The sequence below is a fragment of the Amblyraja radiata genome, chromosome 10, assembly GCF_010909765.2.
Source record: "Amblyraja radiata isolate CabotCenter1 chromosome 10, sAmbRad1.1.pri, whole genome shotgun sequence".
NCBI lineage: Eukaryota > Metazoa > Chordata > Chondrichthyes > Rajiformes > Rajidae > Amblyraja > Amblyraja radiata.
The window spans coordinates 46807554-46951732 of NC_045965.1; the positions used below are offsets into that span (position 1 = coordinate 46807554).

At 42.1% G+C, this 144179-nt stretch overlaps 2 protein-coding genes across 3 annotated transcripts; one reads left to right on the forward strand and one right to left on the reverse strand.

Moving 5' to 3' along the window:
* Positions 1-7644: 7644 nt before the first annotated feature.
* On the reverse strand, positions 7645-59032 carry urod (uroporphyrinogen decarboxylase). Its single transcript, XM_033028733.1, has 10 exons — positions 58891-59032; positions 50873-50985; positions 43938-44017; positions 40764-40826; positions 38292-38489; positions 37497-37658; positions 30276-30413; positions 16759-16859; positions 8023-8089; positions 7645-7945 (listed from the first exon to the last, which is right to left on the reverse strand). Exons 1-10 carry the CDS (start codon positions 58911-58913, stop codon positions 7793-7795), a joined length of 1098 nt encoding a protein of 365 aa, XP_032884624.1. The 5' UTR covers positions 58914-59032; the 3' UTR covers positions 7645-7792.
* A 148-nt stretch (positions 59033-59180) lies between these two features.
* On the forward strand, positions 59181-105918 carry hectd3 (HECT domain E3 ubiquitin protein ligase 3). Of its 2 annotated transcripts, none has more exons than XM_033028734.1 (22): positions 59181-59586; positions 64425-64748; positions 66190-66350; positions 67546-67638; positions 70073-70208; positions 72315-72430; positions 74388-74501; positions 75063-75145; positions 75574-75739; positions 76676-76757; positions 78918-79100; positions 80521-80573; positions 84697-84761; positions 85337-85440; positions 87464-87583; positions 89150-89239; positions 92476-92682; positions 93241-93370; positions 94171-94245; positions 97202-97283; positions 100269-100340; positions 105186-105918. In XM_033028734.1, exons 2-22 carry the CDS (start codon positions 64431-64433, stop codon positions 105268-105270), a joined length of 2535 nt encoding a protein of 844 aa, XP_032884625.1. In that variant the 5' UTR covers positions 59181-59586; positions 64425-64430; the 3' UTR covers positions 105271-105918. The 2 variants fall into 2 exon arrangements, with proteins under 2 accessions (XP_032884625.1, XP_032884627.1); XM_033028736.1 differs by having other exon boundaries at positions 59221-59340.
* Positions 105919-144179: the final 38261 nt, after the last annotated feature.

Consider the following 144179-nt stretch of genomic DNA (forward strand, 5'->3'; position numbering starts at 1 on the left):
ATTGGCCCAGCAGTTCTGCTCATGAATAGATACTGAAATTCTGCCTAATGTTTCTAAACTAAGTCTTCACACACAAGGACTATCAGGCATAAGTGAACTTAATCCAGCTGCTTTTTTGAACCCGGGTAATCAATAGTGTAATATTACTGTGATACATGGTAGTGAAATTCAAGGCTGTCTTAGAATGACGTTTAACCTTTTTTTTGACCAAAGAACATGTGGAAAGGTGTGATCATTGTTAATATTTGAATGAATAAACTGTAAAATATACAGTAACACTTGGTCTTGAAATATTTGAGTGGGAGAAATCAGTCTTGGAAGCATGTCCTAATCAAGACCCAATTAGTACTCGAGGGGGTTGATTTTCCCTGAATTCCGTTGGGGTTTTATCAGGTTTTTAGTCTCTTGCTTTGAAAAGACTGAGGTTTGAATAATGAGGCCAAATCACACTGGCTGCTGGTTCTGTTTATCCAGGATTACTGCTCCTGCACCCATGAGTCTGCTACTTGCTAACAATTAGCAGGGGGCAAATAGAGACAGAGTGATGCATTGTGGAAACAGGCCCTTCAGCCCAACTTGCCAACACCAGCCAACAATGTCCCAGGTACATTAGTCACACCTGCCTGTGTTTGTTCCATATCCTAACAAACTTGTCCTATCTGTGTACCTGTCTAAAAGGCCTCTCCCACGAACACAACTTCTCAGCGACTGTCTTCGACCTTCAAGTTCGAGATCACTCGCCTGAAAAACCTTGAGCTGGATCACCGATCAGCGATGAAACCGTGAGCCGGATCGACCGTCTGCACACACACGCACATACACACACACGCACACGCACACACGCACATACACACACACACATAAACATATCGCAAAGGCCAGGGAAAGCGGGGAAGCGCTGTCTGAAATTCACACCCGCGATGAACAGGAAGGTAAAAACAGACTTTCAAAATTTCAACGTACTGAGGTAGCTATATAGCACATTCTAAACTATTGTCTAGGAGCAGATTTCTTGTTGGCATTTTTTTATTGATCCACAGTGTAAGTGACTTGTAAGGCAGCCAATGAAATCCTATCTGTTTGCGATGGAGCATAGATTTACTTTAGGAAATTCTTGGTGATAGGTCTCCCATTTTACAGTGAGCAATATCCAAATCCTTTTCAAAAAACAGAAAGGATTCAGCTTTGCATCTCAATCCAGAGTTAATATGCAAATCAATTACAGTTTAGACACAGCCAGAGCCACAAATCTGATGAAAGACCCACGGAATATGTAGTGACAGATGATCTACAATCTTTTTATTGCATATTGCAATCCCAATTTGCTGTAGGTGCAGGAGTTAGGACAAATTGCATTGTCCCTGCCACCCTACCCCCACAAGACATCAAAATTGTAATGAAGGCAACTTAACACAATGCTCACTGCTTTACATTCTGCCTAATCTACATAATGAAAATTAGTGATACCGTGATTGGCGATTATACCTGGCAGCAGATGGCTCATGAAAAGGCCTGTGGATTTTGCACCACTTCAGGCTGTGAAAAGGATATAACTGTGATGTAGCTCTTCTCCAGGCAGATTGAGTTGATCTACTCAGTCCTTACCAGAGCATTTTTACTCGCTGCTTGAAGAAAATCAGATTGCCGAGTTGCAGCCGTTGTGCTGTCAAAACTCAAGCCAAAAGAGGAAAAGTGAGGGAAAAGAAAATTTCACTTTTGGCACGATTTGTAAAGAAGAATTCAGTTCTATTAAGAGACGGCCCTCTGCTGTACATGCACCTAGTGTCTGATTGCTTCAGGCAAGTCTGTTATAAACTGGACAAGTACAAACAATTAAGACTGGAAAGTAATTTCAAGGTGGCCATTACATTTGAGGGATTTTTGAAAAATGTATTCATTTTTTATATGAGTATATCCCAGGCATGAAAAAATGTATTACCCAACCATAAATTTTCATGAGAGGTTGTTGAGCCAAATTCTTGAATGTTTAGTCTTTCTAGTGAGGTACACTGTTGTAGAGTAGAAATGTCCATAACTTAGACCCTTCATGGACAACGGGACAGCACTATTGTTAGAGATTTATAGGTGAACCTGCAGGTGAAGACATTCTTGTTCTGCTTTGTGATAACGCTTATGTGTTAGAGGTGCTGGCCGAGTAGCCTTGTTAAGTCATTAAAGTCGTGCAGCACGGAAACAGGCCCTTCAGCCCAACTAATCTATAGCATAAAAGATGTCCATCCATGCTAAGCAGCACAGGCAGCATCTCTGGAGAGAAGGAATGGATGACGTTCCAGGTCGAGACCCTTCTTCAGGGCTCGACCCGAAACGTCACCCATTCCTTCTCTCCAGAGATAATGCCCGTCCCGCTGAGTTACTCCAGCATTTTGTGTCTATCTTCGGTGTCAACCAGCATTTACAGTTCCTTCCCATAATGTCCATCTATGCTAATCCTATTTGCCTGTGCCTGACCCATAATCTTTCCTATTCATGTACTTGTCTAAATGTTCCTTAAATGTTGTTATTTTCCCTGCCTCAACCACTTCCTCTGGCAGCTCGATCCATCCTCTGTGTGAAAAGGTTGCCCCTCAGGTTCTTTCCCCTCTCACCTTAAACCTATGCTCTCTAGCCCCTGTGAAAAATACTGTGTGCATTCACCTAGAAGCTGTGTCCCCCCAAACAGGGAGCTTTAGGGCAATCTTTGAAGAGGGTCATTGAAGTGCTACACCGATAGTAAAAGTGTGCAACTGCTGCATTCATTGCTTCTCTCCATGCTGATGCCATGAGACATTGTGAAACCTAGAGTTAGTGTTAAGCTCCTGTGGGCATACTCTCCCACCTACACAATACTTATCCACACTCTCTGGTGACTCACTCTTGCCAGTAAGAGAGAAGATACTCCATACCGAGCTTATCAAGGAGGAATGTGTTATTACCAGCAATACTCTCCCACTTCATACTGAGGCTGATTATGGCATGCAAGCCTAGTCACAATTGATGGGTGTCCATGTAGCTATTCTGGGACTGGCTTGATCAAGAATGTTCTCCTGGTGTTCTTGATGTCTTAGCAAAGGTTGTACAACGAATCATTATACTGATTGAGATTGCCCAATGTGAATGTCATAAACTTGGACTTGCGAATGGATCTCATGGTTAATCCATGGTTTCTGGTTGGGGAACACTTGGATTTACTGATGTTTGTGATGGCGATGGCATATCCATTCAGGTTAGCCGCAGAGTCCTTCAATACAGACCAATCTACCAACTCAAAACAGTCAGGTAGGATCTCATCAGTTTCCTCAGACCAACACTGTACGACTTCACACTTCAGTTCGTGTGAGAAGGCAGGCAGCAGAAGCACTGGTGGATAGTCAAACTTTCTAAAATGTGGGCAAGGTATGGAGTGGTAGGCATTTTTGATGCTTATGAAAGTAGTGGTTGAGGATGTTGTGCGGATGTGGGATAGGAGATAGGTTGATAATATTTTGGTAACACACTTGAGCATGGCCTGGTTGATGTCCCTGGTATTGATCAATGAGTCATCAAAGTACGTTGTTTCAAAGCTATTAGTAGCAATGAGCAGTGGGCAGGTGCTATAGACCTGCACAGGAAGGTCGACGCTCCCGCCCCCACGAGTCTCAGACAGATGGGGCTCGTCAGCCTGGGAAGGCAGTCCATCTAGGAGAAGGAAAACTCTGATTTAAAACCTCCACTGCCTTGTGGCCATATCCAGTCATGGAAAAGGCTCCTGGAGTAAACCTCAAGAAAATTCGGAGTCGGAGCCCCTAAGGCAGTTCATCGTTGTCTACAACCTCGCTCTGGCAGCACCTGCGACGGCGCTGGTGCCAAACTGTAACGGCCCTGCTGTTCCTTTGGATCAATCAGCGACGTGGAGAGGGGGGACGTGCTGAATGGGCAACAGCCTGTCCTCCATATGACATCGCCCAGGTTTACATCCGACCACACATCACCTGCAAACTAGGATGCATCACCCATGGTCAGTCATGACCGAGGGGGTCCTACTACAGTAGCAGTGTTGAGTTCATCCAGTATAAGCTTCACATCCACATGGAGTGGGATGTCTGCTGCTGTCTGGACAGCCAAAGTGAGTTCCCACAGCAGATAGTAGGGACAGCACTTTGCCATTTGATATTCTAGATCCAGGGAGCAGGAACTTGCCTGGAGGAATTATTTGTAGTTCTAAGTCCTATTTTGAGTGTTGTGAAAATCATCCTACCAATCTAATTGTTACCTAAAAAATATTATTCATTCATCAAAGTGAAAGGGCAAATCAAATGTTTAAAAAAATATATTTATTACTAAAGTAATAACACGCCAGAAATGGGTAGAACCTTTTGTTGGTTTTGGCAGTTTATGGATTGAGCAAATCACTTCCAGAACAGCAGGGCCTGAAGACCAACCTGAAGAAGGTTCTCCAATGCAAAACTTTTTCTGCACAAATGCTACCTGACCTGCGAGTTACTCCAGCACTGTGTGTCGAACCAGGTCTGAAAGTTGAGTTACAGTTGCTTAAGGAAGACCACAATTCTCAAAGAATAATATTATAAAGAAATTCAAGTCATTTAACATAATTTTTAAAATAAAGGCTTTGAAAAATCAAGTTTGTCTGTAGGTTCCAGTAGTGTGTTTCTAGTAAGATAGGAATTCATATGAATTCAAGGAAATACTGGAGTAACTCAGCGCGTCAGGCAACATTCCTGGAGAACATAAAACCATAGAAAATAGGTGCAGGAGTAGGCCATTCGGCCCTTCGAGCCTGCACCGCCATTCAATATGATCACGGCTGATCATCCAACTCAGTATCCTGTACCTGCCTTCTCTCCATAACCCCTGATCCCTTTAGCCACAGTGTCGTGGTGACGTCCATAAGTGATGTTTCGGGTAGGGACCCTTCTTCAGTCTGGTAAATTGGCTTTCTTCTTTCTAAATCTTCTTTCCTTGATAAACTATCATCCTTGTTTCTACTCATGTGAATTAAATGAGTGCATCTTTGAACGTGCTTAATTGTGTTGCTGCAAAGGAAAACTTGATTCAGTGTGTTATTTCCAACCATTTTAGACATATTTTTGATATTAAGGGCATTTGTAACAAGCCCATTGATGTCCATCCTCATTTCCGTGATCTGGATTTGTCTTATTGTCACATTATCTCTACATTTTTCCATCCCTTTGAATTTATGTCGGCACATTTACTTTGGGCCGAGTCGGCTCAATGTCCATAGTTCATGCCACCTGTAAAGACCTAGGGCTTGTGCAAGCAGTAAGTGAATGTTGGAGCCTCGTTGATGAACAACGCTGAAGGCCTGGCCCCTGGAACAACCCATCCGCCTTTGTCACCAGTCAAAGCTGGAACGATTTGGCTCCTGTCAAAGCTGCAAAGGCTTTCTTGACAGCTTTTAAATTAACTTAAAATTCCTGTGATATGATGCTTCTTTGAACGCCAATTAAAGACACATGGAAGCACTAAGAAATAATGAAAACCATTACATTCAAACTAAAATAAATTAGAATTAAATAATCTACTTTCCTTCTAATCTCCAGGCTCAGAATCTCCATTCGAATGACCAGGGGCTGGGATGCAATGCCACGTTTGACTGGTGTGGGGTTGAAGAGATAGATTCCCCAGTGTCGTGGTGAAGAGTGGCAGATGCACCGACATCTGTCACTCAGCATGTCCTGGACCTACAGCAGCTCTGTGCAAGTTCCCTGACGAGCAGCGGTTAAATGCAAGCTGCTCCGAACCAGCACAAACCTGTCCCGCTACTTACCTCCAGTGTTCCTCTGTGTTGAAATCGGGTGAGGATTGTTTCATTGCAACTTGTGACCATTAGTTTGTCTCCAGGTCCTTATCGGGAATAAAAACACCAACTGGGCTATTTCTCAGACGAGAATATGCAGCGGCAAAGCCTGTGACTGGCATTTTGACCGCCAAAGCGAATACATTCTTGCCATAGAGGGAGTACAGAGAAGGTTCACCAGACTGATTCCTGGGATGTCAGGACTTTCATATGAAGAAAGACTGGATGGACTCAGCTTATACTCGCTAGAATTTAGAAGATTGAGGGGGGATCTTATAGAAACTTACAAAATTCTTAAGGGGTTGGACAGGCTAGATGCAGGAAGATTGTTCCTGATGTTGGGGAAGTCCAGAATAAGGGGTCACAGTTTAAGGATAAAGGGGAAATCTTTTAGGACTGAGATGAGAAAAACATTTTTTACACGAGTGGTGAATCTCTAGAATTCTCTGCCACAGAATGTAGTTGAGGCCAGTTCATTGGCTATATTTAAGAGGGTGTTAGATGTGGCCCTTGTGGCTAATGGGATCAGGGGGTATGGAGAGAAAGCAGGTACAGGATACTGAGTTGGATGATCAGCCATGATCATATTGAATGGCGGTGCAGGCTCGAAGGGCTGAATGGCCTACTCCTGCACCTATTTTCTATGTTTCTATGTAAGTGAGCAGCGGCTGCAAACTAGGTCAGTTTTTTTTTTTGCATTTCAGTGTCAGGTACTGGGGGTTGCTGAGATGGCCAGGTTTTATTACCCATTTATTGCCATTACTAAATGTTGAGCTACCTTCTTGAACAGCTCCAGTCATTCTTGTAAAGGTAGTTCCACGGTACCATAGGGGAGAGAATGCTAGGATTTAGCCTCAGTCATGATGAAGAATCGGTGATATATTTCCCACTCAGGATAGTGCTGGTAGTGTGGTCTCATACACCGACCTCCCTTCTCCTTCATGATAGAATTTCCATGTTTGGGAAATGATATTAGAGTAGCCTGAGGTTCTTTTGTAAATGGTACACACTCTAGCCTCTGTACACGGTTGTTTAGCGAATGAATATGGTGGGCTCAACATATCAATCGTGTGTATGAAGGAACTGCAGATGCTGGTTTACACTGAAGATAGATGTTGGGGTAACTCAGTGGGCAGGCAGCATCTCTGGCGAGAAGGAATGGGTGACATTTCAGGTTGAGACCCTTCTTCAGACGGTGTCAACCATGTAGGTTGCTTTGGTGTTGAATTTCTGAATTGTTGGCCCTGCACTCATCCAGGCAAGTGGAGAGCATTCATTGCACTCCTGGTGTGGGCCTTGTAAATGGTGGTAAGGCCTATGATGAGGTTTAATGCAAAATTAAGTCAAATCTATTCAAATAAATCTATGAAAACACAAAAAGAGAGTTGGCAGTGGTTGACAGCAAGAATACATTGTAAGGTATGACGGTAGACAGATGACATGCATAAATCGCATAAGGTACAAAAACATTTCAAGGTTCAAAAACCCATCAGGATACATGTATTCAAAAGTGGCTAATAAGGAACATCAATGGTTGCAATCTGGAATACTCTGCGTGAGGGGGTGGTAAAGTCAGAGACACAATGTTAAATTATCTAAATGAGCACATGAATCACCAAGGTATGTATAGCTATGGACAAAATACTGAAAAATTGAATTAATGTAGATGGGTAGTTGATAGTTTGGACATGGTGGGCCGAAGACCCCATTACTGTCCTGTGGGACTGTTACAAACATGCAACTATTTGGAGAGCAACTCTGGTTGTCTACCTCTCGTTCACAAGAGAGAAGAACCACAATTTCTTTGTAACTAAGAAAGTTGACACGGGTTTAGCTGAAATAAAATTTTATTTCACATGAAAACTATTCTTCTCCTGAGGAGCCCAACATTCAACTAATTTTCAGTGCAACTTTTTCTTGTTCCTTTGTGTTTCTGTTGAATCCATTCCGCTTTATTTTGCGTACTAAATGTTTTGTTCATTTCTTTTGTGAATATTTATGGACAGACTCCACAAATGCGGCCACATGTTCAGGATCCATATCGGGATACATGCCGTGCCCCAAATTTGCAATGTAGCGCTGCGTTCCAAACTCTTCAATCATCTTCTTCACAATTTCACTTATTTTATCCTAAATTTAAACACATGGCATTGTGATTTGTGCTCAGAATTTATCCCCTCAATATAAATGCAGAAGTCTGTTCTTACCTTAGGTGCGTATAGCGCACAAGGATCCATGTTGCCTTGAAGAGTCACTTTTGTTCCCGTTCTTTCACTGAAAGAGAAGAAAAAATGAAATCATTAAATTTGCACACATTTCTGCTTCATATTGTGGTGTGCAAAATATTGTCAGAGGCATGTGTCATTCAGAATGATTGGCTCTGTTGAAATGTTATCTTTAGGCATCAATGATTGGGAAGATGTTGCTTTCAAGAAGAATAGGACAGAAATGAAGTTGTGATTTATGACTGCGGCCATAACTGGAAAATAACATTTAAAACCCCAGCAATTCAGTCAAAAGAAACATTTCTACATGACTTCTGCAACAATTGAATGAAACAAAATATTTTTTCTTGGATTGACTACTCTTACGCAAACTAATCCACATTTTAATTTGTTTACCTTCTAAACAGCCATTGGATACGGGGAGGTTGCTAGGATTTTGCTTGCAATTATGGGCCAAATGTTATAGCTGGTAAATTATGCTGCGAAATGTTATTTCTTAAAACTAATTAATGTTAAATTCTCCACTTCATTACTGAATTTTGACTTAGACTTTCCATTGCCATATTGAACCAGTAGAAATCTCCTGACTCCTCGAATATTACAATGCTAATAATTGCAGGCAGATCAAGTTTTCAATCCATCTCTCTCATCTCTTCCCGAGACTACCAAGTAAATCCATTTCATCACCTTAGCATTTCCAGAGGTGATGTCCTTGAAGAATTTCAATGATGGATGTGGCTAGAGGTGAATCTGTCATTGCAATTTTACCAATCTCTTATTTGCTGAAAGTCTCTATCTCAGGTAAAACCAACATAAGATTTGAGGCATGTTTTTTAGGCCTTTGTGCCTATAAAGGTCTGGTACACATGGTGAACAAACTGTGCATTGGCATACTTTGTGCATCACCATGCCTGATCCTATAATGGCAATAAGCAGCAACTTTTATCCATTCCCCCCCCCCCCCCCCCCCTCCCTTTCATTACCATAAATATCATCACTGCCTTTCAGTACTTCCCTCATGGACTTGTCTATTATTCTTTGCAACCATCTAACCTATGTTTCTTAATGTCTTAATTTAGCAGTAGGTCCCCTATTATAATTGCTCCAAGCAAATTCCTTAACAGTAAGAATCTTTCATTCATAGCCGCAAATTTTAGATCTCCCACATTGGAACACTTGTTAAAGATTTATATTAGGTCATTTCTATGCATTTTATTTTAATAAAATGCATAGCCCAACTTACATGGAAGATGTAATTTCTAGCTTCTGCTTCCAATACTGTAAATCATCTTTTGCATTTGCCATGTTTAAGATTAATATCTACATGGCTCAGCGAGGTGTGTAATTGCTCTGCGCACCTTTGGAAGAACACCATATCAAAAATAATGCCGTCTTTGCCAAATGAAATTGAGGAGAAATAGATTATAAAATTAAACTCCTCAGTGAGCTCTGCATATCAGTTTCTATACACATTAATTGTATTGTCTTAACTTAGCATTTGAGATGAGGGTTACCAAATATGTGGAAGGCATAAAATGCTGCAGGCACTCAGCAGGTCAGGAAATGGATAGGCGACGTTTTGGGTCAGGACTTTCCTTCAGACTGAAGAGGGGTACCATCTCAAAACTTCACCTATCCATTTTCTCCAGCGATGCTGCCTGACCTGCTGAGTTAATTCCAACAATTTGTATATTTTCATGGTAAACCAGCATCTGCAGTTCCTTGTCTACAGTAATAAATGTTTCAGGGTACTTATCAGGGCTAGTTTCAGTAACCACTGCTTAACTTCCAGTGAACTCTTAACAACTTACATGATTCCACTTTGTCATCAGTTTTCCTAAGCAGGATTATCAGTAAATCAGTGCAAAACATAAGGACCTTTTACAGAATTATTACAGTATTACAGAAACACTTGGCATTGGTTTATTATGGTCACGTGTATTGAGATACAGGGAGAAAATCTCCATAATGGGTTCATCGCCTCTATAGCTTCCTATATTCCATATACCCATTACCTTTAAGGTCCCTTCTAAATCTATCCCTTCTAGTTTTAGACTCCAATAAGACTGTGACCCCCCCCCCCCCCCCCCCCCAATATATGCCACTCATGATTTTATATATGCTATAAACATTTTTAACCTCCTATGGTCCAGGGAGAAAGTCCTAGCCTCTCCTAATGTCTCAAGCCCTCCATCCCCAGTAAGATACTTGTGATATTTTTCAGGTGGGCCAGCACGTCTTTCAAGGGTCTTCATGATTATAGAGGTCAGTGCGACAGGCCTGGAGTCATTAAGACCAGTAATCCTTGGCTTTTTGGGTACAGGAGATATTGAAGCAGGCAGGGACAGTACAGGTTTGCAGGGACCGATGGAAAATGTCTGTGTAGACTGGTGCCAGTTGTTCAGCACAGAGCTTGAGGGTAGAGGGGGAAACATTGTCCGATCCTGAATGAATGACAAATTCTGAATGACTAATGTAGGTTAAAAATGAGGGTGGATGAACTGGTACAAATCAGGATATGTGCAACAGTTTACAGAAAGTTGAAAGATAGAAGAATACATGATGCCTGCTGCATGCTCCCACCTATTTGGACAAAAATAAAAATCCATGAATTATGATACTAATAGATGCGTTTTCAACTGTGCGTTACATAGAAATAAACATTCAAAAAGTGATGTTTAAAGAGTTAAAACATTTTCTAAAACCTCATACTGACCAAGAATTGGCAAGATATTTTGAGGAAGCTGCTTACAGTAAGTCGTTGATGTGTGATATTTGTGTGTGGGTGAGGCGATAATCTTGTTTACCACATAATTTGAGTCAATTTCAGAGCTGAAAACTAAATTAGTCTAGGGCTAGGGAAAGGAAAATTGTACATTTAACAAGCCTGAAGTTTGCAAAGGTAGAAAACAATCACAACTTTATCTATCTGAAGAAGGGTTCCGACCCGAAACTTCACCCATGCTTTTTCTCCAGAGATGTTGCCTGAGATGTGGGTCTGAAGAAGGGTTTTGGCCCGAAACGTTGCCTATTTCCTTCGCTCCATAGATGCTGCTGCACCCGCTGAGTTTCTCCAGCTTTTTTGTGTACCTTTGATTTTCCAACATCTCCAGTTCCTTCTTGAACAACATGTTGCCTGACCCGTTAAGTTACTCCAGCACTTTGTGTCTATCTTCCGTATAAACCAGCATCAGCAGTTCCTTCCTACACAACTTTATCTGTAAATCTAGCTGAACCCCCTGCAGTTTGCCAAATAGATCAGTGGATGACGCAGTCAGTCTAGGCCTGCACTTTCTTCCTCCAGCACCTAGACCGCCAGGGGACCTATGCAAGGATTTTGTTTGTGGATTTTAGCTCTGCATTCAACACCATTGTGCCAGAGCTACTACACTCCAAACTCTCCCAGTTATCTGTGCCTGAACCCCTCTGTCAGTGGATCACCAACCTCCTGACAGACAGGAAGCAGTATGTGAGGCTGGAAAAGCACATCACGGACCCGCTGGCCCTCAGCATATGAGCACCGCAGGGCTGCGTACTCTCCCCTCTCCTTTACTCTCTCTACACCAATGACTGCACCTCCACAGACTCATCTGTCAAGCTTCTCAAGTTTGCGGACAACACAACCCTGATTGGACTGATCCATGACGGGGTGGAATCTGCCTACAGACAGGATGTGACACAGCTGGCGTCCTGGTGCCATTGCAACAACCTGGAGCTCAATGCTCTTAAGACAGTGGAATTGATTGTAGACTTTAGGAGAGCTCCCCCTCCCCTCACCCCACTCACCATCAACAATACCACTGTCACATCTGTGGAGTCATTTAAGTTCCTTGGAACCATCATCTCCAGGGACCTTAAATGGGAGGCCACCATCGACTCCACAGTCAAAAAGACCCTACAGAGGATGTACTTCCTGCGGCAGTTGAGAAAACAGTCTGTCCTCACCTTCTTCATCGTGGTCTGGTTTGGCTCAGCCACCAAGCACGACATCTGGAGGCAGCAGCGCATCTTTTGATCAGCTGAGAAGGTTATTGGCTGCAACCTTCCCCCCATCGACGAACTATACAGTGCAAGGGCCAGGAAGCGAGCAGGTCAGATCATCTCTGACCCCTCTCACCCTGGCCACAAACTCTTTGAAGCACTTCTGGAAGTGCCTCTGGAAGGCGACTCCGGACTGTCAAAGCCGCCACAGCCAGACATAAAACATAAAAACAGCTTTTTTCCATGAGCAGTAGCTCTACTCAACAGCCAAAAGTCTGTAGCCTCTTTTTGCTCTGGTATTTTATTTCATTCTTCACATGTTTTAAATAATGTTTTTTTTTGTCTACTGTGTATCGTGTTGTAGCTTGCGAGCAAAGCACCAAAGCAAATTCCTTGTATGACATACTTGGCTAACAAAATGTATTCAATTCAATTAGTCAGTCATTTAAAATGGTAATTGTGCTCAAATTTCTTGCCTCCTTAGATACACATCCTTTCAAGAATACTGTTTTTCACTTTTGCCCTTCATACATACAACTTTCTTCATCCCATGATTAGTGGCACAAGCTCTGGAATTTTCTCTCTCTTTTCCTTTAACCATTTTAAATTTGACCTTCTCAGTCAAGTTATTGGTTACCTGTCCTTGTGACAGGATGCCAATTTTTATCCGACAACGCTTCTTGTAACAAGCCTTGACACCCATCAGCTTGCTGAGGTGCTGTGTAAAAGGTAGGATTTCATTGTCGTAGATGTACACTTTAGTTAAAAGGATAATCCTATTGTCTGTAACAAGAACCTTTCACATTGTCCATTATTGTACAAGCTGCAGTTCAGAGATATCTGATTTTGGAAACTTTTACAAACTCTTGCTCTATCTTTTGATATTCTCCTCTTCCATAATAATTATTTTGTTTTGTTATTTTCCTTCAGTTTAGATGAGAGATTGGACAGTAAAAGTAACGAATGTCTGATTTTAAAAGTAACGAATTCTTCAGCTTTCCCATGCTTTGGTCGAATCCTACACAGGCTGAAATCCCCACTGTTTGCTCAGCAAGGAAAATAAACATTTAAAAGTAAATCAAAAAATGCTGGAGAAACTCAGCGGGTGAGGCAGCATCTATGGAGAGAAGGAATAGGCAACGTTTCGGGTCTCGACCCAAAACGTTGCCTATCAATTCTCTCCATAGATGCTGCCTCACCCACTGAGTTTCTCCAGCATTTTTTGTCTACCTTCAATTGTTCCAGCATCTGCAGTTCTTTCTTAAACATTTAAAAGTAAATATTTTGATCAAATTAACTATCTTATATGGATTCAGATGCATGTTAAAAATGCATGCCATGGAAAGGTTACACAGCATCAATCCTTTACCTTATTCTCAATTTTTGTGTCTCATTCAACAGTCAAATTATCACATGGAATGGAAAGCCACTGTTGTTTTAAGAAGTGATTAATTTTAAAGTTGTTTTTTTTCTTTCAAACATTTACACTTAAAGATTTAACGGAGTTCAGAGCACTTAATACCACCAAAAACTATTGATCACACATGAATACGGCTACAGTTCTTTCACAGCCTTGACAGACCCCCCACATTGAATGCAAGAACAGGCTTTGACTCTGTTGAATTAATAGCCAGAAGGTAAGCTTGGTCAAGTTCTCGGTTCTTTGGCAGTCACACCTTCCCAGAGGTACATTTGGCCGCAAGTATTTATTTACGAAAACCTTAGTCTGCTTGGTAATGGTTCCCAGACTCATTGAGGCTACTGGTACAAGTGACATATTTTAGTTATGGGTCATTAATTCATTTTACAGCTAGGATCTAAAGAACCACAACTGTGAAACAAAAGGCTTTAAAAGTAGTGAAGCACAAAGGGAACTCTGCAGGATGCTCAAATACCACAGATTGCTGTAGCCCAAGTATAAGATTGTTAAGGGCTTAGACACGCTAGAGGCAGGAAACATGTTCCCGATGTTGGTGGAGTCCAAACCAGGGGCCACAGTTTAAGAATAAGGAGTAAGCCATTTAGAACGGAGACGAGGAAACACTTTTTCTCACAGAGAGTGGCGAGTCTGTGGAATTCTCTGCTTCAGAGGGCGGTGGAGGCAGGTTCTCTGGATGCTTTCAAGAGAGAGCTAGATAGGCCTCTTAAAAATAGTGTAGTCAGGGGATATGGGGAGAAGGCAGGAACGGGGTACTGATTGAGGATGATCAGCTATGATCACATTGAATGGCGGTGCTGGCTCGAAGGGCCGAAAGGCCTACCCCTGCACCTATTGCCTATAACTCCCTGATAATTTGCCACTTATTGCTCATCAGGAATTTGTTATTTTTTAAATTACAGTATTATTAAGACAATCTCAAATTATTGCTGAAGGAATTGCAGTGTAAATATCTAGAACGGATTCAAATTCAGCTCCCATAAATATTGACATTTTTCTCACAATTTATAAACTTGAAATAATCTTGGACAGACACATACCATTCGGCACATGGTAGTTTGCTGAACAATCTGAGTGATTGGTTGCAAAATGGTGCAGCACCGAGTCCCTGACGAACACGATTAAGATGTAGAAGAGAAACTTTAATTCGTATTGCCATTTATACACATCCAAAGGGATTATATTTGAAGCAGTCTAAAGATTAACAGGTACCTTTTAAAGTATTGTTTATTTATAGAGAAATGTGACAATTTGCAAGCAACTATGTTCAAAATAGAAAGCATTAAGATAAATGGCCAATCAAGGTGTTGTATTAAGATGAATGTTGACCAGAATGTAGAACAATTGCAGCTCCTTTTGATTTTTTTAAAACTGAACTTCATATCCACCTCTGCCACTAATCTCCAGGTCCATCACACCCTTACAATATCCCCCAAATCCCTTTCCTTGCTAAGGGTTCAGCTTGAACTAATTATTTTATATTAGTTACTTCTCCATGAGACGCTTCAAATTCTGCTACTTTAAAAGGTGTTACCCAAGTGTAAGCAGCTGTTACATTACTATTGCTAATTGCTGCTATCGTGACTGTTTAATTTCCTGTGGAGTATTACTTCATGTGTGAAGATCGTAAGAAAGACAAGAGATACAAATGGGATCTGGAGAAACTGGAATAGTTTATTGTCAAGCAAACCATTTAACTTAAGAAATAGGGGTAGTGCGATTCTGCATATTAAGTTAAGTAAAATATTGCCGGTATTACTACTGTTAAATAAACTGTTTAACTTAGAAATAGGGGAGGGCAATCTACGTATATTCCACTAGTTATAATGATCATCTAACTGAGAGTGCAGATAATATAACCCTACCTGTACCAGCATGTGGCAATTTCATATTCCTCTCTCAAACAAGATTTCATGAGGAATCTTCCTCCCAAGACTTGGCGTGGTTGCCTTTGCTCTGCCTTTCAACATATGATTTGTTGCTATTACTTGTATTTGTGGGTTAATAATTATTAGTAACAAACGATTTAATCAGAACAATGGTTGATGAAAGAATGTTTTAATTTCCCACATTATTGCTATCCTTGGAGACAGCAGATACCTGTTCAAAGTTTGGATCCTGAATGGGTTAAATGATGAATGAATACGTCTCTATTAATTATACAAAAGTCTCATCTTTGTTTTCTGAATCTAAGCCACTTATCTAGCAAAACAGAGACTATTCTGTTGTAATTCAAGTTCCTCCCCACACTCCCAAAATAGAAATGACCCATTCCTCAAATAACCCCTTGATGTGTTGTGGTTTGTTTTCTTGTTGAACAGAATATGCTTGCTATATTTCAAATGCAAAGGTATTATTTTCCATTATTTTGTTTAATCTATTGATATCTGCCCCACTTGCGTTTTGCACATTTATTTTCCTGCATCAGATTTGCACAGTGTATGTGATCGGCACTCAAGCATCAATGTGGATCTGGAACCAGAGGCATTTGAAGATTGCTCAATGGAAATTCACCCTCCCTCTTCCCTGCTCAACAAATTTAATCCAAAATTACAAGGCAGAGAATAAACTCCAAATGGGAGTCATTGCTCAGAATGGGAGAGCAGGGAGGGGAAGGTGGCACAGGGAAGAAATGGAAAATGACTGAAGTTTTCAAAATTAACTTCAGCCAGAAAGGGAGGGGGAAGGAATGAGAAGCTGGAATGGGGTGCACAAATAGAACGATGTTAATGGAAAGGAATAAAACCCCACTTCTTTCTGCTTCTAGAAAAACTTGAGTTATTTATAACTGTGTTCAAAATTAAATGGCCTTCGGTTTCCATCCGCCACCATTGCACTGATGCCAAAATGTCATCTTCCATACCAATCATTCATCCTTGTATGCCTCAGTTTTTATTCAACAAGTTCAAAGGGGGACATACATAATGAAGTGCATATTGCATGCAACAACAGCCTTGAGTAACATCAGGCTTATAATGTTCCATCTTCTAGTATAATGTGTGAATCAGAACATTAAATAGTGATGTCCAATTCAGAAGTTGGCAACATTAAATAAATGGATGTCAATACTTGAATTGCACAGCTTCCAAATTTATTTTAAATTTTGAACTTGAAATCTAATATGAAGAACTTTCATTCTTGCAATTTTTTGGAGTGGCAGGTGGTGGTTAAGAGTGCAAAAATAGTATTACAGTGCTCAAGTGATTTTTAGGTCCCCGCTGTTTGAATCGTTTATGATAGTTGTTTGCCTGGCAAATTATATCCTTTCAAAATCCTGGTTTAATTGCTGCTCTGCTTACCGTGCAATCTGAGGCTGAATCGTCCAGTCTAGCCCCACCACTTCATACCCGGAATTTGCAATATCTTCCAAGGCATAATGGGCATCCTTTGCAAACACAATCTGGAAAACAAGTACCAAGATATGTTATTTGGAAAATGAGTGAATCTCATGTTTGAGTGCTGAACTTTGGGAACATTTTCAGCCAAGTTACCCAGCAAATGATTTCAGAAGCCTAATCACATGTAGGGCAGCTCTATTTCCATTTAAATCACAAAATGAAAACAAATATCATTTCTATCTCTACCACCAGTGCTGGGGCAGGTTGGAATACATTGCACGGTTATTTTCCCTCAGTTGCAAGCAAACTTCTACGGATGGATTATTTAACTTAACAAATTGGCCTTGTTGTGAATTTTTCTGCTCATGAATTGAACAATTTTGGTTCTGTATGAAGTGTTATTTTTCACAATAACACAATGATTCCACAAAACGATTCTCTCTGCCCTTGAGGCTACCGAATCAAATAGAGGATCCTGTATTGACTGAGAGGAACGCAGGAAAAACGTAAGTCTGCATTTATCATTTTTACATACTGCAGGAATGTACAAGGCTTTAATGTTTTGCCAGAATGCTGATAATAATAATAATAATAATAATAATATATCTTTTATTGTCATTGCACGTCAGTGCAACGAGATTTAGTGTGCAGCTCCACTGATGTACAAGATACATTATAATGCTCAAAACGACACAAAGTGCTGGAGTATCTCAGCAGGTCAGGCAATATTTCTGGAGAACATGAATAGGTGACATTTCAGGTTAAGACCCTTCTTCAAACACTACATTATAATGTTCTTGGTCCTCCGATCAGAAACGTCCATTTAAAAACTAATCTGCTAGGGGTACATGCTGCTGTCCTGGGAACCTGGTGCCAATCTACTTTCCATAGGTGCTCCTACAGTAATGACTTACCTCTGGCTTGGTATAGAGAATCTGCATTGAGTTGGTCAGGCAGGGGTGAACAAATTAGCTGTTCAGTGATGAAATGTGGCTTGGGGCTGTATCCAGGCTGGCAATGGAAGTGCAGGTCACTGCTCCTTGCGATGACAGATCACCCAGGCCCCACTATCTCTCCCTTCTCCTCCATTGAATGTGATGTTCAGCCATTGTCTCCCCCTTCTGTACCTGCATAGCTCTCTCCAGTACAGAGAGGAGGAGATGACAGCTTCCATCACATCGAACAATTTGATTGTTTGTGACTGTGGCAATACCATGGGATTTGGACATTGTCATCTCGTGAAGAAGGTGATTCCAGTCCCCTGCAAGGGCCTGTGCTTACTGTGTCAGCAAGGGTAGAGTAGTGAACAGCTTGCTCCAACTTGCCCAATGTCAATGCCAGAATGGCCAGACAAAACTGCAGATGCTGGAATCTAAAAGTTGGAAGAACTCAGATAGTTCAATAAATCTGTGGAAAGTGAAACCAATCTTGGTTTCCGACCAATGACTCTTCCTCAGAACTGGGGGAAAGAATGGACTGTTTCCAAAGCAGAGCTGGAGGGAAGCACGAGGTGCAAGACAAAATAGAATCATAGAGTCTTACAGTGGAAACAGGCTCCTCGGCTCAACCCGTCCATGCTGACCAAGATGCCCACCTAAGCCAATCCTATTTGCCCACGTTCGACACAGATCCCTCTAAACCTTTCCTGTCCATGGACCTGTTTAATACCCTGAGAAAAAGACTGCATTCACCCCATCTATTTAAGGTTAAGGTATTTTAAACGTTGTTACTGTACTGCCTCAACTATTACTTCTGTCGGTTGGTTCCACATACTAGTTTTGAAAAGACCAGGCAGAAAGCATGTACAAAAAAATCTAAACATTTTAACTATGGTACACTATAAAATACGCAGGTGTGTACTCCAATCTGGTGAGGTCCACATAGAGATCAGAGAACATGCAGATGTATTAAAATATCTAATTAAAATTGGAATAAAAGCAAAGTAGTCATTCAGATTATCATAGAAGCATGTAAACTAAAGTAGTATTAGTAACAGGAAATCATTCCCCTCCTCATCCCCTTCGCCAAGCACTGTGAAGTACACAATATTAAGATTTAAGCTGTGAAATCAGATTTTTAAATAACAGATTGAATTTGGGTAATTCAACATCTGCTGTGTAATTAAAAGAATATTTTCAAAATAAAATCTGGGTTACTCATTTTGCCTAAGAATTTAGCTCAGTCTAAGCTGACAGGATGAAATCCTCTCTGTTTGCTCATTGCAAGGGTTCTCGATGAAATTAGTCACATTCCAGTTCTGGGTTTGTCGATTAATGAGCCGACTGGGGCTGGTGTGATGCCTCCGAGATTTGAGTTGATGCAAGCTGTTGGCAACAAAACAGCAAATTCCATGCTGCAACTAAACTTTACGGGGAGTGCTTGATGATGACAACATGGCTAAATCACATTTCCTAACACCAACCTCCACCATCCCATAACTAAATTAATGAAAATTTAGTCTAGCTTACTTGCTCCTGCAATACAGACGAGTCGAGGCTGTTTATTGTCCTTCCCTGGCTGAACAGAGAGCATCGAGTCACCTTATAGTTTGGGATAAGAGTCCGACATATGGGCAATTTAAGATAAAAATGAATACACCTACAAAAGGCAATGGCAACTTGTGTTGCTGGTGACATTTTAAAGGTTAAATTACATTTTAGAATAGACTGAGTACACCAGTCAGCCCAGAGTTTACTTTGGCACTTCTGTAATGAGCCAATTCAAAACACTTCCTTCCTCTTGTTCTATCCCTCAAGTTTCTATTCCTTTAAGAATATTTTCGGCCACATTTTGAAAGCTAATAATCAAACTGTTTTCATCATTCTACCTTGCAGCATGCATCACAAATCTGAACTCTGTATAATTTGTTTTCCTGATGTTGCTTTAGGACATCAGCAGACAATATTGAGACTGTAATAAGACTCAAACTAAATGGCTGAACAAAAGATGATGGTATACCTATTCAATAGCAAACTCAAGCTCGGCAAGAGAAAGGGCTAGTCTGTTACATTAGCTGTTCCTCAAATTAGAACCTGGCTAAAAATTGCAAGTGCCTGATAAGTAGGATAAATGAAAGACATGCACAGGATTGACATGAAACAGACTTTAAAAATAGAACCTTGATGGAACTTAGTAATGTAGAAACTTGAGGGGTAGAGCAAGAGGAAGGACGTGTTTTGAATTGGCTCATTCCAGAAGAACCAAAGTAATCTCTGGGCTGACTGGTGTACTCGGTCTTTTCTAAAATGCAATTTAATCTTTAAAATGTCACCAGCAACATAAGTTGCCATTGCCTTTTGTAGGTGTATTCATTTTTATCTGAAATTGCCCTGATGTCGGGCTCTTATCCTAAACTATAAGGTGACTCAATAACACATTTTGGCACAAGGTTAAAAAATGAAGTTTTAGAAGACTCCTTACTCAAGAACATGTTAGAGAGTTAGAGGCATACTGCCAAAACGGCTCTTTGGCCCAACTCATCCATGCCGACCCAGATGCCCATCCAAACCAATCCCATTTGCCAGCATTTGATACATATCCCTCTAAATCCTTCCTATCCGTATATCCGCCTAAATGTCCTTTAAATGTTGTTATTGTACCTGCGTCAACCGTTTATTCTGGTAGCTCGTTCCATGTATCTATCACCCTCAGTGAAAAAGTTGCCCGAGGTTAAATCTTTCCCCTTTTGCCTTAAACACATGTGGTCTAATTCTTGATTCCTCAACCTTGAGAAAAAGGACTGTACATTCACCCCATCTCTGCCCCTCATGGTTTCATACACCTCTATAAGATCACCCTTTATTCCTTGGAAAGAAGGAGACTAAAGTCACAGCCTGCCAACCTTTCCCTATGGCTAAGTCCCTCTAGTCCTGGCAACATCCTCCTAAATCTTTTCTGCACTCTTTTGGGCTTAATGACATCTTTCCTAAAGCAGGATTTCCAGAACAAAGACATTTGTCTTTTCAAGCTCCGAAATATATAAGTTTCATGAGATCATTCATCTCAATTCGGGAGGATGAGCCCAGTCTGCTTAATGTGTCATAGTACAATTCCCCTATCTTTAGAATAAATCTGGAGTGTACCTTAGATGCAGTCCCCCCCATCAGGTAGAGACCAGACTTGTATGCGATATTCAAGGTGAAAGCTCACCTGGGACTTTTGTTAATTGCAGTAAAACATTTTCACCCTTGTTCTTGAATTCTCTTGAAATAAAGGCCCACACAGTTTATCTTCTTGTTTGCAGTACTTGCATGTTAACTTTGATTCAGATGCAAGGGCAACCTGGTGACTCTGAACATTTCAATATTTTGCCATTCCAAAGTTACTTTTCTTTAACAAAAAATGTTTTAACCAAAGGGGGTAATTTTACATTTCACCACCTTCCAATATATACCATATTGGCATGTATTTTACTTAAAGTCTCTGCATCCTCCTCCCATTTCATTGCCATTTAGCTTTGACTCAGACACTCCTCAGCAGATATAATCTGCAAATAAAAACAATGATGACCATTTCTAAAGAAATAGCAAAGCGCATTGTTAAAAAATATTACTGCATCAATTATCAGAAACTACAATACAGAATAAAATTCATTCTAATTAATCTGTACTAGAGCTTCCTTAAAAAAAGAAATAAACCTAGAGGCATTGATTAATTTTCAGCAGCAGCTCATCGGAAGTAACATTTCTGAGGGATTGGAGATGGTCGGGCTGTGAAGGCATAAACACTACCATGAGCTGACTAAAAGCTATTGCATTTATGCAGATTTTCTCTCTCTCTCGTTTTGTGAATGGATTTAACATTCGCAAGGTTACAAACCATTTTCACTTTGAAGTAAAAAGAATACAAGCCTATTAAAATTGAGACAGTGTATTACTCAATTATGGTCAATTACACCATTTTCTAATGAAAGGGAAACAAAATGTCATGGCCCTTAAATTTGTGAAAAAGTGAGGTAAGGAATATTATCAAAAGGAGTTCGGAGTCTGAACTTTTCACCCTTGGAGAGATGATGACTCCCACTTGTCATGTGAAGAAATACACCAGCAAACAACTCTTTACTTTCAAGAAACACAAAAAGCTTGACCAGGATGGGGGATGCAATTTTGAGTGTACTGCAGAATAAACTGACATCCAAAATAGCCTAAAGTCATTGTAACACATTGTAATTTCTGTAACCCTAGGAGCAATAACTTACAAACCAAGGGTCTCAAATGCGGGGTAGAATCTTCCAAAACTAAATATTTACGTGAAGTACAAGATTACACATCAGACCTAAACTACAGCAATACTATCAGCACAGTTGAAAACATTAATGAGCACTTTTGTTCAAATGGAACAAAATGTTTGTTTAATATAGCACTAAACAAAGGGCTTGTGTTCACATTGAAGGGGCATTGTAATTGTGAAAAACATGTTTTGCAAGAAATGTTGCACCAGATTTTTAGAATTAATACAGAGAACAGTGAAAATAAATCTATCCAAAGATGCAAAAAAGCACGTCAAACCATATATTGCAAGACTATGCCCTTTAAGGGAAACAATCTCATAACTTATACTGCAAGATGTCGTCAGAGTGTGGCGACTCTTTGCGTGCTCTTCCTAGAGAAGGATCGACTACCATTGCCAACATAATCAAATACTTGTTGCACCCAGTCATGCCACCTTCTCCCTATTCCCGTCTGGCAGAATGTACAGAAGCTTGAAAGAGTGCACCTCCAGACTCGGGAACAACTTCTTCCCCTCTGTATCAGGCTTCTGCTATAAGATAAGGTACGGTTCATAGGGTACAGTACCTCATTGAGGACATTGGGTTTTGTATAAAGAATTGATGTACCAGAATGCTGAGAAATACATTCTGCACTCTGTACCTTCCCCTTTGCTCCTTCTACTGTACTGAAGTCTGAACCGATTGTATCTTTGGATGGTATATCTGTTTGGCCATCACGCAAAACAAAACTTTTTATTGTACCTCAGTACATGCGACGATGATAAATCTAAACCTCAACTGCAGATATCATGCAGAAAATATTCCTGTTTTCTTCAGCTCCATCTGGTGGAGAAAGCAGCAATAGCACAAAATATGAAATAGAGCCTTTAAGACGTACTAGAAAATCAGACATAATTTGCCAGTACAAATCAAGAATGGACAACTCACCCCTTCATCCACATCTACTTATGTTCATGGGGAAAAAAACCTAACATGTTTATCACATGCAAAAACATACTGCTGGAAGAACTCAGCAGGTCTGGCAGCATCTGTGAAGGAAATGGAGAGATGAGGTTTCTGGTTGAGACCCTTTTCTGGACTGGTCATCCAGCAGTTTGTTTCTTTCTCCAGATTCCAACATCTGCAGTCTCTCATGTTTCCATGTTTATCACGGTTTTCCTTTACCATAAAACAGAAATCCCAATTCAATGGTAGAACAAGAAATCTATTATCTGTGGTTGGACAGTTACTGGATAGGATTTGGAAGGATATATATATATATATACACACATTTGGAGAGACGGATTGACTAGGGATAGCTGTGTTAACATTCAAATAATTTACATTGAGCATATGCCCTTCTCCTAATCCATTTACTGTGTGAACATGGAGGATGTTATTGACAAAAGTGCTGGAATAACTCAGCAGGTCAGGCAGCATCTCTGGAGAACATGGATAAGTGACATTTCAGGTCAAGATCCTTCTTCAGTCCTTTAAACTGCATGTGCAGCTCTTTGCTTCTACGAGGATGTTATTGTCAGAATTATATAGCACAAGACCAAGCTGTTCAACCCAACTAGTCTATGCCGAATACGTTGTCTATCTGTGGCTGTCTCATTTGCCCATATCCGTCTAAACCTTTCCTATCCATGTATCTGTATCAATATTTTTTAATATTGCTATTGGTTATAGATTAGTACTCTCTCTAGCCCTGTGTGCAATATCTCCTTAATGTGTAGAGGCAAACATGCAAAGGGATTCCGCATATTAGTGGAGTATATTTTTGATTTCCTCATGCTGCTTGACCCACTAAGTTCCTCCAATTATTGCTAAAAATTCCAGCAACTGCAATTTCCTGTGTCCTCGAAGGATTAATGTTCGTTTAAAACATAGTCTTTCGGATAATCACAGGAAGACATTACATTGAATAAAACAAAGAATAATAGGAATAGGAAAACTTTATTGTCACATGTGACTAGGCACAGTGAGATTCTTTGCTTGAATACCCAATGTATACAAATAGCAGCCACCTATGGCGCTGATAGAGTTACAAAGCACGCCGGCTCCCCCTTTTGTCCCCACCCCTCCCCACCAGTTCCCCCGTGAACCTCTGACTGAATTCAAGCCTCTGGGTAGGAAACTTAGACCTTCTCCAATCGCTGGAGGAAATCTTGGATGCATTTTGAATTAGAGCCATACTTAATCTCAAATTAATCAATTATACATCGACATTGGTGAAGTGGTTGGGGAGGGGTTTCTGTTGTTCATTTTGTGCTAATGAACACTTAATTTAACCAGATGTCCACAGCTAGTTGATGTACAATCTGCTGAGGAGTAAGAATTCAGCAGGTCACTGCAGCAAACACTAAAAACATCAGGTGGACTAGATTCTAGGAAAATTCTAAAGAACTACGGAAAAGGTTTTTAAAACTGGCATTTGGATTGTATATTTGATCATAAAATAAGACAGAGATCCTCAAAAGGAGCTTTTAAAATGAAAGCAGCAGCAATGCCAGTTGTTTGGCACATATACACAAAAACAAAAATCGCTGGCTAATGTTTGAAGAGCTTGCCACACAACTTTCAACCACTTCAATCGATCTACTCCCTTTGGCCGATTTTTCTGGCCCTTGAAATGCCTGTTGGATTTACAACTGTCTCAGAGGGATGTTCCTACTGTGCAATGCACTTCTGTCAGCCATTGAAGGTTAAGGAGTATGTCAGAGATTAGAGCAAGATAAAGAGCAAGGAAAAATCTAATCATTATCTAGTCCTCAAAAAATCCACCATTTCAAAAAAGCTTTGCAGTTTATTAAGCCAAGATTTTCAGTACAAGATGAGACAAACACAGATTAAAGCAATATTTACCCTGCCTAAGTGCTCCCCTGACTCATCAATAATGAGCCAATCGTTCATAGAACAGAACAGCTCAAATGCAGAGGCTATTTGCTCCAAAGATCCTACAGCGAACAAGATAGTCCACTCGAAGAAAAAGACGTAGTACGGTCATGGGCAGATTCATGGGTAATTTAAGGCCCCATTTCCGTAACCGGCTTCCGTCTCTGAGATCCCATAGGATAATAGTGCGGAGACGGAAGCCGGTTACGGAAACATCCTCGTAAAAATAAAAGTTATTTGGTAAAAATCTTCTCATTTTCAGAACTTTAATTTATTAACATAAACTGTTCCCCCGCAACGTTGATTACACTGCGAGTCGGGTCGGGTTATGGAAATGGATGAAAAACAGGCCCACGTTCCGTTGAGTACTACACATCAGCCTATTGCATTTAGCGGGAGTGGTCTATCTTGCTCCGCTATAGGATCTTTGATTTGCTCCATCAAACCTCTACTGGCATTTTCACTGGAGTACTCCAGATCCATCCACTTGTATGTAATATTCCTGAAGTTTTCTCCTCGATAGCATTTATTCAATTTGTTTTTGACAATGCCCATTAGATCAGTTTCCAATCCCATACCAGGGAAAGGAATCCAAGTTCAGCAGACTGGGTAAATTGTCACACAAACAGCCAAATTACCTGGCCTTTCGTGCTTGCTCTGCCATTTAATTCAATCATAGCCCCCTGATTGTAACTTCAACTATGATAACCTTCATTCCTTTACCTAACAAATGTCTATTTACTCTGATTCAATCACTCTTTAAGTGAGTTCCAAATATTAATTACTCAGAAAAAAAAAAAAGTTATCTCGCCTTGGAACAGTGATCTTTAATTCTAGATTCTTGCACGAGGAAACATCTTCTCTACATCGACCCATGTCAAAATCCCTCAGGTTTCCACATGTTTAAATCAACTAATTTCTTTCTTGTTTAAATTCCAGCCAATTTTTTCCATCAATGGTAACCTGCCCCTTCGAGGTATTAGTCTAATAAACCTTCTGTGAACTAATTGGATACATTAAATTCCTTCTTTAAATAAGGAGACCAAAGCTTTATGCAGTGTTTCAGATGTGGTCTCACCAATAGCCTATATAACTGAAACATAACCTACCGACTCATTTTCAATTCCCCAAGCAATAATTAGCTTTCCTAACAACTTGCTGTTTTTTGCGAATCATGCTATAAGGCCCCAATTCCTCTGCATTTCAGAGCTCTAACATCTCAGTATTTAAATTAGGTGCTATATTTTAATGTTTCTTGCAAAAATGAAATTGACAGTTTACATTTTCCACATTGTGTTCCCTTTCAGGTCTTAGCACACCTACATAACTTATCTATCCCTTTGTAAGAAAGGATTAATTTGTCTGAAGGACAGTCTCGACCCAAAAAGTTACCTCTCCATGTTCTCCGGAGATGCTGCCTGAGCTGCTCCAACATTTGTGTAATTTTTGGTAAGGGGGTGGGTGTGTGTCTGTGTGTCTGTCTGTGTGTGTGTCTGTGTGTGTGTCTGTGTGTGTGTCTGTGTGTGTGTGTCCGTGTGTGTCTGTGTGTTACCGTGTGCATATTCGCAGCCAACAAGTGTCTGGCATCGAGAGTGTGGCCGACATCGTGGATCCCAGTCAGGGATAGAGGGAGAGGCGTTCGGGAGCGCTCGGGGAGGTTGAGGATCGCTCCCGATATGTAGGGCAGGTATCTGGGTGATAGGGTGTGTTGGTGACCGGGGCTCCGGCTCTGGGACACGACTGGACAGGATGCTCCGTATCTGAAGGACAGCGGTCTGGGACAATGTCCGGGGTAGCGATAACGGCGAAGCTGTGAGTGACTGTGAACGGGTCTCCCAATCCTCAACGTGAAGCAATCATGTACAATAAACATTTAAACACCAAACAGTGGCCTCACCAGCCCGCAGGCAATCAGTTGAACACTAATATGATTGCATCAATATCTTGCTTGTTGCCCATTTATACGGCATCTCATCAGCGGGAATATGTCGCACCTCCCAAACCATGAGTTATTCTTGAATTTCTCAATCGTTCTTTGATTGTCGGCGATGCAAAAGAAAAACAAACGTTTGAGTGAATGAATTGCTGCTTTGTGCGGGCGGTGGCGGCTGCAGTCCAGAATGTCAATGGATGACCACTGTAAACTAGAAGCTGCTGTTCGTGCAGCGATTAGATGGCTGTAGAGGTCAGCATCAGCAGAACATTTGCATGATCAAACCCTCCCTATAATATCACCCAGATACACATCACTCCGGTAGACACAAAATGCTGGAGTAACTCAACGGGACAGGCAGCATCTCTGGAAGGAAGCCAACTGGTGACGTTTCAGGTCGAGACCCTTCCTGTAGGACGAGTTATTCCAGCATTCTATGTCTACCTTCGATTTAAACCAGCATTTGCAGTTCTTTCCTACACCGCTTTGGTCTTTAGACTACAGCCTTTTAGACTTTAGAGATGCAGCATGGCAACAGGCCCTTCGGCCCATCGAGTCTGCGCGGACCAACGATCAACCCGTACAGTAGCCAAAAAAAGTGTGGTTCCGCGGCCCATGCATTTATACATTGTTAAAAGCTGAATCACCAGCAGATTACTTGTTAAAAAAACTTGTTTAAAAAAAAAAAAAAGAGATTTATGTGCACTCCAAGCATCTTCCATCCACAGCAAAATGTCCACCTCTGAGTTCTTATTTGTTGTAATAATAGTTGATTGACATAGAAACATAGAAAATAGGAGCAGGAGTAGGCCATTTGGCCCTTCGAGCTTACACCGCCATTCAATATGATCATGGCTGATCATCCAACTCAGTATCCTGTACCTGCCTTCTCTCCATATCCCCTGATCCCTTTAGCCACAAGGGCCACATCTAAATCAAGAAAGGTGAATAGACAGAAATAAAGCTGGAAATTAACAGATCCATCAACCTCTGAAATGAGAAGGGATAAAATGGGTATAATGTGACAAGTAAAATTACAGAGAAATTAAGAAAAAAATCAAGGAAAGAAACAACAGGTTCAAATGAAGTCTTAAACAATGAACTAATGTAGGAGACTACCACTTGACCTCCCAGCTCCAATATTCAACCTCGTTTTGTTCGAACACACCAGCACTTTTCTGTAGTAATTCCACAACCCACAATTACAAACTGGAATCCTTTCGCAATGCAGAATTAATGTGCTGTTTGTTGCAAGCAAATTGGATCATTGGAAAGTTATAGCTGGTGGATAATGCAGAAAAAGTCACAAGGCAGTGAAAAGCTATGAAAAAGTCCAAAACAAAATGCCAAAATATCTCCAAGTATACACAAGAAGAACATATATTCTACCCATTTCAGACTTCTTTCACCATTCATCAACTTTGCTTCAACTTATGCACCTTTCTCCACGCTTGCAAAAATGCCACGTTTGGGGCCAGGAAATTTTCTGAAGAGGAATGATGCAATGGAACAAGACCACATGGGGAACAAGACCATACCGGGAGTAAAATGTGCAGTTCTGGTCACCAAGCTATCGGAAAGATGTCAATAAGCTGGGAAACATGCAGAAAAGATTCACAAGGATACTACAGGACTGGAGCATTTGTGTTATAAGCAGAGATTGGATAGGCTGAAGCAAAATAAACTGAAGGATAAACTTATTGAGCTATGTTAAAACAAATTATGAGGGGCATAGATAAAGTGAATGGTCACACTGTTTCAGGATAGGAGAGTCTAAAACTAGAGGCTTAAGATGTGTGGGGGAAATATAAAGGTGATCTGGCGAGATTTTTTTTTTCCCAGTCAGAGAGTGGTAGGTATGTGGACGAGCTGCAAGAGGAAGTGGTGGGTATAAAGTTTAAAAGGCATTTGGACTGGTACCTAAATAGCAAATGCTTACAGGGATATGGGCCAAAAGTAAGCAAGTGGGACTAGCTCAGGTCAAAAGTCCCATTTTCTCACTTTGACTGTGAAGCAGGAAAGAAAGCAAAAGTTGGAATAAGATAAATGTCTCTCAGTTTACATTTCTCAGTTGTATTTTCTTTAACCAATTTTCTGATTTTTCTGTGTAGATATGAAAAGGATAAGCTAAAACACATAAATAAAAGGTAAGAATAAGAGAAATTATGAAACTTTCCTCACAAATAGCAAGGGAGAAATTAAAACTTACATTTTTGGACTTAAAAAGTTGTAATGCATAATAAGGATATTAATAAAAATAAATTTGAGTCAAGATTTTTTTCCTGCTGTCTCAAGTCTCCACGATGCCATTTAAAAAATTCCCTTCCTGTCATGAAAACCTGCCGAGTCTGCAGGCTTGCCCAGTGCTCCAATCACACATCAATCCAGAGAATTTACAGCTCTGCAGATCTGTTCATTAAGTCTTTCAAATATGAATTTAATGTTAGGATACAAATTTAATCCTATTTTCTATTGCACAAGATATTATTCCATTCCTCACTTAAAATAAAAACTTACTTTTAATTCAATGAAGTGTTGTGTCAGCTGTTTTTTTCTGTGACAGCGCATCTGTGCAGATGAGATTCTGATATTGTTTGAGTGCTATGCCGGTGCTCTCATTTAAATGAGGAACTCCAAACTCTTTTAAAGGGTGCAGGGGTCACCTTATGTATATGTAAAGATATGATAGAAGGGGGGAAAAAAGCCGACTACTGAGGAATTTCAAATCAAGAAGATAGATTACTCTGTATTGTCTCATGGGATTAACTAATAGTGTTTTATAAATATAAATGAAATAAAAAGCAGCTGTCTAGGCAAAAAGCAAGAGCAGATTTATGCATTCAGAACTGGACCTCTTATTTTAATAGTGCATCCAGCAAAGTGGTTTAAAATGTTTGCTTCTGAACGGTTACAATTATAAGTAAGAAAGGTAACCATAATGTAGATGAGTAACTGTTCTATTTGCATTCCCATCTTTTGTTCCAAATAGGCTTCAAGGGGGGGGAGGGTGGGTTAGTTAATACCAATGTTGACTTCAAGGCCGTGATTTATGTTGTGTACAAAGTGCCTTACAGCATGTTGAATTAATGATCAAATACTACAGGCCATTATAATCTATGATGTACCAAAGGTCAATTGTCAAATCCAAGCTCCAAATGGCCAAACAATGATAGTAAGTTTTCAGGTGCCTAATAGTATAGAATGACTGAAGAAACTTCCAAAGACAAAATATACAGGGGAAAGAAATGAGAGCATAAAATCACATTGAAGCTTTGTCTGATATATATCTAATATAAAAGTATTTTAAAAACAAAGTTCAAAGTAAATGCAGCAAAGTGTTTAAGGGTAGAAAGAGCCTTTAATAAATATCAGGATAAAAAGAACAGAATGCCAAATAAACATCTTCCACAGATACTCCATGAAAGATGAGAGTCTTACCATTGGCACTTGAATTATTCCTGAGGCCTTCAACTTTTCTTTCACTTGTTGGGCAATCTCTCTGAGGTATGGGAGTGAAAACTCACTGAACTGCTCATATCCCAAGTGGCCAGCATGAGATTCAAACACTTGCAGCGCCTGCAAAAGCAAAGGAGACATTTCAAGGCAAAGACAGAAAAATAAATTACATCAGGCACTCTGATTCTGGTTATCTTTTGTGACAGGCACAGCAACAATATGTTCATAATTATAAGGTCACTAGCCTTCACAAATCTATATTCAAAAATCACACTTTAAATAACTACAGATTTTGCATTCTGTTTTCAATGGGCCACATGATCACGATGAATGGTATGGAAGGCTCAGAAAACAAATGGGCCATTTCTCATCCTGCCTCTTATACTCTTAGCATGTGGCACAATCAAGCCCAGGTTTGATATTATCTGGAGGTTCATAGATATGTACTTTCCTGCATGAATAAAGAGTCGGAAATTGATACAAAAGTCAGGGCTAATTGTTAATTCTTTCTCTACCTTGAAGGCAGGGCCGGATTTAGATGAAGAGAGGCCCTAGGCTCTTGCACTTTTGATGCCCCTCCCAAACCTCCACCCACACGACGAGAAGAAGATGGAAGAGTCCACCAGATTGACACCGATGTGCAGCCGAGCGTGGCCAATGAGATAAGGGCTGGAAAGCTGCGCTTTTTATTTATTGCTAATGCTAGTGTCGAGTTATCGGCTTAAAACACTATTATTCTGAAATGGAGGGCAAGGAAAATTACTGAAGTGTTGTTTAGAGACTACAGTGCATTGTCACAGCATATGTAAGAAAGGCCTATGACAGTGTCAAAAATATTATACACCAGGCCCGTATGAAGCTTTTCAAAAAAGGAGGTGGCATGGCAAGATTACAAAAATGTTATGCTAAAAAAGTGCAAGCAGTGCATATCACAAGCGCGAAGCTCAAAGACCCTTGCGGCCGGGGTCCAGGGCCCGCTTAAGGGCCCTGGAAGCTCTGAGGTTTTAGATGCACTCTGGTGCATTCTGAGCCTTATTTTGGAGCATTTTTGCACCAAATTTTGGTTTAGTCAAGAGTAATGAGTGGTTGGAATGGGATGATTGGGATCATTGTTGTATACATTTTTTTAAATCAAAAATTGAAGCTGTCCTTGTTTTAATAATCAAGTTGTACTGTAAAATGTTATGTAAAATGTTATAAAGGAGCATGCAAACACGGCAAATAAAATACTGTAAGTTTTTGCAGTAAATAAAACCTTTTTTAGAAAATGTTTTGTGTGTTGAGTTGATTGCCTGTTACTGTTCGACTGTGTTAGTGTGTGCACATTAAAAATGATGCAAAATGAAAGTCGCAAACTATGGAATACATATTTTTCTGTATTGTTATCAAGAATAAGAAAGCAGTTACAATTGTTTGATATTATTCATATTGATGAGAAAATATAATTGCTTTAAAACCTACCTTTATTTTGCAATCTCACTAAAGATAATCCCCTTTTCCCTCACCCCCCTCTTCCTTCCCCCTCCCTACACCACTCTCTCCGTCCCCATCTCTCTCCCCTCTCCCCCCCTTCCCCTCTCTCCCCTCTGTCTCAACCCCCCCCTCTCCCTCCCACGCAGCGAGGCTCCGACTCCGCACCGCAGACACCACAGCCCCCCACCCAGCCAAGAGAAACGGGCACTCCCGCAACGCAATATTCCACTACTTACCTGGAGTAGGTATGTTGCAAAGCCTACCTGAAGCGTCGTTGAAAATCTGCCGCTGCGGGTGTGCGCGATTTTGGCGCCGTTTAGAGGGGGGCGGGTTTAAAACGCGATTTTCTCTAGGCTGTTCAAATCGAAGATGTTCAGCCTAGTTAATTATTAACGAAAAATCGCTGGAAGACCCCGTCGCAAAAGCTATTATTAGTTTTAAAGGCCTCGTATAATAGTTATAGTAGTTTAAAAATCAATCTCTAAACCCGCGACCGCCAGCAACCGCAGGGTCTCATAAAGCAGACAGCTGAAGGTAGGCTGTATATTTTTACATTAAAAAGGGCTTCTAAAGATCCCTTTATACAAAGTTTAATATTGCGAGTAGCTCATTTTGGGCCCATTATATCCCGCAGTATTTTTCTGGGCATTTGAGGCACAAATCTACCGCAATGTGAACGTTCTAAACCAGCGCGTTCCACAGGGACCCACTGGAAAGCTGATTTAAATGGGCATTTATTTACAGCAATTGAACACTAAATTCCTTCCATTTGGCCTATAAATTAATGTAAATGAGATTTAAAAATCATGTTTTATTGTGAATTATTTGTGAATATTATTTGGACATTTAGGCTATTTAAAAATGTTAATCATTTATTAAGAAATGGATAGATGTTTAGATCTAGTAATTGAAGTCTGAAATTAGCTACAATTAGGTAACTAACTAATTATATGCTTTAATTTCAGGTCATCCAAGTAAGATTATTTTATATTTGTTTCAGAATGCTTCAATCTATGATAACTGAAAATTTCATTCAGTTCTCTTAATTTTTAAGAAAGTTATGGGCTTTTGACTGTTCACGATCACAGCTTTTTTGTTATGTCCATAGAAAATCAATAGGGAACAAGATGCTCATTTCCGAGTATGAAAATGGCCATAACTTTTTAAATACTTGAGATATGAAAGTGAATTAGGTGTCAAATTAAACTTATTTTCATGCTTTATCTGATGGGATAAATTACAGACTTGATTTTTAAAATCTCAAAATGTTGTAACATTGCTACCTGGAGTAGACACCTAGGATCTTTGGTAGACACGAGGCATCAAGGTGATTGTGTGGAGTGTAAATGGAGCTCTGAACCCGCCCGGGCCCACTGCGCACGCGCCGAGAAACAGAGCCATTTTGCGTCGCTACTACATCACCGGCTTCCCCCAACTGCGCAGGCGTAGATGGTCGCAATTTTTCCCCTCAAAACTTCCAGCGGCCGGAACCAGAATTTCGGGTAATTTCCGTCAAAGTGGAAACGCTGATAGCGCTCCAATTTTTTTTTTCTCTGGATTTTTTTTACTCTGGGGGAAAAAAACACCTTGGCCGGAGGCCCCCTAGATTTTGAGGCCCTAGGCTTCAGCCTATGAAGCCTATAGGTAAATCCGGCCCTGCCGAGGCCCCCCTAGATCTCGAGGCCCTAAGCTTAAGCTTGTGAAGCTCATACGTAAATCTGGCCCTGTATGAAGGTAATGGGCAGCATCTGCAGCACCACTACAACAGCACAACCGTTAGCAACTAAATACACTGACCAGAAATCAAACAGATCTGCTAGGTCTTAAAAGCTCTTGGTGCAGACTCAAAGATAATCTTGAGACAGGTGTGTTTATGAAGCTATTGCATAGGATAATTGATCTGCTCATGTACAAATACAATTGTGACTATACAATTGTGAACCTGTGCTTGCAAAATATATTTTTTATGATATTCAGATTAAAATGCAAGTGCAAGGAAACCCTTGCACCTTTTCCCCATGGCAGCCTTGTAATTTACTCAGGAAGGAATTATAGAATGGTTTAAGCATAGAAAATGACCGCTCAGTCAAGAGTCCATACAGGTTCTATGCAAGAGCAATGCAGTTTAGTTTAGAGATACTGTACAGCGCAGAAACAGGCCCTTTGGCCTACCAAGCCCATGCCGACCAGCAATCCCTAGCATCATCCTACACACGCTAGGGACAATTTACAATCAACCCATAAACCTGCACGTCTTTAGAGAGTGGGTGGAAATCGGAGAACTCAGAAAACCCACGTGGTCACAGGGAGAACGTACAAATTCCGTACAGACAGCACCCGTAGTCAGGATCGAACCCAGGTCTCTGGCGCTGTAAGGCAGCAATTCACTTAATCTCATTTCCCCAGCCCTATATGCCCCCCTAACAATTTCTTCCTCTCAGATACTTCTGCAGCTCCCTTTTGAATGCTGCAGTTGAATAGTCTCCAGCTGTGCATTCCAGGCACCAACAAATAGTGACATAAACATGTATTCTTCATGCTTTTACCCACATCCCCTAGTGTTGAACCCCCTACCACTGGGGACAAAAAAAGACACAGTCTCTTCCTCGACCAGAGGAGCAACCTATACCCAGCCACTGACACTCTCCTCCGCTTAGCGGAGTTGGTCCTCACCCTCAACAACTTTACATTTGACTCCTCCCATTTCCTCCAAACACAAGGCGTAGCTATAGGCACACGCATGGGCCCCAGCTACGCCTGCCTCTTTGTCGGGTACGTTGAACAATCCTTGTTCGAGACGTACCAGGGCCCCATCCCCGACCTCTACCTCCGTTACATTGACGACTGCTTTGGGGCCACCTCCTGCACCTACACACAACTGACTGACTTCATCCACTTCACCACCAACTTCCATCCGGCACTCCAATACACCTGGACGATTTCCGACACTTCCCTACCATTCCTTGACCTCACCATCTCCATCGCAGGGGACAGACTCCTGACCGACATACATTACAAACCCACTGACTCACATGGCTATCTGGACTACACGTCTTCCCACCCTGCCCCCTGTAAAGACTCCATCCCCTACTCCCAATTCCTCCGCCTACGCCGCATCTGTTCCCAGGATGAGACATTTCACACCAGGGCATCGGAAATGTCCTCGTTCTTCAGGGAACGGGGATTCCCCTCCGCCACCATAGATGAGGCTCACACCAGGGTCTCATCCATACCCCGTAACACTGCTCTCTCTCCCCATCCCCGCACTCGCAACAAGGGCAGAGTCCCTCTGGTCCTCACCTTTCACCCCACCAGCCGGCAAATACAACACATAATCCTCCGCCATTTCCGCCACCTCCAACGTGACCCCACCACTCGCCACATCTTCCCATCTCCCCCATGTCTGCCTTCCGCAAAGACCGCTCCCTCCGCAACTCCCTCGTCAATTCTTCCCTTCCCTCCCGCACCACCCCCTCCCCGGGCACTTTCCGTTGCAACCGCAAGAAATGCAACACCTGTCCCTTCACCTCCCCCCTCGACTCCATTCAAGGACCCAAGCAGTCGTTCCAGGTGCGACAAAGGTTCACCTGTATCTCCTCCAACCTCATCTACTGCATCCGCTGCTCTAGATGTCAGCTGATTTACATCGGGGAGACTAAGCGTAGGTTGGGCGATCGTTTCGCCGAACACCTCTGCTCAGTCCGCAATAACCTACCTGAACTCCCGGTGGCTCAGCACTTCAACTCCCCCTCCCATTCCCAATCCGACCTCTCTGTCCTGGGTCTCCTCCATTGCCAGAGTGAGCAACAGCGGAAATTGGAGGAACAGCACCTCATATTCCGTCTGGGGACCTTGCGTCCGGATGGCATTAACATTGAATTCTCCCAATTTTGCTAGCCCTTGCTGTCTCCTCCCCTTCCTTAACCCTCTAGCTGTCTCCTCCCACCCTCCCATCCGCCCGCCTTCGGGCTCCTCCTCCTCCCCCCCCACCCCCCATCAGTCTGAAGAAGGGTTTCGGCCCGAAACGTCGCCTATTTCCTTTGCTCCATAGATGCTGCTGCACCCGCTGAGTTTCCCCAGCAATTTTGTGTACCTTCGATATTCCAGCATCTGCAGTTCCTTTTTGAACACAGTGTTGGTGTAACTTGGCGGGTCAGGCAGCATCTCAGATTAACATGGATAGGTGATGTTTCAGGTTGGGACCCTACTTCAGGCTTGCGCCTACCACTGGGAGGGGCTTCTCTCCAGTAACTCTTATCTCTTCATTACCGTGATACCTTCAATTAGACTCCTTGTAATGCCTTCTGTACCTTCTCCAATCCATTCACATAACTAAAATCCCTCATCTTTGGAATCATTTTGCAAAATCCTTTTTGCAGATTCTCCAAAGCCTTCATATCTTTGCCAAAGTGCAGCACAGAACAAAATTCCAGTTGTGACTAAACCAGTGTTTTATAAAGAAGTGGCAAGGCAAATTTTCACCTATAAAATGCTTTGAAAATAATCTACACTGAAAAATAAAAAGTCACTTGGTGACAATGAAGCAGGTGATAGTTTTTCTAAATCTCATTCCCATTTTGATTGATCACCAGAGGCCAACTAATGGATTGACAAGGGTTCCATGAAGCCCAGGTAAGGAGAGTGTTATGTTCATCAACTTATTTGCCTATAGGACTCATGACAATGTAGCCACAGCCAAAAAGATGCAAAATACATCTAATCACTCTCACAGATGGACAATGATAAAAAATATAATAACAGTTGCCAAACCTGTCCCTTTTGGCAATCTGCATGCAGCTATGCAAAGATCTCTCTCGCTATTTGAATCATCTCCATAGCATCACATTTACTTCATAAAACAATACCCACAACCTAAAATCTATTAAATTAAATGTAGAAACTAGAACATTGTTGGCAGGATAACATTACCATTTTCTCTTCCAAGAAACATACCGTTTCTTGAAAATGATTTACTAAATGCACTCGGCACTTTTCTCTTATGTTCTAAATGGGACTGCTTTGGAGTTCAAACTGTGATCTCAAGTTCTTAAGGAAGATGGTTATTTGGACGGAACATTGTCTCAGTAAATGACCACAGCTCAAAGTGTTAAACATAGATGTCTAATAATGTTGTGGTACAAATTATAAGCAATAAAATAAAATTATTTGTTCATTGAGGATTATGAAGGAACTATGACAATTACATTGGAGCTTAATATAACCTTGCCTCTTAAATGGAGACTGAAATTGTTTCAGTTTTCAGGGCCGATTGTCACATAATCTTGGACTACCTAAATCCTCTCAAGTGCACCAATGCTTCTTGAACTTAATTGCTTAAAGTGTCCACAGAATTCAAGAGCATGTGAAAGTGCTGCCATCCAGGGGTGTTTTGTGATATTGCCAGTCCTGCCAGGATGAAGTTTAAAATAGTTAACTACAGTTAGGCCAGATTGTTCCTAACCTTCAATAGACAATAGTCCATAGGTGCAGAAGTGGGCCATTCGGCCCTTCAAGCATTCAATGTGATCATGGCTGATCATCCACAATCAGTACCCCGTTCCTGCCTTCTCCCCACATCCCCTGACTGGATTCCCTTTCAGTTTGGATGCAAGGAATACCAACGTCCTATTTGAAGATGCTATTAATTCCCATTATAAAAACAGGATTGTTACAGGAAATAAAAATGTTGATCCTATGTGACTTGATTAAAAACTTAGAACTTCCAATTACCTGAGCTCCTGCTTTTACTTGTCCCACCAGATAGTCAATGATCACATTTGTGAGAATTTTCAGAAGTTTATGACTGGCTGAAGGATATTGATATAGCCATCGTTTCGCTTTCGACATTGTATTTGAACCACCTCCTTCTATCATGTAAGCCATCAAAGTCCACTATGAGGAGGAAATTAAAAAAAAACTTTGTTAGTGAAAAGGGAAAAAAAATATTACTGCCTGAAACACTAAAAATAAAAAAATTGCTGGGATTTTAGGTCGAGACCCTGCAACAGGATTAGGAATGTTAATCATCCCTTTACTATTATAAGTGCCGTTTGACCCACTGATTACGTCTAGCAGTTTTTTCTGTTTGTTCCAGATCCCAACATCTGCAAACTCGTGTTTTCAATTACACAGTTAGTTTAATTTTCATCATTGCTCATTGAATACCTATTCAAAAGGTTGAACAAAAATGCATTAAGTAGCTATCCACTTGTACATTGTGGGAACTATAACTGGTTGGTCCCATGTTTAAACATAATGCAGAAAATGAGGGCAATATTTATTAAGGCAATGAAAGAGCAATGAATTTGTGAAGTCGAGCTGCCACATTACTCAAGTAAAATTGTGCCTGCAAGCGCATGTGTGTGCATGTGTATGTTGGTAATATGTATGTCTGTATGTGTGTGTATATATCAAAACTATGTGTATAATATTAAAACTACTCTAGGTTGTTTAGTGCTTGTGCTCTTCACTGTGATGGCTTATCTGTAACTCATTTAGTTTGATCACAATATTTTTTCAGCATACCGGGGCTCCTGAGAATCCAATAAGGGGGACTTCTCCCTTCAGCTTGTGGCGGGTCAGTGTTATAGCCTGAAACACGTAAGCCAGTTCCTGAGTTACATCCACGTTTTCATGCAATTTCTGAAGATCTGCAGGCTCATTCAGTGGCTCTGGAAACGTTGGACCTTTTCCTGGAACCATTGTGACCTCCATCCCTAATGCCTTAACATTTAAAATAAGGGGAAAGATATTTTAAAAGTAAAAGTTTCAATTCTATTTTGCTGTTATCACAAATGTTTGATATGGCAATGGATAAGGCCCAGCCACACATGACTATATTTAAAAAATAATTTAAAAATTCATATCAGTTTTTAGTAATTAAAAGCAAACTGCAGAAATGTATTTTAGTATTTACTAGACCGAGTGCAGACTCGTTGGGTCTGCTCCCCCAACCCGATTCCACCACTCACCCGTTCCCCCAACGCAATCCGTTCCCCCAACGCAATATTGCACCATAGCCCCCACCTGCACAGGCACGGCTCATGTCTCCTCATCCCCCAGCAGGGGTGGTAGAGAGGGAGGGGGGGGGGGCAGAGAGAGAGGGGGAGGGGGGGGGGGGGGGGGGGTTAGATAGGGAGGGAGAGTAGAGAGGGTAGCGGGAGGGGGAGGGAGGTAGAAAGGGAGAGGGGCAGAGAGGGAGGGGGGGTAGAGAGAGAGAGAGAGAGAGAGAGAGGGGGGGGGTAGAGGGAGAGGGGTAGAGTTCAGGGGAGGGAGGGTAGAGAGGGAGGGGGTAGAGAGGGAGGGAGTGAGGGTAAATAGGGAAAGGGGCATCTCCCTCCTCCACCCGTCAGCTCGGCTGCCGCCTGGGCTATAGTGCAGGCTACGACGTCATCTCCGGGCTTGTCCAGCGGCGGCTTCTTTTTCGGCCCCGGGCTCGGCCCTCACTCCAGCTCCAGCACGACCCTCCCCACCACCGGCAGCCACTGCCAATGCAAGCGCTGGAGTGTCCTTCCCTCCCGGAGTGTCCCGTCCTGCCCTGTGAGTGCATTGTGACGTCACTCTGGGTTTTTCTCCCGAAATGGGTGAGTTTTCGGGCTGTTTTTAAAACTTTAAGTGATTAAAAAGTTCGAAAATATAGGTTGGAAAGGGATGGGAAGATTTTTATCACCTCAACGGGAAAAATGTGAGTAGAATGTGTGAAAATGGGAAGGCTGTGGCCTAGCGTTTGAAAGAAAATAAAAATTAACCAGATTGTGCCCAGATGACACACACCTATACATACACACAAACAAGAGAAGAGTTTTAGTAATATAGATTATTGTATGACTTAAAACTTATCATGACGCTTGACAGTCAGATACTTGAATCAAATGACATAATATCTGGACATATTTATAAATGGTCTGAAGTCTCACTTCAATAGCAACTTAATAATGGTTGTCACTCATTCTTGTCAACAGGAAAACAAATGTTTGCTAAATAATCAGATTTTAAACATTTGCTGCAAGAGTGATGGTACAGTATAACACGCACAATAGCAGAGTGAACACTTTACATAGAACTATTACATAGAAAATAGGTACAAGAGGAGGCCATTCGCCCCTTCGAGCCAGCACTGCCATTCATTGTGATCATGGCTGATCGTCCCCAATCAATAACCCATGCCTGCCTTCTCCCCATATCCCTTGATTCCACTAGCCCCAAGAGTTCTATCTAACTCTCTCTTAAATCCATCCAGTGACTCGGCCTCCACTGCCCTCTGTGGCAGGGAATTCCACAAATTCACAACTCTCTGGGTGAAAAAGTTTCTCAGCTCAGTCTTAAATGGCTTCCCCTTTATTCTAAGACTGTGGGCCCTGGTTCTGGACTCGCCCAACATTGGGACCATTTTTCCTGCATCTAGCTTGTTCAGTCCATTTATAATTTTATATGTTTCTATAAGATCCCCTCTCATCCTTCTAAACTCCAGTGAATACAAGCCTAGTCTTTTCAATCTTTCCACATATGACAGTCCCGCCATCCCAGGGATCAATCTCGTGAACCTACGCTGCACTGCCTCAATCACAAGGATGTCCTTCCTCAAATGAGGAGACCAAAACTGTACACAATACTCTAGATGTGGTCTCACCAGAGTCCCATACAACTGCAGAAGAACCTATACTGAAATCCTCTTGTTATGAAGATATGAAGACAAGAGGATTGAAAGAAATAAACTCTTATTGCCCACATGTAAAATCTCCCCCCATGCAAATGTACTTGATTATAGGTAGCCAGAAAATAAATCACACATAGATTAGATCCTTTGTTGTGATATGAACTGTGATAACAGCCTACAATGGTTTTGTTGGATGGCATCTAAACTGTGGCAGAAGCAGACCTTTCACATGGTAACAACGCATGAAAACCTCAGTTCATGGTCACTTTCAACAAATGTATCCATGGGACATGGTGACAATTCATATTTTATCAAGAGATTAGACACATGCTGCAACTTACCTGAGGAATCACGAGGATGTCAGAGAAAATAATAGCAGCATCTAATGGGAATCGTCTGAGAGGCTAAAAATAAATAAGAAAGAAACTCTGATTACAGATAGTTTAAAGCTGCTCAGAATCCAAATTTAAAAGGGCACGCACATGAATGTAACATTATTCTATAACAGTGAATCTAGGATCTTTGTAGATGACATTAAATTTGGTGGTGACGTGAATAGTGAAAAAAGTCCTCGATCTCTACCTTAGAGATGGTTCTGAGGCTCTTGAAGAGCATTAAGATGGATGTTCCCAGGACCTGATGGGATCTAACCCAGGTTATTTGAAGGAAATTACGAAGGTAGGGTGATGGATGCTGTATGCATGGATTTTATGCATGGATTTTAGTAAGGCTTTTTGTAATATCCCTCAATGCAGACTGATCCAGAAGATTAAGAAGCACGGATTCATGGTGACTTGGTCGTATTGATTCAGAACTGGCTTATTCATGTAAACAGAGAGGGTTGTAGTAGAGGAAAGATATTCTGGCTGGAGATCTGTGATCAGTGGAGTTCTGCAGAGACCTGTGTTGGGACCTCTGCTGTTTGTGATATATATGTGACTTGGACTTAAATATAGATGGGTTGGTGAGAAGGTTTGCTGATGACACCTAAATTGGAGGAGTTGTAGACAGTGAAGGCGGCTTATCCGAAGATATAGCAGGATATAGATCAGCTGCAGAAATAGACAGAGAAATAGAGGATGGAGTTTAATCTGAGCAAGTGCGGGCTGTTTCACTTTGGGAGGTTGAAAGCAAGGAGAAAGTATACAGTTAATGGCAAGATCCTTAACAACACTGATGTGCAGAGGAATCTTGGAGTCCAAGTTCATAGCTCCTTGAACATGGCATCACAAGTAGATAGGGTGGTAAATAAAGCATATGGTATGCTTGCCTTCATTGCTAAGGGCATTGAGTACAAGACTCAGGATGTCATGAAGCAGGTCTGCAAGACTTTGGTCAGGCTGCAATCGAGAGTGTTGCTTGCAGTCCGCGCCATTACAAGAAGGATGTGGAGGATTTGGAGAGGGTGCAGAGGATGTGTGCCAGAATGGTGCCTCGATTAGAGAGTCTCAGCAATGAGGAGAGCTTGGATGAAGAAGGAAAGTATTTTCAGGAAGATCTGAGGGCTAAGGGAGTCTATGCTGTAGCATAGATCGAATATAAAAAGAGCTGTATCGTTGATTACATTATGTTACGCATAGAGAGGGTGGAAATGTGGAGGAGTAGAGGGCCCCGCTTATAAGGTCAGCAGACACACACACGCGCGCACACGCACGAACGCACACGCACACACACACGCAGAGGCGTGAAACGGTCTGCCTGGGGTGGTGGTGGAGGGACCTACAATTTTGCCTTCTAAGAGGCTTTTAGATAGGCGGTTGGAAGTGCAGGGAAGAGGGACATAGATGATGTACAGGCAGAGGAGATATGTTTATAACAGGCACAAACATTGTGGGCTGAAGGGCCCGTTCCTGTGCTGTACTGTTCTATGTTATATGATTACAATAGGATCAAGATCAACTGGGAGAGTGGGCAAAGGAATGGCAGATGGAATTTAACCCTGATAGGTGCAAAATTATGCATTTTGACAAGATTAACCAGGGTGGGATATCCAGTAGATGACTGGGCCTCGAGAATGTTGTAGAGCAGAGACATCTAGGGGAACAATTACGGAGTCTCCAGAAAATTGCGACAAAGGTAGACAAAATGCTGAAGACAAATGGTATGCTTGCCTTCATCTCTTGGAGCAATGAATACAGGGACATTGTGTTACAACTAAACAAGACATTGGTGAGACCGCACCTGGAATATTGTGTGCAGTTCTGGTCACTGTACTATAGGAAGTGATGTGATTAAGCTTGAGGCAGTGCAGAAATGATTAGCAAGAATGTTGCTGGGCCTGGAGGATTTGAATCATGAGAAAGACTGGATAAACTGGGACTATTTTCCCTGGAGTATTGGGCCAATCTTGTAGAGGTTTATAAAATCATGAGGGACATAGATAAATTGGATAGTTACAGTCTTTCTCCTTGAGTAGGGGGAATCTAAAATTAGAGAGCATAGTTGAGTAGGGGGAAATCTAAAATTAGAGAGCAGAGTCATTGGCTATATTTAAGAGGGAGTTAGATGTGGCCCTGGTGGCTAAAGGGAACAGGGGGTATGGAGAGAAAGCAGGTACAGGATACCGAGTTGGATGATCAGCCATGATCATATTGAATGGTGGTGCAGGCTCCAAGGGCCGAATGGCCTACTCCTGCACCTATTTTCTATGTTTCTATGTTTTAAAGTGGGCGAGGAAAGATTTAAAGGAGACCCGAGGAACAAGTTGGAAGTGGGGTATATGTAATGAGCTGCCAGAGGAAGTGGTAGAGGTGGGTACAATTACAACAATTAAAATATATTTGTGCAAGTTCATGGATAGGAAAGATTTAGAGACCTATGGGCTAGATGGGACTAGCGGAGGAAGGCTCCACAGTTGCCATGGAATAGTTGGGCCAAAGGGCCCGTTTACTTGCTGCATAATTCTGACACTAAATTTACTAAAGAGTAAAGATATACTGACCTGTTTAAATGATATATCTCTGTACAATATTTACCTGTTCAAATCTGCCCTGCAGTCAGAAAATTGCTAAACTAAACTACGAATAAGTCACAAGACGCAAGGTAGCATAATCATCTCACTTGTACTCCCTCCTCTGTAAACAGTTTTTAGAACAGAAACAAGTAGACGTGAATGCACACTCATAAGAATGAGTTGGTTTTAAAATGACAACTTGCACATATAAAGTTAGCTTGGAATTTATGAAACTCTGCAGTGGGACTTGAATTCACAACCTTAACTCAAAGGTGAGAGCACTTTTACAAAGCCATCTGGACAAATCTCCAAGAGGCAAGTACAGTAGTGAAAGAAAATATTCAGGGATTATCTTTAAACTTAGTTTAAATGTCAGTTGCAATGATTTGTTTTTTCAACTCATACATTTGGTAGCTGGAAGATGTGTCTTTGCATTCAACATAAAATAACAGGGGTGAAGGATTTTTACTTTTCAATCCAATATCCTCTTTGCTGAATCACTAGAGTGTAAAGTCTCCAATTTCTTTGAATGTACATTGTTCTCTGTGTTTCACTAACTCACCTGCAATGTCAACTCACAGCAGATTGTGGGAGTGCGGCAGGTTGTGAAGAAATCCTGCGTCGCTCGGGTCTCTCGGAATTCTGTGAGAAGGGACAGAAATGAGCTTATCTACTGAAGCAGCGTCTGGTGTAGTGGAATCCACTGTAGTACACATTGATTCAGTCAGCAGGAAGTAAGACAAATCTCTTGTGGCTTAACATTCTCAATTTTAATAGCTACCAGACTAAGCGGGACCCATTGGGTCCCATGTTCACACGGGAGGGTTGGTCCCCCAACGCAATATTCCACCTCTCTACCAATTCCAATATTGGTGGCCAGTGGGGGGGGGCTTTCTGGAGTGCTAGTATGGGTGTTGTGGGCCGAACAAACAGGTTTCCAGAGAGCTAGTATGGGCATTGTAGGCCAAATGGATTCTTGAGCTGGCAGCTCAGTCACTCAGGCCTGGTGGACTAGCAGCTCAGTCATTCAGGCCTGGTGCGCTGGCAGCTCAGAAACTGCCAGAAATTCTGCCCGAAACAGGTGAGAGACTCTGTGTGAGAGAGAAGGGGGAGAGGGTGGAGAATCAATTTTAGACCTTTTTCATCTTTTTATGCAGATCACAGCAATGAAGGAGGAAAGTCTATCCTGGCCTGGATCTCACAGGGAGACAATGAAGAGAGGGAGAAAAATACTGGGGTGAGGTTTAATACTTGCAGGGGGAATACTTACTGATGGGCCAAAGGGATTTCTCCTGGGCTAGTACAGGCCTGATGGGCTGAAGGGGCTCTTTTAGAAAAAAATCAGTGTGAAATCTCAGTGAAAGGCACTTTTTCTGGACATTTCCTGGCCTGGCAGGCCTTTCAGGCCAAAATGCACTCCTGGGCTAATACGGGAATTTTGGGCAAAAGGGACTGGTTTCTCGGCTGATAGGGCCTTGGTGGCTGAAATTAGAGGTTTCAGGCAGGCCAAACAACTCATTTCATTTCCTTTCCATTTCACTTTCAAGCACAGGGCAGGCCGAACAGCTCATTGCATTTTCATTTCATTTACATTGCCATTGCAGTTTCAGGCACAGGGTAGGCCGAACAGCTCATTGCATTTTCATTTCACTTCCATTGCCATTGCACTTTCAAGCACAGGGCAGGCCAAACAGCTCATTGCATTTTCATTTTACTTCCATTGCCATTGCAGTTTCAAGCAGAGGGCAGGCCGAACAGCTCATTGCATTTTCATTTCATTTCCATTGCCATTGCACTGTCAAGTACAGGGCAGGCCAAACAGCCGATTGCATTTTCATTTCACTTCCATTGCCATTGCACTCTCAAGCACAGGGCAGGCCAAACAGCCAATTGCATTTTCATTTCACTTCCATTGCGCTCTCACGCACAGGGCAGGCCAAACAGCTCAATGCATTTTCATTTCACTTCCATTGCTTTTCCACACTCATAACTTTTTTATTTGTCATCGATGGGGAAAAATCCTCGGGGCTTGCTCAGCGGAGGAGGACTGTGAGTAAGATGGCCAAAAATCATAGCGATATATGGTAGCGTTTTTTCTAAAATCAATATACAGCGCAGACAGGAAGTGGCCAAGATGAGACTTTTAATTATATAGATAGCCGAGCAGTGGGGAAATTAAATAAATTGCGAGTGGCCTTGTTTGCTACTCCCTTCATGGACAGTCCCAAATTGATATTGTGTTGTTAGGGGAATGCTGTGTATTCCTGCATTCCATCTTGTGGTTAGCTCAGGGAAGGCAATACACAACAAGACAGACTGCGTAAAGCTGAAGAGCTGAATCAAAAGTATGTTCTATGATTAGGCTAATTAGGACAACTAGCAAATCCTTGACAGTGACAAATGAAAATCTGAAAGTGTGCAGATCCTGCTTGGTGCTAGGGTAAAGGGCTATCACAAAAACAGATGGCTAGGATTACAAGGAAACAACAACCCCAAAATATGTCAAAAGCAACAGTGTATGAACGAACAAGGAGAATATAAATTTAGCTCATTAATAACAGGGACATCAAAGCGAGTTACATCTCGAGATTAGTAAAGATATGGACAAAGTGAACCAGAAAATAAGTAAGAATATTGTATTTAAAGTGTTGTTGTACTCTGCTGACAAAATAGCATTATTACTCAACAAACTATATGCCTTTTCCCAGCACCTTCAAAAAATGGGATTTGGTTTCCCTTTGACAACTAATCATAGCAATGAAGTTCACGTGACTAATTTTAACAATGAAAAACACATTTGTTTTGCCTAGCTCTTCAGGGGAATATATTTACCATCTTTACTTGGTCCAACCTATCAATGACTCCAGACTCTTAGGAATGTGATCGCTTTTTAACTGGTCTCTGGGCAAGCCACTCAGATGTACTGTAACCACTATGTTTAAACAAAAAAACAAAAACATTGGTCCCATAGAATCATTCTAGTAGTATTATTCAGGCGTAGGTGAGTCATTCCCAGCCTGGCTGACTTGCAAAGCACTCCTCACTAACTTCAATCGAATCAGGAGAGCTATCCCACAGGTTTAGGTTTATTCTTGGCCCGTTTACCGAGGTACAACAAAAAGCTTGGTTTTACATACTATCCTGACAGATCAGATATACCATACAGAAATACAATCAGTTCAAACTAAAGTACAATAGATGGGCAAAGGGGAAGATATAGAGTGCAGAATAGATTTCTCAGAATTACACCAAATTGTGGCACTCCACTTCCTTAGACAAATTGCATTGTCCTGATTGGGATAGAGGTGAATCGAACAGTACCCTAGCTTATGGAAGGGCCGTTAGAAAGCCAAGTCATACTCCAGTCTGACATAGTTATCTGCAGCTAAATAATGTGCCAGAGTGCTCTATCAGAATCTCTGGGTACACCCTATCCCATCAGAAAGCCAGATCCTCCAGCAGGAGTGGACAAGTGATCTATAGGTGTTGGAGAATAGCTGTCTGTGCCCTCAACATTGAATCTAGACCCCGTGAGGTCTGGTAGTATCAACCATGAGCGAAGGAAACGTTGTGTTTACCATTTACTGTTCTTCATCTATTAATGATTCTGTACTACTCCACATTGAGTAACAACACTGCAAGTGGCAATGGCAGAATGCTGCATGCATGATAGGTCTTCAACATCCATCACGAAAAGTGACAGGGTAGCACCAGTGTGTTGATACGCCAAATCGTGAAAGGCATTGTTGTCAAACTAGCTCCATGACAGGTACAGAATCATTAAATTTCGGGATTTGAGTGACACTGGAAAGGCCAGCAATTTTGCTCACCTCTAATTGCCCTTGAGATGATGGTGATGATGAGTTTTTTCTCACAACTCCATTGCAGAGGACAAGTCTATTCAATGAGCAGCACAAAAGGAAGTTTAAGGCAAACCTGAAAACAAGGTGCCAACCAGCTAAGCCACACGACAGGACTCCATGCATGGTAATTGCATAGTATGCAACATGCAGGGATAAGCAATGCCAAAACAAATAGATCACAATAAAGCTCTACAGTCCTGTAACATCTAGCCATGAATGGCAGGGAAAACCAGAACAGCTCAAAAGGAGGGAAGATGCTCCAAGAACAGCCCCATCCTCAAAGATGGCATGGCACAACCTTGTCAAACAAAGCCCAAACAGCAGAATTCCCAAAGGAAGATCAAGGCAATATTATGTCATCTAGGTGCCCAGGTAAAACTGAAGTCAATTGGTATCGAGGAATTACTGCAATAGCTGGAGTCATACCATGTAACCAAAAAAGATTCTGGATGCAGGGAATTAGTCAGCTCAGTGGAGAGGTTGTTCAGGATCGAGCCTCAACTACATCCACCTTCAGCTACTTTGTCAATGACCTTTCTTCTGTCATACAGTTGGAAGTGGAGAGGTTTGCTGATGATTACAATATGTTCAATCCCACTTCAAACTCCTCAGAAAATAAAGTAGTCCATGCTTGCACATAGCAAGATCCAGACAACATTCAGCTGTAGGTTGATATGTAACAAGTAACATTTCTGGATCATTAAAAAGCTACTCATCTGATCAGCCACATGGATACTGTTGCTACAAGTTGTCAGGAACTGTGCATCCAGAGCAAATGATCTACCTCTTAACACAACGAAGCCTAGTGGTCCAAGTCTTAATGTTCAGAGGGCATAAAATTATGTACCTTTAGACTGTCGGCAAGAGAGTTTATTGTCATGTGTCCCAGATAGAACAATGAAATTCTTGCTTGCTGCAGTACAACAGAGTATTGTAAGCATAAATACGGAACAGTTCAGTGTGTCTACATAGCATAGATTATATATACACACATAAATAAACAGATAAAGTGCAACAGGCTGTTATAGTTCACAGTTTGTTTGATGGCGTGTTTAATAGCCTGATGGCTGTGGGGAAGAAGCTGTTCCTGGACCTGGATGTACCAGATTTCAGGCTCCTGTACCTTCTACCTGCTGGCAGCAGAGAGATGAGTGTGTGGCCAGGAGGGTGTGGGTCCTTGATGATGTTAGCAGCCTTTTTGAGGCAGCGACTGCAATAGAGCCCTTCGATGGTGGGGAGGTTAGAGCCGATGATGGACTGGGCAGTGGTCACAACTTTCTGCATTCTTTTCCGCTCCTGGACGCTCAAGTTTCCGAACCAAACCACGATGCAACCAGTCAGCATGCTCTCTGTGCACGTGTAGACATTCTAGGGAGTCCTCTTTGACATACTGACTCTCCGTAATGTTCTCAGGAAGTAGAGGTGCTGATGTGCTTTCTTTATAATTGCATCAGTATGCTGGGACCAGGAAAGATCCTTGGAAATATGCACGCCCAGGAATTTGAAGTTCTTGACCCTTTCCATCATCGTCCCGTTGATATAAACGGGATTGTGGGTCCCTATCCTACCCCTTCCAAAATCCACAATCAGTTCCTTGGTTTTGCTGGTGTTGAGAGCCAGGTTGTTATGCTGGCACCATTTGGTCAATTGGTCGATCTCACTTCTATACTCTGACTCGTCACCATCAGTGATTCGTCCCACAACAGTGGTGTCGTCGGTGAACTTGATGATGGAGTTCGCACTATGTCCGGCTAAGCAGTCATGAGTATAGATTGAGTAAAGCAGGGGACTGAGTACGCTGAATTGAGGTGCTCCCGTGCTGATTGTTATCGAGGATGACACATTTCCACCAATACGGACAGACTGTGGTCTGTGGATAAGGAAGTCGAGGATCCAATTGCAGAGGGATGCGCAGAGACCCAGATCTGAGAGCTTGGTAACCAGCTTGGAGGGGATGATGGTATTAAACGCTGAGCTGTAGTCAATGAATAACAGCCTTACATACGAGTTTTTGTTGTCCAAGTGGTCCAGAGCGGAGTGGAGAGCCAGTGAGATCGCATCCACCGTTGATCTGTTGTGGCGGTAAGCGAACTGCAGTGGGTCCAGGTTTTTGTCGAGGTAGGAGTTGATATGCACCATAATCAACCTCTGAAAGCAATTCATCACCACAGACGTTAGTGCCACTGGTCGATAGTCATTGAGGCACGTCACCTTGCTCTTCTTGGGCACCAGTATTATTGATGCCCTTTTAAAGCAGGTGGGAACCTCAAACCTCAGAAGTGAGAGGTTGAAAATGTCCGTAAAAACTCCAGCCAGTTGGTCCACACAAGTTTTTAGAACACGGCCGGGTATACCATCAGGTCTAGGCGCTTTCCGATGGTTCACCCCCCCCTCGAAGGATCTTCTGACGTCGGCCTCTGTGACTGTATTGCCATCACGGCAAATGGGGCTCGGGAATGCACATCAGTGTTCCCCCTATCAAAGCGTGCGAAAAACGCATTGAGCTCGTCAGGGATTGATGCTTCACTGACAATTGAGCTGCCTCCTGATTTTGCCTTGTAGGAGGTGATGGCATTCAAGCCCTGCCACAGTTGCCGAACATCCGTCTCATCCTCCAGCTTGGAGCAGGTCCCTTTTGGCCTTTTTGATGGGCTTACCAAGGTCGTATCTGGACTTCTTGTAGACCTCTGTATCTCCAGATCTGAATTCCCGGAATCTGTACTTCAGAAGAGTGCGGATCTCATGGTTCAACCAAGGCTTCTGGTTAGGAAACAGTTTTTTTTTTAAATGCAGTCCTCCACACATTTCTTTATGAAGTCTGTAACGACTGTGGCGTATTCATTCAGGTCTGTTGCCGAGTCCCTGAACATTGCCCAGTCTACAGACTCCAAACACGCCTGGAGTTGTTCCTCTGCAGTGTCAGCTAAAGAAAGTAATGCACTCACCTTATTCTCAAGGGCAACAGAGAAAGGCAATAAATACTAGTCCTGGCAAAGACTTCCCGGTACCAAAAAAAATGAATTGAAAAAGAGTGGATAAATATCTTTTGTCACAAGTCTGCTGAAGTCATTATGGAAGATATTACAAAATGATTCAGTAAAGCAGCTTGGCTCACACTTCCGATTTTTTTAAAGGAGTTGACTGCAAAAAGTACTCACTTGACTGCATCATTTGGAAGGGATACTGAATTCAGGAAGTCTTGAGAAGGTTCTCGTCCCGAAATATCACCTATTCTTTCTCTCCATAGATGCTGCCACCCGCTGAGTTTCTCCAGCATTTTTTGTCTACCTTTGAGAGTTATCCTGTTTGTTACATGCCCTATCCTCACATTCACAATTACATAACAAGTGTTTCTAAAAAGTTATTGAGCTGGGGCAATAAGCATCGGGTACGCGCCGACCAGTGATCCCCGCACATTCACACTATCCTACACCCACTAGGGACAATTTTTACATTTACCAAGCCAATTAACCTACAAACCTGTACATCATTGGAATGGTCATGGTCATGGTCATGGATTGGATATATTTTAAGAGTCTAATTTCTCACACACGTAACAGGGCTGATCACAATATACTCAAGAGGAGATTTCCATACCACGGATCTGACTTAGAATTATGGACCTGTTGCTTACCTGGGAGATACCTTCCCGCCTGCCTCATACACCAAACTGGGACATAATCAGTCACCTCACCCCAAGCTGCTTTGAGGAATGTATCATTTTTCAATGCTGGAAAATCTTTGGAGCTGAAAATCATACCAAATACAGTGACATATGTTATAATGAAGGGACACAATCATAGACATTGTCAATAATAAATGCATGTTAATAATTTTATTCTTGCAAATAACAAGGACTTTCTATTAAAACATTTTTAATCCCATTGGCTCGAACTCTCAAAATCTTCAGTGTAAAATGCTGCACATTAAGCTTTGCTTAACTGGAAAATTATAACAGTATCAGTCTGAAGAAGGGTCCCGATCTGAAACGCTGTGGTCCATTTCCCTCCAGAGATGCTGCATGATCTGTTGAGTTCTTCCAGCACTCCGTTCATTACAACATCCTGGCCCGTCGAGTTACAAAACTTTAGATGCAAACCAAGAACCAAACAAATGATATGACATTCTTCTATCCTTGTTCTTGCTCGGTCATTCAAAACGATCATGGTTGATCTTTTGCACTTGCAACTAAACTTTGCACTAAACGTTATTCCCTTATTATGTATCTATACACTATGGATCGATTATAATCATGCATTGTCTTTCTGCTGACTGGTTAGCAAGCAACAAAAGCTTTTCACTGTACCTCTGTACACGTGACAATAAACTAGACTGAACTTTTCCTTTGCTAACCTCATATGGAATGATTCCCTCGTCATTCAAAAATCTATCAAACTCTATCTTGAATACTCAGTAACTGAGCAGATCCCTCTTGAAATTCAGAGAAATTTGTTGTTCTCTAGGTGAAGAAATGTATTCTCATCTCATGTGGTATTTGGGGATTTTGTCCTCTCGTTCTAGACACTCCATCATCCAACCTGTGTATTATAGATATTTCAAAGAGCTCATCATTCAGTTTTCTAAACCAAGGAGAATATAGCAGAGACGCAATCCCAAGAATCAATATGGTGAAGCTTCGCTGCACTCCTATGACACATATATCCTTCTTTAGACAGGAGGTCAGACCTGTGCACAGTATTCCAGATACCGTCCCATTAGGGTCCTATATAATTACAATGAATGGCTCTACTCTTGTAGTGAAATCCTCTTGTAATAAAGGATAACAAACAGTTTGCGTTCTTAATTACATGCATGTTAACTTGCAATGATTCAGATATAGGACATACAGGTCTCTCTGAACACCACCATTTTTCCAGTACTTGCCCTTATAATGAAACACATTTTCCTACCAAAGTTAGATTGCACGTTCTATCGGTTGTATACTTATGCATTGACTTTGCTTGTCTAGATCAACCAGAAGCTTATCTGCATCCTCCTGACAACCTACATTGCTACCCAGCTTAGTATCTTCAACAAACTCATCACACTTGGTTTGCTATCCTCAATATTAACAAAGATAGACACAATGTAAACCATTCTCTCGTTGAGTGAAGTGGCCTCAAAGAAATAACGGACAAATACAAATTACAAATATATTAAATGTTTGCAAGGTAACTTTCAAGCTAAAATGCTATTTGAATTATTTCTAAATCAATTTTTTCAACCTAGGAGGCAAATGATTGACAACCTGAGACCAAAATCAGTGTGAAATCGACCTTCAAATTGATTCCTCGATCATATTTCCTGGATTAAACTCAGAAATAAAATTTCCAGAGTAAAATAGAACAATAATCATAAAAAAACATCTTCCTCCCCATCAAAAGGCAATTTCTCAAGTGCCTCTATTCTTCAAACAATACCGGTTAAAACCAAAGGGATACATCGCACAGCACAGCGTAAAATGCACTGCTGTTATTTTACTTTTGAAAAAAAGTAGACACATAAATGTACTAACAATGAACGGATTGTTGCAAGTGGAAAAAAACAAATCTTTCAGCAATAATTATCTTACTGGTCCTATCACAGTTTATTTTTTTATTTTTTTATTAATTGTTTTTCACTTGTAGTTTTTGGTTAATAGGAAAAGGCCACAAACTTTATCATGCTGCGCAGACATGGGCCCAACCCCACCAAAACAGGAGGGTGCATAAGTAACTGCATTTGGAATCATGATTAAAATCCATAACCTAAAAACTGCCTATTGAAGTTAAGTAAGAATTAGAGTTCAACATACTTTGGACATTTATGCAAAATATATATGGACATTTTAAGGTTTCAAGTCAAGACAAACAATTTATACTTTATCCATGTGCTTCAATATAAAATAAAAAACATGCATTTAGAATGTGTCTTTCACTTCCTTTTCACATGCCTATTGCAATTTGCAGCCATGAAGTACTTTAAGTGGAGCCACTGTTTTAATATTTTTAAAAAAACATTTAATTATTTATGCACAATAAGCTCTCATTAACAGTAATGTAGTAATGAATGGATAATCTGTTTTTTGATTGACAAATACTGGTCAGGAAATAACTAAATTCTGCAAAATACTCTTCTGGAGGGGCACCAACATCCTGCAGGGAGGTTTGCTCGTGCTGCTTGTAAGATTTAAATTAGAATGGCGGGGGGGGGGGACCAGAGCAACAGGTCAGTAAATAGAAGGGCTGATGAGAGAGGTTATGAGGAGCAAGTCTCAAATGAAGGACAGGCAGGGAGTGCTTTGTGAATACGAGGATCATGCAAGGCTGTGGTGTGTTTACTTCAAAGCAAGGAATATTGTGGATAAAACTGATGAACCTAAAGCCTGGATCTGTGCCTGGAATTATGATTATGGCCTTTACAGAAATTTGGTTGCAAGAGGAACATAACTGGTAGCTCAACATGCCAGCGTTTTGATGTTTCAGACATGATGTAGAGGGAGGCAAGAGGTACAGGAAATGCTTTACTAAACACGGATAATGCCACGGAGGCATTGTGGGTTGAATTTAAAAATAAGAAAGGAGCAATCACTCCAATAGGATTATATTATAGGCCACCCAATGGCCAGTGGGAGACAGAGGATCAGATATGTAGACAGAGAGATTACAGAAGGATAGAAGGACCACAGGGTTGTTGTAGTGGGTGAATTCATCAGACAAGGTGTTGAGTATAGAACTTGGGGATGTTATGTTACAGTTGTGCAAGACATTGCTGAAGTCACACCTAGTATTGTGTTCAGTTTTGATCACCCTAGGAAGGATGGTGTTAAGCTTGAAAGAGTGCAGAGAGATTTACAAGGATGTTACAAGCATGAGCTACAGAGAGAGGTTGGACAGGCTAGGACCTTGAGGTTAAGAGGATGGTGATCATTTAGAGGTGTACGAGATCATGAGGGGAATAGATCGAATGAATGCACAATCTTTTATCCCAAGTAGAATAATAAAGAACCAGAAGACACAAGGTGAGATGGGAAAAATATAATAGGAACCTGAAGGGTGGTGGGTATATGGAATGAGCTGCCAGAGGAGGTCGCTGACGTATGTGTAGGAAGGAACTGCAGATGCTGGTTTAAACTGAAGAAAGACACAAAATGCTGTAGTAACTCAGCAGGACAGGCAACATCTCCAGAGAGAAGGAATGGGTAATGTTTCGGGTCGAGACCCTTCTTCAGACTGTCAGCGAAGGGGGAGATACAGAGATAAGGAAGTGTAAGGTGTGAGAACAAGTCATCAAAGGGGGTGAGGTCCAAGGAAAGTATTATTAGCTAGGAGAAGGTAACATCAAAGCAAACAGAGATAAAATCAGGGACAATCAGACTGGTCGAAGGACTGGGAAGAGGGAGGGATGGAGAGAGAGGAAAGCAAGGGTTACTTGAAGTTAGTGGTCAATATTCATACTGCTGTGGTGTAAGCTGCCCAAGCGAAACATAGGCTACTGTTCCTCCAATTTACGCTGGGCCTCACTCTGACAATGGAGGAGGCCCAGAACAGAAAGGTCAGTGTGGAAATGGGAGGGGGAGTTAAAGTGTTTAGCAACCGGGATATCAGGTAGGTTTAGGCAGACCGAGTAGAGGGGTTCAGTGAAATGATCGCCAAGCCTGTGCTTGGTCTCACTGATATATAGGAATCCACACCTGGAACAGCGGATACAGTAGATGAGTTTGGAGGAGGTGCAAGAGAGCCTCTGCTTCACCTGAAAAGACTGTTGGGGTCCATGGACAGAGTTGAGGGAGGAGGGTAGTTGAGGTAGGTACTACAACAACATCTAAAATATATTTGGGCAGGTACATCGATAGGAAATGTTTTGAGGAATATGTGCCAAATGCGGGCAGCTGGGATAAGTGTACATGGGGCATCTTGGTGGGCATGGGCAAGTTCGGCTGAAGGGACTGTTTCCAAGCTATGTGACTGTATGACCTTTCTTCGTAGATTGAGATGGTTGAAGTAAAATTAAAAGAATGAAAACAATAGCATCCAAGTGAACTTTTGTCTGAAGAAGCATCCATTGCAACAAAGTGATCCTATCTATGAAAGTAGACAAGTGGTACAATGCTGATAGAAAATGAGGACACCATTTGTTACAGATAAAAAGCACGTTGCAAGCTGGTTTACTGCAATATCATTATTCTGGGAAGTGGTCTATGGAGATTAACAGGAAAGACACTCAACAATGGTGTACTTGAGTAGAACAGAGACCACATAGCTTCACCCAAAAGCTTGCTCTGGCTAAACTGCTGCTACTAATATCTACACGGCACCATTTCCTCAGGATAGTTAGTAAGTAATTATACATGTATTTGGCTTCTAAAGGTGTTAAATTGAATTAAAGCGTTAAATAAAATTAAATTGTTTTTGTATGCATGTTTGGATGTAGACACTAAAGTATAATCCAATCCCTAAACACATATGACATTGAGGCACAAGGAACTGCAGATGTTAGAATCTTGCGCAAAACACAACGTGTAGGGGTAACTCATCGGGTCAGGCAGCATCTGTGGAGGTACTGGATAGGCAATATTTTGGGCCTGGAACTTTCTTCAGACTCTGAAGTCTAGCCATTCCTTCTACTGATACTGCCTGACCTGATGCATCACTGCAGCACTTTGTATTGAAAATCATTATTGTTAACTTTGAGAATTTATTTCATGAAATGATCTGTTACTCTGTTGGGTTAATTCACTGGGAACTCTTCATTATAACAGCTTCACAGCACTAAAGGTTGAATAAATCAGCCATGAGACTTATATTCATATTCGAGCCTTTGAATGTAGCACCTTATAGGCAATATATCCTAAAAAGAAAGCTAAGCCGTAAAAGTATAAAAATAGAATGGCTGAAACTTTATAAACCATTGCTATATTTAAGAGGGAGTTAGATGTGGCCCTTGTGGCTAAAGGGATCAGGGGGTATGGAGAGAAGGCAGGTACAGGATACCGAGTTGGATGATCAGCCATGATCATATTGAATGGCGGTGCAGGCTCGAAGGGCCGAATGGCCTACTCCTGCACCTATTTTCTATGTTTCTATGTTTCTATTGGCAAGACCTCAATTAGAGGATGAAGTCTGATTCTGGTCTATACATCTGAAGAAAGATGGGATACTCTCGGATGGTGCAGACGAGGTTTATTAGAATGATCCTAGAATTAAGGATTTCAGCTTCAAGGTTAGTTTGGAGAAGTTGGAATAGTGTTCTTAAAATCAGGGAAGAAGGGCAAGAACAGATGACACTGAAGGTTAATGCTGGTGGGGAAGATACAGGTTTAGATTGAGCGAAGAGAGTAAATAATTTCTTGTTGCAGATGCCAGCCGGACCAAGGACCAGAGGCTCGAAGGGCCGAATTGCCTACTCCAAGGGGATAGGATGCGTGGAAAACTGCCTTTTTGTAAAATGTGGGGTAATTCTAATCTGGAACAAATTGCTAGTAAGAATGATGGAAACAGAAATATCTGAAATATTATTTAAAAGTCTAGAGGAATAGGATCAACCAGATTGCTTTACCAAGTCCTAATATTGACACAAAAGATAGGCACAAAATATTGGAGTAACACAGTGGGACAGGCAACATTTCTGGATAGAATTAACGGGTAATGTTTTGGGTCGAGACCTTTCTTCAGACTGAGAGTCAGAGGAGAGAGAGACAGAGATATGGAAGTGTAAGTGTGAAAACGAGACATCACTGTACAGAGTTTGTATTTTCCCCCTGTGATGTTGTGGGTTTTCCCCAGGTGCTCCAGTTTCCTCCCACATTTCAACAACGTACAGGTTTTAAGGTTAATTGATTTCGGTAAAAGTTGTAAGGGACGAATATCAAGGAAAATGTAGCATAGATCATTATTAGCTAGGGGAAGTTGACAACGAAGCATTTAAGGATAAAGTTTAATCAGGGGGACAGTCAGACTGGTTGGAGAACTAGGATGGGGGAAGGATGGAGAGTGAAAGCAAGGGTTACTTGAAGTTAGAGAAGTCAAAATTCATACCGCTTGGTTGTGAGCTGCCCACACGAAATATGAGGTGCTGTTCCTTAAACTTGTGTTGGGCCTCACTCTGAGTATGGACTCAGTGGGGTTGAATGACTCCCTGCCTATACCAATTCCATTGCAAGTTTATATTGAATTATAAAAATAGAATATAACCTTTTTTTGCAGAATATTGATAAATATACGATATAAACATTAATGAATAAATCTATGTAAATCTACTTCTCATGTTACTAATAACAGAGCAATTCTTAGCATAGAAAAAAAATACAGTGTTTGGAGTAACTCAGTGGGTCAGGCATCATCTCTGGAGAACATGGATAGGTTATATTTTGGTTTGGGACACTTTTTCAGATAGATGGGGGATTGGGTGGGATTAGAAAACTGGAAGACAGGAGAGGTAGGACAGTTTTAGTTTAGTTTAGAGATGCAGTACGGAAACAGGCCCTTTGGCCCACCGAGTTGGCGCCGACTAGCGATTCCCATAAACTAGTACTATCCTACACACTAGGGACAATTTATAACTTTTACCGAAGCCAATTAACCTCAAAACCTGTACGTCGTTAAAATATGGGAGGAAACCAGAGCACCTGGGGAAAACCCTGAAGATCACAGGGAGAAAATACAAATTCTGTACAATCAGCACGTAGTCAGGATTGAACCCGGATCGCTGCTGCTGTAATGCAGCAACTCTACCGCTCTGCCACCATGCCACCCAAAGCCTTGCCAGTAAGAAATTGATACAGGTGAGGGTTTTTTTGCCAGGTATATAAAGGTCACAGATGAAAAGACAGAAGGTGAGACAAAATGATTGAAGAGTTGCACATTGTCAAGCTAGAAGGAGGAATGTAGTTGGATGGGAAGGGGAGGCATACGTGTGTTAGGGGTAGGGGGAGGGGGGTGGGAGAGAGAGGGGACAGCTGTGCGTATGGGCTCACTCTGGTATTGGTGGAGGCCCAGGACAGTTCCTAGCATACTACCGCATTAAATCTGAAGCACAATATAAAGTGCTGGAGGAACTCAGCGGGTCAGACAGTAACTGTGAAGGGAATGAACAGGCGACGTTTCGGGACGGGACCCTTCATCAGTTAAAAACAACGTTGCCTTTTGCTCAAGATTCCAGCAGCTGTAGTTCCTTGTGTCTCCATATGACAGCATAGAGTCTGGTTATACAACACCGACAACACAGTGATTATACAACATCGAGGCACCAATGCTTCACAGCTGCTGACAGCTAGGTTGTAAATAACCCCCAGATATGATAAACAGTGACTGTCATTGTGTTTGTAACTTCTCACAAGTTGGAAACTTGCTATTAAAAGACAGTGGCGGGACTTTTAAGTTTATCACGGTCTAATCAAGGGATTTATTTTGGAGTGTCCAGCAAATCGCCACCTTTGCATTAAAATAAGAACACGTTGCTGCGGACTGTGTCTATCGGGGGTGCAGGCGAGGGCTTCCAGTATCTGTGGATCTCAACGAGCCGCGGAGTTTATTCCAGCCGGCTTTTAATTGAAACTACGTATACTGGCGCTCCAGGGAGCTGCCCCGCTGAAGTTACCCGCTGCAAACTCGCACATCTGTTTATCTATCCTACTTCCTCTGGCAGCTGTTTCCCGTCCAAAGTTAGACTTACCTGAAGTAGTCGCCGTGCTCCATGTCTGTGGGCTCCTCCTCCAGCCGCTCCTCTTCTGCACAGCGTTGACAGTTGGCTGGCTGGCTCGCCCCCCGGCACGTGACTGGATGCCACAGCTTTATCTTCCCCCTCCGGCACGTGACGGTGTATCGCCTTCTCTCCCCCGTCACGTGACTGAGTGAGATAGCTCTCTCTTTCCCCCCCGGCACGTGACGGTTTATCTCCTCTCCCCCGGCACGTTACCACACCCGTCCAATCGGCTTTCGTGAGACAGCGGCCCCGCCCCCTGCATCCCCCCACCCCACGTGACCGGGGCCGCCCAGAGCTCCGCTGTGTGATCTTTGAGCCAGTCGGATCACGTGATCGCCGGACGCATCGCGGAAGGACCCTTGAAGCCAGAGGCAGGCGGCGGTCTTGCGGCGCCGCCTGAGAGCAGGAAGCACGGGAGGGGCAAGTCGTCAGTTGAACCATTCTACAATCCGTTGAACAACGTCTGCTTTGATCTGTCGTTTTCACACCTTACCCGTCCATAGCTCTAGTCTCCCTCTCCCCCGACTCTCAGTCTATAAGAAGGTTCTCGACCCGAATCGTCACCCATTCCTTCTTTCCAGAGATGCTTCCTGACCCGTTGAGTTATTCCAGCATTTTGTAACTATCTTCGGTATAAACCAACATCTGCAATTACTTCCTACACAAGTAAGTGGCAGGGTTGATGTAAACACGGCCTAGGGCGGTGCAAATGTCGGTAGAAGTCGCGACTGTCTTGGTATTCTATAAAACGGTAGAGTGCTGGTCATCACTTTTGTTTTGCACAAATGGCTAAGGGGATGGCTTTGATTATTTTGGAGCCTCAGCTTATGGCAATTAACGCGCAGGTTAAAATCGGGCACACATCACTGGAGTAATTCAGCGGGCATTGCATCCCAGATCAGGAATGTAATTATTGTCAATGCTACAGTGGAGTCGTCAATCTCGAGCCCTCGATGCAACATCCTCGTAAATCTTATTTGCACCCTTTCCAGCTTAACTACAGCACAATCTTTCCTATTACAGGATGACCAAAACTGAACACAATACTCTAAATGTGGCTTCACCAATGTTTTGCACAACTGTAACATAACATCCCAATGTCAATACTCAGTGCTCTGACTGATGAAGGCCAATAAGCCAAATGCCTTCTTGACCACTCTATCTACCTTTGATGTCACTTTCAAGGAACTATGTACCTGCGCTCCTAGATCCCTCTACTCTACAACACTCCCCAAAACCCTGCCAGTCACTGTGAAGGCCCTGGTTTGACTTCCCAAAATGCAACACCTTGCTCATGTTGATATTAAACTCATTAATCATTCCTCTGCCCAACTAACCAAATAAATAAATAAATAACCAGGATCATGTTGCAATTTTTGATAACCATCTTTGCTATCTCCAATGCTACCTATTGTGTCATCTGCAAACTCACTGCTTCTATGTTCTATGTTTTGTACATTCTTGTCCAAATTATTGATATAAACCACAAACAGCAATGGGCCTAGCACCAATCCCTGAGGCACACCACTAGTTACAGGCCTCCAGTCTGAAAAACTTTGCTTCCTTTCATGATGAAGTGCTTTGAGAGGCTGACCATGGTGCAAATCAACTCCTACCTCGACAAAAACCTGGACCCACTGCAGTTCGCTTAACGCCACAACAGATCAACGGTGGATGAGATCTCACTGGCTCTCCACTCCGCTCTGGACCATTTGGCCAACAAAAACTCATATGTTAGGCTGTTATTCATTGACTACAGCTCAGCATTTAATACCGTCATCTCCTCCAAGCTGATTACTAAGCTCTCAGATCTGGGTCTCTGCACATCCCTCTGCAATTGGATCCTCGACTTCCTCATTCACAGACCACAGTCTGTTCTAATTGGTGGAAATGTGTCATCCTAGATAACAATCAGCACGGGAGCACCTCAAGGCTGCGTGCTCAGCCCCCTGCTGTACTCACTATACTCATGACTGCGTAGCCGGACATAGTGCGAACTCCCATCATCAAGTTCGCCGACGACACCACTGTTGTTGGACGTATCACTGATGGGGACGAGTCAAAGTATAGAAGTGAGATTGACCGATTGACCAAATGGTGCCAGCACAATAACCTGGCTCTCAACACCAGCAAAACCAAGGAACTGATTGTGGACTTTGGAAGGGGTGGGACAGGGACCCACAGTCCCGTTTATATCAACGGGTCGATGGTGGAAAGGGTCAAGAACATCAAATTCCTGAGCGTGCATATTTCCAAAGATCTCTCCTGGTTCCAGAACACTGATGCAATCATAAAGAAAGCACATCAGCGCCTCTACTTCCTGAGAAGATTACGGAGAGTCGGTAGGTCAAGGAGGACTCTCTCAAACATCTACAGGTGCACAGTAGAGAGCATGCTGACCTGTTGCATCGTGGCTTGGTACGGGAACCTGAGCGTCCAGGAACGGAAAAGGCTGCAAAAAGTTGTAAACACTGTCCAGTCCATCATCAGCTCTGACCTCCCTACCATCGAGGGGATCTATCGCAGCCGCTGCCTCAAAAAGGCTGCCAGCATCATCAAGGACCCACACCATCCTGGCCACACACTCATCTCTCTGCTGCCATCAGGTAGAAGGTACAGGAGCCTGAAATCTGCAACAACCAGGTTCAGGAACAGCTGCTTCCCCACAGCCATCAGACTATTAAACACAACTTCAAACATAGAAACATAGAAACATAGAAATTAGGTGCAGGAGTAGGCCATTCGGCCCTTCGAGCCTGCACCGCCATTCAATATGATCATGGCTGATCATCCAACTCAGTATCCCGTACCTGCCTTCTCTCCATACCCTCTGATCCCCTTAGCCACAAGGGCTACATCTAACTCCCTCTTAAATATAGCCAATGAACTGGCCTCGACTACCCTCTGTGGCAGGGAGTTCCAGAGATTCACCACTCTCTGTGTGAAAAAAGTTCTTCTCATCTCGGTTTTAAAGGATTTACCCCTTATCCTTAAGCTGTGACCCCTTGTCCTGGACTTCCCCAACATCGGGAGCAATCTTCCTGCATCTAGCCTGTCCAACCCCTTAAGAATTTTGTAAGTTAAACTATGAACTATTGCAGCCTATCTGTTTATTTATGTGTGTGTATACATATTCTATGGTATATGGTCACACACTGATCTGATCTGTATTTATGCCTAAAATATTCTGTTGTACTGCAGCAAACAAGAATGTCATTGCCCTATCTGGGACACATGACAATAAACTCTCTTGACAAAGCTAATTCTCTATCCTGTGGCCTGCTCTCCCTGGATCCCATGTTATCTAAACTTCCAGAGCAACGTACCATGCAGAACCTTATCAAATTATTGCTGCAGTCTGTGTTGACATAGTGCCCTCATCAATATTCATAGTTTTTTATCCAACTTGAGATCTTTTTTTAAAAATGGCTATTCTCTGCTTTGGGTGGTTCTGTTCTGATAGGGGTTGACTCCTTGATAGTTCTTCAGTCATTACTGTTGCATTATCTAGTTTGTGTGTTTGTCAGGAAAATCTATTCTGTAGTCATCCATTCCATGTTTCTTCCTTATTTATTTTTGAAATTGAACCAGACTGTTGACAATTTAGATGTCACGTTTGGCCTTACAAGAGTGAGGCACATGGGTGCAGCGGTAGAGTTGCTACCTTATAGCGCAGATACCCAGGTTCGATCCTTACTGCAATAAGCGAGTTTGATATTCCGAAAAATGGAAGGAATCATGGGATTTGTCAAAGGTCACTCGCTATAAAGAAAAAGCTAACGAAGTGCTGACTGTATAAACTGTATAAATTCTTATCTTTATTCATGATTTATGTGTAAAAAATATATTTAATCTGAGGAACGTGGATGCCAAGTAGCGGGAGAGCTGGGTGTAACAGCAAGGTAGATGGGGCTGATGCGAGTGGGAGACGGTGGGGGGGGGGGAGACTGGACTGGCGGAGATACATTCTCGGCAGCTGCGCGCACACAGACCCGCACCTCATCCGCAGCCAGGATCGAACCCGGGTCCCCGGCGCCGCAAGCGCTGCCGAACCGCTGCTGGACCGTCCGCCCCCCCCAGGAGGGGGACGACCCAGCAGCAACTCAGCAGCGTCGGAGACCAGACCTCGACCACGGACGAAACAGGTCTGCACCCATGCAGATTCACCGAGAATGTTTATAGGGAGTGACCTATGATCTGGGCATGCGCAGTCGGAATACTGAACTTGCTTATTGCAGGAAAGGCCGCGCCAATCCAGTTGGTAGGCCGCGCGGGAGGGGGGGGCGAAGATGCGACTCGGTGAATAGTCGCATCCTCGCCAGGAAGTGACTGAGAAACAGTTTCCCCCTTACCCTACCCACTTCCCCCACATAAAAAAACTAAAAAACCCTCCAAAACATACTTTTTAAACAGACTAAAAAATTTTTTAAATGGAAAAACAGACAGACTGTAGGCAGAGGCTGCCATCATGCGGCGCCCCTAGTGGTAGTGGCATTATTAAAATCCCCTGTTCACCTTTGGCATCTAGTCCTTTTGATTGTCTGCCCTATTGCATCCTTGTGTCAGTTCATGTTGGATAATCCTGAGTGAAGTATTTCAGACTCTTTTGCTATAATATGAATGCATCATTGGGACGACAGATGGCACAATGGGCTAAGTGTTCGGCTGGCGACCGGAAGGTAGCCGGTTCGAATCCCGCTTGGAGTGCATACTGTCGTTGTGTCCTTGGGCAAGACACTTCACCCACCTTTGCCTGTGTGTGAATGTGTGTGAGTGATTGGTGGTGGTCGGAGGGGCCGTAGGCGCAGATTGGCAGCCACGCTTCCGTCGGTCTGCCCCAGGGCAGCAGTGGCTACAGAAGTAGCTTACCACCACCGAGTGTGGCTGAGGAATGAATGAATAATGCGATGTAAAGCGCCTTGAGTATTAGAAAGGCGCTATATAAATCCCATCCATTATTATTATTATTAATCCGTAGTAAAGAGTGTTTTGCAACATCGTCATATAGTGAGGCATTTGATGTAAACTATTGATGCATAACTATTGAACCTTTTCTGATTTCTCCACCCCTACCTTTTCTCGTCTATACTAGCTCTTTTGGGATAGTTTATTTTGAAGTATTTGCTGCTTGTTAGCAGTTTGATTTATTTGTAATTTGTCTGCCTTCCATCTTCAGCAGACCTTTGAAGTTATATACATTTTCAGTGCGTCCTCTTATTTTGTCAGTATTTGTTTTCCATTTCTGCAGCTGACCTATTTGCAATAAACATTCTGCATTTGGCTATGAACCAAGGGTAGGCTCCTTATCCTCACTTCTTGTATACCTATTAATTTGGTAAGACAAGGAATGGTAGGGGAGGAAAATTAATTGAACTCAGAAGTTGCTAAGCGTTAGTACTCAACGCTGCCTTTCCTATTCTTCATGCAATTGAAACAGAACTTGGATGAATAATGTTCACATTAATAATGATAAATCAACAATCTGAATGTCTTGTTCATTTTAGACGGCGATGAATCCTGAAAATCCGCATTACATTTTGGGAAGGATCAGATTTCTCATTGAATGCATTGATTGCTTCAGGAACAGCAAACCTTTGCCAGAAGCTCTGTGTTACGTCCCCAGAGAAGTCTTGTACAAATTTTGGAAAGATTCCACCATTTCCAGTACATCACTTGGGAGATCCCAGTACTTTGTTACAGTCTGGCAGTTAGCCTCCCAGTCTCAACGCAAAAAACTCTTTGATATTGAGTTAAAGAGAGGAACATGCATCAAAGCCACAGGCGAGGAATACTGCAACAGCCATGGTCTCTGGGTGAAGCTGGATCAGGTGAATCTTCTGACAGTTGTTTCCTGGTTTTTACTGATGATTTAACTGTTCTTAAATGTTTTTATTGTTTTTTTTCAACTGTTTAAATCGGTGCTGGGGAGGTTACCAGAATAATGCCTGGATTTGAGGGTATTAGCCACAGGGAGAGGTTGTATAGACTTGGATAGTTTTTTCTGGAATGGCGGAGGTTGATGGGAGACCTGATATGAGTATATAAAATTACGAGAGGTATATGTATATGTATATATATATATATATGTATGTATGTATATAAGCGTATAATATCTATACATTTATTATATAGATATATGTGTGTGTGTGTGTATATATATATATATATATATATATATATTATGTGTGTGTATATATGTGTGTGTGTGTGTATATAGATATATATGTGTGTGTGTGTATATATGATGGATAGATATAATATACTGGTCAGCAGGATGGATAATCAAATACTATAGGGCATGACTTTAAGGTGAGTGGCACAAAGTTTAAATTAGATGAACGGGGCCAGACTTTTACGTAGAAGGTAGCGAACACATGGAACGCATTGGTGGGGGTGAGATATGATAATGACATTTAAGACACTTTTAGATAAGCCTGCGGATATGTAGTGATTGAAGGAATATGGATTATGTACAAGCAGATAAGAATTGGTCTTGGTGGCATGTGGGCCAAAGGGCCTGTTTGTGCTGTACTGTTCTCTGTTTTATGTTTAAATACTACATTCTTCAAAATATTTTAGACACTTTTCCTCAGTATGCAGTTCTTCAGAGTTGACATTCATTTGTGAGATTGTTTTATTTATTTGCATTAATATACTCAATTTGCATTTGCATACTCAATTTTGAATTGAGCAACAGAACAGTTGATGAAAAGTCGTTTTGTTTTCTTGTGGGTTTCATTAATCTCAGACTTGATAGCTTTTCAGTCAAGCGTAATGATGGTGCTGTGTCTCCACTACACTTGCCCATTAAATCATTTCAGTAATTACTTAACTACAATGTTGTTAAGTATTTTTTACGTATTTTAAGCATTGTATTTCTATTTTTAAAATGATACCATGGTTTTGTGGTGAACCACACAGAACAAGTCTTTTAACCTGGTGCTTGTGGAATGCAGTAGGAAGTAATATGATCAAGTACCAAGGTTATAGAACTGCAGGCACAACATACTTTAAACACTTTGCAAAGATTTGCTTATTTTTATCATTTTTGAACTAATTGGCTTATTCTAACAGTCCCAAGTAATACTGGATTATGTTTAATTAGCAAAGCTTTACTTGAGACGTTTAGTTGCCATGGATTCTTCCAATTATAGTGGTGATTTTGAAGCCAGTGCAAAATAAATCTCTCAATCTCGTAATATAATGTAGACCTTCTGGGGAATGAATTATCCATTTGAGTAATAACCATTTGTTTTGATGATACTTCAGGAACAAATACAAGAGTACAACAGCAGTTGTCAGAGTAAAGAAGGATGGATTCTTCTATGTAAGCAGCCTGAAGGTGGTGAGCGGCTTGTGCCAGTAGAAACTCCTGAAAGGCTTCAGAAACAGCAGCAGCTTTTTGGCTATGACTACAGACCATGTACCAGGTAGAATGAAATGTTATCATGCCGTTAAATTAGTTAACACTAACTTCAAATACAATGTCTGTGTGTAACTTGTATATCATACAAAATGTATCAACAACTTGCATCTAACATAGAGAACCATCCCAAGCTCCTTGAGGACTTAAATATGTCATAGTCATACAGGGTGGAAACAGGCCCTTCGGCCAAACTTGCCAACACCGACCAACATACCCAATCTACACTTGTCCCGTGCTTGGCCCATCACCCTCGAAACCTACCCTATCCATGCACCTGTCCACATATCTGTTAAACGTTATGATAGTGAATGCTACAGCTAGAACAAATTAAATCATGGTCAGAGAGGGTAAGAAGTAGATTTTACCCTCTTAAGAAAGCAAGCTACATGGGCAAAAATATTCTGAGAGAAATTACAGAGTGTACGACTTGATTGGTGAAAATATGACTGGTGGGTAGCCTGCTAGTTTGTTAATGTATTTGTTTTTTCTGACTTTTTTTCCTGCAGGTCCCATCTACCACAGGGACGTATTATTACGTCTGGTGTTTTGATAAGTTAACGTTCATCCCCTGTAAGGAATACTTAAAGATCTCATGGTTGAATTAGCATTAACCCTCTCCTTTTTCAGCCTTTGGTCTGATCCACTGACTCCACCTTGAGGACACATTAAATACAGTTACTAGATTTCCATTAAGTACAATATTTTAAAACCTGCCAATTCTATTGCAAAATTTGTGAAGATTTAAAAATAAGTAAGACATTTAGAAATTATTTAAATGCAAGTTGTTTTTTAATGCATGTCTTTCTACTTCTCGCCTGCAACCAGTAAACCTCTTAACAATGAACAGGAATTTCCTGTTGTGTGGACCATGCTGCTGTACATAAATACCTGCTGATTATCTGAGGGGATGAAAGGCCTGTATTTCTGGATGTTTATGAAGGAATTTGATACTCTTCAATCTCTGCATATTATTATTTTCAACCGTTTCCTAACAAACGTTAATCAAATGGCAATAATGAATGTCGAAACCTGTACATTTTTTAAGTTCCTCTAAGAAACTATTCCTAAACCGATTACTCATCATGACATTTTAAACTTTTCTTCCATGTAAAGCATAATCTGTGAACTATTTATGATCATCTGTAATAATAGCTTTAGACAACTATTCTGATTATTATATGTTTGTTTTTTTGGTTTAGATGGGAGCAAGTGGTTGATGCACAATATTCTTTACATCTGGGTGCAAAACCCAAGGTAGCTGCCAGGGATGATGCCGCAGTGCACAAACTAAGGTAGGTATATAGTTAGAGCGTCTATTTGTGTCCTGCTAAGTTACAGTTCATGATTTTCAATGCTGCTGTAAGTTGATCTGTTGGAATGCAAATGTAAACTACAATGCACAGCTAAATTTCAGCATCTACCAGGGCAGGTATTATTTTGAACTCTTGCATGCCCTGATTATTATTTATTTAGTCCTGTGCAGAAGGAAGCCATTTGTCCTATTGAGACTATGCTGGCTCCCTTGAGAACGATTCCATTCCATCAGTCCCACTCTTCCTATTATTTCCCTGAGACTTTCAAACTCATTTTTCCTTGTTCCCTTTGACTCACATTTCACTTTTTTTCTGATTACCTTCATGAAAGAATAATTTACAGTAGCCATTCGCTACATCTTTGAGATATGGGAGGAAATGGGTACACGGGCAGGAATCCATACAGTTGTTGCTGTGGAATCCCATGGAAAATAAGACAGTCACTATCTTAGATAGAAACATAGATGCAGGAGTTGGCCATTCGGCCCTTCGAGCCAGCACCACCATTCAACATGATCGTGGCTGATCATCTAAAATCAGTATCCCGTTGCTACTTTTTCCTCATGTCCCTTGATTCCGTTAGCCGTAAGAGCTATATCTAACTCTCTCTTTAAAACATCTAGTGAATTTGTCTCCACTGCCTCCTGTGGCAGAGAATTCCACAGATTCCCAACTCTTTTGGGTGAAAAGGTTTTTCCTCAACTCAGGACTAAATGGCCTACCCCTTATTCTTAAACTGTGACCATTGGTTCTGGACTCCCCCAACATCGGGAACATGTTTCCTGCATCTACCCTGTCTAATCCAATAAGAATTGTATATGTTTCTATTAGATATCCTCTCATCCTTCTAAATTCCAATGAATACAAACCCAGTCGACCAATTATTTCATCATATGTCAGTCCAGCCATCCCGGGAATTAACCTGGTGAACATGCGCCGCGCTCCCTTAATAACAAGAATGTCCTTCCTCAAATTAGGAGACCAAAACTGCACACAATACAGGTGTGGTTTCACCAGGGCCCCGAGCAACTGCAGTAGAACCTCTATACTCAAATCCTCTTGCTATGAAGGCCAACATGCCATTAGCTTTCGTCACTGCCTGCTGTACCTGCATGCTTACTTTCAGTGACTGATGTACAAGTACACCCAGGTCTCGTTGCACCTCCCCTTTTCCTAATCTGACACTACTCCGATAATAATCTGCCGCCTTGTTCTTGCCACCAAAGTGGATAACCTCACATTTATTCACATTATACTGCATCTGCCATGCATCTATCCATTCACCCAACCTATCCAAGACACCCTGCAACTTAATAGCATCTCCTCGCAGCTCACACTGCCACCCAACTTTGTGTCATCCGCAAACTGGGAGATGTTACATTTAATTCCTTCATCTAAATCGTTAATATTTTTGTAATTACTTCTTACGTCTGACTCGGTGATAAATGCGTAATCTAGCAAGATAGGCATGGGGGCGTAGTGGTAGAGTTGCGGCCTTGCAGCGCCAGAGACCCAGGTTCATTCCCGACTGCGGGTGCTGTCTGTACGGAGTTTGTACGTTCACCCCATGACCGCGTGGGTTTTCTCCGAGATCTTTAGTTTCCTCCCACACTCCAAAGACGTACAGGTTTGTAGGTTAATTGGCTTGGTATAAATGTAAAATGTCCCTAGTGTGTGTGTAGGGTAATGTTAATTTGCGGTCATCACTGGTGGTGCGGACCCGGTGCGCCGAAGGGCCTGTTTCCACACTGTATCTCTAAACTAAACTAAACATTGACCTGAAAATAATGCAAATTTCCATGATGAAGACGAGACTTGCTCCAGAGAAGTTAAGAATTCATTGACTGTGCGGGCATACAGTACTGCTTACAATCTAATGATGTGCTGTTTGCACATGGTTTATTTTACTGCTGTCATTAGGCCTGCCATATTACGCACCTATCACCGAGTCAGACTGAAGAAGTAATTGCAAAAATATTATTTTTGGTTACATCTTTGCTGGATACATTGGAGCCCAGATGGTTAGCGTAGTAAAAGGGGTTTTTAATCCTTTGACCAAAGTCTATCCCTGAAATTCTTCTCTGGCTTGTCTAAGTCTCTTAACTTTTTCTTTACTTTCTCTCTTTCCATTTGGCAATGTCACAGAATTTCAGAACAAGAGAGTGAGCTGCCTTCCAGGCTAGCGCCCACCTCCCTGGAAAGTTCATGGAAAGATCCGGGAGTGCCACATTCTTAGATTTAATTGTTCTGCAAGTGCCCTGCATCTTTTTACTGCCTGTCAGCAAATTGCTGATTAGATTGGAAGTGTATTCTGTGGAGAGCTTGTATACAGAAGCTCTTCTATGCCTAATGTTTTGTTTATGTAGCAAGCTCTAGTAGGAATCTAATTGAAGCACTTTGTCGTTGGGTATAGGTCTGTCCCTCCCACCTGGACATTCGAGTGCGATGAAGACTTAGTACATTACTTCTTCGACCGCATAGGGAAGGAGGATGAAAACTTAGGCAGTGTCAAGCATCTAGTTGACAGCATAGATGCTTCTTCTTTCTCGGTAAGTTCTTGCCTTAGTATGGTGCCCATTGACATAATCTTTACAGGCACTGCTTCATATGAGAGCATGTTTAAAAAGATAGACCTGCTTTCTTTCTTCCCCAGCAGGGGTGGAAAACCCGGGGGGGGGGGGCCAGAGAGGACACGTCCCCTCCATGTTTTGAGAGGTGGGGGACATCCCCCCCAAATTTTTGTAATCCGGATTTTAAAATCCGATCGAGGGCGCCGATTGGAGGAGAGAGACGTCGGTCGGCAGGCAATGGGGCGGGACATGATTCAGCGCGATGATTGGAGGAGGGAGGAGTTGGGGGGGGGGGGGTGGGACTGAGGATAGAGCGCGATGATTGGAGGAGGGAGACGTGGCACAGACCTGCGCTTCATCCGCAGCCAGGATCGATCCCAGCCGGCTCTCCGGCGCTGTCCTGTCCCCTCCCGAGTAACCCCCCCTCCGCGGGTGGCCAGAGAGGTTGGCAGCAAAGATCCTCCGCTATAGGATCTTTGGTCGGCTGTCAGTCGGGCCAGCGCAGAGAAACAGCGCTAAACCCAGCTAACTGTCTGTCCCGCCAGGTGAGCTTACAACCCTTCCTGGACTTGCGGGAAATATTGCGAAAAGCAGCGCTGGTGTCCAGTCAGTCCAGGCAGGGCTGTAGTTAACCCGGTGAGACAGGCAGAGTTGAGCTGCTTTTAGCGCTGGATTGAGCCTCCGAAGCCTCGCGCGCGTGTGTGTGAGTGTGCGCATTTTCCCTGACCAGGGGTCTCTAGAATTAGGGATCACAGACTTGGAATGTGGGGTGAAACATTAGGACTATGAAGACATTTCTTCAAATAGATGGAACATAAATTGTGGAGGATGGATGAAGGCCAAAACACTGGAGACATTTAAGAAAATGTCAATAGATTTCTAGACACCAAAGGCATCAAGAAGTATGGGGAGAGAGTGGAAATATGATACTGGGAAAGTTAATCAATGGTGATCATATTGAATGGCAGTACAGGCTCTAAGGGCTGAATGGTCTTTTTCAGTTTTCAGCATTGGCATGTAAATGTTTACTTGTCTAGAAATAGTTATAAACAATGGATTGTGTAAATGGAAGTGCTTTTCTGAAGCTCAGACTTGGGTGATGTTGAAGCGAATATGTTGGAAGTAAAACAAAGACCATGTGTATTGCACAATAGACAATAGGTGCAGGAGTAGGCCATTTGGCCTTTTGAGCCAGAACCGCCATTCAATGTTAACATGGCTGATCATCCCCAATCAGTACCCCGTTCCTGCCTTCTCCCCATATCCCCTGACTGCTATTTTTAAGAGCCCTATCTAGCTCTCTCTTGAAAGCTTCCAGAGAACCTGCTCCACCGCCCTCTGAGGCAGAGAATTTCACAGACTTACCACTCTCTGTGAGAAAAAGTGGTTCCTCGTCTCCGTTCTAAATGGCCTACTCCTTATTCTCAAACTTTGGCCCCTGGTTCTGGACTCCCCCAACATCGGGAACATGTTTCCTGTCTCTAATGTGTCCAAGCCCTTAACAATATTATATGTTTCAATGAGATCCCCTCTTATCCTTCTAAACTCCAGAGTGTACAAACCCAGCTGCTCAATTCTCTCAGCATATGACAGTCCCGCCATCCCGGGAATTAACCTTGTAAACCTACGCTGCACTCCCTCAATAGCGAGAATGTCCTTCCTCAAATTAGGGGACCAAAACTGCACACAATAAATTAGGGGACCAAAACTGCACACAATTAGAATAAAAGATTAGCTAGGCTGGGCATTTGAAGGGGAAGGCTTCCACACACATCATGGAAACTCATCTGCTAATGAGCAAGCCTCAATTATTTATTTTCAATGAATTATTTTCATACCTACAAGATACTTTATGAAGCTCTTTATAGCATATCTCATGATTACAAAATGTGAACAAATGCTTTTCACAATATTGAAATGTTTGAAATGAATCAAATTCAAAATTGGATTTTCATAAACTGGTTGAAGGCTTTAAGCTGTTAGCCATCCTGTGATTTAAAGTTTGAATAAGTTCTGACTGGATGAAAGCATCTTTCTGAATCCAACATTTAACGGTTTTATGTCTGATACTCTTATACTTATCAGGATGAAGCAAATGTGTGGTGTTTAACTGATGGAGACAATGACACATTCTGGGAGAGTGAGGGGAGTCAGGGCCATCACTGGATTCGATTGCACATGAAGAAAGGCATCATTATCAAGTATGAAAATTTAAGTATTAAGTTGATTTCTAGATTTAACAGTTTCATGGTCTAATAATCCCATGCCTAATATGCAGTAAAATGCACAATAAGTTTGATAAGTGAACATGCATAATTTCAAATAGAAAAATATTTAGATTATGTGCCTGTGGCAATCCAAAGGAATAAAACGATATTTAAATATATGGAATTTAGAAATATCATTAGACCTGGTGCAATTGAATGTTTTTCAATTTTGTTTTTAGTTTTATCACTTAATTCTTCTTCCTGTTTTTTTTTTTTGAGCTCTCTGCCTTCATTTGAGTCATACACCGTGGAAACAGGCCCTTTGGGCTAATTCATTCATGCTGACCAAGTTGCCCCATCTAAGCATCCTATTTGCCTGTATTTTGGTCCATAACCTTTCCAACGTATGTATCTGTCTTAAATACTTTTCAATGTTGTTATTATATCTGGCTCAACTGCTTCCTCCAGAAACTCATTTCCTATATCCACCATCCTCTCTGTGAAAAGGTTGCCCCTCAGGTTCCGATGAAATCTTTCCTATTTCATTGTACACCTATGCTCTCTGGTTCATGATTCTCTTACCCTGGGAAAAATAATTTGTGCATTCACCGTATATGAATTACCCTATGCATCTTACAAATTGTACTCTAGATACAGTATTCTCATTTATTATTGATTATGTGGTACCTTCTATGTCCTCTTGTCTTTTTTCTCTGTGCTCCTCTCCCATTCCCCACAACTCTTCCTTTCCAACAATTCTAGGTCAAAACCTATGCTAAACCAAATCACATTTGTTCATTTTTAAAACTGGTCTAAATATCATCTGTATTTTAGCTCTACCCCTTGAAATTTCCCACAAATTTACAGGCAGTAGGATTATGTTGTCAATCACAATCACAATAATACTTTATTAGCCTATTATTAGTATACGAGGAATTTCATTTGACAAGTCAGTCATACAAATAAAAGGCAACGGAACACATAAAATGCATTTTAACATAAACATCCACCAGAATGGCCCTCCGTTGACGGGACGATCTTGACTCCCGTAGCCGGCGGTGTTTGGGCCCTCCGCATCGGGAACGATCAGGTCCTGCATCGGGAGGATGACAGCTCCCCCGCGCCGGCGATCGGACCCCGGGTCGGGGCTGGTCGAGCCTCTATGTCGTTGGAGCTCACGACTAGCCTCTCCCAAGACTGCGAGCTCTTGATGGTAAGTCCGCAGGCGGCAGTTGGAGCGATCCCAGGCAAGGGATCAGCTCCGATGTTAAGTCCACGCCCCGCGGTGGGGCTCAAGTAAGTCCGAGGAGGCCTCCAGCTCCATCGATGGTAGGTCGCAGAGCGACCGGAGATGCAATCCTGAAAAAAATTGCATCTCCGGCAAGGTAAGAAACTAAACAACTAAACGACACCCTCTCCCTCCCCCCACATTAAACAAACCAGAGAACATTTACACAAACTTTTAACACACACTAAAAATAAAAAAAAGACGGAAATAAAATAAAAATTAAAAAAAGGCGGGTCTCCGAATCGTGTGGCGGCCCTGGCGCCTCATCATTATTTTCAATCTGACCCTGTTTATTGTTCCATGGCCTGACATTCTTGTTGTGAATCATATTTCGGTGTTCATAATTTCAGACGTTCCTTGGACTATCATTTAAAGTATGGGGAAGAAATTGTTAAATTGAAAGACAGGAACCATTTTTCTTTTGAAATCAGAAAATATACAGATAAGGAAGACTTTGGGATGTACAGAAGATAAATTAATGATTTAATCAGCATCATATTGCTAATATAAGCAAATTAGTCTCTATTTGAATATGCAGCTTAAGTTAATTAGAAAATAGACACTTTTGTGTAACTGAATTATCCTAAACAGCTGTTACATGAGTAAAATACCAAGGGATTACTTAGTGTAATTAATGGAATATATCTGCTCTCTTTCTTGCAGAAAGCTATTTGTCTCAGTAGATGCAACGGATGACAACTACATGCCAAAGAAAATTCAAGTATATGGTGGTGAACGTGATAATTTAAAGAAGTTAAATGATATCGCTGTTGATGAGTACGTATAGAAGATTGTAATGCAAAATTATATTCCTAACTAAATTAACATTTTTTAAATTTTGCTACCATTAAAACAAGCACATTTCAGGTAATGCAGCAAATTCTGCTATATTATTCTAATGTCTTCTGCGTGGTTTCTGCCCATTGCCTGATCTCCATCATATCTCCAATTCTGGGATATTCCAGATAAGTTAAAATCTTCATTCTCCACGTCTCTCATTTGAATTAACCGATGCATGGGGTTTCTAAAGTAATTGCATACCAAGTCAGTCAGAGGGATAACATTTGACCCAAACATAAGTTAGATGTCTTGTTAAATAGATTGTACTTAATATTTACAGCGTAATAGGCTTTTTTTAAGGTAATTTTGGATTTAAGATTTTCAGTAATAATCACAGTAGAATGAAATTTAAAAACCAATGTTTCTATTTTAGTAACTTCACGCATTTTTTAAATGATAATTGTTTCAATTTTCTAAATCACTTCAGATAATGGGGGTGGGACTAACAATGAAACATTGTTACCAGCTAGTATTTTTTTTATTCTCTCTTTCTTCCAGAACTTTAGTTGGTGACCTGTGTGTTCTTGAGGACATGACGGTACATCTTCCTATAATTGAAGTTCGCATTCCAGAATGCATAGGTAAGTTCTTCAGTGAGGAAAGTGATTGTAGTGGCAAATTATCTTTGGTAATGAAACAATCATTGGGTGATGAAACAATCTCCAATGAGAGGGAAATGGATAAGGGAATATAGAGTGCCCTACATAATGTTTGGGACAAAGACCCATCATTTATTTATTTGCCTCTGTACTCCACAATTTGAGATTTGTAATAGAAACAAATCTCACGTGGTTAAAGTGCACATTGTCAGATTTTAATAAAGGCCATTTTTATACATTTTGGTTTCGCCATGTAGAAATTACAGCAGTGTTTATACATAGTCATTTTAATTGCACTTATACATTGCACTTTAAAAGTCAGTCATTCAGCGAGGTTTTTTTCCCACTGTAAATCAGGTCAATATTTGTATCTGCTGTATATTTGTAACATCTTCAATATTTCCCAACAGATGGAGGGATAGATGTCCGACTACATGGCCTCAAGATCAGATCCTCAAGGGAGAGAGACTTGGGATTAAACATTGATATGTTTCAATCAGCAAACCTGGTTCGTTATCCACGTCTCGAGGGGCATGACCCTGACATGTTATATAGAAGAGCAGTGGTTATCCACAGGTATATACCTGTACTTTTGCTTCCTCCTAATAGGAGAGTACACAGATGTACAGTTTTCCATTCAAGGAATTACGATATATTTGTATTACAAATAAATGTAGTGAACGGAATACTGATAAAGGTTGTGCTAGTCAGATGGCTTAAGGTCACAGAACTATTTGCATCTTGGGTGGGATGCTAGGATGTAGGTGACCGTGGGACAAGATTTAATCCTTTGGCTGATTTAGTGGCACCAACGTCCCATTTCCAACCTAATATGAGGGTGGCACAGTGGCGCAGCGGTAGAATTGTTACTTTACAGCGCCAGCGACCCATGTTCGACCCTGACTACAGATGCTCTCTGTGCGGAGTTTGTACGTTCTCCCTGTGACGCCGTGGGTTTTCTGCGGGTGCTCCGGTTTCTTCCCATCTCCGCGAGTTTGTAGGTCAATTGACTTATCTAAATTGTCCCTAGTGTTTAGGATAGAACTAGTGTACGGGTGATGGCTGGTCAGCATAGACTCTGTAGGCCGAAAGACCTGGTTCCATCCTGTATCTCTAATACCAAAAAAAACTAAATAAAGCCACAATGTAAGTCGAATCAGCTCACGCTCCCAACAATTGACAGCCAAGTACATGGATCTATGGATAGTTGGTCTGCGGGTGATGTGTACTATGTATATAAATGAGTGAGTCAGATGCCAAACCTTTGGGATTTCCAGGCATCAAATAATGGGTTATTGGAATTTAACTTGGCAAAGGTAACTCCAAGCAAAGGTCTGAGTAAATTTGGAATAGCATTAGACTGAATAGAAATGTAATTAATACAGGGGGTGGATAGAATTCTGCTCTATAATTTTTTATTAATTATGCTTGAGTGTTTAATTTTCACTAGCTTAATTATAATAATGTGACTATCTTCTTTGTCCATATTAATTGAAATATTTTCTTGCCTAGATTCCTTAAACTCCTGGACCGCCTTATTCACCATCTGGTGCCAGCCTGGGACCACACTGTGGGATCATTTGGTCATTTGAAGGTGAGCTGTTCAGCTTGAAATATAAGCCAACCTGCCCTTGCATTTTTGGTGTAATTCTGACGAGTATGCCCTCTAAATCTTTTAAGAGATTGCCCGAAACTGTTCAATAGTCCAAATATGATTTGATCTTAAAAATTATATAAATAAAAGCAGGAGTAGGTCATTCACAAAAATCAAACAAATAATGGGCTAAACTTGTGGGGATCTGAATACTAGTTTCCAATGCATTGCTCCATTCCCTCCATTTAAGTCTCATATGATTAAATAATCCTTTCCTGCATTCTTCATTCAGTGCCCCATATCTAATCTTTTACCTTACCACCAATAAACACCCTGATAAATGGCTGATTTGTTGTTCCTCCTGTTCTTTCAAAAATTACTTGTGTTGCAAATTAAAGTTGTTTTTTAATTTCTGCCCCTTTTTTGGTCTCAATCCTATTCACATACCCAGTCTTAATTCCTCTTGTTTATACCAAACGTACCTCCTGCATAATAGCTTCTGGTTTAGATTTTGCATGTCTTAATGAGAATTCTTCAATATTGTTATTATTAAAGCTTTATTTCAGACACAGGTCCATATAACACATCAAACAGTACAAAGAATTACAAAGATACATTAAAAAATTGCATATTAGCCTAAAATATATATAAGCTATTGCACCAATGCCGTCTTAGCCTAGAAGTGAATCTATAGCAGCTTTTCAGAGGGCTGACTAGGGCTTCAATTATGTGGTTCTCTGACGTCCAGGCGACACATAAAACTAAACATCAGCTGTCTTAAGAGTGCCTCACAGGTTGGCACTCTAGTGGACACAAACAATTGACTGGCACTATGCCACCTAGGGACACGAAGTAGCAACCTCATTGCATCATTGTATGCAACCTTAAGCCTCTGCATACTCTTTTTCTTATAATTAGACCACAATTGAGCAGTATATAACGGTGTGATGTAGGTTCTGAACAGGGAACACTTCACAGAATCAGAGCACATATAAAACTTCCTTATAAGCATGTTGGCTTGAAGATAAATTAAATTTTACAGCGCTGTCGGTAGAGGTCTTTGTCATCCTTCCAGTCATCAGATATGACATGACCTAAGTATTTAATTTCCTCACACACAGCAAGAGGACTGTCTGACAAATAAAAGGTCGGAAAAGTTGATTCCCTGTCCTCAGCGCTTCTAATTACCATTATGCGGCTTTTCTTAGCGTTATACTTAATGTCATAATCAAGGCCATACTGAGAGCACACCTTCAGCATATGTTTTAAAGGGAGATCAGAAACTGCTGTGTTCTTCCTTTCACTGAAACATGTCTCACTAATGATTTGCCTGACCTTGCTACGCAACCTGAGGGTTTCTCCATTTATTGTACCGAACCCTCGGGCAAGGGAAATGCAGCAGTGTCTGCTTTTAATCAATACTTCATGATGCATTGGTGTGGTGGTCTTGGCTTAGTTCTGCTCCCCTAACCTAGAATACCTAATCATAAAATGCAATCCCTTTTATCTTTGAGGAATGCATCTCTACCATCTTGTCAGCCTATATATGAACCCCAAGCCAATGCCAAGGTAACACGGGAAGAATTATACTTGGAAGTATCATCAAGGATGCCACCCTGGGAACTTTTCTATCCTCTACCTTTTGGGAAAAGATACAGGAGCCCAGACATCTAGAATTAAGAACAGCTTCATCCCCTCTGCTATTGGACCCTGAACCAATCGCCACTTTCACACCCCTTTCTTGGAGGTGCTGCCATGTACTCTCTACTCTACCTCATTCATTTATTCCATTATTGTGCTTTCATATATTTTGCACTGTTTCAGACTGTACAACGATCTTTGCACCATTCATCTCTTTTGCATTTGTCATTGTATACTGTTTACCGTGCGAGCTTCATATGGGCAAGAAATTTCAATGCACACTGGTGTATATGACAATATGTTAATCTGAATCTGTGTTTTGTTGGAGAGTTGTAGTACAGCTCATTGATGCCCCCTAGAAAGCGTGACTCGGGCATCATATTAGAGCAAGCCATTCTAAAGTTACAAAAGACTTTGCAGCTGTCAGTAAAGTGAATGCAAAGTGAGACCCAATCCTTCACTGGCGATTGCGAAATCCCGGCCAACAGATTGACTAAAGCACCTTTTTTTGCCTTCTAGCACATCAAGCAGTTCCTCCTACTTTCAAAACGGCGCACTGCTCTTATTGCACAGTGCCTCAAGGATTCAGAAACGAACAAACCCAACAACATGCCAAAACTCTACATAAATCGACGGGTAGCCATGGAGCATCGTAACAACCCTTCCCTTGATCCCTCTTGTAAAAATGCTGTGTTCTCACAGGTATGTCAAAATAATCCAAAACAATTTGCTTGCATGTACAAGGATTTTGGAAATCTATAAGTGTGTTACCTCAGGAAATTGTTGCATTTGTGAGGAAGTAAGTTAAATCTTACATTTATTTTCTGGGATTTCTTTCCAATGATTTATTGCAGGGGTGTTAAACCCATTTTAGGTCACAGGCCGGATTGGGCAAAATGCGACTTCATGCAGGCCGGATCAGTTGTGCACGCGCGAACGCACGCACGCGTGCTCCCACAGCTTTCGTTGCCTTCGTTTTTTCATCCTGCTCTCATGTGTCTCAGTCTCTGCTACAACTACAAAGTGTTTCACATTACGAATTTTGTTCCTTATGAAGAAGATTTCCTAGCAAGCGTTACTTTTATGATTGATATTAACTTAAACATATAGAAAATAGGTGCAGGAGGAGGCCATTTACTTTACTTATTATCAGCCGATAGAAGTGGTAAAGTACTCCAGTCAAGTGAGCAATACAGACACTTCACTGTCCTCAGTCCACTTCTTCGAACAACAGAATTACATCGTATTATATAATGTTTTTTTGTCACCTTAGCACATTCCACAAACATTAGTCATGGTCAGAGGTACATGAAATAAAGATTTCTACAGAATGCATCACATCAAATGCATTTTGTCATATGGTACAAGATATCTTACATATTAAAGACATTGGCCATTGGTTAATACCCCTTAGATCAATCTAGTTTCCTCTCTCATCACTTCCTCCCCTCACAGACATCGGACATTTGGTGCAAGGCATTTTACATATCAAAGACATCAGCCATTTGTCATTACCCCTTAGTGAGATCAATCTAGCTTCTTCTCTGCTTCCTCTCTCGTCACTTTGTAGACAAATGTTATAGTTATTCATTATCTCAATACACAGCAACCTGAGGCAAACCTAAACTTGCCTTTCTGTATTAATCTACTGGAGAAAAGCCTCATTTGAGACTAAATATAAGCTGTAAGCTAGCCCATGAACCAATTTAATATCTTCTTATATTTTTAACTTGATTCAGCCTTATCAATGTCAGCATTTTGGTTTGCCTCCATGAAGGCAACTATCCAAAGCCCGTTGCAGAATGCAGCAACATGGCTGGGGCCCGGCCATTAGATATTCTGGGGTGCGTGTCTTCAACCTATTTGCAAGTGGTGAGGACACACCGAGATTGAGGTTGTGATCTTTGGCAATTGCTTGTTTCCATTATACAAAGTGTAAAGAGTACAGCTGAAGACATGTAAATGGTTCTCAGTGAGGGGCAAAAGTCTGATTGAAGCAGCATATTAACAACTGAATTGATTTTTGATTGCCTATTTTATTCACTAATTAAATGCAGACAACTATGAATACATTCTATTGAGACTCTACTAAATTCCAATGTGTTCACTATCTGTTTTGTAGATGTTTGAGGGGCTGAAGCCTTCGGACAAGTGCGATAAACCTTTAGATTACAGGTACTGTATGTTCATTTGGGAATTTTCAGAAAATTAAACTTGAGCTAGGATTTTTCTAATGGTAGGTTTTATTCTGCCTTGGGCCATATTTTGGATGCATTTCCAAATTACAATTGCATCATTAAGTTCTGTTTATTTCATCCCTTTGTTTTTATTTCTTTTTAGTTTGTGCTCTACTACTACTTACCGATTGCTGTGTTACTTCTTAAGGATCTTAAAGGCATGCAAAGTATTGATTTTGCTTTGTTTGATTATTTGCTATATTAATTTGCTAGAGCATGACGATTTAGACTGTTTTCTTATCACTCATTAATCTTCTTCCTTATTGGTAAACTATTAAATTAAAGTAGACTCCAGAGACCCAGATTCATTCTGACCTTGAGTGCTCTCAATGTGGAGTTTGCACGTTCTCCCTATGACTCCATTGTTTTCCTCTGTGCTCTGGTTTTCTCCCTCTTCTAAGAGATGAGCATATTTGTAGGGTTAATTGGCCTCCTTTTTTCAACAACTGCTGCTAATGCGTAGGGAGTGGATAAGAAAGTAGAATAACATAGAACTAGTGTGAAAAGATGATTGATGGTTGGTGTGGATTTGGTGGGGCGACCTGTCTCCATGCTGTATCTCTAATCTAAACTAAAGAAGAAGGCAAAACAATTGGAATCTCATTAGCTTTTGATGACTGAACATTTCTAAGCAACCAAATAAAGAGCAATTTTGTCAAACAGTTGTTTATTGACAAAGAATTTTAAAGAAAATAAATAGTGCTGAGTAGTTAAAGTAACTAAATTATCTAAAATGTGTATTTTGCATTTGGTAGGAATGTGCTTCAACAGTAATTAGAATCTCCTTTAGCACCCATTGTAACAGTTTTATCCCCTGCTAATGGATCTCTGCATTCAACATAATTAGAAAGCATTTTATTGCAGTGATGACAGTTCAACTATATATTGTTTGAATAAGGCCATTATAGGTGTTGAGTTGTGATGTTGGGCAATTAAGCTAACATGCTAATATTTTCCATACTGTGCTAGGTTTTTCTGGGGTGGTGTTTGGGCGGCTTTAAACAGAATGCGGAAGCCTGGTGATCTAAGAATGATGTCCAGGGAGAGAGAAACATGGGACAGAGATGAAAGAAAGAGCAATAGCATAGAAAAACCAAATTCATGGAAATCAAGGGCAAGAAGCAAATAGGACCATTTTACAATAAAAGGCAAGCTGCTTAAAAATGACTAAAAGGCAAACTTTTAACTTACTGCACACATAAGGAGATGCATTATCAGCACGTAGAAATGAATGAGAACTATCTGATCACTATTATGGTTGTGTGATTGCAAGGTGATCAAGGTAATTCATTTTGTTGTCTCTAATATGAGATAATGACAATAAATTGAATACAAAACAATCAAAGCAGGGAATTCGGGTTGTTTGACTTTTAAGGACAGGCAGGTATGAAAAGATGGTGGGATGTCAACTTTAATTTGAAATCAAAAAGTAATATTTGTGAAAGATAAGCTAGGTTCTGAATGCACAGAGTGCATTTGGGTAGAGGTTTGAAAAAAAAGCAAAGGAAATAAGTCACCAAGAATAGTTGTTTTGACCTCCAACCACAGCCGTACTGTAGAAAAGGGTATAAATTAACAAATGAGTGATCACAGAGTGTTAGCATTTTATCTTTCTTTTGCACGGGAGGAACCTGGTTTGGAAACTTGTATAATCCAATAAGGTTAATAGCAATGTAATGAGGTTAGACTAAAGTAGACTGGGCTATGTTTGTTTTGCCAGAAGAAACAAAAAGCAAACACTGACACACATGAAGGAGGCAATTCATGATACTCTGCAAAAATAAATCCCAGCAAGGAGGAACAATTCTAAAGAAGAGATGAACCAATCAATAGCTATGGGGATAGTAAATTGAAAGAGAGAAATAAGGAAACAAATGTTAGCTGTAGATCCAATGATATAAACCCAGCCATGGAGAACTAAAAAAGATACGAGCAAAAATTAAGAGAAGCAGACCAGCAAGGAATATAAAAACTGGCAATAGATGGTGCTGTAAAACCCAAGTTGAGAATTCCAAGTAAACGTTTAGAGATCCTATAGAAAATGACCCTGTGATAATAGTTCTGGGAAATTACAGAATTAAACAGATATTTTGTATTAGTCATTATAACAGTGTGTCGCAGTGGTCGAGTTGCTGCCTTACAGTGCCAGAGACCTGGGTTCAATCTTGACTATAGGTGCTGTCTGTACAGAATTTCCCGTGATCGCATACGTTTTCTCTGGGTGCTCCAGTTTCCTCCCACATTTCAAAGATGTGCAGGTTTGTAGGTTAAATGGCTTCTGTAAATTGTCACTAGCGTATAGGATAGAACTAGTGTACCATTGGTCGGCGTGGACTCTGCGGGCCGAAGGGCCTGTTTCCGCGCTGTATCTCTAAACTCTGTCTCATTAATACTGATTAATTGTGGGGAGGAAATAAATACCTTCACCATGAGTGAAAAATTGTTTAAGACAAACAAATGAGGCGATGGTTTAAATCCCCTAGCCCAGATATCTCATTCATTCATCATCATTGAAAACATTAGCGACACAGTGGTGCTGGTTTCCGACGGGAAGGGTGACATCTCTGTCCTCCAGCTCCTGCGGACTTCTGCCGCTGGAAGTATAGGATTTTGGTGTGTGTGCTTTATCATCATTCTTTACAATGTTATGTACGGCAGTGATCGCAACTTCTACTGAAGTGTGGATGGCCGTTGGCTCGCTAGAAGCTCATCCGTCCTTTGTTTTTGGTCCTGCTGGGGGTCCACAGCCCCCTCCTCACCTGGCAAACCAGGTGGGGGAGACGGTTTAGTCGCCGACTATCCGACCATGGAGCAGGTAGCACGGGATTACACGGTAGCCGTGGCGGTGGGTACTCCCCTCGACCTGACCTTAACTCCCACCCTAAGAATTTTTTTTTTTTAAATGGCGATGATTTCTGAATTCCTTACATACTGGAGAAATGTTTAACTGCCAGTTTGGCACCCTGATTCAAAATGGAGGGAGACGAAATGTAGGTAATTAAAGCTGATGATTAATTGAACGTCTATTGATAGAAAACTGTTAGAATCAATTAAGGAAGCGACAGCAGCACATTGAAAAATCATAATCGAATCGTGTAGTTGGTGTGGCATCATGAAAGTGGAATTGGGTTTGACAAATAAGAAAATCTTGACGAAAGTGAATAGAAGGAATCTAGTAGATGTATTATATTTGTACTTTCAAAAGGTATTTCACCAAGGGCAAGTCATAAAATAGGAGCCTGTTGTGATGGATGTAATATATTATCAAGAATGAAAGATTGGCAAACAGGCAAGCAGTGTGCAGGGATAAAGTGGTCAGTTACATGGTGACAACCTTTGAGTGAGCAAAATGTTGGCCACCCACTTAAGAGTGTTCTATGGAAAAATGTGAAGTGTTCACTTCAGAGGAATGAACAAAAGAACATTATCATTCAAATGGAGAAATTTGCAGACAACATTTTGAGGGTCCTTGTACATGAAATGCAGAAGTGCACAAATGTGGCAGCTAATAGGGATGATTAATGGAATATTGGTCCGTATTTAAGGGAATCCAGGTAAAAGGAAATGTTACCAGCACGGTTTACAGTTGATGTGAGACCACACCTGGAACATTTTTGGTCCCGCTATTTAAGGAAAGATGATATTTTCTTGGAGGCAGCTCCAAGTAAGGTTCCCTAGAAATATACCAGGCATTGAGAGGCTGTTCTATGAGAAAAGATTAAACAGGCCCAGATTCTACGAAACTCAAATAGAGTTTAGAAGAATCAGAGGTAATGTAATTGGAAAAATTAGATTCTTAGAGAATAAATCCTGAGAGGATATACCCCTCATGGGAGCATCCAGAACAAGAAACCATGTTGTCAGACTACGAGCAGCAAGAAAATGATATGACCAGCAATGTCATATCAGATATGATCCTATAGACTGGGGGAGCAAGCTCTAGGGGTTAATGACCTGCTCCTGTTTCTATTTTGTATGGTCTTGAGACTGATTTTTGAAATGTGAACTCACTGTGTGAAAATAATCTTAGTTTTAACCTTTATCCTTTTATGTATTTGAAGGTGGCCAGCACGATACGACCAATGGTGGGAATGTAAATTTATCTCTGAAGGAATCATTGACCAAGGTGAGCTTTGTTCAATCAGACGGAATAAAGGTCCCAACCCAAAATGTCACCTATCCTTTTCCTCCAGAGACTCTGCCTGACCCACTGAGTTATTCCAGCACTTTGTGTCAATCTTTGGTATAAACCAGCATCTGCAATTCCTTTATTCTACATTTGTTCAATCAGTAACTTGCCTGTTCTCCCCACAGAGGCTGATTAGTTAGATATTTCCAACTATTTATATTTCAGACTTGCAGCATTTGCTGACTCATTTATCAGTTTACTAAATGCTTCTATAGAGCTTTTGTATCTCTATAGTGCCTATAATATATTAAAAGAGAATGCAAAATACCCAATAATAGAAGGTAGCAATCTTACAGAACAGTTTAATTGAGAGCAAAGCCATGAATGAACCAGGCCATCCATCATGGGTGTCTCTACAATTTTCTTTGATCATTTTTATGTTGCCCTAAGTGGAACTTTATTTCATGTTTTGTTTCCTGGTACTCATCATTTCTGTATTGACACAGTTATGACATGTTAATTTCAACATTTTGCACAGCCTTTTTTAATGGATCATCTCTTTAAACCAACAGGTGGTGGATTTCGAGACAGTCTCTCTGATATCTCTGAAGAGCTTTGCCCAAGTTCTGGAGACAGTCTTGTACCTTTGCCCTTTTTTGTAAGAACATCAAATCAGGTTTGTGAGATTATTATCCACATTTTTTATTTCAGTTGGAATTCTTTATTTTTCACCAAATGCATGGACTTGTACAGGAATATATTTCTCCAGTCCGCTAGTCTCTGGCAAAATTTAGCTAAGATTGTTACCACATGATACCAAATTAACAAACCTACATGAGGGACTTGAGTAAAAAGAATAAAGGGGTGATGGAATGTTTCATAGTATACTCTATTGTCTTTGTTCACTTATATGGGCTATATTCACTGGAATTAGAAGGATGAGAGGTGATCTTATAGAAACATATAACATTCTTAAGGGATTGGATAGACTAGATGCAGGAAAAATGTTCCTGAAGTTGGAGAGTCCAGAACCAGGAGTCACAGTTTAAGAATAAAGGGTAGGCCATCTAGGACTGAGATGAGGAAAAACATTTTCACCCAGAGAGTTGTGAATCTGGAATTCTCTGCCACAGAAGGCAGTGGAGGCCAATTCACTGGATGTATTCAAAAGAGAGTTAGATATAGCTCTTCGGGCTAACGGGATGAAGGGATATGGGGAGAAAGTGGGAACGGGGTAATGATTTTGGATAATCAGCCATGGTCAAATTGAATGGTAGTGCTGGCTCGAAGGGCCGAATAATGTTCTCCTGCACCTGTTTTCTATGTCTTCAGCACAATGAGTTATTCCCACCATAGTGTTGTAGAGCCTCTGTCTCACTTTCAGATGCTAAAGATGTGCAGTTTGATAGTTTATCTGACTGCTGTAAATTACTTGTTGTATGTACTATATCTAAGTGGTTAAATCTGAGGGGAGGTGATGGGAATATGAGGAGAACCAAATCTTCTAAGATTGACCAACAAAAAATAGGCTGAACATTAATTTGGTTATTCGTTATGGATATTGTTGCAGAATTGTTCAGTTGCAAAGTACTTGATAAGGTTGTGAAAGAGAGTCTACAACTATCAGATCTTTCTTTTAGCATCTTTTGGTTTGAGTACAGGATTCACACCAATAAAAACACAGCAAGGCATAAATTGAACAGTTGCAGTGGATGATTCCTCGGTGTCCAAATAGTTTAAATGTTTGTAAGCTTTATCACCAACTAGACTAAGTGCAGACCCGTTGGGTCTGTTCCCCCAACGTGCGGTTGTGGGGGGGGGGGGGGGGGGGAGGCGGCATGCATCGTCACACACTAACTACCCCCCCACACTCACGCTAATGGAGGGGAGGAGGGGAGAGAGGGGGAGGAGAGAGGGAGTGCTGAGAGGGGGGTGAGATGAGGGGCGGGGGAGAGGTGGGGAGCAGGGACGGGGAGGGAAGGTGGAGGGAAGGGGGTAGGGGTGTGGAGGGGGGGGAGAGGAGAGGGGGGGGGGAGAGGAGGAGAGGAGGAGGGGAGGAGAGGGGGGGGAGAGGAGAGGGAAGGGGGGAGAGAGAGAGTGCCTTTTTACTTCAACCCAAACCCAAACAACCATTTGCAGGCAGTGCTTTTTTACCTCTAACCATATTTTCATTTTCAAACCAAATTAAGGGTACTCACAGTGCTGTAGACATTTGTCCGTGTCATTCAGAGCTCTGATTGAGGCACACCACTTGCAGAGACTGGTTGAGGCACACCACTTGCAGAGACTGATTGAGGCACACCACTTCCTGGTTTTATAGTCCCTCCCCCTCCCTCCAGCAGGGGCAGCAGAGAGAATGGGGAATGTTGTAAAAACATTAATATCTCTGTCAATTTTCATCGACGGGAAAAATCCACGGCACACATGCGGCGGAGGGGGGCTCTGAGCGAGGTGGCCAAAAATGACGGCTGTAGGTGGCGGCGTACTCTGAAACCGCAGCACAGAAAGCCAAAACCGGTCAAGAACAGAGTTTTAGTAATATAGATTACTGCGTGCTCCTGTAGTGACTTGGCTGTATAAAATTAAAACAGTTGGAAAGCATAATTTTATAGTTCACTCATACAATTGCATAACATGGATTGTTCAACATGTAAGTAAAATAGATACATTGTAATTGTTGCTTCCTATTCTTGCACCAGAGCAACAGAACTGGAGAAGCAAGAGATGTATATGTTCCTAACCCGTCCTGCAAAGAATTTGGGAAGTATGAATGGATAGGCCAGCTGATGGGGGCAGCACTAAGAGGCCGAGAGCTTTTGGTAATCATTTCCATTTTTATTGTCCTTTCTATTCTCTGTAAATATTTAACATTTTACCTCTATTTTGACGTGCTTTCATCCTAAACTTAGAATTATTTAAGCATAGGTTTTTAAGAGCATAATTTTCCACATAGCACCATTGTAGTCAGGGGCGGATATCGCTGTCAAAACATTGGGGTGGAGGGGGGGGGGGGGTGGAGGACACAATTTTACACACGCACGCGCACACACACACACACACACACACCTGAGCTGCTTGGTGACTGACTCCGAACTCCAGCAACGTCCGCCCCGAATCGTGAGGCTTGAATCGGCCCGTTCGCGGCGCCTTTCATCGCCCGGCGCGGCTTAAAACCGGCCGCAGGGGCTTCAACATCGGGAGCCTCGATCACCTCGACGCAGCAATTTGACCGAGGGGTGATGGAAGATCTCGTACCAATTTTAAGCCGTGCCGGACGATGAAAGGCCCCGCGAATGGGTCAATTCAAGCTCCACTCTATGATCTTTGCTCCACCAGGATGTCTCCCTCCTCCAATCACCGCGCTCAATCCTCTGTCCCACCTCCTTACCTCCGCCTCTGACCAACATCTCCCTCCTCCAATCATCGTGCTGAATCATAATTTTCCGCCTCCCCCCCCCCCCTCCCATTGCCTGCTGACCGACGTCTCTCTCGTCCAATCGGCGCCCTCAATCATCAGTCCCACCCTGTCTCGCGGAAAGCGGAGATTTTTAATTGATTTTTTTTCCTCCGAATTTAAAAATCGGGATTACAAAACATGGGGGATTGTCCCCCACCTCTCAAAACATGGAGGGGACGTGCTCCCCCCGGGATTTCCGCCCATGATTGTTGTAACCTCAGAAAATACTGGAAATGTTCAGCAGGTCAGGCTGAAGAAAAACGGCTTCTTTTTTTTCAGATAGTAGAATTTAATCTTAACCTTTTTTTCCATGGATTTGCCTTTTGTACCCTTTAATGTCTGGGGAAGAAGGTAGGGAAACCAGAAAATACATTTTCTGGAATACTAAGAAGTCCATAAGCTACTTTTTTAAAATAGATCATCTAGCCTTAAACCAGGCTCATCCAGCCTTGGTGTTTCTGGAGAGTATCATGAGGTGGAAAGAGGATTTCCTGGAGAGAATTGTGGAGGCCAGTTCAAGCAGAAAATGGCGGTTACTGATTTAGGTAGATGATGTGATCAAACATATGATTAGGACGGATTAAAAGGAAATAATTTGCAAAAAAAAGTGGATTGGGATTGTGTGGCAATTATTAACAATGGAAAGAAGGCAGCAGACTGGAGATAGAGGGGCATGTTGAATTGCTTGAAATGGGGACATGCAGAGTTTATCCATTTAACCTAATACCAAAGTAGACTTCAATTCTGTGATTTCAAACTACTTCAGTGTTTTCATAACCCAAGTGTCCATGATAGAATTATGTGCTGGTAACATCTAAACTAATGCAGTGTTCATGGAATTGCCAGTAATGAATTGGGCCTGCAATAAATTAAAAACTGAACATTATTCCTAATCTAGACTAATGAGAACATTGTATATGTTTGGCAGGTGCTGGCTCTTCCTGGAATTGTATGGAAACAACTAGCAGGAGAAGAGGTGAAATGGTCCAAGGATTTTCCTGCAGTGGACTCTGTCTTGGTGAGTTGCAGCTATTTTGTAAATTGGCCTGCATTTTCTGGATTGATGTGCCAACAGGATAATGAAAGGTAGCTGTAGGAATCTTGCTTATATGAAGCTTATTAACTCTCCCTTCTCTATGATAATTTTCCCTTGCTTGAACCCATAAGTTACCAAACATTTTGGATGATTTAATGTTGCCACAAAACGTTGGTTAAAGTGGGAAGTACTCATAAGCATTTTATAGGAGGGGATAGAGATCAGTATCATCTGGAACAGTTGTGCTATACCTCATCTAAAGGCAGCAGTAACTTTTTGTTACTTTCATTGGAATGCTACCTCTTCAGACTAGGCATTTGCTATTTTTCAGTAGTACCTTATTAATTACGTTGACAATTCTACATTATATTACACTTGCACTGCACTAAAAAATAAACCATGATGGGTTCTTCAATGTGGAAGCTTCATGGAATGTAAAAGTTGTGCAGAGAACATGGGAAATGAAAAGAGAATGCAGCAAGGATAATTTATGCTCTTTAGTTTAGTTTAGACATACAGCGTGGAACCAGGCCCTTCAGCCCACCGAGTCAGCGCCGAACAGCGATCCCCGCACATTAACACTGTCCTACACACACTAAGGACAATTTTTACATTTACCAAGCCAATTAACCTACACATCTGTAATTCTTTGGAGTGTGGGATGAAACCAAAGATCTCGGAGAAAATCCACGTGGTCACAGGGAGAACGTACAAACTCAGTACAGACAGCACCCATAGTCAGGATTGAACCCGGTGCTGTAAGGCAGCAACTCTACAACCGGGCCACCCTTGTGGTCATAGTCTACCAGGCCTGTCGGGAAAATACAACAACTGTCATACAGCTTGGAAATGGGAACTTGAGCCCACCATATCCATGCCAGCCATCTAGTACCTATCTATCAGTTCTCATCCTGTAATATTCTAAGCTATGGCCTTTCAAGTATTCACCTATATCCTTAAACATTATGAGAGTATATGCCTCCACCATCCTTCGAGGGATTGGTTATGGTACACTGGGGGCACGGCAGAGCTATTGCCTTACAGCGCCAAAAATCCAGGTTCGATCCTGACTATGTGTGCTTGTCTGTATAGAGTTCTCCTCGTGACCTGCATGGGTTTTCTGAGGTCTTCAGTTTCCTCCCACACTCCAAAGACGTACGGGTTGGCAGTTTACTTGGCTTGGTACAAATGTAGAAGTGTCCCTAGTGTGTGTAGGGTAGTGTGAATGTGCAGGGTTCGCTGGTCGGTGTGGACTTAGAGGTCTGAAGGGCCTGTTTCCGCGCTGTTTTTCTAAACTAAACTAAATTAACTCCGGCCTGCCAAGCAGCCTTAAACCACTGCAATTCACCTATCAAGTCACAACATAACCACAACAAGTCAATGGCTAATGCCATCTTCCTAGCCCTACACTCATCCCTGGAGCAACTCAACAAGAAGGACACCTACATTGGGTTCTATTCAAGAAGTATAACTGCTTTCAATACCATTATCCCAACCAAGTTCATCTCCAAATTCATCAGCAGTCACCTCTGCAACTGAATCCTTGACTCCCTGACAAGCAGACAACAATCGGTGAGGATAGGTTCAAATTTTCAACAATGGTGCCCTGCAAATATGCGTTCTCAGCCACCTACTATACTCAGCGTATACTAACGACTAAAATGTGGTCCTGACTCCCTTCTACCTCATTGAGGACCTCTGAACTATCTTTTATTGGACTGTATCTTGCACTAAATGTTGTACCCTTTATCTGAGCACTGTGGACGGTTTGACTGTAATCGTGCATAGTTTTTTTGTTTGACTGGATAGAACGCAATAAAAATCCTTCACAGTACCTCGCTACTCGTGAATAATAAGCTAAACAAAACTAACTCATGAGTGATCTGGGAGTTAAAATTGCCATCATCCATTCCTCCCACCCCATAAACTATATATACTTTTTTCCCGGCAATGAAGACGCAAATGCGTCGAAGACGCACCCCCAATTTAAGTTGCTAAATTTTGAGAAAAGGATGTTAGGACAGGATCAAGGGTTTGGTTTAGTCCAGGGGTCGGCAACATCTCCTGCATGCCCCAGGACTGGCTTTAGTTCCCAGATCCCTCGCTTCCCCGGGACTGGCTACAGTTCCCAGATCCCTCGCTTCCCCGGGACTGGCTTCAGTTCCCAGATCCCTCGCGTCCCCGAAACTGGCTACAGTTCCTAGATCCCACGAGTCCCCGGGACTAGCTGCAGTTCCCAAGTCCAGCCCCAGCGGCTACTAGCAGCCACCCGAGCTACTTCCCCCCCCCCCCCCCGGCCACAATGCAGTGGCTCCGGAGCAGTGCGGCAGCGGTGAATGAGTGAGTTGCTGGTACGATCCCCGACCCCCACCTTCTCAACCCTCCTGCCCTCCCCGCAACTTTACCCCGGCCAGACTCCATACGCTGTGAAAGGAACCCCCTCCCACCACCCCCTTTTACAGCCATTTCCCACTTTACTGCCGCTTCCCATCAGCTGCCAGCAATGAGGGATAGACTTGGCTATCCCTCAGTACAGCAACATCGTTCTTGATATTGCTGCACTGAGGGATAGCCAAGTCTATCTTTCCTGGCTAACAACTTACCTTCAGCCTCCAAGACGCAGGTAAATTTTCGTGCCTTATTTTTGGGTGAAAAATAACATCTTCATTGCCGGGAAATATGGTATCTATAATATATCTCTTATTAACTGCAAACCATAGGGCAAATTGATTACCTTTTAGCCTCGGCAGCCTGGTATTATCATTTTTCAGGCTAACTAAGTTTGAAACCACAAAAGGCTTTACAGAGTAATACTTGCACTTGTTAATAGTTTAAATTCAGAATATATCATTGTCACTTTGTATCCCATCACATTTGTGGTTCATAAGGATAGTGTTTCTTGGATATGCACTGGAGTTTGTTCATCAGCCTTGCGATGTCGGTGCTCCACAGTGCACGCCACCCAGGGTCATAGAAGGTGGACTTCTGTTGGAAATGTGAATTTGCAGTCTACTCAGAATTTGTTAAGGGCAATAATGTGCCTGCAGATTAACTGGAGCACACATTTACGGTAAGTAAGGCACATATTGTTAATAGGAATAAGCACTCAAGTCAGTGACCTACTCTTCATTAAATTATCTGTGTATTTTTACACGGAGTAAGGCTGTAAAATATTGATGAGCGATAGTCTGGAACACTACCAATCCCATTCTCTCTAGGTAAAATTATTGGAAGTCATGGAAACAATGGACAAGGAGACATTCGAATATAAGTTTGGAAACGAATTAACTTATACCACTGTACTGAGTGACCAGTCTGTAGTGGATCTGAAGCCTGACGGCAGTAACACAGTTGTTCAATATGAGAATCGGATGGAATTAATTCAACTGGTTCAGAAAGCAAGACTGGAAGAGAACAAAGATCAGGTAACGAAGGTCTTCAATGGTGGAGTAAAGGAAAAAGGTGGAAGAGACAGCGGCAAACTATAGAAATGCTGAATAATTTGTTAAAAAACTTTCTTTAACAAATACCTAATGGACTGTGAGCAAAAAAACTATCTGCTGGAGGAACTCGCTGGGTCAGATAGCATCTGTAGAAAGAAAGACACATGACATTGTGGTCTGAAGATCAGTCTCAAAATATCATGTGTCCATTTCCCTTCAAAGATGCTGTGAGACTTTCTGAGTTCCTCCAACAGTTTCTTTTTTTATTCGATATTACAGCATCTCCAGTCTCTAAATGGACCATATTCCGTACAATCAATTTTGGCCCATTGTGGCTGCAACAAATTAAGGGAAACTTTAATGAAGGATATTCCAAATGTGCCCTGGCATGACTTGTTTCAATTTTTCCCTCCATTGCTGAATAAATCATGTTGTGTAGCAAACTTACAGCGGATTCAAGTAAAATCATCTCTACTTTCAAAATATTTGGCTACTTTTATCAGCATCAAATTTGCTAAGCTTATACAATCTCTGATGCAGATTCAGTCAATGAGGGTTGGCCTGTTGAAGGTGGTTCCCCAAGCTGTTCTTGACCTGCTGCCCTGGCAGGAACTGGAGAAGAAAGTCTGTGGTGACCCTGAAATCACAGTGGAAGCTCTGAAACGTTTAAGTGAGTACAAAATGTCTATCTACCAAATGTTGGTTATTTTCCTTTTTTGCTTTACTTGTTATCTACCAGTGAGGATTTTTCAATAGCCCACAAATCCAAGTTGTTAGCTGTCAACATAATGTCAGCTTTGATTTAAAATGTTGTGTTAGTATCTATCGCAGGTGTTTTTCTGACGTTAACAAACTATTTAAAATCTGGCTTATAATCACAAAGACTAGTTAATGCTGGATATTTGAAAGAAGAATTTACAAAATCGTTGAATTGGCAGTCATAAGCGTTTGTATATATTTTTAACCAGCGCAGCACTGACATCTACTGGCGGAAAATAGTACTGTTTGATGGCAAAATACAAGGGGCTTGACTGATTGGGAAGAAAAGACGTGGGGTTGGGACAGAGCCTGGATTGAGGCGAGGTGGTGGGCAATCGGCAAATGGGTAGAGTAGGTGAAAAGGAGACAAAAGGTGCCAGAGTGAGGGCACACACAAACTGAAAGAATAGCACCTCGTACACTATTTGGATAGCTGACAATCCAACAGTATAAACAACAAATTCTCGATTTTCATGTAAGAAACACCTTTTTTTCACTTGAGCCCCTTCTCCCCCAAAGGTGCATACACCACCTCTCCAGGATTATTTCGGATGAACCAATAAAATGTTGGATTTGCCTGCAACACCTAAGTGTTTCTTATGGAAATTATAAACGGACATAATCATTTATATTGAGTCCATTGTCAACAAAACACAGGAGCTTAGACTTTATCTAATTGTAATTTAATTTGTCTACATTTTGTTTTTTAAGCTCGCTTTGACGATCTGGAGCAGTCTGATACCAGAGTCAAATATCTTTGGGAAGCACTCACAAATTTTACCAATGGTAAGTGGGCACCCTGCACAACACTACCTCGGCAGCGAACTATGATACACTACGTATGTGGTTGTACTATGTACAGTGCCCTCCATAATGTTTGGGACAAAGATCCATCATTTATTTATTTGCCTCTGCACTCCACAATTTGAAATTTGTAATAGAAAAATCACTTGTGGTTAAAGTGCACATTGTCAGATTTTAATAAAGGCCATTTTTATACATTTTGGTTTCACCATGTAGAAATTACAGCAGTATCTATACATAGTCCCCCCATTTCAGGGCACCATAATGTTTGGGACACGGCAATGTCATGTAAATGAAAGTCATGTTTAGTATTTTGTTGCGTATTCTTTGCATGCAATGACTGCTTGAAGTCTGCGATTCATGGACATCACCAGTTGCTGGGAGATGCTCTGCATATACATATGGCCTGTATATCAAGCCATATTTAGCTTATGCTTGTTTTGGGGGCTAGTCCCCTTCTGTTTTCTCTTCAGCATATAAAAGCCATGCTCACTTGGGTTCAGATCGTGTGATTGACTTGGCCACTCAAGAATTGACCATTTTTTAGCTTTCAAAAAATCCTTTGTTGCTTTAGCAGTATGTTTGGGATCATTGCCTTGCTGTAGAAAGAACCGCCGGCCAATGAGTTTTGAAGCATTTGTTTGAACTTGAGCAGATAGGAAGTGTCTATACACTTCCGAATTCATTATGCTCCTACCATCAGTAGTTGTATCATCAATGAAGATAAGTGAGCCAGTACCTTCAGCAGCCATACATGCCCAGGCCATAACACCCCCACCACCGTGTGTCACAGATGAGGTGTATGCCTTGGATCTTGGGCAGTTCCTTCTCTCCTCCATCCTTTGCTTTTGCAATCACTCTGATATAAGTTAATCTTCATCTCATCTGTCCACAAGACCTTTTTCAAGAATTGTGGTTGCTCTTTTAAGTACTTCTTTGCAAACTGTAACCTGGCCATCCTATTTTTGCAGCTAACCAGTGGTTTGCATCTAGCAGTGTAGCCTCGGACAAATGACTCCTGAAGAGTGTGTGTGATCTGTCGGACAGCTGTTTGGAGATTTTTCTTTATTATAGAGCGAATTCTTCTGTCATCAGCTGTGGAGGTCTTTCCTTGGTCTGCCAGTCCCTTTGCGATTAGTAAGCTCACCAGTGCTCTCTTTCTTCTCATTGATGTTCCAAATAGTTGATTTTGGTAAGCCTACGGTTTGGCTGATGTCTCTAACAGTTTTATTCTTGTTTCTCAGTCTCATAATGGCTTATTTTACTTTCATTGGCACAACTTTGGACCTCATGTTGATAGACAGCAATAAAAGTTTCCAAAGGTGATGGAAAGACTGGGTGCTGAGAGCTCTCTTACACCTGCATTAAGGAGGCAATTAAACACACCTGAGCAATTATAAACACATGTGAAGCCATGTGGCCCAAACATTATGGTGCCCTGAAATGGGGAGACTCTGTATAAACACAGCTGTAATTTCTACATGGTGAAACCAAAATGTATAAAAATACCCTTTAATAAAATCTGACAGTACACTTTAACCACATGTGATTTTTTTTTTCCATAATAAATCTCAAATTGTGGAGTACAGAAGCAAATAAATAAATGATAGTCTTTGTCACAAACATTATGGAGGACACTGTACTTATGCTTGCATTATGGTCTGATTACTTAGTATAACGTGTGATTTAGTGTATGTTTATTTGTGATGTTGTGTTTAATGTGTCTGTAAAGTTTCCTTAAGTTAGAATTTCATAGTTCCGTTCCTGGTACATATAACAGTTAAACACTCTTGCCTCTTGGCTGCGATCAGACTTGTTAAACCATCTACATGAGTTTCCATAATGAGTGTTTTCTGCATGAAACCTAAATCAGAGATGATTTTCTGAAAGTCTTTTCCTTTTTATTCTAAGGATGTATTTCCATTTCTGGACTAATGTTGATGACTATCTGTCAGCCATGGGGCATTGAAATGCTTTTGCCAATTCTAAAGGACTAAAATTTTTATTATACCACAAAAGATAAAATCATTTTGTTTTTTCTTTGTCTAAAACCATAATATCACATCAGTGAAAAACTGGGGCTTGCCGGTGTCCTGGCCAATAGTTATCTGACAATCATAATCACTTCAAAATAAATAATTAAAATTATTGTTTGGTGATAAGTCCCTTCTATGACTCCATGTTGCTTTGGGAAATCCCGGGGGTGTCAAAGATGCTCTACAGACTTTGTTTTTAAATATGACCACGCAGAGGAATTCAATTATACAGATGATTTCCTTCTGATGGCCTGAATCTGAATTGAAATAAATTTGTGACAGTTTCAGTTAGTCTGCGTTTGAGAGCTTAACACTTCAACTGCCATTAATCAGATTCTTTTATTTTTTACATTAGTACATTTGGTTATTTTGATGCAAGTGAGCTGGGCTACTAATACAGTGTTGTTTCTGGCTGCTCAAATTAAATCTCAGACTAATTACCCAGAGAGAATGACTTCCCATCAGATTAATAATTGTGGGGAATTACATCTAAGGATATAACATTTATTTCCCCCCCCCCCCCCTTTTTGTTAAAACATTTGTGAATGTTATACCACACCCGCAACCAGTAAATACAATCAATTTAACTCACTTAAAGCAGCCCTCAGATTGTTTATTCTTTGTCTAAGATCAGATGTATGCGATATCAATTTGTGATGCTAATAGGAATTGTCTTTTAGCAAACAATCTGTGTACAATTCAATCTCAGACTAATTACCCAGAGAGAATGACTTCCCATCAGATTAATAATTGAGGGGAATTACATCTAAGGATATATGTGTACAATTCAATATTGTTGGTTTAGAGTTACAATCTAAATGTTTGTGTGGTGGGGGTGGGGGGGGGAGAAGATGAGAGACTTTTCTTAGTATTTTCTTTTAAACGTCTTATTTGCCTTTCAGAGGATCGTAGTCGGTTCCTGAGGTTTGTTACAGGCAGGAGCCGGCTGCCAGCCCCTATTTTCGTCTACCCAGACAAGTCCGGGTGAGTAGTTCAGATTTTGATTGGTGATTGCCCTAAAAAAGAATAAATATGGGATGGTAAAATGCCACAACTAACATAATGGAGGCAGAATATTAATTATTGGTGGAAAAATGATGAATATGCTTGAGTTACTTATCCTAGTAGTTTATCATTGCCCAAATTCTTAATCACCTCAAAGCCACTTGAGTGGTGGCAAGTGGCATTAAATACGAATTCATAGTTGGATGCCAAAATAGGACAGTCTCCAGAAAGTGTGATTGTTTATTATCAAAGCTGGTGAAGGAGCTTGTCCTTGGTTATCTAGCCTCAGAAGTAATAATGGTCTTAAGAATTTGAATAGGGTGAAAGAGGTAGAATATAGAACAGTAGGAACTGATCCTTTTGTTCACTCTGCGCCAAATATGATGCCAACCGTACTAATTTCATCTGCCTGCCTGTGGTCTGTATCCCTCTATTCCAAGTCTGTTCATGTGTCTATGTAAATGCCTCTTAAACTTTGTTATTGCATCTGCTTCGACCACCGCCCCAGCAGCTCATTCCAAACATATACCACTCTGTGTAAAAAGAAACTTGCCTTGCATATTTCCTTTAAAATTATCTCCACTTGCCTTAATAAACCTATACATTGCCTAATTCAACAACGATTTAACAAGTTCAGAAATCTATATATTGCAGAATAGCAATATTCATGACATTGGAATAGAATTAGGCCTTTCAGCCCATTGAGTATACTCCGTCATTCAATCATGGCTGATCTATCTTTCCCTCTCAACCCCATTCTCCTGCCTTTTCCCTGTAACCTTACACACCCTTACTAATCAAAACCCTATCAATCTCTGTGTTAAAAATATCCAAACACTTGGACTTCACAGCCATCTGTGGCAAGAGATTTCATAGATTCACCACCATCTAGCTAAAGCATTTTCTCCACATCTCCTTTCTAAATGTATGTCCTTTTATCCTGAGGCTGTGCTGTCTGGTCGGAGACTCTCTCATGAGTGGAAATATCCTCCCCAATTTCACTTTATCCAGGCCATTGATTATTCAATGTTTCAATGAGATTTCTGCCCCCCTCCCTTTAAAATCTAGTGAGTACAGGCCCAGACCCATCAAATGCTCATAATACATTAACCAAATCATCCTCAGGATCATTCTCGTAAACCTCTCTGGGCCCTCTCCAATGCCAGCACATCCCTTCTTAAATAGGGGGCCCCAAAACTGCTCACAGTCCTCCACAGAACCTCATATTCCGCCTGGGTTGCTTGCGTCCGATTAGCATGAACATTGAATTCTCCCAATTTTGCTAGCCCTTGCTGTCTCCTCCCCTTCCTTAACCCTCGAGCTGTCTCCTCCCATCCCCCCGCCCTCGGGCTCCTCCTCCTCCCTTTTTCCTTCCTTCTCCCCCCCACCCCCCATCAGTCTGAAGAATGGTTTCGGCCCAAAACGTCGCCTATTTCCTTCGCTCCATAGATGCTGCTGCACCCGCTGAGTTTCTCCAGCATTTTTGTGTACCCACAGTTCTCCAAATGCTGTTTGATCAGTGCCTTATAAGCCTTAGCATGACATTAACTTTTATATTCTAGCCCCCTACAAATGAATGCTAATTTGGGAATCCTGCACCAGCCCAACTCTCTTTGCACCTTTGATTTCTGAATCCACTCCCCATTTAGAAAATAGTCTACGCCTTTATTCTTACTACCGAAGTGCATGACCACACGCCTTGTTAGGCTGCATTCCATCTGCCACTTCTTTGCCCACTCTCCCAACCTGGCCAAGTCCCTGATTCTTCTGTTCCCTGCCCCTCCATTTATCTTGCAAGCTTGGACACAAAGCCATCAATTCCATCATCCAAATCATACAAGGTGAAAAGTAGCGGACCCAGCACCATTAGTCACCGGCAGCCAACTAGAAAAAGCTCCCTTTATTCCCACTTTCTGCCATTCTGAAATTGACTATCCATGCTAGTATCTTCCCTCTAATACCATGGGTTCTCAGCTTATTTAGTAGCCTCACGTGTGGCACATTAAGGCCTTCTGAAAATCCAAGTAAACAACATCCACTGATTCTCCTTTGTCTATCCTGCTATTTACTTCATTAAAGAATTCCAGCTGATCTGTCAGGCAAGATCTCCCCTTCACAAAGGCCCATCTTATGTGCTTCTAAGTAATTTGAAACCTCACTCCTAATAATGAACTCTAAAATCTAACCGACCACTGAAGTCCGGCTAACCAGCCTATAGTTTCCCTTCTTGAGCAGTGGAGTAACATTTGCAATTTTCCAGTCCTCTGGGAACACTCCTGCCTCTAGTGATTCTTCAAAGACCGCTACTAATGCCTTCACAAACTCTAAAGCTACCTCTTTCATAACCCTGGGGTGTAGTCTATCTGGTCCAGACGATCTATCCACCTTCAGATCTTTCAGCTGCCCAAGCACCTTCTCCTTAGTAATAGCAGCTCCACTAATTTCTACCGCCTGACACTCTTGAATTTCTGGCATGGTGCTGGTGTCTTCCGCTGTGATGACTGATGCACAAAACGTATTCAATCCATCTGCCATTTCTTTATTCCCCATTACTACTTCTCCAGTGTCATTTTCCACAGGTCCAATAACTTACCTTCATATTTCATCTTTTCTCCCCTTATTGCTTTAGTTGTGTAGGCTGCACCCTCACAAGAGTTGTTAGTTCATACATTTCTGTTTTCCTTTAACCCAATTTAGGCCGAGGCCTGAGGTGTATAATGGTTGTGAAAGGGTGGAGCAGTGAGGAAATATCTTATTTTGATAATCCACATGATCCTATGACACATCCCATAGTAATTTCCAAACTAATGTTGTTCCTGGACAGGATATTAAGTCTTTCCATTTTTGTTAGACTTTTTTCTCAATATTCCCGATATCGTTATATTGAGAAATATTCTTATATTTCATGTAGCATTTTTAAATGGCTATAATTTAAAACATTTTTCTATTTTTGTTCTTTAACAGATCAGAGAAAACAGATGCACTCCCAGAATCCTCCACATGTTCCGGTGCACTTTTTCTACCAAATTATTCCAGGTCAGTTGTTTTTACCAAGTTGTTTTTTTTTGTGTGATGTTTCTCTTTGTTTTCTGGTAGGTTGACTCTTATCTTTATGCATATTGCTAGTCCTATTGTGCATTGCTTCAATACCCACAATACTAAATCAGCAGTATTTGGCACTTGGCACATTAGGGGCTCCGTCGACCTGGGCCCCGGCTTCCTGGGCCACTTTCTTCATGGCTTTTAACTGCCCTGAGAGTTATGACAACAGGGTATGGTGTGTTGGCACTTTTTTCTGTTGCATAACTATTGAAGGATTGGTCACATTGGATTCATTTCACAATCTTCAGTTTTGGTTGTTTAATACACAACATCTAAATATTACCGTATATGTGAATGTATTACATAGATGTGCAAAATATCCCACCTTATTTCTGACAAATGATCTTCGTGTTCCTTTTCCACAAAATGCTGCCAAGCTCCATCTCAGTAAAGGAGTCTGAAGAAGGGTCTCGACCTGAAACGTCACGCATTCCTTCTCTCCAGTGATGCTGCCTGTCCCGCTGAGTTACTCCAGCATTTTGTGTCTGTCTTCCATCTCGGTACCTGTGCTCAATTTGCATATCTGAAATTAATTAATCCTTAAATATTAGCAGCCAGTTAACATAATTTGGTAGATAATCTCTGTAAATTTCACCTTGGACAAAACCAAGTGCATTTATATCAAGCGTGTGTTGTATTGGCCTAGATTTTGCTGCACTGTTAATGATAACACTGTCAGTGCTTCAGCAGAGTTAAAGTGCTGGCAGCTTCTGGTAATCCTATTTGCACAGTTAAACGACAATTGAGATACGGATTTCATTGTACTCTGAACTTCCGCAAGGTGTTGTGGTTCTTGCTGAGGGAATCTGTACAGAGATGACAGTAATAGGGTGCTTGATCTACTTTCCCGCAAGTTGTGCATACAATTAAGTTTTGCATACAATTCCGAGTGAATGAGTTTTCAACAGCTAAAGTGATAATGATGCCTGAAAATTTAAATTTTGCTTGTGCAGAGACTTGTTTCCCTCAAAGGAAAATTGATGTTGCAGTTTTTTTAAAAATATTATCTATGCTATTTGTTCCAGATTTTCTTTAACTACTTTATGTGTAAATTGTTTTCCTTTGTGCTTTGTATCTTCTTGTCTCCCAATATTTTTTTTAAAGCTGATTATACTGATAGAGCGAATCAGCTCAGATACATGTCATTTCATCCCTATGTGTTCATGTGAACCAAACTGTTTAACTGGTCCCACTTGCCTGTGTCTGACCCATAGCCCTCCCAATCTTTCTTATTATCTATGCACTGTTTAAAATGTCATTGTATCTACCTCTACCATTTCCTCTGGGAGCTTGTTCCATCTACCCACCACTCTCTAATTGCCCCTCTGGTCCTTTTTTTAATAATTCCCTCGCACTTTAAACCAATGCCCTCTTTTTTGACTTCCTATCTATGCCCCTCATGATTATATGCACCATCGTCTGTCTCCTATGCTCAGCACTATGCTATGCAAAAGCGCTCTGCTTCACACCAATGCTTAAGTTGTATCATGGATGAAGCTAAGTAGAGCAATGAAGTCTTGCCAAGGGAAAGGAGCTTTACAGCAATATTTGGACATCAGTTGTAAATTGGCTGCAATGTGAAATTATTTTTTTACTTGCACCACTGTTCAACTCTAATGCCATTTTGCATGTAGTAATGTGTTAATTACTAAATTGTTAGTGACAGAATATCAAACCATTGTCAATCATTATTATTGTTTGAAGATTTAACTACTTTAGATTCCTTCAGTGTGGGTCTATTAGTCCATCTCCATTTGAATGGTTCCACCTTAAAGTAATTCTATGGGCAATGAATGTGATAATTCTTTGCTTTCAATGCCCCATATAGCAGTACAATGCAGGGGTGGAAATAATGGACAGATGCAGCCATGTCAAGTGTGGGATAGGTGAGGTGAACAAAGGGAACAAAAGGAGAGGAAATCCTGATGGACAGGGGAATGTGTGTGAGGTGAGAACACTCGGAATGTGGGTTTCCTGAAGTTGGAAAATTAATTGTTCTTATCATTGGGTTCAAAGCTACCCAAGCAGAATATGAGCTGTTGATCTTCCAATTTGCAAATGGCTTCTGGTCCAAGAACTCCAATTTGTATTTTGCCTCTTGTAGCAATGGAGAAGGTTGAGTTTGTACATTCAACCTAGCTGGTGGTCGAGGGTGTTTGTTATAGCCTCTACACTGCTCTGTTGGCTATCCTAGGACAAACCGCGGGTGATGTTTCCAGGTGGCAAAGTAGGCATTGTTGCATTTTGTGCTTCAGTTTTTGTGTTAGCACAAGTGCATGTAGCTACCTGTATTTTATCTCTGATGCTGATGACGTGTCTGAAAAGGAAAATCTTTAATTCCCCAACTTTTCCAAGGAAAGAAATTGTTAAAGAGAAATAATGAATTTTAAAAAACGATTCGAAATTTCAGTGCACATGGTGATCGGATGCATTATGTTTTTCAGTCAATTCAGTTTTCTGTACATCAATTAAAACTTTTTTTGCCTTGTTATAAATATATACATATGTTCCAAAAATTGGGGGGGAAACTTTTGATCATCCACAAATCTTCCCAAACTCACCTGCTCTATTTTAGTCAATAGCAATTTTTCTTTCTAAACAATGAGCATTTATTGCGTGCTCAACAGGAGTCATCTGTAAAATACTCCCATTTTTAAGTTCCTCAATAACAACAATTAGGCTATATATATACATATATATCTATTTCTATTCTATTATATAAAAGTCTGTGGCTGCCGCCTGCCGTCCGTCCATCTGCCTTTCTGCCTTTTGATTCGTTCCATCGTGTGATGTCACAATGCCCAATGCTCGCAGATGTCCAATCGGAATGGATCCATTTACATGGACGGCTGCCGGCCGCCTTTCTTCCTTTGATTCATTGCTACTCCGAAACCAGACGAAGAATCGCAGAGATCTTTTCCATTTCGGTAGAGATTTCACTTTTCTTTCTAAGTATCCACTCCTGATTACATTTTGTCGTGTTTAAGTACACGTTTTTAATCAAATCCTTCTCCCCCCCCCCCCCCCCCCCCCCCCAATATTTCAAAAATAAACTGGCTTCTCATCCATAGAAGCAGCCCCAGCCACTGCTGAACGTTCCATCGTGTGATGTCACAATGCCCAATGTTCACATATGTCCAATCGGAATGGATTCATTTACATATGCCTTTGCAGGAGCACCAGCACCTGGTGAATGTTCCATCGTGTGATGTCACAATGCCCAATGCTCAAAGACATTGTTGCCATAGAGGGAGTACAGAGAAGGTTCACCAGACTGATTCCTGGGATGTCACGACTTTCATATGAAGAAAGACTGGATAGACTCAGCTTGTACTCGCTCGATTTTAGAAGATTGAGGGGGTATCTTATAGAAACTTATAAAATTCTTAAGGGGTTGGACAGGCTAGATGCAGGAGGATTGTTCCAGATGTTGGGGAAGTCCAGAACAAGGGATCACAGTTTAAAGATAAGGGGGAAATCCTTTAGGACAGAGATGAGAAAAACATTTTTCACACAGAGAGTGGTGAATCTCTGGAATTCTCTGCCACAGAAGGTAGTTGAGGCCAGTTCATTGGCTATATTTAAGAGGGAGTTAGATGTGGCCCTTGTGGCTAAAAGGATCAGGGGGTATGGAGAGAAGGCAGGTACAGGATACTGAGTTGGAGGATCAGCCATGATCATATTGAATGGTGGTGCAGGTTCGAAGGGCCGAATGGCCTACTCCTGCACTTAATTTCTATGTTTCCCTCTCCCTCTCCCTCTCCCACCCATCCCTCTCTCCCCCACCCCCCTTCGCTCTCTACCGCACCCCTTCCCTCTCTCCCCCCGCCCCCTTCCCCCTACCCCTCTGTCCCTCTTCCACCACTCCCCCGTCCCTCTTCCACCACTCCCGCTACCCCTCCCTCCCTCCCCACTCTTCCACTTCTCTCCCCCTTCTCACCTCCCCCTCCCCCTCTCCCTCTCCTCACCCCTCTCCCTCTCCCATCCCTCTCTCCCCCAACCCCCTTCCCTCTCTACCCCACCCCTTCCCTCTCTACCCCACCCCTTCCCTCTCTCCCCCTGCCCCCTTCCCTCTCTCCCCCCGCCCCTTCCCTCTACCCCTCTGTCCCTCTTCCATCACTCCCCCTACCCCTCTCCTCCTCCCTCTCCACTCCTCTACCCCCTTCCCCTTCCACTCTCCCTCCCCACTCTTTCCCCTCTCTCCCCCCCCCCCTCTCCCCCTCCCTCCCTCCTCCCCTCCCTCCCCATCCCCCCCTCCCCACATCTCTCTCCCCATCCCCCTCTCTCACCCCCTACCCCGCTCTCCTTTCCCTCCCAAATCTGTCCCGTTTCCTCCTCCTCCTCTCCCCTCCCTCCCCTCTTCTCAACCCCCCACCCCCCCACCTGTGTGTTTGGGGGTGGTTAATGTGAGTGTGATGCCGCAGACCCCCCCCCCCCCCCCGCGCAAACGCCGTTGGGGAAATACCAACGGGTCTGCACTTGGATCTAGTAATATATTAATATATATTATATATAATATATATATATATATATATATATATATATAATATAATATATATATATATATACTATAACATATACATATATATACATATATATATACATATATATACTATTAGACATGATATATATATATATATATCTCTACTCTCTATCTCTCTATATCTTCTCTCTATCTCCTCTAATTATATATATATATATATATGATATATGTATACAGTTGTACCTGTGTATAAGCTTCTGTTAATTTATTTTTTAAACATATGCTTTCTTTTCTAGTGCAAAGCAATGTGAGGAGAAGTTACGATATGCCGCCTATAACTGCGTCGCTATAGACACTGATATGGTGCCATGGGAAGAGTGACATTAGATATTTGCTGCTTTGAATAGTACTTTGCGGTTAGTGAAAGCATCTTTGAGTTGCCTTAAAGTTTTGTCTTTATAAATGCTAATTCCTTGAGATGTAAAGATTAAGCATTTTATTTTTCCTTTCTTAACACATGCTTGAATTTTCACTTTAACCAATTAGAGACAAATATGTTTTCGCATATGAATCAGAAAATGACCAATAAAGCGCTCCAATGCTGCAGTGGTTTTTATTCAGAGTGATGTGTTTGCTGTTTGTCTTGCAAGATCACCATAGGTTTGGGTGGAGAGAAGATTCTGAGGATGGATGCAGGGCAATCTGCTGCAGAATGGGGAAAAATCAAACACCGTGTTCAATCTGTCTGAAGAAGAATCCAACCCAAAGCGTTGACTGTCCATTCCCTCCATAGATGCAGCATGATCTACTGATTTCTTCCAGCACATTTTTTTGCTCAAGATTCCTGCATCTTAATTTTCTTGTCTCATTATTGTCTTAGCTAAAGAAAGTACTTCTATACACAGTGTTTTGTAGCCAATTAATTGCATTTAAAGTGTAGCCACTGTTATTCTATGTGTATATTTGGCAATCAGGTTATGGACATGGTCCCACAGCAACACAAGTTAAATAAACACAAAATCTACTCTTTTTTTTTGTGTTGCTTGTGATATTTCAAGGTTTATTTGAATCATTGGAATGTCCTTCATGCTGCAATCTATTATCTATCTATGTTATAACGCCGATGCTAGACCTTTCACTAGTAACTGGCCAGGAAATTGTGCACCTGAGTTAGGAATGTTACAAAATTTTGAGATTTTAAAAATCAAGCCTGTAATTTATCCCATCAGATAAAGAATAAAAAGAACTTTAATTTGATACCTAATTCACTTTCATATCTTCAGTATTAAAAAAGGTATGGTCATTTTCATACTCGGAAATTAGCATCTTGTTCCCTATTGCTTTTCCATTAACTTAACACAAAAGCTGTGATTGGGGACAGTCAAAAGCCCATAACTTTCTTAAAAATTAAGAGAACTGAATGAAATTTTCAGTTATTATAGATTGAAGCATTCTGAACGAAATATGAAACATCTTACTTGGATGACCTGAAATTAAAGCATATAATTAGTTAGTTACTTAATTGTAGCTAATTACAAAATTGACCGTTGTGACGGAAATAGTAATAAACACCAAGACTGCCTTGAAAATTCAAAAATGTGATTTTCTCAAGATCACAACTTTAATATTATTGTATTATATGCTGTAAGTCCGTAACAGACAGTTAAATAAATTACGATTTCTAGCAAAATACCAAGTCTTTATGGAGAAGATCAGTTGCTAGCTGGTACATTGGCATATCATAATCAGTAGCATCATCATACTCCTCAGATTGTAACCAATAAGCAACTCTGTACACCTTGTTTTTCCTCAACTTTTCAATGTTGGCATTGTATACTACAGGTTTTTGCTCTTCAAACCACGCATGACATGCCTTTCTGCCTACTACTTTCCCATTAAGAATGTCCGGTAGATCATCACATTTGGAGTAGTCCAAATTCGGATAATTTCTGCGAATGCTGTCTAAATCGGTCTCTTTTGCTGGGCATTTGGATTGACAATTTTGCATTTCTTCTTCGGAGACATCTGTTTGAAATGTAAAGAGAAAAAAACAGTGAACAGCATTAACAGAAACAAGTTATTGTTTGCAGTTTTAGAAAAAAGGTAGAAACGATAAAGTTAAACGCTAAAACAAATAGTAAATACCTAACAAAAAAATCATATTCATCAGTTTCATCAAATCAATTAAATTAATCTAATCAATTAAATTCGTCAATTCAATTACTAGATCTAAGCAACTATCCATTTCTTAAGAAAAGGCAAACATTTTTAAATAGACTAAGTATCCAAATAAGAAATAACAAACTGATCCCATTCACATAAGAATTCACAATATAACATGATTTTTAAATCTCACTTTGTCATGAATGTATATGCCAAATGGAAGGAATTTAATGTTTCATTCCCACAAATTAATCCAGAAACATCCACTCTCAAGATAATCAAAATCTTTTTTTTTTTTGCACAATACATCTGACTAAAACTGTACTGTGGATATTTAGTATGAAAATATTGATCATGGATAGACAATACCACAAAATATAGATGATTTAGATGTTCTTATGACATGATTGTGCAAAAAAAAAAGAATTTGATTACCTTGAGAGTGGATGTTTCTGGATTGTGATTGATTGGAATGTGGCCGCTGCCATGATTTAAGCCCCGATACTGGCAGGCAAGACACGGCCGATTCGTATGTGAGGCCTAAAAAACATTTTTCGCATCGTAAGATTAAAGTGAAGCCACACCAAAAAGCAAGATAATATGTTAAATAAACGACATACTGTTTATTTAATTGTCCTGCAATTGCGATCCGTGATGTTGAAAGCTTTGAAGGCGTTAGAAGTTGCGTTTAACTTAAATCCAATACAAACCTGCATTTTAATTCCCCCCCACCTCCCCCCAGAGCCTCTGGAATCTCACGCACAGGCAGCAGGCAGATCTGGAGCGCCACTGATGGTGGGTTTTGTAATAACGCTACCTGAGTTTCGATTATTTAAATTTTTTAAATTTTTTTTTTTATGTTTTGTTTATTTTATTAGAAGTTAATACAGTACAAAACAGTACAGTGGAACCTAATTTTAGGTGCCAACTATGTCATACCGTAATCCATTCTATGTACAACCTCTACTTTATGTTTTGAGAAGTAAGACAAGAAAAAGAAAACAATAGAAAGGGGAAAAATAGATGGTAGAGAATAGAAAAACGTGAAGTGTGTATATAACAAAAAAGAAAAAGTAGAAAGTAGAAATAGGAGAGAAGGCCCCTTAAAAGAGAAATTTTCAAATCTTTATTCGGAGATGTAGATCTTGTCCAGTCATTTAATTTAAATGACTGGACAAAATGTGGGCTTTGTCATGGCCATTGTTTACTGCAAATGCTACTCCTTATTTGCTCAAACCTAATCGATGAGTTTTAACTCCTCACCCATTTGAAATAGAAATGTGCTTCTCATTGTAGCCAGTTTCAGAACAACATTGATAAAGGACTATTTGCTTGAATTACTCACAGCACAAACAAAATGAAATTTAAAATGTTGCTCAGAACAATACATTCCAAAAAATAATCAGCAAGTTTGGAGGAGAATGAAATATTAATCTTATGCGTTGGATTGATCAACATGTTATAGCTTTAGTGATCACACTGCAACTGATGTATGATGGTATTTGCAAGAGGATGACTTCTGAGGACACATAGGATTAATTGGCAAAATAATTCTGTCACTCATGATCCATAATGTAAACAGATTCCATCAGTCTTTTATCCAAATATCCTTAAGTGAAATGGCAGAAATGGTTGGAACCTTTTGGGGCAATTAAGCTTTTCCATTTCTGGAGATGTGGTAAAGCTCAGTTACCTGGCATATTGCGGGACTGGACATGTCAAATATACTGGTTAACTTTGTTAGCTAAGATATCGCCCCAATATGGTGCTGCCACAGTGAAATGCCATTTAATGAACTGCCATATAATTGAAATTTACTGCGATTGATAAATAGATTTTAATTTGAATGTCGCTTTTTATATCTTTTGGATATTGACTCGTAGAGTAATGGAACTTGGTGCACTTTGCTCCTCAACCTTGGCCATGTGAGAGAATACATTGCTGTCTCTTTGTCGAATATTAATCCTAGATAATGCAAGAATTCAAGTATGAATGCTATGTGTTTGGTGTCTGAAAATGTATTAAATATATTCTGTACAATTTAAATAATTATCTAATGTCATTTGTTTTCTTTGATAGCCAAAGCCATTTGGAAACTCTTTTAAAGTATGCATTGACACCCAAAAAGACAATTGTGATTCCTATGCTTCTAATGGCACCCACACTACAGAAACATGGTTTTGTGAATCATCACATTTTTTATCCACTTCCTTCAAGCTAGGGAAAGCTGAAGTTAGGAAGTGTTCCATCTGGTTAGTTTTGCTATCACTCCGATAGACCAGTAGATGGGAGTACAGCACTGGGAATCTCAACCAAGAAAAAATCCCAGCCAGACAAGTTTCATTTACGGAGAGAAAAAAATTGACAGGAGTTGTGTAAGTGATGAGAGTTCTGCACTACCTTTCTGTTGAATTAATTGCTGATATTATTGATGATGCGAGTGAGGCCTAATGGAAGGAAATACAGGATGATGAAAAATCTTGCTTGCAGCAGCATCACAAGCGCATACTGTTCGAACACGGAAAAATTATACAAATTACATAATTTCTAAAAAAAAGTTTTGCAATTAAAAACTAGATATTAGTGCAAAATCTAATTCAAAAAAAATATTAACAAAAATGGTAATGCAAGAGGTGTTCTGTTGTTGATGTAGGATTAGGTTGTGCAGATTGGTTCAAGAACCTAATATGTCAAAGTCGCTGTTCCTGAACTTGGTGGTGTGGAACTTAAGGCTTCTTTCTGTACCTCTTGCCTGATGGTAGCAGTGAGTAAAAGGCATGGCACAGAAGCACACGTTGCCTTCTTGTAGATGCTTTCAACAGAGGGGAAGGCTGTACCTGTGATTAACTGGGCTGAGTCCACCACTTTCTACAGCCTCTTGCATTCCTATGCATTGGAATTGGCATACCAGGGCGTGATGCAACCAGCTTGAATACTTTCTGCAGTACACCTGTAAAGGTTTGTTGCCGTATTTGGAGAATACAAAATCTCCAAACTTCTAAAAGATAGACACAAAAAGCTGGAGTAACTCAGCAGAACAGGCAGCATCTCTAGAGAGAAGGAATGGGTGACGTTTCAGGTCAAGATCCTTCTTCAGAGGTTAGAAGGACAGGTTATCTGGATGTTAGTGCCCAGGAATCTGAAGCTGGTCAATTCTCCACCATCGATCCACCAACTGGCACGTGGTCTCCCAACTTCCCCTCTGAAGTTAACGTTAAGTTCTTTAGTCTTGTTGGAGTTTGTTATGTAGTCTTTATGCTGTGGATATGGACAACAGGATTGAAGATAGCACACATATCGGAGACTCTTGGTTTAATCAGTGAAATCATAACAGGATTGACATTCAGAAGGTTTGGCATGGACATTTCTGTGATGCTGAGTAGGCATGAGTCCTAGACCTTGACAACATTGTCAGCATAAATGTTGGGCCAACTGAACAGCTTTCTGCAGAAGCAAAGGAGACGTAGATCTTCTGGAATACCATACACTATCTCCTTGCCCAAGTCTGCCAGTCAAGAGCCAGTATGATGGGATGGGGCTGTGTAACCATGCCTAAGACCTGTGACTAGGAAGAGAAATACACATCTCGACATATATATTGGGAATAGGCACACTTTCTGACTTTCTTTTGGCCTGATCATAATCTTTACATCACTCTGGTCACTTAGGTGGATGGATGCAAGAACAGCTGGAGCTTGTAAGCTAACAGATCTGCAGTGCAACAATTAGGTGCACTCAGTAATGAAAATGGATCTTGCAAAAATGACAGTAAAACAGGAAATCTGAGTGTATTCATGGGATCAGTCAGTATCTTTGACATTGTAGGTTAATGACTCCTCAGTACCACAAACCTGCTCAACTCAATCAGACCAACTTGTCTTTGCATAATAAAACCACATAGCCAACACATGATGTTTCTCATGTCGACGATAGACAAAAATGCTGGAGAAACACAGCGGGTACTTCAGTCTGAAGAAGGGTCTCGACCCAAAACATCATCCATTCCTTCGCTCCATAGATGCTGCCTCACCTGCTGAGTTTCTCCAGCAATTTTGTCTACCTTCGATTTTTCCAGCATCTGCAGTTCTTTCTTAAGCAAATGTTTCTCATGTCAGTGAATCAACCTGGTTTATTAAACAAAATAACTTCCAACTATCTGAACATTGCAAGAGTCTGTCCCTGTAGATTTTTTTTTTAAATTGGCAGCGCATATTTCTCTCCATTTGTATATCCTTGGGTTTCCTACCTTGGCGGAGGCTTTCTGCCAAACAACTGCAGTTGAGAGTCGGGGAGCTTCCCGCCACAGCCAGCTTCTTAATTATGGAGTCAGATTGACAAATTGCTTATTGTTTTAGAAATATTGAATCCTGTGTGTTTCCTTCACCTTTCGTCTGTCTTTTTTGTGCGTTTTAAAGCCAAAAATATATGTAACTCCACTCCAGTACGTCTGTTGAAAATAAAATCTGAAATACAGTTGTTACAAGTCATAGCTTGATCTGCGGCGCTAATGGAAAATATTCATTGTAATGTTGAAATGCAGGTTCAGTGGATGTCTTTATAATGAATGCAAGTCAGCCTTCAGTAAGTGACTGTTGTGCACTGATGTACAATGAACATCATCTTGTCTATGTACTTGCATGCTTTAATTGAGATTTGGTTGCACTATGATTCCTTTAAACACTCCAAGATGGCATAAAGGTATTGCTATCAAGTTACACGTACTTTCAATGGCACCCCTGAAAGACAATGGTTGCATAAAAGAATGCTTGATAACAAATTATAGGCAATAAAGTAATACTGACATTAAGCTCAGAAACAAACAAACCCACTGGTTTAATAATATTTTGATACAGAACATGCTTTTCAATGTTCTGATTTATCTGGCATAGGCATCTTCAGTGCAGGTTAATCCCTGAAAGTGCAGTGGAGAGGGCAGACAATGGATGCTGTGTGGGAGAAGAAGGAATATGAAGAACGTCCAAAGGTGTGAAAGAGCATAAATCAGTTCATTTTTTGGGGGGCTTTTTGAGAACAGGTAGGGATTTGGCAAGATGGAGCGATGGAGATTCCAAGATGATTGGATAGCGCAGGCATAAATGAGGAACCAATTATCAACACCAAATCGATCTTAGAGAAGCCATGAACTGCGGAATACGGAGGAAGGTTTACACTGATTAATAATTATCCACACTTTTTATTAACTAAAAAACATTGCATTTATTTCCTGGGCATTTCCTGTCATTTATTTATCACTTTTTATTAACCATTTTTGTAGACCAATGTTAGTTTAATTATCTAAAAAAACAATGATCTCGGCGATGAAGTACCTTGCTGTTACATTCTGAAAGTACCTGTTGTGCCCTGTCATATCTCCACCCCAACACCCCTTCATCATACTCCCATCTGTCTTTTCACTCAAATCACTCGAGGCTTTCTGAATGCTTTCTAATGTTGAATTTCTTCTCTTTACATCAAATCTCTAATTTCCAACAAAGGGGGGGGGGGGGGGGACACGGGACTGGGGCTGCTTAATCGTTGTTGTTTTTTAATGAATGAACGAAAACTAATGGATTTGAAGGATTTGGAAAGATGTTAGCTGCAGGCTCAACTAAATGAAATTAATTGGTAGTCTAGGCTCGAGGCTACTTTCTGCCCGTGTTCTTATGCTCGATAGATTTGAATGAGGCATTGAATAAAACTAAGCCATGCAGTATCTTGACCCTGTTCCAAAATTGAATAAGATCTGAACTGAAGAAGATGAGTTCCACCTGTTCCTATGAACCGTCAATCTCCACAATAGTCCAGAAATATCTTAAATATTCTTGATGACTTTGCATCCATTGCTCGCGGGATGGGAGATTCCCAAGGTTCACAACCTTCTGGGTGAAGAGCCAAGGAATGAGCTACAGTTTTCAGGAAGTTACTAGCTGAGCACTGCATCTCTGTCAGCAACATTTGCCCCTATTCATGTTTAATAATTAATCTATCCCTTTGCCTTGGTTGTTGTGTATTTTGCATCAAATTCAGACCCAAATCAAATGAGAACCAAAGAGAACAGTGGTTGCCAACTGTTTAAGAATCCTGTGGCAAGTAACTCATCATCTAACTCCCCAAAGCCTATCCACTCTCTATGAGGCTCAAGTCAGGAGTGTGATGGAATACTCTTCACTTGCTTGGATGAGTGCAACTTCAACAATGCTCAAGAAGCTCAATACTACACAGGAGATACTATGGCACATAGTGGCAGCATCTACAGGATCTTCTTCAGCAACAGGAGGCACAGTGCCGCAGCAGTAGAGTTGCTGCCTTAAAGCGCCAGAGATCCGGGTTTGATCCTGACCGGGTGCAGACTGAACAGAGTCTGTACATTCTCCCTGTGACCACGTGGGTTTTCAATTCAGTTCAATTCAATTCAATTTATTTGTCATTTGGACCCCTTGAGGTCCAAACGAAATGTCGTTTCTGCAGCCATACATTACAAAACAAAAAAGACCCGAGACACAACACAGTTTACACAAACATCCATCACATCGCTGTGATGGAAGGCAAAAAAACTTATCTCTCCACTGCACTCTCCCCCCCGATGTCAGAGTCAGAGTCAAAATGTCCCGCGGCCATTAAAGCCACGCCGGGTGATGCAAGGTCGCGCACCAGGTCTAGTTGTTAGAGCCCCCGGCGCGCGCTCGCAAAGTCCCGCGGCCATTCCAAGCCGCGCGGGGCGATGGTGTAAGGCCCCGCTCCAGGTACTCTTCAACCCCGCAACTCGGGCGGGATAAGTCGCCGTTGCGGAAGCCCTGAAAAGCGGTCACCCAGCAGGGACCCGCGGGCTCCCGGCGCTGCCGTCCGCCAAACCCGCAGTTGCAGCCTCCGAATCTCCGGGGGTCGGGTCGCAGCAGCGCTCCACCACAGCTCCACCCGCTCCAGACTCGGCCAGCCCCGTGACGGTGAGTAATCGGCAGCTCCGCAGCTGGAACCCCAGGTCGTTCCTGTTGGAGGCCGCTCCACGTTGCAGCCCCAACGACAACGGAGACCCGACAAAGAAAAGGTCGGGTCTCCCGTGCAGGGAAAGATTTTAAAGTTACCCCCCCCCCACCCCCACACACACATACCCCAACAAAAAAAATAATAAAAACTACATAAAAACAAGTCAAAAATTAATAAAAAACACAGACAGACTGCAGAGGCCGCTGCTGACGAGAGTCGCGCCGCCCACCTTTCTACAGGTGCCCTGGTTTCCTCCCACACTCCAAAGACATACAGGTTTGTAGGTTAATCAGCTTCTGTAAATTGTCCCTGCTGTGTAGGACAGTGCTGGTGTATGGGATAGGGTGGAAGATTACAACCCTCACGTGGTCCGCCCTGTTTCGACTAATGCAATCAACCCGGCATGCATAATCAAGTAAGATCAAATAGAACAAGTTGTCTGTTGGGTTTGAGTCCTTGTAATAATAAAGACCTCACACCTTGGCAGGTTATACACTGCTTATTTAGATTAAACAACTACAAGCTCTTACTTGAGAGTTAACTTCATACTGAAGAGTGCAGTAGCTCATGATGCTAATAAGCTAGTGGGCGTAACTACAAAAGCATGACATAACATGAGCCACTGATCTACATCCCCCCTCTTAAAGAATCAATAGCCTTATACCCATAACTAAGCAAAGCAAAAATCACAACCGATGACAAACGTATGTAAAGTCAAACATAGTCCTGATACTTCACGACCGGCCTGCTAACACGACCGGCACATGTACGATAGAGGCCATCTCCATTCCTCTTCTCTGGGGACAGAGTTGGTGATTTCAGCACCATGGGGGAGTGGACCAACGCCTCTGGGGTCGAAGCAGGAGACTGTGGCACAGGCAAAGATGGGACAGATAGAGAAACTGTCACAGGCATGGATTGTTGTGCTGGCAACAGCATGCGAGGGTCACCAGATGACGATTGAAATGAACTTGTACGAACCGGATAATAGGGAGGAGGGATTGGCTCCTTCACAGACAGAGGATGTTGTCTGCTTCGTCGGTAGGTGCCGCCATCGGCTCTAACAATACGAGCGTGGCTCCGAAGCTAGACCAGAAATCACCCTAACACACTCATGGCCATTGTCAGTCTGTAAGCGGACCACCTGTCCTTTGGTCAATGGTGGCAGAGGCCTGCTCGTCTTTGTCGAACCATTTATTTTTTAATGTCACGCTTCTGTCGTAACCTGGTTTGAATATCCTCAGGTGGAAAGGCATGTGGGACTAACGTTTGTTCTGCGATGGGCAAAGGGATACTGGTCTGCCTTGACAATAATCGTTGAGCAGGAGAACCCAAGGCAGGGTCACGGGAAATGTTGCGTACGTTGAGCAAATCTAGGTATACGTCAGACTTGGCCCTGTGAGAGCGCTCCATGAGTTATTTTGCACTACGGGCAGCCCGTTCAGCCAGCCCATTAGACTGTGGATACTCAGGGCTGCTGGTGATGTGGTGAAAATTCCATCGTCTGGCAAACTTTCTGAATTGCTGGCTGCCATTGTCAGTCAACAGCTTGCCTGGAGATCTATGGATTTAAAAATGACGAGATAATTTCGAAATCACGCCGCTGGAAGTGGGGCTGCTAAGAAAATCAATGTCGAACCACCCTGAATACGAATCCACGGGCACCAGGTACTGCTTGCCGTGCCACTCAAATAAATCAGCTGCCACTGTAGACCATGGGAGCGCAGGTACAGGATGTGGCAGAAGTGGTTGCTTTTGGTGATGAGGTGCCATGCTATTGCACACACCACAAGCTGCCACATTGTCGTTGATGTATTCGGCCATGCCAGGCCAGTAAAACATGCTTTTCACCCGTGAAACAATGGCTTCAGCGCCTGGGTGTCCTGCATGGACAGCGTCGAAATACCGGTGATGCAACGAAGCAGGAACCACAGCTTTGTGTCCTTTTAAAACAATCCCGTCTTGTAGCACCAATTCGTCCCGAACAGGGAAGAAAGGTCGGGCTGGCAAAGGAACGTTGTAGTGCTTGTCTGGCCAGCCATGCTTAATGACAGAGGTCAGGGACCGTAGGGTGTTGTCGGTGGCAGTGTGGGCAACTAAGTCCTCCATCCATGAAGAAGGGATGAAGGATACGGACATCACGATAAAGTCATCATCCTGTGAGGGCAGATCCTCGCAAGTCTTCCGAGGTGCACGTGAAAGAGTGTCTGCCAGGTGCATATCCTTTCCACGTTTGTAGGTGAGGACGATGTCATATTTCTGAAGTTGTAGTAACATCCGTTGTAGGCGCGCTGGAGAGTTATGAATAGGTTTATTGAAAATGCTGATAAGAGGTTGGTGATCTGTTTCAATTGTAACTGCGACTAAGGATGAAATCATTGAACTTTTTGCAGGCAAAAACAACCACTAGTGATTCCTTTTCAATTTGGGCGTATCGTTGTTCTGTGTCAGACATGGTGTGTGAGGCATAGGCGACAGGCTTATTGCCATGGCCATCATTATGAAGGCATGCAGCGCCCAGGCCATGTTGTGAGGCGTCGGCGACTTGAATCCGGGGCACAGCCGCGGGCCAGTAGGCGACATCGTCGGAGCTCGCAGGTCACAGGCTGGTGCCTGTTTTCCGGAGCTCCCGCGGCAACAGCTGCATCCGCTGGACTGGAGGGCGGCAGCTTCGACCACCCCGGGCCGCGGAGCTTGAACCGGCCCGTTCGCGGAGCTCAGTGAGCCGCGGGACTAACTTACCATCGCCCGGTGGTAACCCTAAGAATTTTGCCTCCATCACAGTGAGGAGGTGCCTGGTGAACTCACTGTGGTGGATGTTAATTTGTGTTTATTGTGTGTTTTGTTGTTTATTATTACATGTATGGCTGCAGGCAACGACATTTTGTTCAGACCGAAAGGTCTGAATGACAAATAAAGGATCTAAGTCTAAGTCTAAGTCACATGTAAGTGTAACAGGCAGTCTATGATCAAAGTACACTAGAGTTGGGGTGGCCGACATCTGCCGTTTAAGAGTGTCAAATGCTGTCTGTTGTTGTTCATGCCAGGTCCAAGCAGTGTCTTTGTGTGTGAGAAGGCGTAATGGGGCTGTCCAAGTGGAAGCGTGGGTTTGAATCCCACTTCTGACACCATGTTGTTTTTGAGTCGTAATAATAAAGACCTCACACCTTGGCAGGTTATACACTGTTTATTTAAAATAAACAACTACAAGCTCTTACTTGAGAGTTAACTTCATACTGAAGAGTGCAGTAGCTTGCGACGCTAATAAGCTAGTGGGCGTAACTACAAAAGCATGACTCATAACATGAGCCACTTTATCTACATTGTCCTACAATTTTAGGCTGCGCCTGCCATACGCACGAAGAAGAAGAAGGTGTATGGGATGATCACTGGTGGGCATGGACTCTTTGGGCCGAAGGGCCTGTTCCCACACTGTATCTCCAAAGTAAAGTAAAAGTCTAAGTAAACTCACCAAGACTCCTTAGTCAGCATCTTTCACAACCTCTACCAACTAGAAGTGCAAGGGCAGCAAAATCATAGCAACAGCACCACCTATAAGTTGTTCTCCAAACCCCCCACCACCCTGACTTAGAAATAAATTGCTGTTCCTTCACTGTTGCTGGATTAAAATCCAGGAACTCACATCCTAACAGCATTGTGGTGGTACACATACCTCAAAGGTTGCAGCGGCTCAGGAAGGCAGCTCACTGCCATCTCGACAAAAGCATTCAGTGTTGGACAATTTAAAATATTGGCTCAGCATGCAAAGGCCACATCACTTGAATTAATATATTTTCAAAAAAAACTGTAGCTAGGTAGATCGCTGGAATTGGTGGCTTGGTACAGAGAATCCATTGCATCCAAGGGGGTAGAAAAGTGAAGAGTTTCCAGGGAGCTGCCTAAAGAGGGAGTACTTCCACCACACACACTGCAGCACTTCAAGGTGTTATCTGATCCCCACCCCTTCAAATTAGAGATGGGCAATAAATGCTGGCTCTGTCTCCCATCCGCGTTTGCAAGAATGAATACAATAAAAAAATAAGGTTGTAATAGCTGATTAGCAGAAATAAATTAGATCAGGGAATTGTACATTATACATAATTAGTGGGAAATTATAGAACGTGCTGAGTAATATACTACAAAATATCAAATTACTTATCCAAAAATATTTGTTCCCATGTAATTAACATTCTATAATGTAACATTCACAATTTAGGGTTATGTAATACACTGAATTCAAACCTTCGGCCTGTGTAATTGAGTGGTCCTATAATTAAACAGGTCTTTCATTAAAAGTTGTGGATGTAAAGAACAATACAGTTTGAAGAACTCTACATTAATGTAATTTATTTGTGGTTTTATAAACCAATTTAGTACATTGGAACATTAAAAATGCATTTTCTAGGTAGAAGGCTTTAATATTTGAAATATTTTCTTCCCTCCCCCTCCCTGAAAGATAGAAATGAAACAGATGGCCGAAACAGCCATAAGAACTGATCTCAGCATGAGGCCTACTGCAACTGTTTCCTGTGTGTACAGCTTAGGCCTCAATCTCTGTGTGTGGTATTACCTGCTTCACAGACTTCCCTTTCGCTTCCCTTCTTCACTGCCTCATCTTGTCTTCCGCCCTCAGGCCAGCTCATCGAGCTCAATTACAAAGCAGACAGCCAAACGATTACTCGTCTTTAAATCTGGATTCAAACTAGCACCTTCGCCCAGATGACAATGTCATCTTCCCATGTTGCCAGCAGCACCATGTGTTTTACATTAACTATTTACCCTTCTCCCCTTGACCCTCACTGATATTGCAATTAGCACCCTATCTGTCACTTCCTCATGTGGAATGTAGGAATGGTATGCAGTGATGTAAGGCTAAAGAGAAGCCCAGAGGCCAAGTAGTCAACAAAAAAAATGAAGTTTTGCCAATATTTAGAACATTTTTGTCAGAAAGATCAAATCTGCCTTCAATTCTTTACCTTCCCTAGAGAGAAAGAGAAAGTATAAGGCTATGTTAATATTGAGACGGTTTCTGCCCTTCATACTTGAACCTGTTGTAATGTGTGTGCCTTATTCTTGAATGTAATCCCATGCTTTCCCTCAACCAGTGTTACATTTCGTGAACAATCTCATTTTGTCAACATTGCTGCCAAAGATGAATTTCATCATAATCATACTTTATTCGCCAAGTAGGTTTTGCAACAAACGAGGCATTTGATTTGTCATTGTCAGAGTTGTTCCTCTGACCCCAAAGTTTCTGAAAATATGTAATCTAAGAACAATAGCACATATGCACAGAGTATTTGCCATTTACATGGTCACTAGACTAAGTGGGATCCATTGGTTCCCAGTCACAGGGGAGGCGGGGGTGGTGTGTGGGGGAGGGGGTGGTGTGTGGAGGCGGGGGTGGTGTGTGGGGGAGGGGGTGGTGTGTGGGGGAGGGGGTGGTGTGTGGGGGAGGGGTGGTGTGGGGGGGAGGGGTGGTGTGGGAGGGGGGTTGTGGGCAGGAGGGGGGTGTGGGGAAGAGTGGGAGGGGGAAGGGGGGTGTGTGGGGAGGGGGGAAGGAGGGAGGGAGGGGGAAGGGGGTGTGTAGAGGGGATGGGTTGTGCGGGGGGAGGGACTCCACTCAGCGGCCACCGGCCGCGGCACCACACTGCACCTCCACACAGCGGCTTTCCCAACTCCACACAGCAGCTTTCCCGACTCCACACAATGGCTTTCCTGACTCCACTCTTGCAATCAGCACGGCTTGTTTACTCAGCCCCGCCTCCGGGGTTTTTTTCTCCAGCGGGTGCCGGAAGGGACGTTACCTTCATGGTGACTGACAGGCGAGGAGACCAATCTGTTGATTTCACGATTGTTTAAACCTTCATAACTTTTCTCATATTTCATCGATCGGAACAAAACTTGGTGGGTTGGAGCAGAGGAGAACGGTGAGTAAGGTGGCAAAAAATCCTGGCATTTTAGTGCAAATTTAATTACAACGCATTGGTCAAGATGAGAGTTTTCAGTAATAGTATAGATAAGGGAGAGTAGAATTAAGTCATTCGGTCCATCAAGTCTACTCCTCTATTCAATCATGGCTGATCTACCTCTCCCTCCTAACTCCATTCTCCTTCTTCCTCCCCATAACCTGTGGCAGCGAGAGGAGGGGGCGTCTGCCTCATGGTCAACTCTGCGTGGTGCTCAGATGTGGCAGTCCTGCCCAAATCCTGCTCTCCACACCTCGAACATCTGGCGATGAAGTGCCGTCCCTTCTACCTTCCGAGGGAGGTATCAAGACCATCAAGAATGCCTATTGCTCTATCCCTCGCCCTCACTTCGGTAAATCCGACCATACCACGTTGCTGCTTCTTCCTGCCTACAGGCAGCAATTAAAGAGCGCACCCCCAGAGGTGAGGACAGTACAGAGCTGGTCGGAGTCTGTAGACTGGGCAATGTTCAAGGACTCGGCAACGGACTTGAATGAATATGCCACGATCGTTACAGACACCATTAAGAAATGTGTGGAGGACTGCATCCCTACAAAAACCTTCCGAGTGTTTCCCAATCAGAAACCTTGGATGAACTTTGAGATCCGCACTCTTCTGAAGACCAGACAGTGGGCATACATGTCTGATGATACAGTGGTCTACAAGAAGTCCAGATACGACCTTGGTAAGGCCATCAATAAGACCAAAAGGGACTTCTGCTCCAAACTGGAGGATGAGACAGATGTTCGGCAGCTGTGGCGGGGCCTGAATGCAATCACCTCCTACAAGACGAAAGCAGCTTCAATGTCGGCGAAACATCACTCCCTGACGAGCTCAATGCGTTTTACGCACGCTTTGATCTGGAGAACACCGATGTGCCTTCCCGAGCCCCCATTCACTGTGATGGTATTTCAGTCTCAGTCACAGAGGCCGACGTCAGGAAATCCTTCAGAGGGGTGAACCCTCGAAAAGCGCCTGGACCTGATCGTATACCTGGTCGTGTTCTAAAAACCTGTGCGGACCAACTGGCTGGAGTTTTTACGGACATTTTCAACCTCTCACTTCTGAGGTTCCCACCTGCTTCAAAAGGGCTTCAATTATACCAGTGCCCAAGAAGAGTAAGCCTCAATGACTATCGACCAGTGGCACTAACACCTGTGGTGATGAAGTGCTTTGAGAGTTTGAGCACATCAAGAACTGTGTGGTGGCTGTCTGTGCACCAGTCTCCCCATGTTAAACAAAGTCACGCGCGCGCGTCCTCCCAAAAGAGGACAGTCATACTCGTTTCGAGTGGCCACCGATGATGATGATTGTGAACCAATTGATGCTTTGGAGGTAAGACACAAAAAGCTGGAGTAACTCAGCGGGACAGACAGCATCTCTGGAGCGAAGGAATGGATGACATTTCGGGACGAGACCCTTCCTCAGACTGGTCTTTGGAATCTAATTTTCACTGCAAGTTGTTCTGAACCTCGCTGGATTCCTTAATAAAGTTATTTCCATTAACATGTTGATTATGATCACTGCTTGCTTTGCAATATCTCTCTGTGGTAAAGCTTTACGGGACATTTTTTGGATCTGCTTTTAGCTGGTTAAAGGTAGCTTTCTCATCTCTACTAAGGGCCTTCTTTCTAAACGTGCATGAGGTTTGACGGCAGGATGGATAAGTCACTGGAGTGATATCCAAAAACCTGAACTATTAATCTGCAAACATGAGTTTAGATCCTACTATGTCAACTGCAAATTTAATGGCACGTGATAAATTTGAATGTAGAAATGAGATCCTGTCTCCACCTGTTTTTCTGTGTGCAAATCACAAGTAGAACCTTTTAATGCGATGGCGACCATTTGCAGTGGATGTCCAATCCATCAGGAAAGCCATCTGGGCACTTCCACGGCCATGTCTAATGCTTTTCTTGTGTCATTCGTATGTGTGACAACGTTATCAATATTCACAGTGCACATCTGCGCCGTACTGACAAATTGAAGTAATAATCACATCCTCTCACCGTTATTTATAACTCGCCGTGGGGAAAAAAAGTGTGCAAACCCCACAGTAGGTCAGCTAGGAAGTGAATTAAAGGGTTGTAACAGTAGTTTGGGATAAAATAGATTGGGAGCAGATGCTTGTAGATAAATCTAACAAGCGGCAGTCTTTTAAGCAGGAATTAGTAAGGCTGCAGAGCCAGCATGTTCTGGTACGGGTGAAGGAAAAAGCAGCAAGATTAGGGAATCTTGGATGACACAGGATTTGATTAGGAAGAAAAAGTGAAACACGGCTGGTATGGGCAACTGGGTTTGAGGGGGTCTCTTAAGGAATATAGAGTATGTAGGAACAAAGTTAAAAGGAAAACATTAGAAGAGCAAAAAGGGTCATGAAACATCCTCGGTACACAAAAATGCTGTAGAAACTCAGCGGGTGCAGCAGCATCTATGGAGCGAAGGAAATAGGTGACGTTTCGGGCCGAAACCCTTCTTCAGACTGTACAACCATAATAAGACAAATATCCTCGGCAAGTAAGATTCAGGAGAATCTCAAGAAATTATACAAGCACTCCCCAACATACGTAAATGTTATATCCCGTGGACCCTTATGGAAGTCTGATGTTGAATAAGTCGGAAACGGAAGTACTGCTGGCCTGCGTAAAGTTACAATTCAACATGGAGACCAGTGAGCGTCAGTGGGCTTAAAGAATTGAGTTTACGTAAGAGTGAGTTTAAGTATGAGTGGAGAAATATACACGAGGCAGGGTTACCTAAAATTTGACCATTAATTTTCATATGGTTTGTTTGTAGATGGCCCAGGCAGAATATGAGGTGTTCAAAAGGGAACTGCAGATGCTGGAATATCGAAGGTACACAAAATTACTGGAGGAACTCAGCGGGTGCAGCAGCATCTATGGAGCGAAGGAAATAGGCGACGTTTCGGGCCGAAACCCTTCTTCAGACTCTGAGGTGTTGTTCCTTTTGTTTGCGTTGGTCCTCACTCTGAGAGTGGAGAATGCTGAGAAAGGACAGGCGGAGTGAGAATGGGGAATTTATATGACATAGGAGCTGAATCAGGCCATTCGGCCCATCGAGCCTACTCTGCCATTCAGCCATGGCTGATCTATTTTTCACTCTCAACCCCATAATCCTGCCTTCTCCCTGTAACCTTTGACACCTTTACTAATCAAGAACATATCAATCTCTGCTTTAAAAATACACAACGACTTGGCCTCCTTCGCCGTCTCTGACAATGAATTTCACAGATTCACCACCTTCTGACAAAACAAATGTCCTCCTCATCTACCAATCTAATGGGCCTGTCCCACTTAGGCGATTTTTCAGACAACTGCCGAAGACTGTCAAGTGGAACACACACACACACACACATCGCTTTCTTCACCAGCCCGTTATGCAGGCGAGGGACAGGGCAAGCGGGGGGAGCGCTGTCTGAGTGAAATTCATATGGTGTAAAGCCAAGGTGATACAGACACACACTGCGATGAACAGGAAGGTTGACGCACAGTGTACGGTAAGTCCTTTAAAAGAAGGAGGGAGAAGGAGTGGAGACAACTTTTAAGAAGACAAAGATACACGGCTGTGAATCTCGGCGGCCATTTAATATTACCGGCTGGTTATCCTTGGTTCTGAAAACTAGTGCTTACGTTTTTTTCCCCCAATGAGCAATGAAATTCACCGGTCAGCACCAGCTACAACCGACGAGAACCTATGAGAACCTTCGACCTCCTGGCAACCCACTAGGACCTCCTAGCGACCCTCCTATGGCACGAGAATTCTCGTTACTCTCCATGGCGGCTTCATTCTAGTGGCCGCTAATTTTTCAACATGTTGAAAGATTTGCGACAACCATAATAAGGCCTCGACTAGTTCCTAGACTGCAGGTACTCCTCACGACCATGAAGGCGACTCCCCGGCAACCACCCGCGAACATGTGGCGACCGCAGAGTCTACTGCAGTCGTCTAAAAAGTCGATAAGTGGGACAGACCCATAAAGGTATGTCCTTTTATTCTGAGGATATGCCTCTGGTCCTAGACTCTCCTACTACTGGAAACATCTCCAAATCCATTCTATTCCTTTCACTACTTGAATTTAAATGGCATGCAACTTCTAATTTCTTTATACTGGCAATCTCCCCTCTCCACTCTCAAACCTCTTGGAAGGTTTCAACCTGAAATGCCAATGACTCCTTTCACCCACAGATACTGCTCGAGACGCTGAGTTCCTCCAGCAGATTATTGGTTGTTCCAGATTCCAGTGTCTGCAGTCTCTTGTGTCTCAATTTGCAGATGAACAGTTGGAGGGGAGAGAGGATGTAGAACATGTGGCCACACAGATTGAAGATAGAATACCCACCTTTTATGTTTACCCTCAACTCTATGGCAGCTGTTTATGTCAATATACTGTCTGCCATGGAATCATATCTTTAAATCTATGGCCCATTTAGGATGACCTTTAAGCATTAAAGAAGCAGCAACTACGATCTCTGTAAGTGGATTCTTTTACAAATGGCACAGTGGGGCGGCATGGTGAGGCAGTGGTATAGTTGCTGCTTTACAGCGCCAAAGACCTGGGTTCAATTATGCCTTTGGGTGCTGTCTTTACGGAGTATGTACGTTCTCCCTGTGGCCCCGTGTTGTCTCCGAGTGCTCTGGTTTCCTCCCACACTCCAAAGACGTACAGGTTGTAGATTAATTGGCTTCGGTAAGTTTAAAAAGGGTTCTAAGCGTAAACCTAGCAATTATAGACCTGTAAGTTTGACGTCAGTGGTGGGCAAACTAATGGAAAGGATACTTAGAGATAATATATATAAGCATCTGGATAAACAGGGTCTGATTAGGAACAGTCAACATGGATTTGTGCCTGGAAGGTCATGTTTGACTAATTTTCTTGAATTTTTTGAAGAAGTTACTAGGGAAATTGATGAGGGTAAAGCAGTGGATGTTGTCTATATGGACTTCAGTAAGGCCTTTGACAAGGTTCCTCATGGAAGGTTGGTTAAGAAGGTTCAATTGTTGGGTATTAATGGTGGAGTAGCAAGATGGATTCAACAGTGGCTGAATGGGAGATGCCAGAGAGTAATGGTGGATGGCTGTTTGTCAGGTTGGAGGCCGGTGACTAGTGGGGTTCCTCTGGGATCTGTCCACTGTTGTTTGTCATGTACATCAATGATCTGGATGATGGTGTGGTAAATTGGATTAGTAAGTATGCAGATGATACTAAGATAGGTGGTGTTGTGGATAATGAAGTAGAGGCCATTTGGAAGAGTGGGCTGAAAGATGGCAGATGGAGTTTAATGCTGATAAATGTGAGGTGCTACATCTTGGCAGGAAAATCAAAATAGGACGTACATGGTAAATGGTAGCGAATTGAGGAATGCAGTTGAACAGAGGGATCTAGGAATAACGGTGCATAGTTCCCTGAAGGTGGAATCTCATGTAGATAGGGTGGTAAAGAAAGCTTTTGGTGTGCTGGCCTTTATAAATCAGAGCATTGAGTATAGAAGTTGGGATGTAATGTTAAAATTGTACGACATTGGTGAGGCCAATTCTGGAGTATGGTATACAATTTTGGTCGCCTAATTATAGGAAGGATGTCAACAAAACAGAGAGAGTACAGAGGAGATTTACTAGAATGTTGCCTGGGTTTCAGCAACTAAGTTACAGAGAAAGGTTGAACAAGTTAGGGCTTTATTCTTTGGAGCGCAGAAGGTTAAGGGGGGACTTGATAGAGGTCTTTAAAATGATGAGAGGGATAGACAGAGTTGACGTGAATAAGCTTTTCCAATTGAGAGTAGGGAAGATTCAAACAAGAGGACATGACTTGAGAATTAAGGGACAGAAGTTTAGGGGTAATATGAGGGGGAACTTCTTTACTCAGAGAGTGGTAGCTGTGTGGAATGAGCTTCCAGTGGAAGTGGTGGAGGCAGGTTCGATTTTATCATTTAAAAATAAATTGGATAGGTATATGGACGGGAAAGGAATGGAGGGTTATGGTGTGAGTGCAGGTAGATGGGACTAGGGGAGAATAAGTGTTCGGCACGGACTTGAACGGCCGAGATGGCCTGTTTTCCGTGCTGTAATTGTTATATGGTTACATGATAAAATTGTTAATGGTTCCTAGTGTGTAGAATAGTATTAGTGACGGGTGGTGTGGGGAAGAGTGAAGAAGCTTGTCTAAGGTTGCCACAAGCTGGATGGAATTTAACTCAGAAAAGTGCAAAATGGTAAATTTCGGAAGTTAAACCAGCGCAGGGCATACACACACTGAATGATAGGCCATGGGGAGTATTGTTGAATGGGAAGACTGATTAGTAAAAGTACATAATTCCTGGCAATAGAGGTAGACACAGTGATGAAGAAGGTTCAGAAGGATATGACCTTCATCAGACGGGGCATTGAGTACAAGAGTTGAGACGTTATAGTAAAACTGCACAAGATATTGGCGAGACTCCACCTTGGAATATTGCACAAATTCTGGTCACCATAGAATAAGAAGGATGTGATTATTCTAGAAAGGGTGTAGAAAAGATTCACAAGGATGTTTTCAGGACTGGAGCATTTGAAATATAAGAAGGTGTATAAGATCATGAGAGGAATAGATCAGGTAGACGCACAGTCCCTTGCCCAGAGTAGGTGAATTGATGATCAGAGGACATAGGTTTAAGGTGAAGGGGAACAGATTTAATAGGAATCTGAGGGGTAACACAAAGGCTGGTGGGTGTATACGTCTCAGATTCCTATTAAACGTTGCCTATTTCCTTCACTCCATAGATGCTGCTGCACCCGCTGAGTTTCTCCAGCACTTTTGTCTACCTCCTATTTCAGATAGACGTTGGTGGATATATGGAATGACCTGCCAGAGGAAGTGATAGCGGCAGTTGCAATAACAATGTTTAGAAGACATTTAGATAGGTACGTGGATAGGAAACGTTCAGAGTGATATGGGCCACATGAAGGCAAATAGGACTAGTTCCGGAAGACACCATGGTTGGAATCGACAAGGACCGGTTTCTTTGCTGTTTTAACTCTACGACTCAAATTCTGAAACATATGTGTTAGTAATCCAGATCTCTCCATCATTCCCTAATTTCCAGCACATTCGGCTTTTTGGCTTTACATTGCAAGTTGTGGTTCACACCCTTCCATTTTATTTAGTGCTAAATAGTTCCTTATTTAGTTCCTTTAGTTCCTCCATCATGTTCCTGTTCACACTCTTCCTTCATCGTTTCTCTGTGTTGTAATCGTTGCAGATTCTTACTGTGATTCGCACTGTCTCTGGCCTTTAGAGCTGTGGAACTCCTTGTGCCTTGGCCTAGCCTCCACCCCACAGTCTGCTCGGTTTTAAAACTTGGTGAAAACCCAAACCATTTGGTGTACTTTGTCTTTCCCCCTCGCCTTTTTCAATATTGGTGGTCCCGTGTGATGGGGTTACGTCCTCCACACGACTCTCAAAGTAAATATAAAGTTACAACCACAAGGCACAACCAGTTATTAGACTTCTCTAAATGAATAAAATTGAACTTGTTTCAATGGAGCACTTTTATTCCAATATCCATGAAACTTAAGGAGAATCTTCGAACGATACAGCACAAAGGAGACCATTCAATCCTTTGTGACTGTGTGGCTCTTTGAAACAGATATCTATTTAGTTTGTCTATCCTGTTCCTATCCCATAACACTGAAAAATAGCCTCCTTTCTGTATTTAGCCGATTCCCTTTTGAAAATTAATTTTACTCTTCTTTCATTTCAGGAATGCGTCCAAATTGTAGTGGCCCGCATACTCTATTTATCCTTACATGCTTTCATCCTGTACCTTTAATGTGTATACTCTGCCTAGCCCTACTTCTGTTAGATACAATGTATAATTATTCTATCAAAACCTTTTATGTATTTGAATGCCTTGCAAATCTACCTTTAACTTTCTCTGTTCTAAAATGACCACCTCCAGCTATAACAATCTTCCCACACAACTGAAGTCAATGCCCGAGTTGGACGGGATACTCCTGTTAAGTCCTAACCAGTCTTTAAAAAATGCATGAGATTACCTTTATTAATAAAGCCAAGGATCCCATACCTTTTACAGCCTTTCAACATGTCCTCCACCAATCATACATGTAAGTAGATATGTCCCTGTCTCTCTGTTCCCATCCCCTTTCTCTTTTAATTATGCAAGGTTGATTCACATTGTCTATCCTCATTGCAACCACTGAAACATCAATCCATATTTGAGTCCATTACATTTCATCTGCCATGCGTAAGGGCAGCACATAGTGCTAAGTGTACAGGGGGATTACTGGTTGGTGTGGATTCCGTGGGCCAAAGGGCCTGTTTCCATGCTGTATCTCTAAAGAATTTTTTCCAGAACCCCCAACCCCTACCCTCTCCCCCCAGCATGTCCCCAGCAAACCTCACCAACTTTTACAGATCCACCGTAGTAAGCATCTTTTCACAGCCTGGTTTAGGAGCAGCTCCATCTGAGACCACAAGAAATCGCAGAGTTGTGGACCTAGTCCAGACCATCAAGCAAACAAACCTCCCTTCCATTGTCTCTATCAACACTTTTGACTGCTTCAGCAAGGCCACTACCATAGTCAAGGATCAGCCTCACCCCAGTCACTCCCTCTTCTCCCCTCGTCCATCAGGCAAGAGGTTCAGAAGTTTGAAAAAGCATACTTCCAGATTCAGAGACAGTTTCTTCCCACTGTTATCAGGCAACTGAACCATCCTCTCACCCGCTAGAGTGCAGTCCTGGCCTACCACCCGCTAGAGCGCAGTCCTGGCCTACCACCCGCTAGAGTGCAGTCCTGGCCTACCATCCACTTCATTGGAGACCTTTAAGCTATCTTTAATTGGACGTTATCTTGCACTGAGTGTTGTTCCCTTTATCATATGCTTGTAGACTGGGGACAGCTTGATTGTAATCATATATGTTTTTTATCTTTGACTGGAGAGCATGCAACAAAATGCTTTTCACTGTACCTTGGTACACTTAACAATAATAAATTATTGGTACACTTAACAATAATAAACAATAATAAATTAAACTAAACAAAAACAAAATAAGCATCTTAAAACCACACATGGCATTGAATTCATAGGCAATGTGTTTTAGCTATCCCATCGTTTCAATTGGAACTCCATCTACTCCTGTCATACATGCTTTTGGTTTATTAATCCCTTGCCCGTAATGATTATTTACATGAGTACACAAAAATGCTGGAGAAACTCAGCGGGTGCAGCAGCATCTATGGAGCGAAGGAAATAGGCAACGTTTCGGGCCGAAACCCTTCTTCATGTCCCAGATTTATATTCAAAGCTTGTTAAATCTTCTTTTAGTTTGTGCATTTTTAAGTTTATTTTAATTTTTATCCCTTTATATCTAATTACTTGTTCTGATGTTATATTTACACTTGGGACCCTTCTTCAGACTCCAATCAAGTAGTTCTCCTTGAAAACTTTGATATCCTACATCGTGTTGGGTAATCAAAACTAATCCAAGTATTCTAGAAAGAAAAGACACAAAGTGTTGGAGTAATCCAGCACCTCAGGCAGCATTTCTGGAGAACATGGATAGGTGAAGATTTGGGTCAGGGTCCTTCTGACTCGAGAGAGGAAGAGAACATCTTCAAAGTAGGCATACCTTGAGGAGATTTCACAGTGGAGCAGCCAAAATGTAGAAACAAGAAACAGCAGATGTTGGTTTACTGAAAGACAGAGTGCTGGAGTAACTCAGCTGGTCGGACAGCATCCTTGGAGAACATGGATAGGCGACGTTTCGGATCGGGATCCCTTTATTCTAGATACAGGAATTTCTCATGCGTATTCGTATTACGTGTAATCCAAAGCCAGACACAAAAAGCTGGAGTAACTCAGCGGATGAGGCAGCATTCCTGGAGAAAAGGAATAGGAAGCGTTTCGGTCGAGACCCTTCTTCGAACACGAAATGTCACTTATTCCTTTTCTCCAGAGATGCTGCCTGACCCAAAGGACAAAGGACATTTATTGTCACATACACCAATAGGTGTAGTGAAATTTGAGTTGCCATTTGTAGCACACGAATAAAAATAAAACACAACATTAAAGAATCCGACATTAAACACAAAAACATTCCCCCACAATGGTTCCCACTGTGAGGGAAGGCAGCAAAGTCCCGTCCTCTTCCTCTTGTTCACCTGTGCTCGGGGTCTATTTGAGGCCTCCGCAGTCGCCGCGACGGCGGCCCGATGTATCAGTCCCTCTCGCTGGATGATGGAGCTCCTGCGTGGGAAGAACACTCTCAGCGGCCTGGAGTGTCTGGAACGGCCGCTTGCTGCCAGAGACCGCGGCTCCCGAAGTCCACAGGCCGCGCTGGTCTGAGCTCCAACACTGGCGATCTCGGCGAGAGATCCCAGGCTCCGCGGTGTTCAAACTCAGTGCCGCCCGCAGATGGACGCTCCGCGACCACAGCTCCACGATGTTGGAGTCAGCGGTCTCAGCACACCGGAGCTTACCACACGGCGACCCGCTGAGTTTGTCCAGCTTTTTGTGTCTGTCTTTGATGTAACCAGCATCTCCAGTTCCTCCTTACATGTAATCCAGCCGCGCCAGAATTTTTTATTGTTTGGAAACCCTGAAAAAAATTCTCTGCTTGATATTTTCACCTTTGGAATTACACCAGTCCTAAAGCAACCTGCTCATTTTGTTTACCTTACCTAACATGGGCCAAATTTGTTTGTTGTGTAAGGATTAAGTTTAAATAATTTTTCATCTGAGTTTCAGTCATCCATTTTATTTTTATTCCATGCACAAATTAAAGGATCCATCATCTAATAGGTTCCTCACAAGGACTGTTTATCATAAAGACGGGCAACAGGCCTGATGTAGATCACTACATCCCGTGTGTAGCAATTCAGACTCAACATTTCAAGAGAAAGATTCTCTTTGCAATCGATTTAACTGGGCCCCCCTATGTCTCATGATGTTCCAGCATTCATTTTGTGGAGTAAGTCATCATCTGGGGTTATTTTTCTGAATCTAGCAACTAATATGTTATTAGTCATAAAATCAAACAACATCGAAGCCCTTTGGCCCAAATCGTTCATGCTGACCAAAATGCCCATATAAGCAAGTTCCATTTACCTGCATTTGGCCCATGTCCCGCTAAACCTTTCCTATCCATGTGTCTATCCAAATGTCGCAACATTTAAAATCCGCTTTAAATGGTGCCTCAACCACTTCCAATGGCAGCTTGCTCCATATATCCACCAACCCCTGTGTGTAAAACATGGTCCCTCAGATTACTATTAAATCATTCCCCTCTCTTATTAAACCGTTGCCCTCTGGTTCTTGATTCCCCCACCCTGGGATGAAAACTCCATGCATTCACCCTGTCTATTCCCCTCATGATTTTATAAACACCTCTACAGTATCACCCCTCAGCTTCCTGAGCTCCGAATAAAATCCTAACTTTCCCTATAACTCAAGCGCTTGAGTCCTAACAACATCCTCCTCAATCTTCTTTGCACACTTTTCAGATTAATGGCATTTCTCCGATGGAAGAGTGACCAAAACTGAACACAATACTCCAAATCCAGCCTCAACAATCTCTTGTATTACTTACCTGGAGATGTGGAGGTATTACTTGTCCTTATTGTCAACCCCAGCTATAAAAGTCATAGGTATAATTCAAATATTAAGGTACATTTATATCAAAATCTGAGTTCTTCGAATCACCTCCTTAAGTAGTATTTTATTGACAAGAAGTGGTCAACCCACCCACATACATAACCACCGACACACAGTCAATGATTATATAAATTAAGCTCTTTTCGGGGGCTTGCTAAAAAACCACACACACATGGAAATCATGAAACCATGCAGACAATAATCTATCCTGTTACCATTTCACCGGCAGTCAGACGTATTGGCATTGTGACAGTTAACTGGCTCCAGCTCCATTAAGAACACATGGATATGTTTGGACTGTAGGTAAACCAGCTTAGATTTTTAGCTAATAATCTGTTCTATTGCCAATAAATCTTGCTAGTAGTTCTACAACGGTATCAACACAAGAGGGGTCGGCGAGCATATTACTTCAGCAAAATCGATATTTTCATGCACTGTCATAGTGATTCAATCACTTTTCAGGAAGAATGTAGCAACATGGAGGGAATTAATATTTTCCACACACACACTCACGCAACTGGTATGGTATGGTATTAGTTTATCGTCATGTGTACCGATGTACAGTGAAGAACTCTGTTTTGCATGCTAACCAGGTAAGAAAAAATTATCCATCATAAATTGTCAGTATTATCAGAAACCAGACTTGAGTACAACAGGAAGTGCAAAGAGAAAGGAAACAGAGTACAGTATACAGTATTACAACTATAGAGAAAGTGCAGATAAAACATAGTGCATAAGAGGTAGATCAGGGAATCGAGAATTCATCCATTAGCAGGTGAGCTCCGCTCAAGAGTCTTATAACAGCGGGGATGAAGCTGTCCTTGAATTTGGTGGCACGTGCCTTCAAACTTTTGTATATTCTGCCTGATGGGAGAGGGGAGAAGAGAAAATGACCGGGATATACGTGTGGTTCTTGATTATGTTGGTTGTTTTACTGCGGCAGTTAGAGAAAGGGGAGAGGCTGGTTTGGGTGATATACTGGGCTGGACCACAATTGACAATAGACGTCAGATTTCTATATGTCTTCCAAATAATCCTATTCTCAAATGGAAATTACATAGTGTTGATAACTCCTTGTTGTAACTTCATGTGTAAACTCGACTGGTTTTGTAACACCCTTCATAGAAGAAAACCGATGTCTATATGAGCCAGCTGTGTCATTGTGCCATGTTAAGTATGCTTTAAATCTAATTCCAAATAAGTTTCATGGGTACGAACACATTAGAATCCAAACAAGCTAACAAATGTGACCTAAATGAATTTCTACAGTTTCCCCTGGGTGCCCCGGTTTCCGCCCACATGCCAAAGGCTGTGAGTATGTCAATTAATTGGCCTCTGTAAATTGCTCCTGGTGTGCAGGGAGGATGCAAAACTGGGTAATTTAAAATTAGCGTGAATGGGTGATTGATGATCGGCATGGACTAGGTGGGCTGAAGTTCATGTTCATAAGTTCATAAGTGATAGGTGCAGAATTAGGCCATTCATCCCATCAAGTCTACTCCACCATTCAATCATGGATGATCTATCTCTCCCCACTAACCCCATTCTCCCACCTTCTCCCCATAACCCCTGACACCTGTAGTAATCAAAGAATCTATCAATCTCTGCCTTAAAAATATCCATTGACTTGGCCTCCACAACCTTCTGTTTCCAAGCTGGATCTTTCAATTATTCGTTTCATTCAATTGCAGAATCCTATGATGTAACTACCTACAGTTTAGTTTAGTTTTATTTAGGTTATTATGTTTACCGAGGTACAGTGAAAAATATTTTGTTGCATACTATCCAGTCAAAGAAAAGTCAATATATTTAGGTTAGGGTTAGGTCAATAAGGAAACTGTTCTTCCAACCAGCAGAGTGTACAGAAGCCTTCGCAACATTTGAAAATGTCTTCTTGAAAAACCTGGACTGCGGGACTACATACCCAGTGCTCTTTTTCAACCAACACACACGTTGGTTGTGGGCGGCACGTTGGCACAGCGGTAGAGTTGCTGCCTTACAGAGCTAGTCTGTATGGAGTTTGTATGTACTCCCTGTGACCTGCGTGGATTTTCTCCGAGATCTTCAGTTTCCTCACGAAAGACGTACAAGTTTGTAGGTTAATTGGCTTGGTATAAATGTAAATTGTCCCTTGTGTGTGTAGGACAATGTTAGTGTGCGGGGATCACTGGTGGGTACAGACGGGGTGGGCCGAAAGGCCTGTTTTTGTGCTGTATCTCTAAAACTAAAACACACAAGCTAGGCCACGTGGTCTTCGTTAATTGCTTATTTTCTGATTCCATAGCTCAGCGATTTTCAGTTATCTCAGAAGAACAGGAAATATCAGTGATGATTGTTGATAACAAGGACTGCTTTGTTCTCACAACAGTTTACCCATTCTGTGCAACAGAATAGTAGTTAAAATGTTGGTCATAGTTGTCAAAGATAGACACAACGTGCTGGAGTAACTCAGCGCGTCGGGCTGCATCTCTGGAGAAAAAGGATGGGTGATGTTTCTGGTCGGAACCCTTCTTCAGACTGACAGTAGAAACAAGAGAACTAGAGGTAGGAAAAGGCCCGAACAAATCAGGGCCAGCAACAGACGACCAAGGAAGGGTGGAACCCATAATGGCCATTGTTGGCTGGGGAAGAAGTGATAACAAGAGGGATACGGGGATGCAAACAGTGGAACTGGTAGGATGACTAGGGTGGGGGAGGGGGAGTGGGGGTGTAGAGGGAATGCAGGGGTTACTTGAAATTAGAGAAATCAACATTCACACCAATGGGTTGTAAGCTGCCCAAGCGAAATAGCGAAAAGATTGTATACCATGAGCAAAGATTCAGGAGCTGAGTGAAAATTCCTCGTTGCCAGTACCAATTGGGCTTTTGATGCTTGAAGTGTACTGGAGCATCTAATACGCTGCCACACAGGTAGGTAATGAATGGATTCCAGGCAGTTCTTCACAGGAAAATAAAATAAAGCAAATCATCATGATATGCCGTTAAGTATTTTGCATCAATCCAAGATTTTGAACAAGGAATGGGCTTAAGGAAAGAAAAATTTGTATTTGAAACACGGAAGGTTGGCCTACAAGTACAGTGAATAATTGGGAAAGCAAATTGGATGCTGACCTTTCTTGCAAGGTAGTGGTGGTACAAAGGTAGAGAGCTCTTCCTACTACTGTAGAAACAAGGAAATGCAGATGCTGGTTTATAAAAAAATGACTCAAATGTTTGGAATAATGCAGTGGGCCAGGTAGCATCTAAGTGATATTAATTGGCCAACAACAAAAACCCCAAGATGAGATCAAGGGAGGTTCCGCACTGGCTAAAGGAAAACCAGGAATTGCTGGAAACAATCACCCGGTCAAGCCACATCTGTGGGAAGAGAAACAGAGCCAACGTTTCAGGTCTCTCAAAGGGTCTTTGACCTGCTGAGTATTTCCAGTATTTTCTGGTTTTCTTCAATGTTTCCAGTACTTCCAGAAGTCCACGAGCAAGGGATTCTATAGAGAGACTCCCCTCCAGGACTCCACCCTTCCTGAGGTCATCTGTTGCCAGCTCTGCTTTGTTCTGGCCTTCTCTATCTTCCAGATTGAAGAAGGGTTCCGACCGAAAATGTCACCTGTTCCTTTTCTCCAGAGATGCTGCCTGACCCGCTGAGTTACTCCAGCGTTTTATGTCTATACCCTCCTGAATATCTGCTTGTGCTGGATAAAAACCTTTTACATCTACAGCTTTGGTCTATGTATGACCCATTCAATGTCATAACATTAAGGAGGTGTTTTTTTCTCAGAGGCCTATGAAACTTTACAATTCACAATCACAGTGGTGTCTGGATTGTCCTTGAATATATAAGTGGCCAAAGTTGATCTCAGCATTAGGAGGAACACAACGTTTATGGCAAAAGCTAAGAAAGTGGAGTTGAGTCCATAACATTATCAGTTCAAATTATTGTCACATGTACCAAGGTACAGTGAAAAGCTTTTGTTGCATGCTAACCAGCCAGCAGGAAGACAATACGTGATTACAATCAAGCCATTTAGACTGTGTTGATAAGGGAATAACGTTTAGTGCAAGGTAAAGCCAGTGAAGTCTGGTCAAGGGTAGTCCGAGGGTCACTAATGAGGTAGATAGTAGTTCAGGGCTGCTCTCTAGTTGTGGTAGGATGATTCAGTTGCCTGATAACAGCTGGGAAGGAACCGTCCCTGAATCTGGAGGAGTGCATTTTCACACTTCTATTCCTTTTGCCTGATGGGAGAGGGGAGAAGAGGGAGTGGCCAGGGTGCGAATCATCCTTGATTATGCTGCTGGCCTTGCTGAGGCAGCGTGAGGTATAAATGGAGTCAACGGAAGGGAGCCCTAAGAGCTAAATCTAACTCTCTCTTGAAAACATCCAGTGAATTGGCCTCCACTGCCTCCACTGCCTTCTGTGGCAGAGAATTCAACAGATTCACAATTCTCTGGGTGAAAAGGTTTTTCCTCATCGCAATTCTAAATGGCCTACCCCTTATTCTTAACAAAAGGTGCAAGAGTAGGCCATTCGGCCCTTAACCTGTGACCCCTGGTTTTGGACTCCCCCAACATGGGGAACATTTTTCTTGCATCTAGCCTGTCCAATCCTTTAAGAATTTTATATGTTTCTATAAGAAACCTGCTCATCCTTCTAAATACAAGCCCAGCCAACCCATTCTTTCATCATATGTCAGTCCCGTCATCCCAGGTATTAACCTGGTGATCCTATGCTGCACTCCCTCAATAGCAATAATGACCTTTCTCAAATTAGGAGACCAAAATTGTACACAATACTCCAGGTGCAGTCTCACCAGGGCCCTGTACAACTTCGGTAGGACCTCCTTGCTCCTAATCTCAAATCCCCTCGCAATGAAGGTCAACATGCTATTAGCTTTCTTCACTGCCTGCTGTACCTGCATGCTTACTTTCAGTGACTGATGTACAAGCACACCTAGGTCTCGTTGCAACTCCCCTTTTCCTAATCTGACACCATTCAGATAATAATTTGCCTTCCTGTTCTTGCCACCAAAGTGGATAACATCACATTTATCCACATTATACTGCATCTGCCATGCATCTGCCACTCACCCAACCTATCCAAGACACCCTACAGCCTCATAGCATCCTCCTCGCAGCTCACACTGCCACCCAGCTTTGTGTCATCCGCAAACTTGGCGATGTTACATTTAATTCCCTTGTCTAAATTGTTTATATATATTTGTAAATAACTGGGGTCCCAGCACCGAGCCTTGCGGCACCCCACCAGTCACTGCCAGGAAGGAAAGTGAATCTTTGTAATTCCCTGGAAATGAGACACCAGCCCACTCATCCGGCACCATTGTGCTCTGTCTGCCTGGGCCAGCTGGAGCTCCCAGTTGTAGTCGCTTCAATTCCCCTTCCCATTCCCATACTGATCTGTCTGCCCAGGGCCTCCTCCATTGCTAGTGAGGCCACACGCAAACCGGAAGAAGGGCACCTCGTTTAGCCTACAACCGAATGGAATGAACATTGAATTCTCCAATTTCAGGTAAACCCCAGCCCCAAACCCAGGTCCTACCTCGCACACCTTTCTTTCCACTTAAGGTCACCAAACCTGACTGATATTTCAGGCATGCATACCTGATGACTACTGAGCCCCATATTAGAGTGTCATAAATTGCTGAACTGAAATTACTGAATTTAACACAGTCACGTATGTCATGCATGGTTAAATGCTGCAAAAACCACTCAGTAACCTATGAAAGAAATGTTAAAAGTAGGAAAGATGAGGATAAAAATTATTTGTTAACGCACATAAACTCAAATAAGTCATTTGAGGGATGGCACGGTAGAACAGCTGTAGAGTTGCTGTCTTACAGCGCTGGAGATCCGGGTTCAAACCTAACCAAGGCTATCTGTATGGAAGGTACACAAAAATGCTGGAGAAACACAGCGGGTGCAGCAGCATCTATGGAGCGAAGGAAATAGGCAACGTTTCGGGCCGAAACCCTTCTTCAGAACATCGTCTAAAGAAGGGTTTTGGCCCGAAACGTTGCCTATTTCCTTCGCTCTATAGATGCTGCTGCACCCGCTGAGTTTCTCCAGCATTTTTGTGTACCTTCGATTTTCCAGCATCTGCAGTTCCTTCTTAAACTATCTGTATGGAGTTTGTACATACTCCCTGTGACCGCACGGGGGAGTTTTCGGGAGCTCCGGTTTCTTCCCACATTCCAAAGACGTACAGATTTGTAGGTTAATTGGCTTCTGTAAGAATTATAAATTGTCCCTCATGTGCCGGATAGGGAATCGCTGGTCGGCGCGGACTCAGTGGGCTGAAGGGCCAGTTTTCACACTGTATCTCGAAGGTAAATAAACAAAATAATTAAGGATAACTCTTGAACTTGAACTTGAATAGTCAGTGGTACCCATCATTATAAATTAAAGAGGCCCAAATGACTTTCATCAGCTTTTGCAATGTGTTTTCTCATTTTTATCCAGTCAACCTGATTCATCTAACGAGATGCTGGAGGGTGCAATGTGCATTGGTGTGGTATTGGACTCTCTAGGACAGGAGCCAGGTTTCACCTCTGGTCTGTGCTAAGTTAGGTGAATTCATTTTAGGAATTTGTTAGTGGTAATGACATCACTGGGGAGACATCTTGGAGAACAAACTCAGCCAAATGGTGTGGAGCAGTTGAATTAACACAACGATTTAAAGTGACAAGATCAGTGAACACCTCTGCGTTAATGAATATATTACCACTGACATTAATTCAGCTTACACACACCATTGCTCTCGGTAATGTCTTATGGCTATTTTTGTCACATGATGTCATTGACAGCACAATATTTTAAAACATGTTAAAAACGATACAATAATCATAAAAAGGGAGCTCTTTTTCAAAATCAGTGAATATTTGGGGGTAACTCATTGGATGGCAAAACTGTTTAAAATGTTTGCTGCTTTCCTTTTTCGGCAAATGATGCCACTTTCAAATTTTCTATTAGCATTCTGCCATTTCTCTTGAGTATAATTAACAGCCCAATGCTGTCATGGATTCCAGCTGTCAGAAAAAATAGTTTCTCAGTGCAGAGTGTTGGCAACAGTCTCAGCAAATTCACTGGCCTTGGCAGGCTAAATAAACACAGCTGCATCCATGAGCGTGTGAGAAGAAAGTAAGGCCTTGTGTTCTGGGAAAGACATTGGGAATGACGGGCCTGCTTCAAGCAGCAGTGCTGCTTGCTCATGCATCCAACGTGGGTCGTGATGGCTGCACAGACAGACATGATCGTTACATTTTTTGAACCCAGTGGTTCTGCCTTTGCCAGTACAGGAGCTGGAGGCGAGGAGGTAGGGTGGGAGGGTTTGGAGCTTTCTGGGTCAGGTCAAGGCGAAGGAATGCTTCTACTGAGGATGCAAATTTCCTTGTCAATTGACACCATCCAAATATATTTTCCTGTGATGTTTGCAATACTTGTAGACTAACATTCACACAGCCCATTTATGCACTGTAGAATACATGGAAAATAAGACATTCTTCAACTTATCTCTTGGCTATTATACTGCATTGAAAGTATAGTTTTGATGCTCACAAAACATCTGGATAGAACCACAACATCTGCTCCATGTAGAAAACACACATGCATGGAACTTTGCTTCTGAAATTTGGTTCATGTTGAATGTCAATGGAAGTGAATTTCAGATGCCGAATTGAACTGGAGCAGGTTATTATATTGAAGGTGCTAGTGAGGGTAGGAATAGGACGACAGGGGAAAGGAATTTGTGGCTGGGGAGTTGGTGCAGGAGGCAGGGATTCCGATTTCTAGACCATTGGGATCACATCTGGGGCAGAGGTGACCAGTACAAGAGGGATGGGATGCACCTTCAGTGGAGGGGGACCTATATCCTGGCAGGGAGGTTTGTTAGTGCTACATGGATGGGTTTGGCAGGGCGTGTGTAGGATCCTATACAGGACCGAGGCATGTCAGAGGTTAGAAGTTGGTATGGAGGGTGATGAGAGAAAGTTTAATGGGCAGAACAGGCAATAGAAAGGTAAGGAGCGAGGGAGGAAGGAATGTTTGTTTAAATTGCACTTATTATAATGCAAGAGGCCTGACGGGCAAGGCAGATAAACTTAGGGCATGGATAGGTACTTGTGACTGGGACATTGTAGCCATCACGATAACCTTTTTAAGAGTAGGGCAGGACTGGCAACTCAATGTTCCAGAGTACAGGTGCTTCAGGAGAGACAGAGGTGGAGGTAAAAGAGGATGGGGTGTTGTGTTATTGGTTACAGAGGATGTTATGGCAGTGGTCAGAGGTGACATTGCTGATAGTTCATCTATTGACGGTATATGGGTGGAGCTAAGGAACAAGAAAGGGTTGATCACCTTGTTGGGAGTGTATTACAGGCCCCCAAATAGTAATCTGATGGATAAGATATACATGCATTTAGATGGGCAAAGGCTGATTAGGAATAGTCAGCATGATTTTTGTACATAGGAGTCTTGTCTCACGAATCTGATTGAGTTTTTTGAAGATGTAACCAAAAAGGTTGATGAGGGCAGAACTGTAAACATTGTGTATACGGATTTCAGCAAGGCATTCGACAAAGTTTCACATGGTAGGCTGCTCTGGAAGATTAGAGCGCATGGGATCCAAGGAGAGATTGCTGAATGCAGAGAAAATTGGCTACATGGAAGGAAGCAGAGGTTGATGGTGGAAGGTTGCTTTTCTGGCTTTTGGCCTGTGACAAGCGGTGTGCCTCAGGGTTTGGTGCGGAGCCCATTGCTGTTTGTCATCTATATCAATCATTTGGATGAGATTGTACATGGCATGATTAGCAATTTTGCCAATCTCACAAAAGTGGGTGGGATTATAGATAGTGAAGATAGTTGTCAAAAATTACAGCAGTATCTTGATCGGTTGGGCAGGTGGGCTGAAGAATGGTTGATGGAATTTAATGCAGAGAAATGTGAAGTGTTGGCTTTTGAGAAGTTTAACATGGGCAGGACCTACACAATGAATGTGAAGGTTCTGGGGATTGTTGTAGAGCAAAAGAATCTAGGAATGCAGGTACAAAATTCCTTGAAAGTGGCGTCATAGTTAGACAGGGTGGTCAAAAAGCCTTTCGGCACATTGACCTTCATCAGTCAGAGTATTGGGTTTAGAAGTTGGAAGGTCATGTTGCAGTTATATAAAACAATGGTGAGGCCATATTTATGGTATTGTGTTCAGTTTTGGGCACCATGTTATAAGAAAGATGTTGTCAATCTGGAAAGGGTGCAAAGATTTACAATTGTGTTGCCTGGATACGAGGGCCTGAGCAATAAGGAGAGGTTGAGCAGGGCTGTGACTATTCCTTGGATCACAAGAGAATGAGGGGATATATCTCACAGAGCTGTAGAAAATCATGAGAGGAATAGATTGGGTAAATGCATAGTCTCTTGCCCAGACTAGGGGAGTCGGGAACAGAGGACATAGGTTTAAGGTGAGAGGGGATAGATTTAATTAAAACTTCAGGGGTAACTTTTTTACCCAAAGGGTGGTGGATGTATGGAGTGAGCTGCCAGAGGCACGGTGGAGCACTGTGGCACAGCGTTAAAGTTACTGCCACGGGTTGTCTGTACGGAGTTTGTACATTCTCCCCGTGACCTGTGTGTGTTTTCTCCAGGTGTTCCAGTTCCCTCCCAAACTCCAAAGACGTACAGGTTTGTAGACTAATTGGCTTTGGTAAAGTTGTAAATTGTCCCTCATGTGTGTAGGATAGTGTTAAGCGGCCTTTTCACGGTGCGACTTGACGCAAGAGTTAACCAGAGTTTAACATCGTGGGAACCTCGTGCGATAACAGTACGGCATTCGTGGACCACCGTGGACCACCGTAGCGCTAACGGCAGGTAATCGTGTATATTGGTCACTCGGGAGAAAATTCAAGAAAGTTTGAATTTCTCCAAGAGTGACTTGTACACTTGTGGTTGAGCATTGCAACATTGTATGAACATAGTGGCCAGTGCGATATCCGTAATAACTCCTGCGGGTACCGTGGGAACTCCTGCGAACGGTGAACCCGGAAGCTGGACAGAGGGGACAGAAGGTGAGTAAAAATTGTCTTCTGTGGGATTGAATTTAAAAAATAAATAAAAATAAAGATTTGCATCCGCATATGGACATCAACTTATTCATGAGTTATGTTAATGAGATTCAAGAAAATAACTATAATCTTTAAAAGGGACTTTAAAAGGGACTTTACTGAAAGGTTACGCATTTTTATGGTCCGTGAGAAATTTTTCACATGTACTTCTTTGAGAGATACAGGTCGGAGTCCTCGCCGACTAGCGATCGATGCCTTTCCGAAGCAGGGTCCGGAACGCTACCAATCAATGTTCTCCAGAGACCCGTGTAAGGAGTGAACTGCACATGCTGGTTTAAACCGAAGACAGACACAAAACGCTGGAGTAACTCAGCGAGTCAAGCAGCATCTCTGGAGAAAAATAGCTGATGTTTCGGGACGAGACACATCTTCAGACTCAATTCCGATTAGGATGTCTGAAGAAGGGTTCCGATTCGAATCGCCACCTATTCTTTTTCTCCAGAGATATCGAGACCCTTCTGATATGCTGCCTGTGGTCGATAAATGCGTAACCTTTCAGTAAAGTCCCTTTTAAAGTCCCTTTTAAAGATTATAGTCGAGGGAGAGGAGGGGGAGACAGATGGGGGTGTCTTCATTTACTGGCGGCGGGTGTCTATCACTGAAACAGGCAGGTAAGATTTCACATCCACCTTGTGTGTGCCTCTCTCTCTCTCTCCCTCCCTCTTACACAGGCTGAGAGACTCTGCCTCTGTGAGTGTACGTCTCTTTCTCCCCCTCTCCCACACACAGTAAGACCGAGGTACTGTGCTCAGTCCATCTGTGTCTCCCACATACACAGTAAAACATGTCTCCAAATGAGCCAATTCAACCAAGGGAGGATATTTATAGTGTGTGAAAAAAAAAGTTACATCATTTGTGTCACGTGTAGTTCACGATGTTCATTCAAGATTTAACGCGAAAGCTCGGGAGACGGACAAGTCACTCGCACAAATAACAGAAATGCCGAGTACCGTGGGAACTCTTTATCTACCCCCCGTTATATCGTGCGAGACTCGTGCTGGACCACGACCATTTCATTCTGGTGACATCTTGCGTCAACTCGCCCCGTGAAAAAGCCCCATTAGTGTGTGGGGATCGATGGTCGGAGCAGACTCAGTGGGCCGAAGGACCTCCTTTTCAAGCTATATTTCTAAACTAAACGAAAGGAGATAGTTGAGGCAGGTACTATTGCAATATTTAGACACAGATATGGATAGGATAGGTTTAAAAGGAAATGCAGGCAGTTTGGACGTGTAGATAGAACATGTTGGCCAGCGTGGGCAAGTTGGGCCAAAGGGCCTGTTTCCACACTGTATGACACCATGACTATGAATGTTGAACATAGTAAAAATAGTTTCAATTGATTTTGATTTGCTCCATCTTAAAAATCTTGTTTTACTATTTTTCCACCATTCCCATTGTCTTCCAATAAGCTTGTTCCTCACATGCAACATGATCCATTGCCATTCATTAAATATGAAACACTGGGTCCAGTTTCATCAAAGGGCCTTGACGATCATGGTAGTGGCTGGCACAAACAAGTGATCTTTCCTAACTGACAGAAAGAAAAACAGAAATGCTGGAAAAATTCAGCCAGCCACCAGCATCTGTGGAAAGACAAAACCTGTTAACGTTTTAGCTTGGGGACCCTTCCTGAGAAACCCTAAATGGAAGAAAGGTCTGAACCAGAAGATTCCCAAGTGAGTAAAGTTTTTTTATAAATAGTCATGCTTGTTGAACCAGGAAGAGCAGGAATGCCCTACTGAATTCCACAGACCAAGTATAGAGATACCATCCTTCAAGTTTGCTCTGAGTGTCCAAGTGCATGACTGGTTGAAGGACCCTCTGGTCAACTTGCCACTGAAGCTAGCGCTTATTCCCTGGGCCCCATAAGGGAGCTTTCAGTTACCCCGGTCCATTTTATCTAATGAGAGCTTTCAGTTACCCTGGTCCATTTTATCTAATGAGAGCTTTTATTGTACACAAGGCTCACAAGAAAATCGACAGGAACCTGGCATGGAAAGAAATTGGCTGAACCCTCTGAGAAATGTAGGGCTTATATATTTATGTTGTGCAAAACCACCTACAGTAGTTGTCAGGAATCAGACTGATCTATGAACTCCAGCTGCTGGAATGAAGCTGGAGACACATTGCAGTCTCCCAAAGAAGTTGTTCAGACAGGTTGAAAGCCTTTATATTATGATGGAAGTAGGGAAAATAATTAAATGCATACAGCTTCCGGATAGCACAAGAGACTATAAAGAAATATTGTGGAGGTGTCCAAAATCAACAAGTTTCGAAAATAAAACATTCCAACTGCAGTTACGTGTTTTACCAGGTATAAATTAGGCCTGATAAGAAGGAGGGAATAGGGATTATTAATGGGCGGATTTGAAGAAT

Excerpts from the sequence above, each read along its gene's own strand:
- urod (XM_033028733.1), bottom strand. The coding sequence starts at position 58,913 with ATGGAGCACGGCGACTACTTCAG. Across the intron at positions 44,018-50,872 it reads GGCGGGAAGGTATCTCCCAG|AATTCCGAGAGACCCGAGCG; the intron begins GTAAGCAACAGG and ends CCCTTCTCACAG. Across the intron at positions 7,946-8,022 it reads GTGCGCTATACGCACCTAAG|GATAAAATAAGTGAAATTGT; the intron begins GTAAGAACAGAC and ends GTTTAAATTTAG.
- hectd3 (XM_033028734.1), top strand. The coding sequence starts at position 64,431 with ATGAATCCTGAAAATCCGCATTACATTTTGGGAAGGATCAGATTTCTC. Across the intron at positions 85,441-87,463 it reads TTGTAAGAACATCAAATCAG|AGCAACAGAACTGGAGAAGC; the intron begins GTTTGTGAGATT and ends TTCTTGCACCAG. Across the intron at positions 87,584-89,149 it reads TAAGAGGCCGAGAGCTTTTG|GTGCTGGCTCTTCCTGGAAT; the intron begins GTAATCATTTCC and ends TATGTTTGGCAG.